This window comes from Haemaphysalis longicornis, unplaced genomic scaffold (assembly GCF_048455015.1).
Source record: "Haemaphysalis longicornis isolate Haplotype H1 unplaced genomic scaffold, Haemaphysalis longicornis Haplotype H1 scaffold_5, whole genome shotgun sequence".
Lineage (NCBI taxonomy): Eukaryota > Metazoa > Arthropoda > Arachnida > Ixodida > Ixodidae > Haemaphysalis > Haemaphysalis longicornis.
The window spans coordinates 153,195,981-153,340,159 of NW_027526385.1; the positions used below are offsets into that span (position 1 = coordinate 153,195,981).

Consider the following 144,179-nt stretch of genomic DNA (forward strand, 5'->3'; position numbering starts at 1 on the left):
TTATTACAGGATAATAAGCATCCAAAGAGCATGCAGGCTAGCTGGTTGACGGCGAGGATCTAGTTCCTCGCCCGGGCAATTTAAGGGAATCGAGAGGTTCGACTCACCGCGACAACAGTCATCGCCGGGGCGCCGCCTCAGCGCGCTCGCGTTTGCCTCGCTGGGACACCGATGGCAGCCATTGTCGCCCTCCTTTTTGCCCGATCCTCGAAGGAAGGAGATCGCCAGGCGCGTCCTGACGCCTCGCTTCCCGAGCTCCAACTCCCCCCCAGCTCGCATCCCGCGCGCGCTCCCCGGCTTAAAGACACTCCTACGGCGAGGAGGTAGATCCCCCTCGCCGACGTCTTGCCGAGCAAGTTGCCGCGAGGAGCAAGCGGTGTGGCGACGCCGAACCAAAGGGAACGCGCTAAGGTCGCGTTCCCACATCCCTCCAACCTTAAACGTTTCCGTACGGTGGAAGAATAGCACACGGGGACATCTAAACGCAATGTTCGTAACACTATACAGAACATGAAGGTTCGCCCCCGCGTAGTAGCTGTCCTCGCACTCGCCGTCATCAAACATGCATCGTCAGCCATAACGCTCAGGTGTCGCAGGTAACACCGAGGTTGTTCGAACACGCATATCATGCACAGATGCAGTCTTGTCGTCGACATCGGTGTCCGGGGCTGCTTTCGTCAAGACCCGCTGAGAAGGCATCAGCTGGCCCAATGCAACGGGGGCCGCAGAGTTCTCAGCTATAGGTTCGACGTAGCGCAGCACAGCTCAGGCCAACACGAGCATCGTTGCTCGCACTGGCGCTCTTGTCAGTCGGTGGTGGTGATCAGCAGGTCCCGTCCGGCCCTGGCCGAAGACAGCAGGCCAGGGTGTCGAAGCGTAGTGCTGAAGCCAGCCCGAGCAAATGTAGCGACTGCGCTGATAGATGACGTCCGTACAGCGGCTGCTGTCAGCCCGGACGCACCGAGGACGTATCAGCAGGTCCAGGAGCCCCGCGACCGCAAAGTGCGGCCCAGCACCGAAGTGACGCCAAGCCATGAAGCACACGACGGCGCCGCCCGCACCAACACGCCCTCCATGGAGGAAGACACCAGCCGTAGGGAGCTCCCACGGCGCCGCGTCTCCAAGTAGCTGCCACGCCAGGGCAGCCGCCAGTGGTCCCCAGCTCTCGAACGCTCGCCGACCCGGAGCAGCAGGTGGCATCACAGACATCGCGTAGCAAGCAAGCCTGGGTGACTCAACTCGCATTGCGTATCAAATCGGCATTCCCGCAAGCCATGAAGTCAGGCAAGGAAGAAATGCTATTCCTCAGCATCGGCCGCGTGGCACGACGCTAAACAATTGCGGCTGTCAAAAGACGGTTTCCGACAGCGCACAAAAACTCACTTTCTCGAGGCGAAGGAGATTTTTTTCCCCGCTACGTGCAGAACCACTTAAAACAAGCATTCCGACGACACGCACCCCGTCATTCAGTGGAGAAGAGGGGCCGTTTCCCGTCCGTCTGCTACCGAGCCACGTCCTCCTCGGTCGTGCCCTCTCCCACGCGGTGCCGGCTCCGAAAAGCCTTCGGGCAACCCGCATCTTTGACAACGACCGGCAACCCAGAGGCTTGCTCTACTGCCCCATTCGCACAGCCGTGAAGGAGACATCGGCTTTGTCGTCGGCCCTACCCGCTCGCTGCAACACAAACAGCTTAATGAGCGGCGGCGCCCATCGCGTCTCGCGATGTCGGAACGCCCGGTGCCGAGCCGCAATACCAGACAGCCCATACGGCACCCGTGGCCCCTGGCCACACGGCTCGAAGAGCCCCGACTCCCGGAGTCGATAAAAGAGACAGCAGAGAAAAAGAAAATCGGGCCAAACAACGCAGCTTCCGTACTCGCTCACTTCGGGCTTGCAATTACAGCGCGGGCCTTATGCCCTAGCGCGTCATGGGTGCTGGACTTCAAAATTTCAGTGCCTCAATTTGCCGCGGCAGAAACGTCCCGCCTAAACGGCGCACTGAGAAAACTCGGCGCTCACATGTTCTAGCACAATGTAGCAACGTTCACTCCGCTCTCAAGAAAGTACGCCTGCCTCCGCTAGCGATCTGATTCACGCTAGCAGTAACACTTGTCAGGTTCGGACAAAGAACTTTTCTCACACCGAACAAAGACATGTTCCATGTTCCGAGAGCCAGCCCCACGTTGATGCGCCATATGTGGGGTTATAGCGGGGTTAAAGTAGATTGGTTTACTTTTCCCTGCAATAGCAAACCGGCGACGAGAGAGACTAATCAGTCTTTGTCTTCTCGTTTCGCCCCGCTAGTAAGCTATCTGCCCCCACCCCGCGGCTGCGCGCTGTACCGCGCCAGCCGCGGCGGGCCGTGGCTCGACGGAACAAAGGAAGCGACAAGTGTTTTCGCTCATTGACATTTATTACAGGATAATAAGCATCCAAAGAGCATGCAGGCTAGCTGGTTGACGGCGAGGATCTAGTTCCTCGCCCGGGCAATTTAAGGGAATCGAGAGGTTCGACTCACCGCGACAACAGTCATCGCCGGGGCGCCGCCTCAGCGCGCTCGCGTTTGCCTCGCTGGGACACCGATGGCAGCCATTGTCGCCCTCCTTTTTGCCCGATCCTCGAAGGAAGGAGATCGCCAGGCGCGTCCTGACGCCTCGCTTCCCGAGCTCCAACTCCCCCCCAGCTCGCATCCCGCGCGCGCTCCCCGGCTTAAAGACACTCCTACGGCGAGGAGGTAGATCCCCCTCGCCGACGTCTTGCCGAGCAAGTTGCCGCGAGGAGCAAGCGGTGTGGCGAAGCCGAACCAAAGGGAACGCGCTAAGGTCGCGTTCCCACAATCTAGAGAAGGCTTTTTGACAACCTTCGGAACTCATATATTCTGAAGTTTATTTCAGATCTAGGCATGGGCGCGCTATTTCACGACTATATGAGGTCCTTCCGGTCAGTTAGGAAGACTACCCTCAGAGTTGCGGAGCTGGAGTCTGGGACACTGGATCTTGAGGACAGGGGCACTCCTCAGGGGGCCGTCCTCTCGCTCACATTGTTCAATATCGCCATGGTCGGATTGGCCAAGAAGGTCTTTGAAATTGGGGGATTAAACATGCCATGTGTGCTGATGATGTAACCATATGGTGTCCTGGGGGTAGTGAGGGCTATATGGAGAGTGTTATGCAGAAGGCAGCAGACGCAATCGAGACTTATTTGGTCCCAACGTGGTCAAGGTGCTCTTCGGCCAAGTCGGCGCTGTTGGTGTACAGTCCCACTAGAAGGGGACCCAAGCTCAGGGGGTGGGTTCCCGTGGACAAGATTAGCATTCAGCTTCGCACGAGAAATGGTGATATCGTACCTTTGGCACATTACATCAGGGGATGCTGATTGAGTTGAATGGCGCGAACACGCTGAAGATCGCAAAAATTATTGCCAAGACAGAGAATGCGGTTCACCTGGTGAAGAGGGAGGCCAACAGGCAGAATGGGTTGAAGGAGGATAGTCTAATTCGGCTTATGCACGCCCGGCGCACGTGAGCCCGGCGTAAGCGGCCGCAAGAAGGCGATCCAATCAAAGAAGGAGCACTCGGGCGTGGTCGTGGAGTGTGACTGGGGTGAACGCCGTTCGGGAAGCCGGGGCCGAAACAGCGTCCCTGAGCTCCTCCACGACGAAAACCCAACACCTCAAGTCTGCAAGATGGCCGTGGAGTCTCGGCTGCTTCAAGAGCCGCGTTGCCCAAGGTGCTGCGACCAGAACGACAAGGTCCAGACGTGTGACAACACGAAACACGGTGCGTGAAAGCTAAGGACTGTGCACCTTTCAGTTTTTCAAATGCCTCTGACTTTGTTGCGATATTTTTACTCCGTTGTTTTTCTGCCCTGTTCGTTTGCCGTTCCGATTCTTTTTTGTTATCTCCAGAGTGTGTGTGTCTATTTTTGCTGTCGCGAATAGAAACGCGAGGTCTCTCCCCCTAAGTTCTTTTTGTGTTCATTATCATTGTCTTGAACGTGAGAGTACACACAGAGTGTGTTACATCGTTGTCATTTCAAAAAAGATGTAATATAGGTGCAGTAAAGGTGTTTGGAGGCCATTACGCCCCTTTTCCTTAGTTTGCAAGTCCAATATGTGTAGCTTTGCAGCTTTTTTGTTTGCAAAAAGGGTGGTGACCGATTGCGACACTTTCGGCTTTCTGTATGGCATTGGCGGGATGTGAAATGGGTGTTTCTAAATCGATTACAGCGATGATTATTATTAAGCCCGTATAACCAGTATTAAATACTTCGACGTAACCAATAGTGGAAGACGTTCAAGTCCGCCATCGTGGCTTTTAATGTAGAAGCAGTATGGCCTCCTTTATATTTGATAAATTACTGTTATGACTTTAACCGTAACGCAATAATTATACAGCACAATGATCAGTGATAGTTGCTGAATGCTTGTTATTACTGATGGAACTTCACAATTGTGTGGTGTGTCAAAAGGAATAACAGGGTTTTCGAATATTTATTGTATATATCTTGGGCTCTTATCAATACGAGTCACTTTTGTTTCAAAGGTATAGGTTAAACATTTCTCTCAATCGCGAACACGAAATTTTTGCAACCTCTAATCTTCCCCGAATGCTGGAAAGTGTGTTGCAAGGAGATTGCACTTTTTTGTTGTGGTACCAACACCATTTCACAGATTGTATGTGTACACTTTAATGCTCTAACAGGTAGTCAACAGTTATTATGGGGCTGGTTGGAGGTACTTACACCTTTCTTGTGTTCCGCCAACCTTTTTAGCTGTGGGTGCAGTTACCAATAATAATGCTCTGAATTTTTGTTAGCTGTCCAAAGGGTGTTAATTCGTTGTTCAGTTGGGAACAGATTAGGCACATTTTAGATGCGAAGCATCTCATGGTCGGGTCTATGTCCCTCCCTTGTTGTTGTCGTTAATGTTGCGCCGTCCGCACCCACACTGGGCATGCTGGATTTGCTGAACGCCCGGTGCCTTCTATGGCTCCTGGAGCGACAGTGTTGGCGGTGTCTTCCTCGGCCGGCACGAGACGAAAAAGCTTCACGCGCCTTCGACGTTTCGTCGTCATCGGGATCGGCATGCGTCGGCGAGTCTCGGTGGGCCGTGATTAGAAACAGCCCAGAACCATCCGCGGAACGTGAATCGACCTCGTCTTCAGCAACTTTAGGTTTCATCCACGACAACAGTTCTTGACTTTACATTTCACAGACCATAAGGCTGTCACAAAGCGTACGTCACGTACGTTGAACATGATGATGATAATCCCTAAATAAAGACAAACTCATACCATGTACAACATCTCTCCCTCTCTCTCTCTCTTTAATGCCTCTCCACTCTAACATCTCTCCCCCTTAAATAAATTACACCATCTTGCCGTAGGGGAACCCTGAGTATTATGCGAACCAGCCATGGGGTCAACGCCATTTCCCATTTCATAGTTCCGGCAAGTGAAAAGTGTGGTAGTTACCATGTAAACAAAACGGTAAATATAACGGTAGCCACGTACCTCAACCTCACGGAAACGAATTGAAAACTAATGAGCACTAAAATCGACCCCATGGCTGCTTCGCATACTACTCGGGGTTCCCCTACGGTAAGATGGTGTAATTTTTTTAATTTTCTTTAACATCGTTAGCTACAAAACATTCCCCCCTCTCTGTAGAAAATGTTAATATCCACTCCTGTATTATCCAATGTTGAAAGATTGCGGTTCCCTATATATCTGACAAAATTATTGTTATGCGCCTCAATATTCGTTTTTCTAGCACTGCTGAGGCTAAACGTATCGTAAATAAAGTAGAATAACACGATTATTGCACACTCTATTACGGTTTGCTCGTTTTCAATACCAATCAAAAAAGAACTTTTTTAATGGTATCCAAAAATGAGCATCGCGAATACACAATCGGCCTTTTCATGCTACTCCTCCCCAAAAGCTTTGTACATTGCTGGAAGGTGATCACTATTGTTTATTATGCCAACACCGCTTTAAGTATAGAAAAGCACGGTGAAATAAAAATCACGCTTTTTTGAATGCGTTGAGAGGGTGTGGAGTAGGCTTTTGGTAGGGAGTACATTTCTATGAACGAACAAACATACGGAACATTTCGCACTCCACCATGACATTTTATTTTTTGTGGAAATTCCCAAGCTTGCCTAAATATTCTGACATTAGGATGCACACGGCCAACATTGAAGATAAAATGTTTTTTTTAAACCCTCCAACTCTATCCGATGACTTCACTGGGCTGTCTACAAAAGTAAGAACCGAAAGTATTTGTAAGGTGTGTGTATACTCGCTCTCCTCATTGATCCATTTGGTTCTCTTGCTCAATTTATTTGTGATCGAAGTGTTACTTCCGCCGGTTTGATATATGTGTATATCGTGCTGTGCGCTCAGCCGATTACCATCGCCACGCGTAGCTGCAGTGCAGCATCCTTTTTTTGGAAACTCCACACTTGGCGTGCGTCCATCAGGCTGCACTACATCAAAACACGCTGTGGAAGTACCTGCCCTTCACTTTTGTCTTGATGCATCACACTTGGCGCTTATGCACTGCCCAGGCTGCGCTATGCCAAAACACGCTGCGAAAGCACCAAACATTCTCTTTCGTCTTAAGCCTTGGCACAGGGTGCGTGTGCACTCCTGGTAGGCTGGCTACGTCAAAACACGCTGCGAAAGTACAGACCTTCGTTTTCATCTTGAACCACCACGTTTGACGCGTGTGGAGTCCCCACAGACTGACCTACGTCAAAACACCCTGCGAAACAAGGGACCTTCGCTTTTGTCTTGAGCATTCACATGTGGCGCGTGTGCAGTGCCCAGTGGCCGGGCTACTGTACCACAGACCATTGCTTTCACCTCGATCCTTCACGCGGGGTGTGTGTGCACTCCCTGCAGACTCGGCTATGTCAAAAAAATGCTGTGAAAGTACAATGAACTAGAATACTTGGGTAGTGGAAAAATCGGCCGCCTCCGAGTGAGGCACTTAGTGTCAACCACACGAAGTGGCGCTCGCGTGCCCCGCCCGAGCACATTTTCGCCTCGGGAAGCGGCGGGCAGGCGTGCGTCGGGCAGTCTCCGAGGAACTACAGTTCTTTTTTCGTGTCAAAATAGTAGAGAATGGTACTAATGTACCAAGGTTTTTTATGGAAAAGGTACCTACGTTGTGTATTTACTGGTTGCTCCTTTTTTTATCACATTGTGCCAACCCAGCAGACCGCTCACGCCGTGCTCAATCTAGGCTAGCGTGCGGATACTTTTTTCTTCATTGTTTGATGGTTTTTCTATTGTGTTGTGTCAATTGAGGAATGAGCGGGGTGGTTAAAGCTTTCTGCTTAAGGTCAATGTTTCTGCTTTTTTTCTTCATTTTTTTGCTGATTTTTCAATCAAGTTCTGCATGCCGAGGAAACAGCGTGGTGCGTGCGCAAATATTTACGTTGTTTTTTTCCAAATTGTACCCACGAAGCACACATGACAGATGTCTTAAAACTTCAGTCAAGTCAACGGAAAGCGTGCAAATACAGGATTCACGACCGCAATACTCAGAAAAGCACCAAGCCATACAGCATCATTTTACTGCGCGATCATTTTAAAACTGCATAATGTTTCGCACACTGTACACCGATAAACATAAAATAATTAGACCTTATTTACATTTAATTATTTACATACACGTTACAAACAATTAAAACAAAGAACCAAGAACATTTAAACAAGTGTGGTTCCTGCTAGGCTCTTTTTACAATTACCCAAACCAAGATCATGTGCAGCGGCTAGCTGGTGTTGTTATCCTTAAGGATCATGTGCACCAACTCAACAGTGGGGAGATAATGTCATTGTGTCATCTGTTTATTGTTCGCTTTCCATACTGTAAATAATTACCACATGTGTGCTCTCACCCAAGCATATCCCACGAACGTGTGGAGCGCTTAACTATAGCAGACTATAGGAACACGAAGGGAAAACCAAAACCGAAAGCACGTGTTAGTCAAAATGCGAGTGCGAAATAGAAGCTCGGTGCGCTTGAAGCAAGAACAGGTACGAATCAGTACCACACGAAAACGTCAACTCGCCGGAGCGCGAGCAACGCCGAACGAGTCCCGGTAATGCGGGCAAACGAAGCGCGTGTAGGAAAACACACAAAACAACGGAGAACGGAAGCAAATAATTAACGCAACCCGCAGCGTTCATTTCCGACTGTATTCGAAAGGCATCAGTTCCCTGGTGCGGCGAATGCGCGTTGCAATAGCTTAGCGAATGCTATAAGTAAGGTAGCAAGGTTCTTATGTTAAATGTACAGCTATGCCGTGCGCATGTACTATTTGTTCGTTTTTTCAACCCATTTGGCCTACCAAGCAGACCACGTGTGTCTTGCTTTAGTGATCGAGGCTTGCGTGTGGATACTTTTTCTTCATTGTTTGCTAATGTCTCTTTCACATTTTGTCAGCCGCGGAAACAGCATGGTGCGTTATGCAATCCGACTTACAGACATTTCCGTTTTTTTTTAATTTGATCACGCTAGAGCACTGCGCAAGCCACAATTCCTAGGCCCGTCCCGCACCCGACAAATTTGTAAATATAAGCCGAAGCCCCACCCGTACCCGGCAAAATTTAATAAAATAAACCTGCGCCCGTCGGACTGTTTTGAAATATCAGCCTATAAACTATAAACATGACTACAAACAAAACTATAAACATGAGTCCCAAAACGTTTGGCCTTTTCAACCTGAAAACGTTACCATAGTTACAAGTTTTAAACTTGGACCGAGCTATGTAAATATATATCAGTACACAGAAAAATGAATTTTGGAGAATATCAAACGAAATATAGTTTTACCAGAGCTCCAGTGAATTCGCGCTTCGATTTTTTTTCATTTACCCTAATTCAATAAGATAACTTTTTAGTATCAACAATCACGAATTTGCGGCGCATGACTGTCGGACTTCAGACACTGCATGCATGCGCCCGGGACAGGACGGCACGAAAAAAAAAATGTTGAAGGCCGAGCCCCCCTCGGTCCCAAGAAAATGCATCCCACCTTGCCCGGGCTAAAGTCCCTTGATCGGCGTTTAGCTAAAGCAGATTAATGGACTTTAGCCCTGGCCATTTCAGTGCCATCCACACAATACACACGATATGCTTTTCATAACTTCCCTCAAGGCAGAGAAAACGATCAACATTCAAAACTGCAATACTCAGAAAAGCACCATATGACGCACTTTATAACGGGATCATTTCTAATCTACAGTTCAGTGGTACGCTGGCCATTCATTAACATAAAACAATTACCATATTACGAATGCACAAGTTCATTAAAAGTACTGCCCACGTCTTGAATACGCAAGATATTATGAAACAGTTAGGAATTCATAAATAAAAGCAGGGTAAAACAAATCGCAAATATAAAATTATTGTAGCAATCACATGAATTTATTAGGGGTATAATCCCACAACACGCTATTGCACTATCCTTTCAAACCGCATGGGCCACGGCCCTTCGGAAATAAGAGACCACAGCAAGCATATGTCCTTTCTAAATTACAAACAAAAAAAGAACCAAGAACATTTAGAGATCAGCGTAGTGCAAGCTAGGCTGCTCTTGTAATTACACACACAAAAATATCATGTGCAGCGGCTTAAAAAACATCAAAACCGAGCGTGAACCACTCAACAGCAGCATCGCGGCAAGGTGCGCCGCCTCGGGATCTCCTCGGGCGGGGCACACCAGCGCCACGCGCGGCGGTTAACATGTTCGGCTTCAAGGGTGCTATGGGGAGAAGGCGGCGCTTTTTCCACTGCCCAAGTGTTCTAGTTCACTATAGTGAAAGCACAGACGTTCGCTTTCATCTTGAACCTTCCCACAGGGGGCGTGTGCACTCTCAAAGGCTGGGCTACGTCAAAACATGCTGTCAAAGCACAGATCTTCGCTTTCGTCTTGAGCCTTAGCACTTGGCGGGTGTGCACTCCCCACAGGCTGCGGTATGCCAAAACATCCTGAAAGAGCACCAGACCTTTTCTTTTGCCTTGAGCCTTCACACGGGGCCCTTGTGCACTCCCCCAGACTGTGCTACGTCACAACACACCCAGAAAGCACCAGACCCTCGCTTTTGTCTTGAACCTTCACATTCTTGGCGCGTGTGTACTCCCCACAGACTGCGCTACTCCACACACGGCGAGAGCACCAAACCTTCGGTTTTGTGTTGAGCTTCACTCTGGCACGTGTACACTCCCCACATACTGTGCTACGTCAATAGACCCCGCGAGAGCACCCGACATTCGGTTTTGTCTTATGCCTTCACACGGGGCTGGTGTGCACTCCTCGCCGACTGCTCTAAGTCAGCACACCATCGCGTTCGTAATGAGCCTTCACACCGGCGCTTGTGCACTGCCCGCTGGCCAGGCTACTCTCAAAACACGCTGTGAAAGCACAGACCTTCGCTTTCATCTTGAGGCTTCAAACGGGGCACATTCGCAACAGGGACGGGCGCGACCTCAGAAATGAATTTCATTTTCAGGCTTGAACACAAGTGGGTTACATACTCTACACGTAAGCAGAACGACTAGCACTACCAACATTAGCACTACGTTAATTCATCCGCCTCTTTTGAAGCAAGGCACGTGGAGTGGAGGAGAGGGACCCATTTTGGTCGGAGACTTCGCCGTTCCAGCACCTATAATGACAAAAAAAAAACATTCTTTGCATTGACGTCTCCTTGGGCGCCCTGTCCACAACTGCAGAAATGCTGCGGCTGTCACCCATACCTGTAGCCGGTCAGCGATTTTACCCATACAGAGTGCATTCGGCAGGCATTATCAGATAATGAATGGCAGTCTACCATACCCCCTAAGGAATAAAATGTATGTCTGCAGCATCTTACAGGTACTCACGTACAGGGCAGAAACTTAGAGGCTAACTAAGACGGTTCAACTTTAATTGACGACGACTCAGCGAGCAAAGGAACGGGAGATGATAGGTGTAAAATTAAGAGAAAAGAATAGAGGGGAGTGGGTCAGGGAATAAACGCGCGTTAAGAAAATATTAGTAGAGATTAATAAGAAAAAATGGGCGGAGAAGCGCATGTAATGCCTAAGCAAGACAACCGTTTATCATTAAGGGTAACAGAGTGGATCCCTAGAGAAGGCCGACCTGGTAGGAGGCTGCAGAAAGTTAGATGGGTGGATGAGGTCAAGAAATTTTGGGGGATAAATTGGTCGCAAGTTACCAGAGGACCAGGATAATTGGAGGTCTATGGGAGAGGCTTTTGACATGCAGAGGGCGTATATAGGCCGATGATGATTATGAGCTGGCAACACTCTGCTATGTATTTGGCAAGCTGATCTCCGGTTAGCAAGGCTGCTTTTAGGCCTCTACCAGCCATTGAAAAAAAAAGGGTTCTTGTGGAATGAACAATGGGAGGAGGCGCTTATCGGCTGAGACCGTCTGGTCGAAACCTCCCTGGTCACCAGAAGAGCCGACGCCGCTGCTCCGCGCAAACCAGGAGCCATTAGCACAACCTGACGGCCATACACTCCAAAGGTGCGCAGTTAATCAAGCACGCAAGGATGATTCCGTTACGCTTCTTTATATAGCAGAGGCAGAAACTTCCTGCGAGCAGAGTGATGGTAGATGTCAAAGTTGACCACATATCTGCATAGTGAGAGCGGTAACAATTGCAGGACAAAAAGAAAAATAAACAAATCATTCGTATCTGCGTAAGGCAGTGTGGCACGCAATATTCAAGCAAAGATTTCTTTACTTTTGCTTTGAAGGTGATTTTGCGGCTACGGTGTTGTCGCACACACTGCGGACCTCATGGAATTATTTCTGCCCCATGTTTTTACCGCAGTTTTTTGTCGGCTTCGCCTGACAGCACCCTCGACTCCGCTGTGGTACCACCGTCGCCACGAGTAACACGCGTCCAAAAGCTTCACTTTCTTTATTATGTAACTAACCATGATCACCCCTCCATTTCACGCTTCGTCCGGACTTGAATCTCCTCAGCAGCAGCTCCCTTTTTTAGCTCGGGTTTTGCTAGAAAGAAATTTGCACGTCAGGACGGAAGGGTTAGCCACTCTCAGACGATCAAGTAGCTTCTTAAGCCACTTTTGGCAGTTATTGCAAACGACATTGTAGGGCCCATCTTTCTTTATAGCTTCCACGGCATTCTTCACGGTTTCTTTTGGAATCTCGTAGTAGCCGAGGGTCATCTGAAACGAAGCAAAAATTAACGGGCGTTATAGACCATTTTATTTACTTCGCACTGGTAGCTTCCATTTTTTCAGTAGGCTGTATTTGAGGCCCTGTAATTGTGTAGTCGACAGGAAGATGTAATTGCGCGTGGGCAACATAGCCGAGAACATGCTCTTATTTCATTAAAGATCAATAAATGAAAAGTGTCACGGACTGGATACAGCGCAGCGTCAGTGATACCGCGCTCAGTGCCTTGATACCAAGGCAGTCAGAAATAGAACGTGAGATTAACCAGCATTTCGACTCGCTCGTTGATCAATCGCGCAGCTGATCTCACCAGTAATCTGCAATTTTCAACGGTAGTTATCGCCGAACGTAAAAAAATAACTAGTAATTTTTGGGACCGCATCCGCACAACAAAGCACAGAATTTGCTCAAACCAGAGCTTAACTTCTCGGAGACTGAATTTTCCGCAAGGCAGAAAAAAATATTTTTGCTATCGCTTTTGCAAGTCTGCGGATAAGGTAAAAAGATACCCATATGGAAGAAAAACAAAAGAAGAGGTGATAATAGACCAGTACAGGGTAAATTTATTCAAAAACAAATTATTTACGTCCACTGCGTCTATTTTTCAACAAATACCTAATGTGGCGCCATTTTCATTCCAAGCAAAATACTTTAGCTAACTACCACTGCTCCCCTGCTTATGACACCAGTTGAAATAAAGTCAGATTTCAGTGGAAACAACGGTAAAAAATGCAATAACTATACCATATTCATCCAAATGTTCTTTGTAAAGATGGCAACCAGGCCTGCACAAACAAAAGTATGACTCAGTTTTAAAAATGCGAGGTCTTTCTTCAAGTGTTAACTATGGTGTAAATAGTTCATATCTTATTTTGCCTCATGTTTAGTGATTCTTTCTATCAGTTTGTTACTGCATGTAGATTATGAACTTACATTTTGATGTCCTCGGCATGGAGCTGTGTATAGCTTTTGAGCAACTATAGCTATTCTATAAGATGGGTAGTTTTGCAGAGCCAACAAGAAAAATATGTCTTTTTCGAAACGACCAAAAAGAGCTCTCATAACAAAAAAGAGCTCTTTAATAAAGCCCCAGTTATAAGTGATTGCTTGCGTTGTGTTCTTTTTTTCGTATTGACAAGTTTCTGGTGTTCTTTCATTATTATAGTATACCACCTTCCCGGCTTGCAAACCTATTGCATTTTAACCCAAAGAGCCCTTCAGGCCATTACAGGTACAGACCTCCTAGAAATGCACTTTAAGGTCGGTGCAAGTTCTAGATGGGTCCACTCCCACAACACATCTGGACCAAGGAAAATGTAAGTTGGCGATTCCTTTTTACTGATAGCCGAGGAAGAAACCACCGATCAGAGCACTCTACTGAATCGAAAAACTTTTCGTCTTCCACATGGGATCCCTGTTCAAAATAAAAGTACCAGTACGAAGTTGGAAGGGGATGTTTAAGTACACCAAAAATGTGACGCATACGGCGTCAGCGTCGTGACAGCACATTTCCGGGGTTTAGGGCGACGTTCGCTCCATTGCGTCTACTAGTGATTCCACATGAAGGCGCGGAAATGTTTTTTTTTCTCTTTTGCAAATTTATGTACAACACCCTATTTAATCTCGTAGCCCAAAGTTGCTGCCTGGTCTGGGTGAGCTGCCGAAACATTGCGCGAGATAAACTGAAATACGGCACGATGAAAACTCTGTAGGGTTGTCCGGAATGACTACAGTGGCATCGCTTGCTCTGAAAAATGCGGCCAAATTACTCTGTATAACGAATACTGAAATGATGTGAAATTCTTTGAAATGCCATAAATCACTCTATCTCTGGTTTGGCCTTTCATTTCTTTCTCTGCTCTGTGCCTTCATTACCGTGCAATATATTTTTTGTACTTCACAAGCCTGTGGTTTGGTGTGAGCGGCTTGTGGTTGCACTAGATTTTGTTCTTTTTCTGAAAGTTTCTGTAGATGGCTCTTCAAGGTGGGGAACTCGGAGTGACGGCCCCTCACATACACACCTCCATCTACGGCAGCAGGGAACAAGTATTCAGATGACCTCGGGAAATCTTCAGCGTACCGTGATTTTGTGCCTGCATGTGTACTATGGAAATTGCGAAGCTTATATCCTTGAATTTTTGTAAGTGCCTTTTTTTATGCTGGAAATTTTAGATCCCATTGAAAGTTTGTCCAAAAGGTAGATTGTAATCGGCCTAAAAGCTTGTTAGTGGTGCATAAAAAATAACTTGGCGTGAGAATCACAATTCTGGTGGAACTGCAAAGAGTCACTAAGAGGGAAGTCTAAAGATGGATTCATAAAGACGAAATAATTCCGAGTGTAATATTACAGACTCTGAGTGACACGGAGAAAGTAGCGAATATAGCCATAAACACTGCTTTGTATACAACAGTGATTTTGTAAGAAATGTTTCCTATAATTTCCCACATTCTGTGTTTTTCCTGTGCGGAACCATGACAATAACGCTGTACTGGGAAAGGGCACTGAGAACCATGTCATAAATTTAGCTCAAATTCGAATTCGTCTAAAAGTGTTCAATGGCAATATTCAAACAATTAGGAATACTTTACATACACACGAGCAAATATTGAAGTAAAGAACCTGTGTAATTGGCCATGTTTGTGAAGGTGTTCACGCAACACTTAATAAATAGGTTTAATAGGGATATATGAATAAACCGAATTTTACTTAATAATCTAAAGCAATATAGGAAAGGTCAAATACTCATTAAGGGACGATAATACCATTGGAGTGGTTCGCAGCTTTGATTTTTATTGAATAACCAAAGGTGTTTTATATTAACAAATGTGAATGTTCAAAACTACTGATGCCAAATTTCTGGAAATGTGCTCCTGTTATGTGCAAACTTGTGCGCATGTACTGGAAATATTTTTTGATATTCATGACGTAAGTTTTCACACCAGAATGTTTGGCTTAAGGATATGTTATCTCAACTTTGGCATCCTTTTGAAGTATGCTACCAAGTGAAAGTTTCCACTAACGCTTGGTTTCACTAAAGCTTAATGTTGTTTAACTCAAGCTCAAATTCATGCCCACAATTTGCTAAAAGAACTATCATGCATGTTTGATGCTTGTTTCGTAAACAGCACAAAGTTGATGTAAACATCAGATTTAGTTATGACTGTCCATAAGACTTCAGCGTTGCCAATATGGGTAATGAACATCGAACAGGTCATGCAATGCATACATATTAAGAGAACATTTTTAGGCTTTCTGGCACCGCCATTATAGGAATTATAAAAGTAACTTTTATTTTAGCCACAGCCGTGTGGGCGACAGTTTATTCAGGGGATGAAGAAAGACACCCGAGGCCTTCGAAGTTCATACTACGCAATGAAGAGCGCGGTCGCACATATCTTTCACTAACCCACTGTTTGTCTACCGTTCTTGAAAGGCGTCATTGGGGGCTCGCCACAGCAGCACCGGCAGAAGCGCGCATGGCACGCAACATAGCACTTTCCAGGTGTCCTTGGACAGTGGTTAATGTCACCTATATAAAGGTATACATGCTGAAAGCTCCAAAGTAACCTATAACTAAGTATCTTTTACGTGTATACGTATACAAAGGTTATCAAAATATAGGTTACTTTTGTACCTTAAATATTATAGGTTACAAAAATTCGAAAATGTGCACCTCTATTAAGGATTACCGAGCTTAGAGTGACGGGGACAAGAAAACATCCTTGGCTGGTACAGGTGTACTGCCTCAGTAAAAATAAAGAACTGGATACGAGTGAGATGCGTCAACGGCGTTCACACAGCTACGACGCCTTGCGCTCCAGTGAAGAGCACGTGCTAATGCCTGGCGCCGGCCAATAGGAAGCCGCCAACGAGAGGAGACGTAAGGGGAGGCGATCCCAACAAAGAAGGAGCACTTGGGCACGGTCGCGAAGTGTGACTGGGCTGAACGGCGTTCGTGAAGCCGATAGCCGAAACAGCGTCCCTGAGCTCTTCCACGACGAAAACCCAACGCCCCAAGTCTGCAAGATGGTCGTGGAGCCTCGGCTGCTTCACCACCGGCGTTCCCCAAGGAGCTGCGACCAGAACGACGAGAAGGTCCAGACGTGTGGCCACCCGAAACACGACGCGTGAAAGCTAAGGACTGGGCCCTTTTTCTTTTTTCAAATGACTCTGACGTTCTCGGTATATTTGAACTCCGTTGTTTTTCTGCCCTGTATCGTTTGCCGTTCCGATACTTCTTTTGTTATCTCTAGAGAGTGTGTGTGCATTTTTGCCGTCTCGTACAATAGAAACCCGAGGTCTCGCCAACTAAGCTCTTTTTGTGTTCAATATTATTGTCTTGAACGTGACACTACACACTAAAGTTTGTTACACCCTTGTGACTCTAAAAAAGGTGTAATATCGGTGCAGTAAGGTGTTTGGAGGCCTTTACACCCCTTTTCCTTGGGTTAGATGTCCCATTTGTGTAGCTTTACTGCTTTTTTGTTTGGCATAGAGGGTGTTGACGGAGTGCAACACTTTCGGCTTTCTGTATGGGTTAGCGAGATGTGAAATGGGTGTTTCTAAATTGATTACAGCGATGAATGCAAAGCTGTATTCCTAGTGTAAATACTCACACTTAACCAATAGTGGAAGACGTTCTGGTCCGCCATCGTGGCTTCTCCTTTCGAAGCAGTATGGCCCACTTTACATTTGATAAAATACTGTTATGACATTAACAGTGACACAATTATTACACAGGACAACGATCATTGATAGTTGCTAAATGCTATTGTTGTTATTACTGATGTAACTTAACAATTGTGTCGTGAGTTAAAGGGAATATTAATAACAGAATTTTAGAACGGGATTTACTCTATACATGGTTTCCTCTTATCAATACGAATCAGTTGTTTCAAAGGTATGAAAAATTTTTCCCTCAATTGCGAACACTAAATTTTTGCATCCTCTAATCCTTCCCGAATACTGGAAAGTGTGTTGCAAGGCGGATACACCTTTTAATTGTGGGATCAACATCCTTTCACACATTACATGTGTACACCCTAATGTTCCAAAGGTACTCAAAAGGAATTATTGGGGTGGTTGGAGGTCGTTACGCCTTTCTTGTGTTCCAAAACCATTTTTAGTTGTGAATGCAGTGACCAATAGTAATGCTCTGAATTTTTGTTAGCTGTCGAAAGATTGGTAATGGATTGTTCAGTTATGAACATATAATGCGCACTTCCATTTTTATTTTCTTAAACATGGGCAGTTACAAAACATTCCCACCTCCCTGTAGAAATTGTTGATTACACCCCCGTATCTCCTAATGTTGAAAGATGGCAGTTCTCTATATATGTGACAAAATTATCGTTACGTGCCTCAATATTATTTTTCCTGGTGCTGATGACTCAAAGTGTCACAAATAAAGTAGACTAACACGATTATGGCACACTCTTAGGGTTTGCTCGTTTGCAATACCAGTCAAAGAAGAACTTTTTAATGGTATAGAAAAACGAGCATCGCGAATGCACACTCGGCCTTTTCGTGCTACTCCTCTCCAAGAGCTTCCGACATTGCTGGAAGGTGATAACAACAATTGTTTTTGTTATGCGCGTAGAAAAGGGTGGAGAAATGATAATCACTCTTCTTTGTAGGCGTTACGATGGTGTGAAGAAGGTATTTGGCAGGTTATACAAATGTATGACCTAACGAACATACAGCACTTTTTACACATTACCTTACGATTAAACATTTCTTCGAAAACTCGCAAGCTAGCCTAAATATGCTGACATTAAGATGCACAATGACAAAATTGAAGATAAGAGCTTTCATTTTTTCAAAAACCCTCCAACTGTATCGGATGACTTCACTCTGCTGTCTACAAAAGCAAGAACAGTAGAAGTATTTCTAACGTGTTTGTATACTCGCTCTCCGCATGCATCCATTTTATTCTCTTGCTCAATTCATTTGTGCTCGAAGTGTGTCTTCTACCGGTTTGATATATGTATGTATATCATTCTACGCGCTTAGCCGATTCACATTGCCACATGTAGCTGTTCTGCCGCACCCTTTGATTTTTAATCTTCATCTGAGCTTGCGTCCCAAAGACAGCACTAGATCAAAACACTGTGCGAAATTACCTGCCCTTCAAATTCGTCCTGAACCATCACACTTGGCACGTGTGCACTCCCCTAGGCTGCGCTACGTCAAAACACGCTGCTGAACGAAAAACCTTCAGTAAAGGTTTGTTTCGTTGTTTCTTGCTTCGATGCGCCGATATTGTGGCATGTAGAAATCTTCCGATGGTCTGCGTTGGTGCCTGATGGTTGCGGCACTGATGAAACGACGATGAGAGTTGTTGAGGGTTTTTAAATTGTATATTTAAGCGAAAGACATAAACAGGATATTCACAAACTGAAGTAGACAGAGTAGGAAATAAAGTGGGGTTCTTGGTCAGCTAAGACTTTGTGGACGCGGCACCTCCGTCCGCGACGGACCCTGACCTAAGACTACCCAAGTGGTGAGATTCTCCCTAGCTGGAACTGGCTAGCCCGGCAGTACGCCGGCCGTGCATAGCACATTAAAACCCGGAGGATTCGACCCCAAGACCTCGTGTCACGTGGTTTTAATGCGTCACTTAGTCGCCACTCCCGATGCACAGGCCAATCAGCATCCCCTGAAGATCGGATTGGTCGGATTACCACATGTGGGTTTAAACTGCGGTGGGCAATGCCCCCCGTAACCTTCAAACCTCGGTCACCTTCTCTCACCGCAGAAAGAAGGAAACTATCAAACGCAAATGAAGCAACTACAACAAACATTCAGAAACCCGCGGAAACACGTGCAAGCGCCAGGGACAAGCATCTACGAACGCGGCCTGTGTCGCCTGTTCACACGATTCTCGTCCGAGATCGGACAGCCACTCCACGGCAGCTGGGACCCATAACCATCCATATTAAGGTAAGGCAGCGTGCCTCCGAGAGTGGCCGTCGTTGACAGGCAATGCCCAGTTAATTGGACCGTGCTCCCGAACCAGCGCGTAGGGACAACAGGACACGTCAGCCAGCGCAGGCGTCGCATCTACCGCGCCCATCCGGGCCGCTACACGAACACCCTAGCACGCCTTCACTCCGTGCACGCACGGGCCAAGAAAGGGAGCACTTTCCCGTAAAACTACCACCATCCAACCCCAGTTTACAGCTCCAAACTTCCCCGTCTCTGACGGCGCGACGGACCGAATAGCTTTACAACCGCCTAAACGAAAACGCAGTCGGCCCAGAGCCAGCTACAGCCAAGCTCCCTGAGTGCCCTTCAAGTCGCCGTACTACCAATGTTTTCCCACAGCTGCACCATGCACTGCAACCAAAACAACACGACAACGCGGCTGCGGCCCGAGACAATGTGTCCTCACGCAAGCGGCATGACCCACAGGTAGTGTGCTCTTAACAAGCTGGCTGCCACAAAGTCAGTCATTTCCAATTCCCGGAACCGCCACTCCCTCCGCGTTCGACACATCGTGCGTCGCTGGCGCCTAGAACCCTTACACCTTTTCGCTTTCTTCTTGAGCCTTAACACGGGGCTCGCGTGCACTCCCTACAGGCTGGGCTATGTTAAAACATGCTGTGAAATCACAGACCTTCGCTTTCGTCTTGAGCCTTCGCACGGGACGCGTGGGCATTCCACGCTGCCGACACTACGTCACAACACGCTCTGGAAGTACCAGACCCTCGCTTTCATCTAGAACCTTTACACTTGGCGCGTGTGCACTTCCGCAGATTGCCCTTAGTCAAAACACGCTGCGAGAGCACCAGACCTTCGCTTTTGCCTTGAGCCTTCACACTTGGTGCATGTGCACTCCCGGTAGGCTGCGCTATGTGAAAACAGGCTGCGTAAGCACAGACCTTCGCTTTCGTCTTGGGGATTCACACAGGACGTTTGGGCGCTCCCCGCTGGCGGGCTTGCCTCACATCATCATCGGAAAGCACGAGACCCTTGCTTTCGTCTTGAACCTTCGCACTTGGTGCATGTGCACTCCACACAGAGTGTGCTACATCAAAACACCAAAAGAGAAAATAATACATTTGCTTTGGTCCTGAGCCTTCCAATGGGGTGCGTGTGCAGTCCTCGCCGGCTTCGCTACCTCAAAACACCCTGCGAAAGCACATACCTCTGCTCTCTTCTTGAGCCTCCACACGTAGCGCATGTGCACCGCCCACTGGCCGGGCTACTGTAGCAAAGACCTTCGCTATCATCTTGATCCTTCACACAGGGCGTGTGTGCACTCCCTGCAAGCTGGGCTATGTCAAAACAGGCTGTTAAAACACACAGCTTCGCTTTCATCTCGAACCTTCACCCTTGACGCGTGTGCTTTCCCCCAGGCTACCCTACGTCAAAACACCCTGCGAGAGCACCAGACCTTCGCTTTTGTCATGAGCATTCACAGGGAGCGCGTGTTCCCACTCCCAGACCGCGCTAAGTCACAACAGACTGAGAAAGCACAAGACCGTTGCTTTCGTCTTGCATATTCATACTTGGCGCGTGTGCACTCCCCACCGACTGCGCTACTCCAAACACGTTGTGAGAGCACCAGACCTTCGCTTTTCTGTTGAGCCTTCACACGCGGCGCATGTGCACTTCCCGCCGGCTGGGCTTCGTCAAACGACGCTGTGAAAGGAAAGACCTTCGCTTTCGAATTGAGCCTCCATAATGGACGCGTTGGCACTCGCCGCTTGCAGAACTACATCACAACACGCTCTGGAAGCACCACTTCTCGCTTTCATCTTGAGTCTTCACACTTTGAGCCTATTCACTTCCCAAAGACTGGGCTAAGTCAAAACACCCTGGGAGAGCACCCACGTTCGCTTTTGTCTTGAGCCTTCGCACTTGGTGCATGTGCCCTCCCCGCAGGCTGCATTATGTTAAAACACGATGCAAAAGCGCAGACCTTCGCTTTCGTCTTGAGCATTCACTAGGACGCTTGGGTGTTCCCCGCTGGGCGTACTACGTCACAACATGCTCTGAAAGCACCAGACCCACGCTTTTGTCTTGAACCTTCACACCTAACTCGTGTGCACTCCTCACAGACTGCGCTACATCAAAACACCCTGCGAGAGCACCAGATCTTCGCTTTTGTCATGAGCTTTCACACTTTGCCCATGTGCTTCCCCGCAGGCTACGCTATGTCAAAACACGCTGCGAAAGCAGAGACCTACGCTTTCGTCTTGAGCATTCACACAGACAACTTGGGCGCTCCTCACTGGTGGCACTACGTCACAGCATCCTCTGATAGAACCACACCCTCGCTTTTAACCTTCGAAGTTGGCGCGTGTGCACTCCCCGCAGACTGCGCGACGTCAAAACGCCATAAGACAAAACAACACCTTCGCTTTGCTTTTGAGCCTTCACACGAGGTGCGTGTGCATTCCTCGCAGGCTGTGCTAAGTCAAAACGCCCTGAGAAAGCAGACCTCAGCTTTCGTCTTGAGCCGTCACAAGTGGCTCGAGTTCACTGCCCAGTGGTCGGGCTACTGCAGCACACAGCCTCGCTTTCATCTTGATCCTTCACACGGGTCGTGTGTGCACTCCCTGCAGGCTGAGATATGTGAAAACACGCTGTGAATGCACAGACCTTCGCTTTCATTTTGAGCCTTCATACGTGGAGCGTGTCACTCCCCGCAGACTGCGCTCAGTTAAACCACCATGCGAAAGCACAGACCGTCGCTTTCGTCTTGAGCCTTCACACGGATCGCGTGTTCTCTACCTGCTGGTCGAGCTACTGTCAAAACACGCTGTGAAAGCAGAGACTTTCACATTCAACTTGAACCTTCACGAGGATGCGTGTGCACTCCCCGCTGGCTGGGCTACGTCAAAACATGCTGAGCAAGCATAGACCAGACCTTCGCTTTCATTTGAGCCTTCTCACGGAGCGAGTGTATACAACCCCCATGCTAGGCTTCATCAAAAGACACTGTGAAGGTACAGAGCTTCGATTCCATCTTCAGCCTTCACACTTTCTTAGTGTGCATTCCCCGCATACTCTGCTATGTCAAAACACCCCGGAGAGCACCACACCTTCAATTATGTTCGGAGCTTTCGCACTCGGCGCGTGTGCACTCCTGCGCGCTATGTCAAAACACGCTGCAGAAGCACAGACCTTCGCTTTCGTCTTGAGCACTGACTGCGGGTTGCATAAGCGCTCACCACGTGTGGCACTACACCACAACACGCTCTGAAAGCACCAAATCTTAGATTTTTTCCTGAGCCTTCACACTTGGCCCGTGTGCACTCCCAACAGACTGCGCTAGGTGACAATACGCTCTGAAAGCACCAGACGGTTGCTTTGGTCTTTAACCTTCACACTTTGCGCCTGTTCACTCTCCGCAGAATTTGCTACGGCAGTACGCGCTGCGAAAGCAGATACCTCGGGTTTCGTTTTGAACATTCACAAGGGACGAGTGGGCGCTCCCGCTGGCAGCCCTATGCCACAACACGGTCTGAAAGCACCAGACCGTTGCTTTGGTCTTGAACCTTCAAACTTTGCACGTGTGCACTCTCCGCAGACTGCGCTACGTCAAAATACGCTGCGAATGCAAAGACCTAAACTTTCCATTTTCACCCTTATACATGACCCATATGCACTCCCCGCAGGCTGGGCTACAGAAAACCACGCTGCGAAAGCACAGACCTTTTCTTTCGTTTTGAGCATTCAGATTGAGTGCGTGGGCACTCCCCCAGCTGCACTACGTCACAACACGCTCTGGAAGCACCAGACCCTCGCTTTCACCTTGAACCTTCACACTTGGCGCGTGTGCACGCCCCGAAGGCTTTGCTTTCAAAACACACTGCAAAAGCACCAGCCCTACACTTTCATTTTGAACATTCACTTTTGTCGTATGTGCACTCCCAGGAATCTGCACCATGTCAAAAGACGCTGCGAAAGCTCCAGACATTCGATTTCTTCTTTAATCTTCGCACTTCGAGCGTGTGTACTGCACACCAATGCTGCAACAGTGTATGTCGAGAAGGAACCACACTTGTCTATAACACAGCTTTTGTACTTCTAGCCTTATACCCTACGTCGCCCAATAAGAATGCGAAGAAAACTGCCCTGGCGTTCTGAACTCAAAAGCCACAACAAAGCCACTAAGTTTTTGTAAAAAAGGTTTGTCCACAGATTTGAGACATAACTGGTTGAACATTGTCTGTGTGCGACCTATCCTCCAGCCCAATAAGCCCTCATCAAGTGAGAGTAGCACTGCGTCCGGCGCTCCCAAGCCCTTTCCCTCATATACAGTACTACTGTTACTTTACCTGGTGCAGTATTTTCCGATCTGAATATTCTGCACTGCCCCGGACTTGGTACCCCAGTCTGCTCTTCGATGCTCTTAGTATACTTTGCTCTTTCCCTCTCTCTGTTATAGACAAGTATGTTGCGCACTGTATGTCGCCAACACATGTTCTTGAGAGGTGAAAGATCCTGATATTCGATATCCCCATGATTCTGAGTCCTGTATAACATGTTTTTAGCTCACGCACGCGCACTGGTATTGGCAGAATCCCCTCTTGTCCGCGGAAGGCAGTTGTGCCTAAAAATACACTCCGTCGCTGTAAAAACAACACGTCAAAAAAGTGCAAACAAGAGGTGAGACACGAGGAAACCCCAGAACAAAATATATCCGGTATTGCTGTTTTACGCAGACCTAAAAATAAGGCAAACAAATGCAACGTAGGCCAATAGATGGATCACAGGTACACTTTGCATTAATCATGTCAACAACAAGAAGGCATGAGAAAGGGTGAAGGGGTGGATTAGGGCTGTTGGGGGGGTGCAGAATACTACCTCTTTTGCAGGGAGAAGCATACACGGTACTAATTTTTTCAGTGGCCTTCAAATCGATCCTGCACGGGGACTGGGAAACATTCCTCAAGGTATGTAAAACTTTTATGCCGTGTATTTGGCAGAAGCCTTATGTTTAATCAAAAGTGCATTTCTATGAAGTGACGTGGGGTGACTCAGTCCTGTGAGTCTGATTTTGCCCTTGTGAGTGGTAATTTTATGACTTCATCTGTCATGTGATCCAGTGAAATTCGATCCAACAAAGTCACCGGGAACCACGAATAATTTCATTAAGTTGAGCACTTCGTAAAATCAGTACTGCAATTTAACAAGCAGTTGATCGCATAAATTCGATGCCCAAAGTGAGGCACCACCCAATAGCTACCATGACATCTTACTTGCAGCGGGCGGGGCTATCGCTTGCCAATAATTTAGAAATGTGCTAAAAAGTCTTTGGTGAAAATATTAACATTGAAACAATAGGGGTTCTGGGCGAAAAAAAAAATTGTTCCCGAGCAAGAAAACGTGAGATTTTCTCCTTTATGTGCTTCGCTAGCATTAGGCTAACAGACGTCTTGTATCAAGCGAGCGTGTTAAACGCGCCGTCGGTTTCTTCGTGAGTTGGAAGAAAGCGCCAGATGAAGTCAGTAGCGGCCATCACGTGGTCTGGAGAGGACACAGCAGCTACAGCAGTTTCTGGATCGTCAGCTTCCCCTTGCACCTCTTGTTCATCGAAGACTAACTGTACATTTTTTGATGGTTCAAGACCTCCATCGTGGAAGCTCTGACCTGCTGCCACCTCAATAAGCGGACGAAGCTGTTGGGCGCGACTTGCTCGTGTTGAGGGCTTGCGGAACTCGTAAGACTTCGTTAACTCGGGAATGGCCCTGAATGTATTTCGTTAGCTCGAGATCACAAAAGGATCGAACCGTAGAGGTTCCTAGGGGGGGAGGCGGATGGTACCCGAATTTATTCGTCATATCGGGGAATTCGTAAGGGCGGGCTCGATGAGACTGAGTTTTGACTCTATAACTATATTTCTCATATTTTCCTTCTCGTCTCCATACAGTACAAGCAATGCAAATATTGATACGAAACATGCCTTCCCATTCGTTTGCTTGTTTGTTCAACCTCGATACACCAGGTTCTCCTACCGCGTGTTTCAAACGGCCCACGCATTCCCTCTTTTGTCTCCCGCAAAGTCAATATTGTTTGATAGGAAAAGGGCACAGCCATGCGGCCACTTTCCTAGAGTGTACTAGCTTGACTGAAGATTCTGTGGATCTAATATCATGTTGGCAGTTCCGATAGTACTCGAGAGAAACGCGTGGAGAGCAATCGCCATGGCATTCGAGTCACCCATGGCCGAATGTGCATGTCATCTTGTCGACTACTTGTTCCGCGTTTGTGCTTTCTTTGTTTGAGTTTAATTACAAATTCGCTCAAATAAACGCTGATTTCAACAGGAACTCTGCTTCGCTCTTTACTTCGTTACAATATAGAGATAAAGCTTGGTGGAGATTTTAGCAGTTGCTTTACTAGGAACTTTTGAAAGGCCAGTGGGCTTATTACTTACTACTGAAATGCCGTACTGAAGTGTGCGCCGCATGTGGCACACCAAGCACAAAGCGCATCCGACATCCCCCATTCCCTCACAATTTAGTGGCACCATATGCTTGCTGCGAACAGCATCAATCATCAAAGAAAAAACCGACAAATTTGTTAGTGAAAATAAAGAATTTGATTTCACTTACCTTTTCTGGATATTTATTGTGGAATTCCGTTTTCATTTTGCTCCTGCACCTCCCTGTAAGCTCACCGTTGTATTCGACAGCATCGCATACGAGCACCTCGTCTTCATACTCGAACGCAGCCATCCAGTGTTCAACACAAGGCGACGAAGTTTTTTTCATACCACGGTTTGATGCGAAGCACGCATATTTTATGGTGGGCTTGGTCCAGATATACACGCGACAACGGTGTTGATGAGAGGAACCTGCAACAATATTACAATTTACCACCACCGTCAACCCAAGCTCAATGTTTGGGGTGTCCATTTATACGAAAATTCGCGCCTGTACTCCCTTATACGAGACATAAGAGTGCACTGTCTTTATTCATGAAGTTTATTATTTCTCTCGCTGCGGACCACCAGAACTCATTAACGAGTGGTTGTCGCATGCTCCCTATAGAGGAATTTCTTCTTGCAGTAATAATGTTAGAGTTATTTTTCTTATAGTTCCTTTTATGTCCCCTTGGTAGAGTGTACTTTTCACTATCGTGGCCCAGTTTTACTTGGTGAATGTAGTAATGTTGGTGTGTGCCGTTTCTAAACCAACTTTGCGACAGGTCTAAAAGGAATGCCATATGTATAAATGAAATTAAAACATTTATGCGTGAATTCATAGTTGAGACCGCAGCACAACTCGGTTTTGGCAGGTAACATGCACAGCCGGTTGGAACACTGTGTAAAGGCTACGCGCTTGAATTTTGAGTGTGTCTCTTAGTCGCGCTGCAGGTGGGCCTTGCTCTTGCTGATTTATTTTTAAAGCGAAGCTTTAGTGTTCTTACTGATGGTCTCTGTAACGCCAAAAGGCCTAAGTGAAAGAAACGAAAATGGCTTCCGGCTGGCGAAATCAGACCTTGATCCCTCGCGTTATGGAACCGCCGTCTATCCGGTTGCTGCAGTTAGACATGGCCTAAGCAGTTTGAAAAACGTAGACGAGAACGATAGACTCGTCAGAAGAACGTTTCGCTTACAACCATCGTCATCGTTTAACGGAGGGGTGCATCATTTGATCCTTTACGCATGCACCTAAAAATGAACTAAGCAACCTCTATGTAATGAATTCTTAGATTTAAGCAAGTTTTTCAATTCCCTATTCCCAGCCCCCTTGAACCTGTGCGTTTGCGACGTCCATCTAACTAAGGTGCTTCGAAGGCTAATCTTGATGTAATGAATTGTCTACGCTGTTGGGGCATTACTTTTTGCACTTTTTCGGAAAATTAGGTAGAGAAATACACTAATTCAGCAAATTTCGTCCGCACCGCAAACTTTCCTGCGTTTCCACATGTGAGTGTAGTGTCGATAAGGTGCTAGTCTTGCTGGTCGGCGTGTAGTCGCGCGTCTACACTGCTATCTGCGACGTCTGTGCGTCGGTGGTCAATTCTGCTACCAGAAAACGAAAAGGTTTTCTTTCCAAGACAAGCTCGTAATTTTAAAGGCCGTCTCCGCCAGCGAGAATGGAGAACGTAGCCGTCCGGTAATGTCTACTATCTGGTACCCTCTAATCAATTTTCGGTGTGAAAAAAAGCGCATCAAGGTCACAAAAATGTACCCTTTCAGCACACGTTTGGTCCACGAAACGCGTTAAGGCACCGAAAGTGTCAAAAGGAAATATGCCAGAGTCCCTTAACAGAGAAAATCAGAAAAACGTAACACGAGCAGAAAAGCAGATACCAGAGAAAAGCATTGAAAGACTGGTGGTACTTAGGTTACGTTTGTGAATACAGGGGAAGTGAGATTGCTTTTTTGCAGAAACTTGTAGTGACTAAGCTCGTGGGAAAAGAGCAGGTGCAAATCGTGTCGTTTTCCCTGTGAAAAAAATTCTTGAAGGGTGGGTTCACCCCCACTGTTGTCTAACATGTTGGTTTTGTTTATGCTTCATTCACGCGAGCATTAACTCAAAAACTGCATGTAACGAAAACCTGCATATAACGAAACATTGCGATTTTTTTCTCCACTTCGTTATATCCAGGTTCAAGTGTACTCCCTGTTTCATCAACAAGTTTCGCCAATATTTTTTAAAACAAATTAACACCATCAGCAGAGTACACAATGCTGAATTCGGTCACTTCAGCTGTAACAGTATGTATAATCACAGTAAATTCCAGCCGGCAGGAAGATTCTGCGCGCGCTGCTCCGTTTTCTTTTACAAAGGCGTTTTTGGACAAAACATTCTGCGTTGTCTCACAAATAAAGCCTGGATCGCCAGGATCTTCGTTTCTGAGTATGCCCAACCGTTAGCAAGTGATGCAGACCTCACCATAGCTGTTTTATGTAAATTCAGGTTTTAGTTACGGAGCGCCTAGGACCGCACAATGTCCGTCCGCGTCCGTGCGCATAGCATTTAGAATCGAAAAAATCCCACAGCCACCAGCAGGATTCCAGCCTGTTTCAGGTAGACCACACATAAAATAGTGTCAGTCGTCTTACCCATTGGGGTACGGCCGTGAATTAGCACCCGAGAGTAATACTGCTTACTCCCTCGCCAGTAATGGTGCGGAGTGTCTAAAGACCTCCTAATATCCGTTCGCGTCCATCCGTGCGGACACTACCATCAAGCGAAAGTCAAGCGACATTCGATTTGAGCCTGGAGTTGCAGTTTCATTTAGGGAATAATATTCAAGCTGCAACTCATGGCTAAAATCGAATGACGGTCGGAGCGCGAATCCGATATCACTCGGGGCGCAATATTGATGTCATTTCGAGTCCCCGTACTCCACACCCTCGCCATCATCCACGGAGTGGAGATGCTGCCATTTTTTAGAACTGTTTTCGCAGTAATAAAAATATAATTTTGTGCATTTGTGGCAGTACTATACAGCGTAAATAAATTAAAGCAGACATTGGTAAACCTTACAGGTTTTCAAGAACTTCTAAAATAGGTTTAAACGTTTCTATACTGTTTGCGGTATAATATTGTTGTATACGACTCAGCCTTTATGCCGTAGTGGGAACCTGTTAACCAAACAAAGTATGGACACTGTGCTGTCGTGATAATTGTGTTTGTGCACAATTGCTGTTATTTGTTTACCTTATTAAATTGTGGAATAAATAAATGTTGCTATTTCCACGAGCGTCATAAGAGTAATGCTTAAGCACAAAGACCGATTCGATAGGTTTAAAAAGCTCAAGGTATACAGGGAAATTTTCTGAAAGATCCTTTCGCCCTTTCGACCCGTTAAGGTGAAAAGTTCCTAAATTCTTTAAGTTTGGTATTTAACTGAGTGAAATCATGGAATCGTAGAAACTAAGGCAGGTCGAGGGATTTCTGGAAACAGATTCTTAGAGAAAGGTATTACTGGAACATTGCGATTTATAAAAATTATGCAGTAGATCATAAAATTGTTTTCAAGGCTTCTGTACGTGCATTATTTAGATGCTTTACTTATTCTATCACGGAATACGCCAAGATTATTGTTTTCTTGTTTGGAATATTCTCTTTTCTTTCCCGCATTTGCGTAGCGTCATGACGCGGAGGTTGGTGGAAGCAAACGCCAGTCCTAGTTAAGGATGTTCCGTGTGGGGCCCAGCGTTGTAGCATGCAGGGACAAAATTGTGCTTTCCGACGCAGTGGGAATCGCGGACGGAATAAGATGCACCGTCCCTGTGTTCCCTTTGTTCGCATTGCATTCACATGTAATATTGCAAGAAGCGAAAGCACATGCTTCCGAACATACACCTATGCTTCTGAACATAAACCAGATGCCGCTCTGTTGGTGGCTTCTTAGAGATTGGGGCTGTCGCGTTCAGACAGACACGTGTAGGGTTTGCGCATGGGAAGGTGGTGAACGCTGCACAACCCCAAAAACCAACAGTAAGAAATCAAAGGGGAGATAGAAAAACCTTTTGCTGGTGAAAAAGAGACGCAGGTACACTCCAAAAAATCTGTATCTATACACTTATTACATACAATGGCTGTTGCCATACAGAAATTTTCTGCGCTGGTTAATGAACAGATACCTGTCAACAAAAAAAACACAAATTTTCTCTTATTTTTCTCGTCTTGACCAATAACAGGTGTGAAATCGTGCAAATATTCGGCTATTAATTTGCACAAAATACAATAAAACATAAATATTTTTAATTGCCATACATAATTGCCAGGCACACAGTTGCCTTGTTCCGTATTTACAGAGTTTTTGGTGTCACAGCTACTATCGCCATTGCGTGAGGAGAGGCAATACAAGGTCAATGATTGTGCCTATGCCCTTGGCCACCGGAGATGAAAGCGGAGCCGGGAAAACTCGAATGGCCTCCACAACTGAAACGACGAGCGTAAAAATGTTGCCAGAGTTTTAGTGGACACGGCGCCTGGGCCTCTTCTGGCTTGCCTGCTGACCGGAAGACTCCGTTGTCAGTGTCGCAATCGACGACGCAGCTGCAGGTGCTGTTTTGCTTGAGGATGCAGCTGCAGGTGGAGGAAGCGACTCCGACGTATCCATGGATGCCGACTCGGATGACGGCATGGGTGTCGCTGTTATGGGCGCCGCAGGTTTCATGGTTCCGCAAGCAGGCAGGTGCGGGAAGTCACCGCCGAAGCTTGCATCTAAAGTCTTGGAGGCTGGCTGTTGCCTTTTGGCGGCCTTCTGGGTTCCTGAAGAGGACTTTTTCCAGGCAGCACCCTTCCCCCGCTGCTCATGCAGGGTCGCCTTCGCTGACTTGTAGTCAATGTTTTTGTCCCCCTTAAGCTTGTGTATGGCCTTCTCTTTCTGAAGGACCGGACAGCGTGCAAACGTCGACTCATGACTGTCCCCGCAGTTGGGGCACCAAAAATTATCAGCGTCACACGCAGAACTTTCGTGACTGCCACCGCACCGAGCACAGCGGCTCGAAAGTCCACACATGGTTGCCACGTGGCCAAAACGCTGGCACTTGGTGCATTGACTAGGCACCTCAACATAAGGATATACGCGGTATTGCGTGCAGCCTAGGAAAACGTGTTCAGGCGCTGTTTCAGCGGCAAATACAATCCGCACGCTCTTGGATAACTTGCCTAGACGACGCACAGATTTGACAGGTGCTTTCTGACGCAGAGCTACGAGAACGCAGAGCTACGAGGGTCCGACAGATCAACTGGAACATCCCTGATCACTCATGCTCCGCACGCACTCGAGCGAGGCTCATACGCCTGGATTGGGATGCCCTGAATGGTTTTTATTTTTAGGAGACGCGCAGTAGCGTCAGCGTTGCGCGTGTCCACTGCTAGAAGGTTGAGCCGATAGTTTGGCCTTACTTGAAGGACTCCATCTGGTGCCATAGACTCAAGGCCACTTTCAGAGCCAGCGGGTTGAAGCGGGTAATGACGCTCTCCACCTTTGTGGGTTTCAGAATTACTATACGCCCGTGCTTCAGAAATTCAATGATAGGCTGGCAACTGAGAGTCAGATGCTGTATCTTAGAGCCACGTCACCGCTTAGGAGGCATCACGGTCTGGAATTTTTTTTGCTCGTCCGTACTCCTCAAGTTTTCTTGAGCAAAAAAAATTGTGGCAGAGGTTGCATCTGTCATGTCTGAGAAGGCATCCTCATCATCGGCAGCGGTTGATCAGAAGCGCAAGGAGATGAGCGGGGACTTGCCTAACCAGCTGGTATCGGCGACGATTCCAATGAGGAGGCGTTAGGAGCGTCTTCAGAGACGTTAGGTCCGTGTTCAGGAGCCGCTTCGGAGGTTGCCTGATGAGAGGGGTTCATCTCCAAGTGACCGGTAGCAGCCCCCGGAACTGGGCCAGAGAGGTGACATCCAGAAGTAGCACTCGGCAGCATACTAGGAGGTGAGCCCGGCGGCAGCCATGGCGGGGCTGCGCCCGCCGCAGGAAGCATGTCCTTGGCTGATGTGATGTACCAAATTCGACACGCAAAACGTCGAAACTGATTTAAAATGAACTGCAAGGAGAGACAAGCGCAGCCGGCCGTACGCGTCTTCTTCCTCTTCTTTTTCTTTTTTTTTGAAAAAATTTTAGTAGTACTTCAGAGTGTGGTATTCCTTGAACCACGGGTCTACGCACAGTGCCTTGTCGCAGTCTGCACACATAAAGCGCGTGTCCGTTTTCCTTTTGGAGTGACGAGTTGTGTTGGCACACACATGACATCTTTGCGTGCGGCTCCCTTGGGAAGAGGTCTGAGGCACCCTCTCTGGGAGTGGCGCTCCATCAGTCGCAGCGGGTCGTATGTGGTTCGTCTTCCAGGCCTTGGCCGTTGGATCTGGGCCTTGTACTGTTCCAATATTTTGTGCCGCAACTCTCTTTCTAAACACAGCAAGCTTCACCAGGATGCCATTTCTCTCACGGTAGAGAATAAATGCGTTCAGCAGGGATATGTCGAGCAAGTGAAAAAAGAACTTGTTCCACTTCATAGTTCTCCTGATGCTTTCACTGAAACTCAGCTGCATGTCAACTCTGTCAACCAGTCCCATTTTCTTCGTGTATTCAAGTACACATGTGGGCTTTTTCTTTTTTTCTCCGTTCACTCTGTCCACTTTATCGGAGTCTTGCATCGGGGGTCCATGCATTGATGTCAACATAGCGACTTCGCGCTTGTCGCACCATTTCAATGCAAGCAGAGTGTCTGTGTGGAAGCTTTCTATTTCACCCTTCATCTTTTTTTTGAAAGACGGCAGGCCCTTCCGGTTGATTTGCACAGTTCCGCATGCGTTTGTTCTGTTGCTCTGCAGAAATTCAAACAACACTGGGTTTGTGCACCAATTGTCCACAGAGTGCCCTTTTCCAAGGAAGTCTGCTAGAAGTTCAGCCACAACAGAGCCTGCATATCCAAGTTCATTTCTTTTGAGCAGGCTAATTGTAGCTCCTGTATAAACTAGAAACCTCAGTACATACCCGGTTTTCACGTCACACATCATGAACATCTTCACTCCAAACCTGTGTCTTTTGGATGGTATGTACTGCTTGAACTAAAGGCAATCTTTCCCAGGCATCAGAGATTCATCAATGCATAAATCTTGGTATGGAAGGAAAAGGCTTGAAAATTTTTCTGAATTGCCTCCATTACCGGTCTGATGGCCCTTGGGCGATCGGATTGCTCGGTTATGGAACTGAAGTCCAAGACGCGCATCAGAAGAGCGAAGCGATTCACAGAAAACATCTTCCGAAAAAACGGGGTCACCAGCATCGGGTCCGTCGGCCAATAGTCCCGCAAGGTGTTCTTGCGCACCAGGCCCGTCAGTAGCACTATTGCCCTGAAGCAGTAAAGCACCGGCAGACCCACGGCCGCCGAGGCTCCGAGCCGCGATGCGCCGGAGTGACATGCGCCGGCTTTTGCAATCCTTATTTGTTCGTTTTCGTGATGACGAGTGACAACAGTTATTCATCAAAAAACAGTTGGAAATAATCCAATTAGGTTGCTTCTGCCGGGAGCAGAGAGGCCGCAACCTGCCCTAATTGCCAGTAGTCAAAGGTGAAAAGGGATGGCGAAAAATCACCTGTGTCCCACTGGGCGTTGCCGTGTCTTGCTCGCTTTCGGGATGTTGCGGCTGCGCTGAGATCGAAGCTAGAACTCGTCGAATGCAGTTCATAGTCCGAAGATAAGCTGTCTTCTTCCGAAGAAAGACTGTCTTGCGATTCAGACTCGGTGAACGGAGCAAAATCAGAGTCAGAAGAGTCATCGCTGTCGGTGTCATCAGAACGGAGAGTTCGTTGGGACATGTCGCCGCTGTGCCGTGCATCTGAAGAACACGAAGGCAACTGAGTAAACGAGGAGAGCGAGAATAACTCGTGTGCGGGTGATAAACAAGCTTATAGCAGCGCCAATATAGATAGAAATCAACTTCCGCCGCCCCCGCAACAGGTCCTCTCAGTGGGTTACTTCAGTTTCAAGCAAGGAGAGCAAGAATACCTAGTGAGCGTGGGTAATAAACAAGATAGGAGCAGCGGCAATATAGATTGAAATGAACTTCCGCCGCACCTGCAAGGGAGTGCCGATCAAGTTTCGCGTGCCTCCGTTGCGATCACGTGGCGAAACTGAAACCACGAAACGCGTTGACACGTACAGATGCCGTAACGCGCCGAAGCTAGGGAGTTGTGTTTTTCACCGCAAGAAGGTAGCACAATCAAATTTTAAACACTTCTTGTAAGTCCCTATAGGTGGAAGCACCTCCCAGGGAGCATGCATCGGTAATATGGCGCGAAATTTCAAACGGATGCTCGAAATCGTACCGGTACGGCAAAGACCTCGTGGGACGGAAAACCGCCGCAGTACACGTACGGCAAAAACCCTCAAAGGGGAGCTTTAGTTAACGCTCAGTCACTGCATTATTGCTCTGACCACTGCAATTCATTTTGCGATAGCTGTACCGGATGTGTGCATTACAATCAGTATGTCATCGTCCCACCTCACACCCGGCCATCGTTCTGTGTGCTACATTGGGGAATCATAACAGATTATGCTGTTACAAAATGAAAGAGAAATTTGACGCGCGGAGCATGAGATTGGACTTTTTTGGGTAGACGCTCTTTAATTCGTCCACAGCAGTACTCCCCTCCGGAACGAGTGGCAGTAGAAGTAATGCAGCGAGTTGGGCAGTCAGTACACGTTCACATTCCAAAAAAGCAGATCTTATCTGGGCATGGCAGCAGCGAAACCGGCACCACGCTCAGCAACCCCTTTTGCTTCGTGCTTCAGGTCCTTTTTACGGCGCGGCTGATGTTACCCGCTATCCATCCTGGGGTGGCATGCGCGAACAGCGTTGGCGTGCCTGACGGGACCTTGTCTGCAGATAACGAGGACTTTACACGCTGCATCATCGCTGAATCATCGCTTCACTACAGAGCTGCCCTTTCGCCGACATGGATGACCACGTCGGTGACATGCCATCACGTGACAGACCGAGGCGCTATAAAGGACGGACGAACACCGGTCATCGCCAGTGGGCATGGCAGCAGCGAAACCAGCACCATGCTCAGCAACCCCTTTTGCTTCGTGCTGCAGGTTAGTTATTATCGGTACACAAAATGTTACCGGAGTGATGACCGTTTTTTTATTCTGCTCACATGCCCACTTTTTGTTAAGTGCATTTTTCGTTGCGTTCTTGGTCTCCCTGATGACTAATTGTCTTGTGGCGACATAGAGGGTAATCCAGGACCTTCGAAAACAGATAGGGATATTCTGTTAGAACTGGTAGAGGGACAGAGTAAAATGACTGCCACAATTGAAGCCGTACTCACCGGGCAAAATAAAATTGAAGATAAGCTCTCAACCTTAACGGACCACCTGGATAGATTTGAAAAACAGTTGACTCACCTAAATGCTGTAACTAATGAAGTGAAAGTTCTGGTAACCTCAGTGTCTAAGTTTGATGAACAGATTTCAGAGCTGATGCTTAAGGTTGATCTGGAAAATAGGGGACGTCGGAACAACCTAATCATTTATGGTTTAGAAGAGCCTAACAAAGAGACGTACGAGGAACTGGAGGCAACAGTCAAAAATAACATTTTTCATGAAATACTGGGTGTAACCGTGAACGGTATTGAGAGGTGTCACAGGCTTGGACGGAAAACGCCTGAGAAACCTCGACCCGTTATCCTAAAGTTCGCCGACAACCGTGAAAACATCGCGGTACTAACAGCTTCTCCTCAACTAAAGGACACCGATTTTTCCCTCTCTGATGACTTTACGAAGAGAATTCGGGAAATCCGCAAACAGTTATGGAGGAGTGCAGCCCAAGAAAGAGAAGAAGGCGCTAAGGTCAAACTACTCTTCGACAACTTAAGCGTAGACGGTGTACTCTTTGGTTGGAACGAGGAAAAGGCGACACGGTTTAGGCTGAATACGAAAACTGCATGACAACATCACACTAAAAACAGTCATTAAAAATAATAAACATCAACTCCAGGAGCGTAATCAATGAAGCTACGGAACTCGAAAGTATATTACTAGTACACGATGCCGAAATCGCACTTCTCACTGATACTTGGCTACATGAATCAATATACGACAGCGAATTCATCCCTGCCGGATATACTGTAATTCGAAAAGATCGAGGCAGTAAAGGAGGCGGTGTATGCATTCTTTTTAAAAAACGTTTGTGTATAGTGAGAATGCCTGACTTGACTGACGTTGAGTGCATATTCTGCAAAGCGTACCACGATCAGGTTAAATATGTAATAGCAGTCATGTATAGACCCCCTAACTCGTCTATTGAAATGTTGGAATCGTTAAAGGAGTATCTACATTCGAATATAAAACCTAATGACAAAGTTATTTTGGCTGGAGATTTTAACTAGCCGAATAAAGACTGGCCGAATTTCTCGCTCAATAATCAGAATGATCACTTGGGAGAAGCAATGCTAAACATTGCGTTCACTTTTGAGTTATTTCAAATTGTAACAGACCTAACTAGAATTCAAGAAAATTTCAAATCAGTACTAGATCTCTTTTTAGTGACTGAATCCATTATTGCCAGAAGTTACTGCGAAGTAGTTCCGGGAATTTCAGTCCACAAGGCCGTGTTGCTTACCCTAGCTAATACCTATATAAACAATGACCGTATAATTTTGTCATTTCCCAACTTCTCTCTTGGTGATGATGTGTCTATAATTGACCTGATTTCCTTTAATTTTGATGATTTCCGCAATAGCACTTGTGATTTACACCACCTTTGGGACAGATTTAAATAGATTTTGAATGAATGTATCGAGGGTTTTGTACCCAAGATTAGAAAAAAATGTAAAGGTAAGAACCCATGGATTTTGAGGGAGACATTGCAATCTAAAGGGTGACTAAAGCGGTTAAAGGAAGGGTTAAAAAACAACAGAACATTATTTATAAAGCAAGAAATATCGAATCTTTCTTTAAAATTCAAGACCAAGTAGCTGCTGATAAAAAGAGCTATTACGGTGAATCATTACCAAGCTTCATAACCACGTCTCCCGAGAAATTTTGGCGTTCAATTTCTCCACACTCCACTGAATGTGATACATTTGAAGTTGATGGCTGCCTTGCTCACGTAGTTCGAAAATTGTCCATGCCTTTAACAATCATTTTAAATCGGTTTTACCCAAGATGATGGTATATCACCTGTGTTTCATGCATCCCTACCACCGATCTATAATGTCATTGTTACTGAAGGTGGTATAGTTAATCTTCTCCTAAGGCTTGATGTCAAAAATTCATCAGGGCCTGATGACATTCCGAATAGCTTCTTGAAAAGGTACGCTGAGTGAGTGTCAAAATATCTTCATGTCACTTTTTCCAAGTCCTTACCAGAAGGAGAAATACCAAGAGACTGGGGAACTGCTAGAGTTAAACCAGTTGATAAGACCGGGAATAAGAAGATCGTTAAAAACTATCGTCCGATTTCATTACATGTACGGTATGCAAGATTCTGCAACATATCATGTAAAATCAATTCTGCGAATTTCTGGACAACACTAACGTTCAAACAAAATGCCAGCATGGTTTTAGAAAAGGTTACTCGACCAGCACTCAGTTAGTTGAAACAATACATGACTTTGCCAAATCAATAAATATTAGGACAGAGACCGACGTTATTTTTATGGACTTTTCGAAAGCCTTTGACAAGGTATCCCACACTAAATTGCTATATAAGATAGGTAAAATAATCAATAATTCTCAAGTAGTCAACTGGATTTCTCCATATCTAACAAAACGTGAACAATTTGTTGTCTTTGCTGATTGCTGCTCAAATAGACAGCTTGTTGACTCTGGCGTTCGCCAAGGCTCCGTGCTAGGACCACTCCTTTTTCTCATTTTTATTAATGATATTGTTGATGGCATCCCGGTTAAAATCAAACTTTACGCTGATGACTGTGTACTTTATAACGAAATATGCTGTCCCGCAGACCAACACGTGTTAAATATAATGCTCTACAAAAAGTGTCCTCCTGGTGTGATAAATGGCAAATGGCTATTAACTTCGAAAAAACAGTGTGTATGCAAAACACTAATAAAAAAATCTATTAAAGTGCAAGTACTCTACTACCCATACTAAACTTTCCGAAGTCCCACATTACAAGTATCTTCGGTTATGGATCACAAGTGACCTGAATTGGACTAAACACATAATTTTTGGTAACTAACACTGCAATGCGTAAATATTTCTTCCTCCGAAGAGCATTGAAACTTTCAACCCCCTCCGTCCGCCTTCTGGCTTATAAAACAATAGTATAACGACTTTGGATTATGCTTCCATTATATGGGACCCTTTCACCAAAACTAATATCAACAAGCTAGAAAGAGTGCAAAAAAAGGCCATTCGTTTTATTTATAACAGCTTCGGACGCACTCCAATTACCGAACTTTCAACTCGAGCTAATCTACCAACACTGACAGAAAGAAACCGCTTATCTAGATTAAAATTTCTATATCAACTAGTAAAGGTGTCACGATTTAGTCCCGCGTTCGTGAACCTGGGAGGGTAGGGGTACCCTCCAGCCGAGAGGCGACATGCAGCGTGCTGGTGGTGACGGTGACTGACCCCCGAGCCGCCGTCCTCGGAGGTGTTTATTGCCCGGCCACACACAAGGTTGCCCACCGAGCCTGGTGGGGCCACTGAACTTAGCGGCCAACGAATATCAGGGATGGGGGGCGCCACACACTTGTCACACCCCTCACCCCCAAGTTTGTTTGTCCTACACAAACACAAAACACCTGTCCCCCCGGCGAATACCGGTCCGGAGGTCTCCGCAGTCTCTCACTCCGCCGGAGCACAGGTGTCGAGGCCGTTGTGGCAGCATTAGGTGCTGCCTGTGTCACGCTCGCACCAGCTGTCAGCCTTCCCGGTGTCGAAGGACTTGCGCGTGGTGCCGCAGTGGCGCGAGTAGCACCAGCCCCTGGTGCTGTGCTGGCAGCGGTCGGTGAAGCTGGCTCCCCTTGAAGGAGTCCAGGCTGAGGCAGTGCAGCGGGCCCGTGGCCAGGCAGCCCGGCTGCGCCAGCAGGGGCGCCAGCACCTACTCGGGCGCGTACGGGTCCCCACACACCATGCACAGCATCAGCCGCAGGTCCGGCCGGGGCCCCGCGACCGCGGGCAGCGTCTGGTAGATGTGCAGCCGCTCGATGCTCTCCACCAGCGCGCACAGCGCCTGCTCCAGCCGCACGGGGTCCAGGCCGCCGCCGTCGTCCACGAAGGGGCACTGCAGGCTCTTGGCCCGGTTGATGCCCTCCTCGCGCAGGAAGTCCCCCTGGCCCGCAAACACCATGACCAGGGGCAGGCCGTGGAAGGGCAGCCGGTCCTCCTGCTCCAGGTTGGCCAGCAGGGTCTTCTCGAGGCTCTCGCGGATGTACTCCAGCCCCGGCTGGCTGGTGTACACGCACAGGCAGCTGTGGGGCAGGGGCTCCGTGTGGAACGAGTTGTGCGGCAGGCCCACGTCGCCGTCGATCTTGAAATCCAGCGCGTACTGGGCCTTGTCGTCGAGCCGGAAACCCTGCGGGTGCACCTGCCGCATGGCCTGCGCCACCAGCTGGGCGCTGGCCCTGGCACCCAGCACCACCAGGTGCAGCAGGCGGCCGTTGGTGCCCAGCACCCCGCCGCCGTTGGTGCCGGCCTCTTGCCGGTGCAGCAGCTGCTCGATGACGCCGTCCATGCAGTCGGGCTGGACGGGGCAGTGCTCCCTCTGGCACCTCAACGCTTGCCGCCGTGCCGGTGAATGTCCCCACCTCGGGCTGGAACAGGGCCTCGAACTTGGTCAGGAGGCTCGGGCCGTCTGCCACTGCATGCACTGCTTCCTGGTACTCCGGCAGCCTCACGCCCAACGCCAGGATCCAGTTCCGGCCCAGCAGCGTCGGTGACGGCCCCTTGGTCAGGTACAGGGGAAGGGTGGCCTCCCTGTCGCCAAGGCGGACGCTGACCTGTGCTTTACCCTCGACTTGGGCGAGCTGTCCGGAGTAGCTGGCAGCATGACGCCCGACGCCTCGACGGCCACGCCAGGGAAGGTGCGTCTGAATACCTTCCCGGCCATGACAGACACACTGGCCTCTGTGTCCAGCTCCATGGAGATGGGGCGCCCGCAGACTTCGACGGTCAGCCAGTATGGTGGCACCGGCGGCTGCACTGTGGCCGCGTGCCACATGTCGAACATCTGCGGGTCTTCGGCCACGACGTGAAGCCCAGCCGCTGCACCCGAAGCTGCTGCCGCACGCCCCTGCCGCCTACCCTTGCGCCGACTCCCTCGGCCGTGGGCTGGCGCGGAACCTGTGCTCGACGCCGGCTGCTGCTTCCGTCCGTCCGCCGTCGTCCCCCCTCGGCACGCCCGAGCAATGTGCCCAGTTCTTCCGCACGCGAAGCACTCCGCTTCCGCGAACTGGCACTGTGAAGGGGGGTGGTCACCACCGCAGCGACTGCACCTGCCATGCCGTGCCGCCATCTTGTTCACCGCCGCCTCCGCCGACGGTGAGCCGGCCGCACGTGCTAGCTCGCCCACGTCCTTGGCCGCAGCCTCCATCGCCAGCGCTGCCTTCACGGCGTCGTCCAACGAGGGGTCGGGAAGCTCCAGGAGTCGCGTCTGCATGGCGGGGTCGTTGATGCCGCAGACGAAACGGTCCCGGAGCAGCGAGTCGAGCTGCTCCCCGAAGGCGCAGCCGCTCGCCAACCCTCGCAGCGCTGCGACGAACTGCCCGAGCGTCTCTCCGTCTCGGCGGCTCCGGTTATTGAAGCGAAAACGCTCCATTAGCGTCGACGGAGCCGGGCTGTAGTGCGAGCGTAGCGTAGCGAGCAGCTCACCCAGCGACTTGTCGTGCGGCGTGGCCGGCTTGAGCAGGTCGAGCAGGAGAGCGAAGACGCGGGTCCCGCAGCTGGCCAGGAAGATGTCGCGCTGTTTTGCCTCGGGTGTGTCGTTCGCCCGGAAAAACACGCCGACTTGCTCCTCGTAGACCGGCCAGGCGGACCCTTCACCCTCGAACGGCTCGAGCCTCCCGTACAGCGGCATGGCGTAATGGCGGCTGGCTCGAGGGGGCGGTGTCTCGGCGTTCTCGGTGGCTTCGGCCGCTCCGCGGGCCTCTTCCCTCGTCGCCAGTGTCAATGGCGACGAGTGGCTTCAGTGGCGACGTATCCCATCGTCGTCGCCAGTGTCACGATTTAGTCCCGCGTTCGTGAACCTGGGAGGGTAGGGGTACCCTCCAGCCGAGAGACGACATGCAGCGTGCTGGTGGTGACGGTGACTGACCCCCGAGCCGCCGTCCTCGGAGGTGTTTATTGCCCGGCCACACACAAGGTTGCCCACCGAGCCTGGTGGGGCCACTGAACTTAGCGGCCAACGAATATCAGGGATGGGGGGCGCCACACACTTGTCACAAAAGGGATATTACAAGACAGACATTTCTGAAGTTCTTTCATTTTCGTCCGGATATGCAACTCGAAAAAGGCATGAGGGCACAATAACACCTTATGCAACCCGTAACAACTGCTTTAAATATTCCTTCTTTCCACGAACTATAAACGACTGGAACAAACTAACCAACACAGAAGTTTTACAGCCATCGTTGACATTGATTTCTTCTAGCCTCAACAACAGCGTTTAACTAACATGCCAATTCATCTCTGTCCCCACAAACGTTGGAATTTTTTGTATATTTTGAGTTGCTTTGTGCGTACTTTTATTTCTGTGTGTTTTCTATCTGCCTGCTTTGAAAATTTGTTTGTTTGCATATTGAGCATTCATGTAATTCATGCAACCCACTCTGCGAAAATCCCTAGTAGGGATTGCAGTATTCTTAAATAAATAAACAAATAAATAAATACATAAATACTGCAGAACAAGCAGAAAAGATGATCGCTGGGTGAATGGGGCAGTGTGATGTACTGGCCTGCCTTTCTACACATGTCATCTAGTTTATTACTGTTTCTGCTTCCAAAACAATGTCAAGGGCTGCAGTTTCTTGCCAAGGGATTAAGTGCGCACCTTAACAGTTTTCCCTGACATATCTGTCGTTCTTTGTATCTGTAAAAAACGGAACTTGTCCACTGTACTGTCCACAGAAAACTGACCACGAAACTCACTTCCTTCGCATTGATGACACGTTTCGTTGTGAAAGGCAGGGCAAAGAAATGTATAGAGCAATGTTCATGTATTGTTGCTTTTTTACTTATTCGGTTTTCCTTACTTTTTGCGTAATATTTAAAAAAAACGTGATTCGCCATTTTTTGTGGTTGTTTTCCGTTTAAACACATTTAAAAAAACTGGCGCATTTTATGCACCGTGCTATATCTCTGCTCCAAGGCGCAGCTTATGTTGCAGGCCGGCAGACCTATTTTAACCGGCTCGTGATATTCAACGTGAATAAAAATCTCGATACACGGAGGTTCTCGATTTCCATCTACTTCAGAAAAACGGTCGTGGGGAAGGGAGATCGAGGGCACTTCTGGTCAGCAGCAAAGGGCTTAGCCACTGAGCAGCTCCTGCAGTCACAGTTGTCAAGTATTACTAATTTGCAGGTGTCGGTCCTTTCATGACATGAAGTGCAAAATGAAAAAATCATGAAGTGCAAAAAGTTTGCACACATCGGGTGTGGGCTTTCGCTGTTGCGCAGTGGACACTCTTGCAGCCTGTTTGCTCAGCTACGAAAGGGCAACGTCCTTTTATATTCCCTGCAAGCTGCCGACCATGACATTTCGTTTGGTCAACTCGCACTACGATCGCGTTTCCACAAGCAACAGACCATTGCTACATTGGTGCTCATTCATTTGCCTAGTTGTTAAATAGGGCGTGATAGTGTTCAACTGTCTGGAGGCGAAAGTGCCCGAGCGGGTACGAAGATGATGGCACGTGTAAGAAAAAAGGCCTGGCTTGCATTGGCTGTGCAATATCAACAACGTAGGGTCGAGCCGCTTCGGCATGAACCGGTAATGGTGATTTCTTTTTTCGGTTCAGTTTCGGTTCAGGTTCAGCGTGCTCAAAAATAACGTTTCGGGTTCGGGTTCAGTTCCAGCAAAAATATCGGTTCAGTATTTTCGGTTCCGTTCGGTTCCGGCTCGACACCCTGATATATATACACTTTCACTTTCCAGTACACCTGAAACACAGCCGAAAAGCACTGGCAATAAGGAATCCAGGAAACACACACACACACAGGAAAGTGTGTGTGTGTGTGTGTGCGTGTGCTTGTGCGTGTGCGTGTGTGTGTGTGTGTGCGTGCGTACGTGCGTGTGTGTGTGTGTGTGCGCGCGCGTGAGTGCGTGCGTGCGTGCGTGCGTGTGTGTCTGTGTGTGTGTGCGTGTGTGTGTGTGTGTGCGTGCGTGTGTGTGTGCGCGTGTGTGTGTGTGTGTGTGTGTGTGTGCGTGTGTGTGTGTGTGTGTGTGTGTGTGTGTGTGTGTGTGTGTGTGTGTGTGTCTGTGTGTGTGTGTGTGTGTGTGTGTGTGTGTGTGTGTGTGTGTGTGTGTGTGTGTGTGTGTGTGTGTGTGTGTGTGTGTGTGTGTGTGTGTGTGTGTGTGTGTGTGTGTGTGTGTGTGTGTGTGTGTGTGTGTGTGTGTGTGTGTGTGTGTGTGTGTGTGTGTGTGGAAATACTACTTTGGAGAAGGTAGCTGCCTCGGACCTGTACCAACGTTACGACTACGAAAGAGGGAAGACTACGAGAGGTTCGGGGGAACCCGGGGGATTATTTAAGCTGGGCTGCGATGATGCCGGGCGACGTCAAAGGAGCCTTCCGGGAAGTTTGGGGCCGAAAGGGGCGTCTTGAGGGTGCAATTGGAAGGTTACTGAACTGTGTGTAAGAGAGAAAACTCATAAACAACGACAGCCCTTATAGTCCGAAGAATTCCGGGTATGGAGGCTAGTGTTAGTAGAAGAACAGAAGGGGTATGCGCAGGCACAATCCACGGGAACTTTGCAGAATATTCAAGGACTTCTTCCCTGTTTCTTTCTTTTTTACTTTTTCCGGTTTGCGTGTGTGGTTGTAAAGCACGTAGTAAGACGAAATGCCGAAGGTCGAGGGAGGCGAGTGCTCGTGGTATATCAAAATCGGCTAGGAGCAAGACAGGAGGAAAAAAAAGGACAGAAATTGTATTGAAGTAACAGCTTTGGGGATGGGCAGGCAGGGTTGTTGCGAATGTAGATGACCACTTTTTGTAAGAGCATTATTTTTCTTGTCGATTCAGATAACGTAAGTTTTCTAAGCTGCCTTTCGAAGCATTGATTCCAGCCGTCTCCAGGCAATTGAATTTATGGATTAAGTACGATTCTCTGTATTTCCGGTCCCTTGGAGACTTAAAGTTTGACTGCGGAATATAGAGCTTGAGATCATCAAAACTGTGGTTTGGCTGGTTGAAGCGTTGCGCGACTGCTATGGGGGCACTGTTATGAGTGTCGGCTCGATGTCCATTCAGGCATAAGTTCATAGATTGGCTCGTTTCCCCAATGTACTGCTTTTGACAGAATGAGCATACTAGCATATATACAATGTTAGAAGAATTGCACATGAAGCTTGACTTTATCTTGTGAACGTATTGGCTGGCAGTGCTATTGACAATGCAATCCGTCTGCAGATGTTGGCAGGTCTTGCATCTAGGATGGGGGCAAGGGCTGATGACTGGTTCCTCGAAAGCGCCAATTTTGGCGTGTGCTAAAATGTCTTCTAAGTTCTTATTTCTTATGTAGGTAACTCTTGTGGCTTCTGGGAACGTCTTTTTAAGTCGGTCATAGTGTTTCCGCAGGATGTTGTTTATGGTAGGGAGCGCGTTTGAGAATTTGGTTATTAAGGCTTGTGGTTGGGCGCTTTCATTTTGACGTGGTTTCTTGTGCGCTTCGTCCCTTTCTAGCTTGGACGGTCTTTCGTAAGCCATATCCAGTGAGCTTACCGGGTGATTCTTGCTTGCCATAGTGGACTTTAGTTCATTAAGGTGTTTTATATAGTCTATGTTATCACTGCATACTCTTAGTCTGGTAGCCTGTCCTACAAAGATACCTTGTTTGCCGTGTCGTGTGTAATGATTAGTGTAGTCTAGGTACTTTTGCCTCTCCGTTGGTTTCCTAAAATGCGTCGTTCTCAATTTACCATTGTGAAGAACAACAGTGGTGTCTAGGAAGTTCACTTGTTTATCCGAGTACTGGCATGAGAACTTAATGATCGGATGCAAAGAATGAAGATGCGAAATGAAACTTTCTAGGGTTGTGCGGCCGTGCTCCCAAATTATGAAGATGCCATTCATTTGTCGAAGTTAAACCTTCGGTTTGAGTAGGAAAGACTCTAAGAGGGAAACTTCAAGTTGTCCCATTCAAGTTGTCCCAAGTGATCCCTTTCGCACCCACCTACGCCAACATTTTTATTTGACGACTTGAAGCTTCCCTCTCAGAGTCTTTCATCCTTAAACCGAAGGTTTTCCTTCGATGCAAAGATTACATCTTCATAATTTGGGAGCACAGCCACACATCCCTAGAAAGTTTCATTTCTCATCCTAATTCTTCGCATCCGACCATTGGGTTCTCCTGCCAGAACTCGGATAAACAAGTGAACATCCTAGACACCACTGTTGTTCTTGACAATGGTAAATTGAAACCACGCTTTATAGAAAACCAACGGGCAGGCAACAGTACCTAGACTACACTAGTCATCACCCACGACACTGCAAACAAGGTATATTTGTAGGACAGGCTACCAGCCTATGAAGATTATGCAGTGATACCATAGACTATATAAAACACCTTAATGAACTAAAGTCCACCCTGGCAAGCAGGAATCACCCGGTCAACTCACTGGATATGGCTTACGAAAGAGCATCTAAGCTAGAAAGGGATGAAGTGCTCAAGAAATAACGTCAAAACGAAAGCGCCCAACCACAAGCCTTAATAACCAAATTCTCAAACGCGCTCCCTACCATAAACAACATCCTGCGGAAATACTACCTCGTTCTACCCAGTAATGACCGACTTAAAAAGACGTTCCCAGAAGCCACAAGAGTTACTTACAGAAGAAATAAGAACCTAAAAGGCATTTCAGTACAAAAGCAAAATTGGCGGTTTCGAGGAATCAGTCATCAGCCCTTGCCTCCGTCCAAGGGCATAGTGGCATCAACGAGGACACTATGCTAAAACGACGCCTTTTTTTGACGGAGCTCCTTGTCAGCTTGATCGGATCCCCGCTCTGCGCTAGTGCCGTTCCTGGTTTGAGCGCTGCATCGCCTTCTGCCTTAATTCTGCCTGGAGGGTCATGTGGTCTTCGTTGGCGGCACGCACCTGGACTTTCCTATCGCCCCCGTGCGCGATAGTTGCGATTTGTCCACCCGTGTGCCTTACCGAAGTTTCCACTCCACCCTCTCCTTCAACGCAATCATCGATCATCCAATCATCGCCAACGCACGGCATGTGACGTCCCGCAGCGAAGCTATAAAGGAAACGGCCACGATGCCTTCTTTTGACGCAGGTATGTTACTTTCCTGAGGTGTACGTAGTCCTTAGCGACGACCGTTTTTTTATTGCTGCTGCTCTGCCCAGAAGTGTTTATTTTGTCATGTTCTGATGTACTGTTTTACTTTAACACTCTTTTATTGTGTGGTAACGTCGAACTTAATCCCGGCCCTTCCAAACCTGCGCCTGGAACTAAAAACCGGCAACTTAACACTCGCCCCGCTACTCGTTCCTTTGGCAATTCTATTTCGACCGCTGAGCTCGGTGCACGTTCCCGATTAGCTGATGGTACAATATCAGATAAACCTGATGTCGCTGCTATGCTTTCCCAACTGCTGGCTACTCAGCAGCAAATCGCAAGTGATACTGCTGAAGTTAGGCTCCGTTTTGACAACCGATTTGATGCACTTGAGTTTCGAGTATGTGCTATGGAAAAAGCTTCCACAGGTTCCAACTCCAACTCTGGTTCTATCGGGTTCCGCTCCCAGATAGCGTCGGCTAACGCATGCATTGCCAAACTCACTTCAATAATTGATGTTCCTGAAAATTGGTCACGGCGCTACAATATCGTATGTAATGGGCTGACAGAGGAAGCCTTCGAAAACGGTGGTTGTTTGGCAACTTAGATTGCGTCGTTTTTTACTGAAATGCTGCAGATTGAATGTTCTCAGATTGAACGTTGTCACAGACTCGGCAGACAGCAACTAGATCGTTCCCGTCCTGTTATAGTTAAGCTCCTTGATTATCGGGATAAAATGATCATATTTTAGAAAGTTGCAAAGCTTAAAGGAAATAAAATTTCAATTAACGAAGATTTCTCTCCACGAGTTCGTGCTCTGCATAAACAAACGTGGGACGCTGCGGCGCGGCTTCATTTCGTGCTATAGGGTATTTTACTAGCTTGAGGTTTGATTACATTCTAATAAACAAAGCGCGGTACTGCTGGGATGAAACACTGAATTCCCTTGTCAAAGCACCTAGTTTGCCAAATAATTCCGATCCAATGCCCTTCTCGGCTGCATCCGGTTGGGAACTCCGTTCCCCTCTTGGTGAACCCTCCCCGGCAGCAGCGCCTTTTATGTCCGGTTGACGTCATCCCGGCAAGAATGAAAAGTTCGTTCTTCAAAATTTAAACGCTAGCAGCGTAATAAAAAATTATCTAGCCTTCTCTCCGTTGTTTCAGCGTATTCGCCTCACGTCATCGGCATAACCGAAGCGTGGATACATGATGGCATTTTCGATTCCGAGTTCACTCCCCCAAGGTACACAGCAGTTCGCACCGATCGACTCGTGGGGAAAGGGGGTGGAGTTGCTCTTCTCATTCGTTCGCACTTAAAATTTGCTGTGATTCCAGGCCCCGCCGACACCGAGTCTGCTTGGTGCAAGATTTGCCTCGACAAATGTGCAATTGTCATTAGCGTTTTCTATCGGCCTCCTTCATCGACTATTGAAACATTACAGATCCTTAATAACTACATGTACGAGCGCAATTTTAGTGCATCGAACTTTATTTGCATGGGTGATTTTAACGTGCCAGGAATCCACTGGCCTTCCCTTACGTGTGATGGTCGCGAAATAATTATTTGCTGAGAACTTATAGGCTTACCGTATCTTTCGGCTTAACTAAAATTTCTCCTGGTGCCACCACGTTGAATGCTGTTCTCGATCTCCTAGTTTTAAGCTCCGCCCTTTCGGATAAAGGCTTTAACTTCGAAATTATTGATGACCTGTTTGACCATCAGGCTGTTCTCGTTTCGCTTGCATGCGTAATGAATAAACCGCGATGTTTTCACTTTGTTTCCTGACATTGAACGTGCGGATGACCTTTATGTTTTAGATGCTTTGGCCTATGCCTACGATACATTTCGGCTACTCAGCGCTTCAGGTGACATTGATACACTAACGCCTACGTTTGAAAAGCTAATAAAAACATGCATTTCAGAGTTTATACCTACAAAGACTAAAACGAAAAACACTGATGTTCCCTGGATGAACCGAGATCTTTTACACTTATCTCGTAAAGTCCGGAGACTTCGGCGCTGCAAATCATCTAGCAATTCAGAAATTATTATCAGGTTTACTGAGGCCAAGAGGAAACATCGAGAGCAGCAAAATATAGCTAAAGATTTATTTTTTCATGTTCAACTGCAACGTTTACTATCCGCCCGACAATCCCCACAAGTTCTGGCGCTCGGTACGGCCCCGCGATGCTTCCTGCCATTCTTTCAAAATAAACGACAGAATCGTAGATGATCCAGCGGAAATTTCGAACACTTTTAACTCGTACCTTCAGTCTGTCTTTACAGTCGACAATCTTGTTGTTCCTTCTTTACCCACCTCGAATCCAACATCTCCAATACGCGATGTAGTGATCACAGAAGAGGGCTGGTTAAATCTCATACTTAATTTGGACACTAAAAATGTTATGGACCCGACGGTATACTTAACATGTTTCTGGTTCGCTACTCTCTTTGGATCTCTCAATACCTTACAATAATTTTCAATATATCCGTAAAATCTGGTCCCGTTCCCAGATCTTCAAAAATGGCAAAATAGTACCTTTACATAAATCTGGTGACAAGCAAGTTTTCAGCAATGACAGGCCCATCTCTCTTACCCCTCATTCTTGCAAGCCATTAGAGCATAATATTTACAAACATATTATTGCATGTCTCGAATCTAACAATCTTTTGTCTAACTTCCAAAATGGATTCAGACTGTTACGCAGCTAACCGAAGTCGTGCACATTAGTAGTGTCATGGACATTGGTAATCAGGTTGACGCACTATTCACTGACTTTTCAAAAGCCTTCGACACTGTACTTCACTCTAAATTACTATGTAACTTAAGCACCATAGTAAACAACCCACAACTACTTACTTGGATTTCTAATTTTCTTTCTGAGCACTCGCAATACGTTTGTTATAACTCGACTGACTCCGACTTTGTTAGTGTTAGTTCAGGCGTTCCACAAGGTTCTGTACTTGGCCCGTTACTGTTTCTGCTGTATATAAACAATTTGCCTAATAACGTCGCTTCTAAAATTTGTCTGTACGCGGATCATTGTATTTGTATGAACCCATTGACTCTCCTGAAGCTCATCATCGTGTAAATGACTCATTCACTAAATTTTGTGAACGGTGTGCAACATGCCAAATGAGTATCAATTTTAACAAATCCGTGCTTATGTCTTTCACGAATTGTAAGTCCCCTTCCTGCTTCACGCACTCGTTTAACGGATCCACCTTAAAAAAGTAACAGATAACAAATATCTTGTTGTCGTTCTTTCCAGCAATCTATCTTGGTCTCAGCATATTAACTTTATCCGCACAAAATCTTTAAAATATTAGGTTATTTAACACGAACACTGTCCCAATTCCCAGAAATCACTAAATTACTAATGTATAAAACACTAATTCGTCTTGTACTTGACTACGCATGCCCCGTATGGAACCCACACAGCAGGGTGAAATGGATAGAATCGAGGCCATTAAAAAAGCCATTATATTTATTTGTAATCGCTATGACCGCTACTTTTCACCTTCCCTTGCCCTGTCTTCTCTTGAACTCACCACACTACGCACGCGCCGACTAAACCATTCTATGAAATTGCTTTACTGTTTTATTAACTCAGTCTATCGCATGTCTGACAATACTTACATCTCATTTGTTTCGCCGTTCATAACTAGAAGTAATCACCACCTTAATATGAAGCCTTACCATTGTCGAACCAACACATTCAAATTCAGTTTTTTCCCTTTCACTGCCGAACTCTAAAACGGATTGTCCGGTTATATGCATGCTTTCGGTGGAGCATTGGGTTAGATACTTACCCAATAAACTTTTTTCTCCGTTGTAGGTAATTTTGTCAACGACGTCGGTGCTTCTTGGTAGCCCATGCGGATTGCAAAGTAGAAGACTTTCGACCAATACAAAGTTGTACACCCACACTAAGAGTGGGGGAGATACATTCTTTTGAACATGGTACTAAATCGCCTCGGCTGAGTCAGGTTTTCGACAGAACGTGATACAATTCGACTCGTGTTTCCACACACAGCACTTCTAATATCTGACACGGTAAAATATCAAAAAGTATACCTTTAGCAAGAGCAGAGTAGAGTAAGAGAAAGCGTCATCTGTTCATGGCACTAGAATGGCGGGGTGACGTGGATCTGTCATTTTTCCGTGACTTCGGCCTGAGAAAAACTCTGAACATTTGCCTCAATTTAACTCATGTGACTGCGCTGAGTGTGTTTCCTGCGTCTTTCAGTTTCTGTATGCTTATCTGCGTTTGTTATTGTTTGGGTAAATTTTGTGTCTTCGATTACTTGGTTAATTTTCGCCCCTCGTGTTCATATAAAATAGCAAGCTAAGGTCGCTGCCAGGCTCACTTCTCATAGTCATTAAAGACATCCTTTCCTCCTTGCCTCGTAACACATCCCGTACATCTAACATAAGAAGGTGACTGGTGACATCTTGAAAACATGCATAGTCAGAGCTGAGCTCGTCCTTGTACGCTCTTCCTGTGGAGTCACAGAAAATAGCAGAGGGTTTGTTCATATTTTTATCTGTTTACAAGAAACTTACCACGTTGAAATATTACTCCTAAACCTTGCCAGAGAGTAAAGAGGAAAGATGCAATATGGTCAAGCAAACACCTCCATATTGAACGCCATGCCTCGAGTCCTTGGTATCCTTCGTTGTGCCCTGCGACGAAGTAAAAACTGCCGTTACACTCCACGTCGCAAGTATTTGTGGACCCAAATGCGAATGAGCCTGGTTAATAGTTTTCTGAATCGACACAGCACTGGTAATGTTGTTGCACAAAAATAAATTGACATGTGAACCGTGTTACAAAGAATGATATTATCGTCTGCAGCTCTGTTCTAGAACAACATTGTAAAGGGGTCACTCAGTTGCCCGGCGAATTATTCTTACTGGCTCTAAGTTGTCATTAAAATTACTATCTCAACAAAGATGCGGCTAAAACACTACGGTCACGTTGTGTCACCCGAAGGCGTATGACCAAATAAAATAAGTTTGGAGGTTGTGAGCAGCTGTTCAAACACAACAAACGCCCACCAACTGCGGGACTATATGGGGCGTGCGCAATGTTATCAGCGTTACATTGCTGACTTTGCTTGAATCCCCAGACCTTGTTTGGTGGAATTATTGCCAAGTTCTGAGACCTTGTGGTCAGAAAATGCAAAATGCTATTCGGAAGTTGAACAACAGATATTCGACGTTCTGTTGAAGGCCAATTTTGCGTAGAAAAATGGTCGTGTATCTGCTCGCTCGGCTCAAAACGTCGAAGAAAGACGATAGTCCTTGCACCCCCTGCTACACAACATTCTCAACACCACCCATCTTTCACGCTATTCTCACCCTGTCATTGGTAACCACAAAAAGTTTTTGCTGAATTCAATTCACTTCTCCAACATTCGCACTGCTAGCGCGCCATCAGCGCCGCCTTCTGTTACTGTTTGGCTTCCCGACCGAGCCACGAGCTCCAGGCTTGCGTGCGGGACATTTTTTGACAACCCGAGTACTCGTTTTTGTCCTCTTCTTGTGTATAGTCTGTTCGCGCTTTAAACATAAATCAGATACAACTGGCTCAACTTTCTGTTCTAATGTGTAGGGCTGGGTTTTTCCTAGATTCACTTGACTTGGACCCCAGCGCACGAGGAAGTCACAGGTAGCCATTTCCGGAGTGTCTCTCACGTCCTGCAATAGCTTCCTAGAACTCACGTATACACGACACAAAAGTACCGCCAAGCAGAGATCCCCAGCCATCAGCCCATTCTGTAGTCCACAAACATGTTTCCCCACAGACCTAAAACACTCCCTAAAAGAAGTTATTTCAAATAAGATTTATGCAAACTTGGCTGTTTCAAGAGCCAGTCTGCTTTTAGAACCCAGCTGGAAACAGGCACAACTTGCCTAAAAATACGGCTTATTACCTTGCCTTCCATTCCCTGGACGCGTAATGATGGAATAAATCCGGAGTCATTCCAAATTGAGGGTGTAAGTCCCAACACTGATCTACTCGTTTAGCTATGATTAGCAGGCTCCGCAATTTTCTCTTCCCAATCATAATCAACAGTGTGATTCCACTTCCATACTGAATTTCCAATTGATTCCAAATAACCATCGTCCTGCGCGTACCAAGTCCAATCTTCCCGCGAACAACTTGCTTCCCTAACGTCGGAAAAGGAAACCTGCCTCGTTGCGGCTGAGCGCACTGCGGCCAGCGCGCTGTTCTGGACGCGAGGGATAGTAATTGTGTACTTGCCTTTATCCTTGGAGTTTTTGGGGAACACAACAATTCCTGCCGTTAGCCGTGAGCGACGTAACGCAAGCGCGCGGGGCGTCCTATATTACGACATTTTACCGGTAGTGGTAGAACTTCTTGATTCCGTGAAATTGCCTGCGTGAGGAAATTGAGCTTCGCTGCGCTGCCAACCAGCTAGCCTGCATGTTTCTTGAATTCTTGTTATAGAGCAAGAAATACCACTGAGCGAGTGCGCTTCTCGCTTCCTTTTTTCCCATGAGAGGTGGCCCACTGCACCTGGTTGTGGGCAGCGTGCAGCCGTGGGCTATTTAACTACTAAATAAAGGCTCAAACACCCCGCGGTTCTAACTGTGGACACTGCCTTGAAAATGAATCATTTCTTTCTGTTCTCGTTCGGTTAAAAATTTGCTGCCCACTGGTTGTGTTACCGGCCGTTTTTTTAGTAATACTTGGTGTACATGGGCTGGTACAGGATTTATTAGAATAGCAAAATGCAGCCCGTTGTGCACCTCCTTTAAATACGCTGATGCCTAAATACGCTCATGGCGTTGCTGTCCCAGATAATGTTAGTTTCCCTCCTCTTTTTGAAGCTATGTGTGGAACTGAAGATATTGTCACGGAGAGAAGACGAAGAAGACGAAGTTGTGCGCGTGGTGCCTGGCTTTGCTTGGTGCTGTGATGGACGCCATCATGTAAATATATCGCTTCACATTCAACCATTGTTCCTGTCATTCATCCTGCCGCCACGTAACAATATTAATCTTTCTAGTTTCTACTTTCTCCCATAGTACTGACTCAGTAGTTTTAAATGCCGACTACCTTTTACTTTCCTTCACGGAGTCCTGAGTAGATCTCTGAACGGGCGTGTTAGATTACGGAAGTTATATTAGTATGTTTTTATAAACAGATCGCCTTTGACCATTCTTTTATGTCTCCCGGGTTTCTCGTAGATATTCTGACCTTCGGAGTTGATTTTAGACCTTTTCTTCAACATCGAACGGCCCATTTTCAATTTTCAGTCAGAATCCAAAAGCAACAAATGTCTTCTACAGAACGGAATCTCAGTATAGCTACGACTTTTCCGCGTTGTATTGGCTCACTATTTTTACAAGCCGACTGCTTTTTTCTTGCCTCAACCGGGTGTTTAATAGTGCACTAAAAGTGGCGTGGCAGATTGCGGAAGTTTAATAAGAGAGAGAGAGAAGGAAATACGTTCGTTATTTGAGACATAAACGAAAACACGCTCGGTGTCTGCATCAGTGCTGGCCTGTGCGGGTGGAAGGGTCATCAAGGCGGGCGGGTAGGATGGTGAGAGTGTCTTCGGTAGTTATGCAGTACGCCCCTCGTTGCCTGCTCGGAAAAGACGAACGCGGCTAGACAATTTAGTGTGGTGATGTCCCTCGTGGTAGCTAGCACCCAGTCGAAGTACGCCGATAAGAGTGTTTCTACAAATAGCCTGCCATAGACCATTTCTTTATGTCTCCCTGGTCACTGGTACATTTTCTTACCTTGCGCGTGGCGCTTAGAACTTTTCTTCGACGCCAAAGAGGACATTTTCAGTCAGAGTCCAAAATTAGGAACTTTCCTTGCGCCTTTTCGACGCAAAAATCCTTCAGCTGTGCCGTCGATGTCTTCAGATACTAGCTGAGTCCTTTCCACCTGTGTGAATTACCAAATAATTGGTGTCAGCTGTGCAACACTTGCATATCTTACTCCATATGACACCAGAAACACAGTTCACAGAGAAGAAAATAACCTGTAAAAAACCATCTGGGAGCACTTTAAATAGGGATTACACCATACGATTCATAACCAGCCCATAAATGACCCACTTAACGAAGCGCCGGCAGCTGCGCGTCCAGCGCCAGAAGCAGGCTCTTAAAACTCTTTTGACTGCAGCACGTTCCGGCGGGTACTAGGCATGGACCTATATTATTTTATATCCCAAAATTTAGAAAAGAAAACACAGAACACAAAATATTTTTTTGCATAGTATGAAAGTATAATCAGGAAGAAAAATTAAAGAAATGTCAACGCTTAGCTGGCTAGCAGGAAAACCGGCCTGCCTCCCCAACATAAGAGGGAAGGTAGGACACAACATCCCTGTGGGAAACTTCTAGGGTGTAAACGCCCAGTGACAGATCCCCGGAAGTAGATAGCGGAAGGTGGAGCCACCAAAAGGTTTACTCCAGATGCGTGCGTCACATTGGTGAAAAGCTGTGGTAATTGAAAAAAAAGGTCATGCATTTTCTAGCTCATCGCTGAGAGGGAATTGAGAAAACGGAGCCAGACCAGATTTATAAAGATAAAAATTGAATGGAGGAACGTTGCATTGATGTTCAGTGATCGCTACCTCGCACATCCTTGATTCCAAAAACATTGGCTTCTATGCATGACGAAGGTGGTTATAATCCCTACAAGAGAGAAGGGTGTCTTGCCGATAAGTCTGGAGAAGGTTTAAACGCCTAAATCTCGCCCTTAAAGAAAGCTATCATTTGGAAACCGCACAACTACTGGGCCACCACGAGACAGAATGGCTAATTGATCAGCAAATTCATTGTATGAGATTCCTGCATGTCCTAGAACCCATACTAGCCTAACCTCACGAAGCTTATGAGGAACAAACGACTAGCATGTGCGGATAATTGAATACACTTTTTCAATATTAATGGAACCCACAGAGATGGAGCCATAAACAATGACAACAGGCGAAAACTATACTGAAGTTTTTGAAGAGCCAAAATCATTGCCAATAATTGCCTGCAGCCACAGATCTTCTGTCTTCTTTACGTCGAAGAAGATCTCTACACATTTCAACGGGCGTTGTTCAGCGTCTCCGTCTAACAGTAAGCAAAGCATGCAAAACGAGTACAGGGGGAATGGAGACCTCAAGTAACAGTATGACGCCAGGGGGATGGTAATCCGGAGCGGAGAGAGGGCGAACAAAGAAAGGGGAAAGAGGAGATTGCAAACAACAAAAAAACCAGGGACTGTATATAGCTTCTTCGAACAAGAGTGGTGGAGGGAAGAATGAAATAGAGGAAAGAAATCTGGAAAGTTGTTTTTGTTGCTAGACCTCTCATCATAGCACGTGCCCACATGGGGGGCGTGTGCTCTGAGGAAAAACCGAATTCGAACAGTAAAATTTGTAGAATAGTGTATACGGCATGACAACGAGATCTGACAACACGTCAGTAGCACAGGTGCACATTATCCGCGTGGAACCCTCTGTTAAAGAGCCTGTGGCGTGTGCCAGTCTGCTTGCTGACGTACTTCACTCTCTAAGGTAAAAGAATGGAAGACAGCAAACTTATGTAAATGCGGTATAGCGGGAAAGAAGCCAGTCGGAATGATTTCTGCCAAAAGACACAGAAGTGAAAGCGGCGAAAAATACGCAAGCACAATGTATCAGTAACGAAGTTGTTCACACGTATCGCAAAGCTTTCGCCTTCAAAGCCCGTAAGCAAACTTTAGCACGATGAGGAATTTTTTTATGTGTAACGCAAACGGAGGTTTTCAATGAGGTTATCTCGATCCGCAAATAATTTGAATGTGGAGCATTTCTATCACCCCTCTCTTTTTTGCTAGTCACCCAAAGTCGCAGGGTTGCATTGTTTAGCACCGACGGCAGAAACTGATTCGGACTAAAATTTTCAAGCTGAAAAGCACATACTACAGTTTCAAATAAAAATAAAAGAACTTTCTTGTGAAATAGGGGTAAATAAAATCAATGCGCCCTAAGGTAAAATAGTTGGTTTTGCGTGACTCCAGTAGCAGCCAGTTGGAGAGTGTAGCGAGAGCGCGCACTGGCCTGAACCGGTAACGTCACCCTAATAATCACCAAACAGGGCGAATCGCGTTTCTAAAGCCTATCACCCCGTTTCGAAATATTGCCTTGATGTTACGTGGATTGTGAGAGGTCGGTTCATCACGAGCTTCTCTCGAGCTCCAGCATTGTATGCCAGCACCCAAGAATGGCACCCCTAATCTACCGCATTGCACTTCTACCGCATTGGAGCGCTGTCACGCATGCACGAAACATTTCCTAAACCAAGTCGTTTTCCAACGACCTCCAATGAGTTCTTTTAACAAAGCCTAACATATTCTAGAGCATGCTCTCCACTACATCGCGACCAAACCAAAGACCTCAGCAACGGTACCCGAATATTATCCGATTATGCCTCTGTAACAATACCAAGCATTAAAATCAACCCAGAAGGAACATTTAAACTGAGAAATTATCACAAATTCCATACTAGAGCGGTCGCGAAAGATAATCAGTAGATTGCTAAAGCCTACCGTATCATTCTCAAGCCAAATACTGCGCTTGATCTTTGCCCAAACATTTCAAACCGGAGGAATCCATGACGACTAGAGCAATGCTCAGGTTACGCAGATTTTCAGAACAGGCAGCTGCGCGATGCCAGCCAACTACCATCCTGTTTTCAAAACTAGCATCCCGCTCTATTGCTGAACACGTCATAACGTCAGTCTAATACAGGGTGATCAAAGTTAAGTAGACAGGGTTTTTTAAAAATAGGCGCTTAGATTCACGCAAAGACGACCTCTACAGTGAGGCTATGCGCCCAGGGAACACACAAATAGGAGGTAAGAATTGATTTCGGAGGCTTAATTAATGCAAATTGATTAATTAACTTTTTAGTGCCGGCAGTAACCAGGCATGTTTGTATTGGAAAAATAGACGCAAATATGTTTCTACGCCGTTTCAATTGGGAGAATTCTTCAAGCGCCTCCCTAATCCGAGATATCAAACGGCGATGTTTAATTACCGTTCGCATGATTACGCAAGCAAGACAGTCTGCACCGGCCCAAAGCTCCAAGCTTCTGTGACGTGCCTGCTGTGTACGGGGTTTGGTTCCACAAAGGGGTGGAGGCACAGGAAAAAGTGATAACTGGCACCCATTCATTCTTGGCTGGAGTTATCGCAATCTGCAGTATAATCGGAACCGCTATCGAGACACAGAACAAGAAGGAGGAGCTATGCGCCGGTCTTGATTTTTAGCATGCGTAATCATGCGAACGGCAATTAAACTTCGCCGTATGATATGCCGGACTACGGATGGGCTAGAAGAATACTGACCAGTGAAACTGCGTAGAAACATGATTGCGTCTACCATTTTAATAAAAACATGCCTGGTTACTGCAGCCACTAAAAAAGTTAATCAATTTTACTTATATAAACCACCTACATCAATTATTACCTTCTAAATATGTGTCTCCCTGGGCGCATAACCTCACTGTAAACGTGGTCTTCGGGTACATCGAAGCGCCTATTTAAAAAAAAACCTGCCGGCTTAACTTTGATCACCCTGTATATACACAACCTATAACCAATCTCTTTTACAAACACCAAGATAGCCTCCGCAAATTATCCTCGTACGAAGCTCAATTGGAAGAATTCACACAGGATATACTATGGACGAAAACATTAAGCTGTCCCCATATATTCCGATTTTTAAAAGCATTCCAAAGTTTTTTCAGCACCAATCATTCTACTAAATGTATGGTCATGAAATATCTCTCAATGCTATTCCACAGAGATAAATATTCTAACAAACCAAAAACAGTACACAAGCGCTAGTTACTACGACTCGCTTCTTTCTGATGTAATGTCGGGCGTCCTCCAGGGTTGCTACCTCTCTCTGCTTCGGTTTGTAGTGTACATCAATGACTTGCCTAGTAACGTATCAAGTAGGTTAGACTTTTTGCCCATGTTTGCGCTCGATATTACCCAGACCGTAATCCAGCCGACCGCACTGCTGTTGAAAATGACCTTAAACAATCTGGTGGGAAAATTCGTTCGTTCAACAGCCAAGCAAAATGTAAAATGACGTCATCTACCCGCGCAGCACATAGAGCCTGCTGCATTGATGTAGTCTCGATCACCTCTACATCATCATAAACATACCTCGGAATAAATATGTCATCATCACAATCCTGAGCAATCCACGTGCAAACCCTCTCTCCGGCAGCCTCATGCACACTAGGATACATGCGCCGGAACTTCAAATTATACTCTCCAGACATCAAAATCTTAGCTTACCAGACTTTTGTGCAACCCAAACTCGAGTATGCTTTTCAATATTTCACCCCTTACAACACACATCATATTAACTAGTTGCAAATAATATATACAAAACCGCGCCGCCAGTTTTATTTGCTCGCCACAATATAACTATATTAGCGTCACCACACTAAAGAGATAATCGAAACTGCCGTCATTGAATTTGGCCGTATCGTCTTTCGACTAGGTCTCATCGATCACTTATTCTATCACCCACAGTCACGACGCGTCCACTTGCAAACATCGCAAACTCCATCCTGGATGAACCACAGCCCCCCTATAGCATTGTGATGTCTGACATCCCCCGGCGGGGACAACGCGAAAGCAGACGAAGGAAACGAACCGGCGGTGAACAATGAAAAAGAGGTTTGGTTCCAACCAACCAACCAAGACTACCGGGAGCATGCTGAGTGGCACGCATGAGAGGGGAGTATGCCGGCGGAGGCTAGCTACGAGACAGCGCTAAAGGAACGAGCGCAAGGATTCCTCTCGGGAGGTGGTTCGAGGGCAAGCAAGGAGCGTGCTTGCGCCGGGCTCCGAGAATCATCCCGGGAGCTGCTCCGGGGCTCCTCTGCTGCAACGCAGGGTGCATGTTCCCGCTGGCGAGATCCGGAGTCATGTTCCGGGCCAACATTCCGGGCGAGGCCTGGAGTGGCCAGCCGCTAGCGCAGGCATCAACATTCTGTACCTGCGACCACTGCGTCTCAACAGGCGACGTCCCACCGACGTTCCACGCGTTCCATCGACGTCATCCCACCCAGCGTCGAATAGACTGGAACGTGAGCGTGTCCCCTCGTTTTTGTCTTCCACGCGAACTTTGGTTCGGACTTGAGTGTTCGTCATTCCTCCGCGTTGCGCGTGTGCTGTTTTTCGCGGCCGATCAAGTCACAAGTTCTTTTCCCTAGTGTTCTTGTGTCCTGAAAACAATATGTGTTTTTTTTAAGTGCTGAACCCATGGCATACCTTGTCGTTGATTCTCCTCCGTGAGCCGCACGCCCGCTTGTTTAACACGCGGCCTCACAATTTCAGGCGTCCGCGACAGGCCTGCGTGCTCTAACTCCACCTTCAGACTAAGCAGGCCATTGGGTGTGGCAAGCGAGATGGATCTAGAAAAGTTGATGTCCATCGGCAAGGAGTAAGGACTGTTCGGACCAGCTCTAAAAGAATGGATCGATGAGGAACGCACGAAAGAAAGGGACCGGCGAGCAACTGAACGCCAGGCGGCTAAAGAAGCGGCTATACTGGCCCGTAAGACAGAGTCCGAGATCAGAGCGCGCATCGAGACTGAACAGGCCCTGGTCAAACTTGAGCTGCGGCTTTAGGAAGGGTCGCGGAGTTCTAACAATGTGCGAGGCGACCTCAAGCCTAATGCAGCACAAGGCGTTCACAGCCCTCACAACTTTATTCCTGCCTTTAACGAGGATCTAGATGAGCTTGACGAATACGAATACATCCAGCGTTTTGAGAGGGTGGCAACCAGTCAAGGGTGACCCTCAGACGAGTGGGCGCTGTCTCTACAGTTGTGCTTGACTGGTGAAGCTCTCAGTGCCGTTGGTCGCATATATTCTGAGGATGCCATGAATTACTCTAAACTAAAGCAGACCCTGCTACAGATTTTCAGGTACACCGAGGAGGGCTACAGGTGGAAGTTTAGAGAGTTCAAGCAACAAAACAAGGAGACAGGCCGTCAATTTGCGGGCCACCTACTCGGCTACTTTGAAAATTGGCAGGAGCTGGCCAAAACGGAGCAGACACACGCCACGCTCCGAGACAAAATGGCGGCCGAGCAATTTCTCAACAGCTGTCACGAGAACCTAGCCATTTTTCTCAGAGAGGGGCTACAAAAACCTGGACCAGCAAGTCGGAACCACCGACCAATACCTTAAAGTGCTAGGTATCACCAACAAGGCAAGAAGCCGAGAAGACGAATGGGGCAGGCATCCTGAAGTCGACATGCCATCTGGCCAGGAGTATCCTAAGACGAGGCCCTAATGCTTGTAATGTAATAAGAAGGGCCATCGGCCAGCAGAGTGTTGGACGAAGTGGACGTCTCCGGGTTCAAGCTAGCCCAGCAAGAAGAATGCCTTCTGCTTGAGGGGCCGTATCTCGGACCCCAGGCTGAAGCTGGCGCAAACCTGCCCGAGAACCAGGATGAAGCAGCAAGCTCATTGACTAGACCAAATTCCTCTGAGATGGAAGCGGCGATCAAGTTTCGACGACGCCAAGCCTCGCCAGAGTATAACTGCGGAATCAGACGAGAGAAGCATCACGAAAAGGAACCGGTAATGGCAAGCACGGTTCTTTGAGAAGGCAGCGTCCGCGTCCCAGAAGACCTGCGTGGTCGGAAACTTCCATCGTCTTCGCCAGCTGTAGCAGGGTTGAAGGCCCACATGCGTGCCAACGCAGGAAAAAGCGAGGTTCTGAGGACAATGCCGCTGGTACCTGCCGTTGTTGACAGCCCCTGCACTATCCCCTCTGCTGACTTATGTGCGCTACAGCAGCAAGACCCTTCTCTCCGAAAGTTTTTCGGCGAGGTCGGCAGACAGGTGACATTCAACGCCGCGATGATCGAGTTCGGGAAGACTGCTGGTATTCTTTATCGACGGCATCAGTTGCCCTCCGGAACAGGAAGAAAGCAACTCGTCGCCTCCCAGGAACTACGAGGCATCGTCTTGGACAAGGCCCATCAAGGAACCTTCGGCAGTCACAGGGGTATCAGGCGAACCATGGAGCGCATCTTCAAGGACTTCTATTGGCCTTGGATGCAAGCTGACATTGCAGGCTTCGCAAAGTTGTTTCGCATGTGTCAGAGGGCTGCGCCTAAACACTGTGTAGCTACGGGAGATTGTGGCGGAGATCGAGGCATTTCGGCATGTTGCAATCGATGTGGTCGTCCACCTCTCACCCAGCGCCGAGAACAGAAAACCATCCAAATGGTCAACATGCCACATACCCAACGACGAAGTTGCGGGTGTGACATTTTCTTTAACTCCTGCAGTATTACCGACTGCTTGTGCCCATTAACCCGTACATTTCCCGGCCACTGACAGAGTATGCACGGAAGAGGGCACCTTTGTCCTACTTTTTTTGAAGTAGGCAGTTTATTCTTTAGAGTGTATTTAAGAGAGGCAACTGCTGTTTCTTTTGTTGGTTTCCCTTTCATTGGGTTAGAGACAGTTTTGGACTGTTTCGGACTGTACTATTGTGCTGGTGCTAGTGGTGCTACTGGCGCTTGAACGTCTGACACGACAGAACGTGCTTCAGTTCCATACGTCTCGTCACGGCCGTGCTAACATTCTGGGGCGAGTTTTGTTTGCCCCTAACAAACCTCTCGGGCAGGGGGGTGAATGTGATGACTGACATTCCCCGGCCGCGACAACGCGCAAGCAGTCGACGGAAACAAACCGGCGGTCAAAAATAAGAAAGTGGAAGACTACCGGGAGCACGCTGAGTGGCACGCACGAGAGGCGAGTGTGCCGGCGGAGGATAGCTACGAGACAGCGCTAAAGGAACGGGCGCAAGGATTCCTCTCGGGAGGCAGTTCTAGGGCAAGCCAGGAGCGTGCTTGCGCCGTGCTCCGAGAATCGTCCCGGTAGCTGTTCTGGGGCGCCTCTGCTGCAACGCGAGGAGCCTGTTCCCGCTGTCGAGAACCGGAGGCATGTTTCGGGCCAAGTTTCGGGGCGAGGCTTAGAGTGGCCAAGCACTAGCGCGGGCATCACCAATCTGTACCTGCGACACTGCGTCTCAACAGGCAATGTTCCACCGACGTTCCACACGTTCCATTGAAGTCATCCCGCCCAGCGTAGCATAGAATGGAACGTGAGCGTACCCCTCGTTTTTCCCTTCCGCGCGAACTTTTGTTCGGACTTCAGTGTTCGTCATTCCTCCGCGTGGCACGTGTGCTGTTTTTTTGTTGCCAATCACGTCACCAGTTCTTTTCCCGAGTGTTGCTGTGTCGTCAAAAGAATATATGTTTTTTTTTATTTGTGCTGAAAGCATGGCATCACTTGTCGTTGATCCCCTCAGCGAGCCACACGCCCGCCTGCTTAACATGCGGCCTCGCAAGGACCAATGAACGACCGCAGTTCTACAACTAACAATTGTGTTTGCCCGAACGGAATAAAACTCAACCCGTGTACTCGGTAACATAATCAGGTACAGCAACCACAAAACGTTCCCATATAAACTAAAGAATCACATGTAGCATACTGAGTGAATGCTATAAACCCATTCTAATATTTTACATTTAGGCCCTCTTTTCGTCATTGTTTTCGCAATGTTTACTTGTTGTTGTTGTTGCGCCTTTAGATATGGCACATACCTAGTCAGGGGATCGGCCAATCAACAGAGGATGGTTAAAATAAATGGAATTCTTATCTAATCCCGAGACGCTTTGAAAAGATAATTTAGACCGGTTCGAAAGAGTTTTGAGGAAAGAAAACTGGAAAATGAAGGCGAGGGTGACCAATTGCAATCATAAAGTGAATCTATTGGAATTTTCAATGTAGCGCAGGAGGGCAGAGCATATATCCCGGCGGCAGAACCCCGTTTCGGAGGCCCCGAACGATAGTATGGCTGGCACTGTTAGGGATATCCCCAAACAGTAAAGTGGCACCTCCAGAGACTGACGTCTCAGTCGTGAAGAACTACGCTTTTTTTGTTTTCTCTTGTTTGTGCTGTTTCGGGTTCGGTGAGTAGTAGATCATACTTTGTACGCCACCATTATGTAATTCATTCGGGTCATTACGTAAATCCTTCAGGTGGAATAAATTAAAATAATTGAAAAATACTTTCGCCACTCGTGCGCTACGCGCTCTGTGTTCAACATTTCAGCGGGTAAGTATGTGATTGGGGCCAATAAGGCCCAAATTACGCTCGTCTCAGGTAGTTTATGTTTACATTCCAGTGGACATGATCCAGTGACCAGGATGCCATCCGGGCGAATTCAAGCTGCCCGAAGGACCGCAGGAGTAGCAAGAGGAGGTCTTATCGCACAAAAGCAGGGGGGTATTGTTGTAGCGACCACCTAGCTAACACTACAGGTTCCGGTGCCGTGCCAATGGATGTCTGAAGTGAGCGAACTGCTTGTCTGAAGTGTCTGTTATCGTGAAAGCCTGTGTACCAGGTCTCAAACTCCTTTTTGGAATCTCCGCACCCTCTGCGAAATAATTGTTACGTGCCACAGCTTTAGGCAAACAAAACCGGTAATCCCCACTAAATATCTCATCACCAACAGATTCGCTTAAACGGCAGGCAGTTCAAAAACGTTAAAAACTGCTTAGGAAAATGTTATCTTTCGCATACAACCAGCAGTCACTGAATACAAAGCCTGCTAACAAAGTCTTTGCAGAACTCCCAAGCTCTTTTCGGTATCTTCCTCAAATTTACGTGCCATAATGAAAAGGCTAGTATTTATCATGTTTCTGAAACCTTGTACAACAATTCCACGAATATTAAATCGTCAACAATGGCAAGATGTCCCCATTGATAATTCATGAACGAAAGTACGGGACATAGGCGCAAGTATAGCAAGGGTCACAGTCAAACAACTGTGATGAGCCGGGAAGGTGAACGTGGCACATGAAATGAAGGCAGCACCGCACCATGCCACTCAATAAAGCAAGCACCTCGTAGCGAACATAACGGTGAACCTTTGAGCTGGTTTGGAAGGGAACCTTTGTATGCCTCACTTCTGGCGTCCGGTGTTCTGCGCACGGCAAGAAGTACTACATGAAAGCCAACTTTGCACGACTGCCCGAAAAAAAAACGCTTCCCACCGTCGGAATAGAACCTGGAACCCCCGCGTTATGATGCCAAAGTTCATTCGGTTGAGTCGTTTCCACACTTTCGAAGCTGTTTGGATATGTATCGCCTGCTCTACTAGGTGTCTTGTGTGGAAGGCGTGGGGGAGCGCTCAGGTTTCTCGAGAGAAATATTCTTTCTCGTGAGGCCACCATCTCAACTTGCACTTTGACTTGGACGCAGTTTCAACTTTGACCATTGATTTTCGGGCTTCGGGTCTGAGCTTCTCCATTGATTGTAGGTAGTACAGAGTTCTGATCCCAGCCGCTTCTTTTTTTGGCAGTTTGTCATTTGAATCACACACGAGAAAGCTTCACGTTTCAACATTGTCGTTGGTGGTTGATGTCTTTGTCTCGACGTGCCCCTACCACCCATACCCCATTCCTTCCCCCCTCTTGGTGGAGTGGGAGTGCGAGCTGACCAGCTGTCTGCTACAGAAACAGGCTAACCTTGTTTCTTGGGCAAGAGCGGCTGCAACGACTCGCGGCTACCTTGTCTAGGAAGGCCACCCACAAAAGAATTTTCCGCTCCAATAGAGGTTTCTCTCCTTCTTCTTTCCTTCCTTCCTTCCTTCCTTCCTTCCTTCCTTCCTTCCTTCCTTCCTTCCTTCCTTCCTTCCTTCCTTCCTTCCTTCCTTCCTTCCTTCCTTCCTTCCTTTCGTTTCCTTGCTTTATTTCCTCCTTTGTTTCTCTATACTTTTACTTCCTCTTTTTCCTTATGCTTGTTTCGATTTCATTCCTTTCGTTATTTCTTTCAGATATTTCGAGTTGCCTGGTGCCCCGCATTGGCAGATTATGCGACCCAGAATATTGGTAGCGTTTTTTGAATAATAGCGCTCTGCAAAAAATGTAGCTAAATTTGTTTGACGTTATCGGGAAATAAAAGTGCGACGTTTATATCCATTTGACCTCGCCCGTAGCAGGTAACAAACAACCACTGCATACAGTCAAATTTCGACACAACGAATCGCGTGGAGCCATCAAAAATCGTTCGTTATTTTGGAATATTGCTGTAAAAAAAACTGGCAGTTATAAGGCAGTGTTCAAACCTAGGAATGAAAATGACGTATGTTAGCAGTAGAAGCATGTGCAGACGGGAAAACTCTGAAATAAAAATGTTGCGCTTACTTCAAAGCTACTTTATTTGAAGAAATCAGTTATCTTCTTCCCTGGCATGCAGCACGCAGGACGGATTGGGAATGCCTCTAAATATTTCATCCTCCATAACACCTCATGGGGTTTCATTTCACCCAGCAAGGAAAGTGCGGAATTCGTTCATGTGCACTGATATATCAATGATCAACGCGATTTTACTTTCTTCTGTGTTCGGTGAACAACAGTAGTCTTCCTTCGCGTAGTCATCATATATAAAGATGATGACGACGACACATCTTCTTTGCTTTTAGATGCGACTGCATCTCATTCACTCGCCTTGTCCCTGCATACGGCGTCGTTGTCCGTCCACACCCCTCCCCCATTCTCTTCGCCGCGCGAGCTGCGCTCTCCGCCGCTCACCCCCTCTCCTCTCTGATAGCGAACACTCGCGAGGGGCATTGGATTGGATTGGATTGGAGTCGATTTGGATTGGATTGGAATAAAGTGAATTGTGTTGGATTGTGTTGCGTCATAGCCGCGCCACGTTGCGTCATAGCTGCGGCAGGGGGTTCACGGTACGTTTCACGCGATGGGAAAATCAATATAACGGAAACTACAACGGAACCCCCTATGCGTCGCATCTACACAGGGGTTCCCGTGAGGGGAGGTGGGAGTAATTTTTTCGCTAGCTGCATTAATCTTTAGATCTCGCACGAACTTCGCAGCAAAATCACCCACAACAACAACAAAAAACCCGCCCGCATCTTCCCAATCGTGGGAACTCGAGTAAATGCGTCGCATCTACTCGAGTCAAGCAAAGCGTCACGTCAATCGAAAGCCAAACAAAGACGCCCTTGACTGAATTCTGAACGCGCGCTCCGCCGCTTATATACGTTGAGGGGACTGCGTAAGCCGTTCCCAGTCGATGGCGACGTTGGCGTACTTGTAAAGCGGCATGGACTTTAGGTGTTTGAGCCAAGCGCGGATGTTGCTTCGCCGGAGAACGGCACACCGGTTATATGCGCAGCGCGCCCGAAGGAGAGGAAACCGCGGAAGAGTGAGTACTGCACATGCGCCGGCCCCAGCGCGTCTGCCGCGGCTATGACGCAACGTGCCGCGGCTATGACGCTACACAATCCACTTTAATCCAATTCAATCCAATCCAAATCCAATCCAATCCAATCCGATCCAAGCCAAGCCAAGCCAATCGAATCCAATCCAATGCCCCTCGCGAGAGAGTGTTCGCTATCGCCTCGACGCGACGCGCATGCGCAGTGAGCGTGTGGACGGCGCCGACACCGACGACGGACATCGTCGGACATCGCGCGACTAACAAATGCTCTGCATTTAAAAATACCCTCCGCGCACACGTCATTAGCGTGACGAATGTCCGACCAGCCACCGTCACCCGATAGAGTTTCTCAGTAAGTATACTAGGGAGGAAACTGCACCTGGAAACCCATGTCGTCGTGTGGGCTTATGCTTCTGACTTTGGCTTGGCATGACAATTGGATTCTTAGGCAGTTTTTTGGATTTGCTTTCTTCACTATGCATTCGCACGTCTACGAGCTACGAAGTAACCGAAATCCTTTCTGTTCTGCGGTAGTCGTAAGCCATTGCAACTGTACGTTCAGTGAAAGAGCAGGCAGTACGTGATCGTTCCTGACGTTGGCCATGCCGGAGCCGAAGGAATGCATGACTGAGCGGGAAATATGCCACCGCGAATGTTGCAGCTGAGGAAAAAAAGAAACCACACGTACTTCGACGAAGACAAGATACGACACAGACGGGCGCCGGCACACGTCCTATCTTGTCTTCGTTCACGACTGTTTTACGCCACGTTTTCTTTAGTAACTCACTCAGCAACAAGTTTTGTTCAACTGTAGCTGACGGTCAGTGCACCGGTTCAATGTGAAGGCGGCGTTTTAGTAGGCACGCTGAAAAACGTTAACAAGCTCTTTAAACACATTATGGTTTGAAAAAATGATAAAATAATAAAATAGGAGTCTCTAATGACTACCCTTCAAAATATTAACATTGTTATTAACCACCAGCTTTGTCTGCAGAATAGTAGGCGCAACCGTTCCGCAAAAATACGCTTTACGTCTTTTTTTCATAGCTTTAAAACAGCATGTTTTATTCTGCACTTAAATAATAACACACCATTCGTGGTATTTTTGTGTCACTGTGTTCGAATATAAGGCCTCTAAAACCTTTGCATCAAAGCCAATGACGAAACTTAAGCGAGCGTATATTATAATGGCGGCCTTGATATAAGCCGCATAGACGGTAGCGCCAGATTCCTCTCTAGTGTATATTGTAAGAAACTCTACGCGTCACCCAACACATGGAGGAGAAAAGAGGCAAACGCGGATAGGCCCGCTAGCTCACTGTACATTACACCACAACTTTGCGGGGGCGCTAGCTATTAGCCGTCGGCATCGTTAACGTGATGGCTACTGCACTCAGGGAATGCACAGAGAAAGGACGGTTTCTGTTTCACGGGACAGTTGCGGCGCTGTTACTTTTTGCCGAATTCGTAATACCAGAGTCATTCAATGCTTCATTGAAGGACTCTGATAATACTGATGTTTTTGAACTATAATGAGAAAAATAAATTCTGTCTGTTCCTCTGGAATATGCGCTATATTAAAATTCGTAGTTATTGAGTACTTTAGATTGAAAATATAAGCAATCTGGCGGAGATTCTTAAAATATTCGCAAATTCGAGAAAGGCGTTAACGTGGGGTTCGGAGTAACAATATCTCGGTGTAGGAACAACTCCACCTCCACGCACAGGCAACCAAACGGGAGGCAGGCTCCCGCCGCCGTTGCTTTCATCGTCGCTTCAAGCTAGCCCAGTTAGTTAACCACTTAGTTTCGCCGAATGTGGGTTTTTCCGCATGAGAGGGTATTTTCATATACTACTTCGGCAGCGCATTACGCAAGAAGCTTGGCGTGCTTTTTCTGAAATCTCCCTTATCAGCTCGACGGATAAAAGTGTCCTTGAGGGCGTTCTTATGCAGAGGCAGTAACACCACAATAACAAATTTTATCACGTGCTGCCCGACCCTGTTGTAATGTTTCCTTCGAAATTTGAAGTCCTTGAAGTTCTAACTTGGTGTACCTTGGAGTATAACGAAGTACTTGGGAGAATAACAATCCATGCAGGCGAAAAACATAAACCGTGTGCGAATTCTTTGTCTTGTTTTTAGTGAGATAAAACTGAAGCCCCCAGGTACGTTTAGCGGAATAAATAAGACCACTTTACCCCTATCAGCAGCATTTGCTATTTGGGCTCAATGTTGTAGTAATGTCACAGGTAAATTTTGTTTCGTGGATAGGTGTTCTACCCTTGAAAATTTGGCCTATAGCTTGCCGCTAACATTCGTCCAAATAAAGAACTTCAACAATGCTGCACCAAACCATGCCCCTTACCACTTCTTCATGTCTTTTTCCCAATTCATGGCTGCGCCACGATGGACTTTATAGATAGTGACCTGCCCATCACAGCCAGCGAAAATGGGAGCCAGCGTTCAAAAACATTTTCGTGTAGGGATGTCGCGCTCCATCAGGTGGGGCTTAATTTTATTTCCAAACTCGCCAGCTTCATTTCCTTCACAGTTGGACCTGCGAATACTCCCATAAAATGTAGCGGTCGTACCAACGAGTGCCTACTGCACCCATAATTACCTTTAATTCCCGCAAGACCGAGAATCCACCATTGCATCTATAGACCCGTTTCTTTGCTATTCAAGCGCTAACGTACACAAGTAAAACCAGACGGCTACCATAGCCGGCCATTCGACTAGCATTCCTTAATTTCAATACTTGTTGTTCCTATAAATATGAGAAACTTTGTCGACTTTCGCATTGCGTCGGGGAGCTTACGTGTGACGTGAAGCTGTACTATGCACGCGGAAAAGTCCACAGTTGTGCTGCAATGTGTGTGAATAACCCATAACGACCATTTTGTGTGCGGAAGGGTTGTTATTATTACAGAAAAACCAAATGTTTTTTCAGTGAGGGAGCACTAATCTACGTCAACCTTTCCAGGAAAGCCTCTGCGCCGTTTCATCATAACTGGAGCGCCACGCTCGCAGGAGCTCCGTCGGTGTGTCTTACGGACCAAAGAAATGGCCAACCACGTTACGTGTGGCAGCCGTCCAGGTCAATGCTTGCGGTGATGCACACAGTTATCTTCGGGATATCTTTCTGGGCCACTGCGCCCGTACAAAAGTGATCGGAACCTCGTGAAAACAAATTAGCTTTACTCTGTGACTGCCGGGCTCGCTCACTTATACGCCACAAATACCTTAGCGTTTGATATGTTCCTCCAAAATGCGATACAAAAATGTTGCAGGATTTTTTTAGCATATCTTTTCGCAAAAGCGTTACTTTTGGCCACGTTTGTCGCCGAGCCTCTTGCATAAGTCGACTACTACCTACAATCCCGGCAACACACTCACTGGACCTTCCTTTTAAAGAATCACTTTTCATAATGCTGCTACACTGCTTCCACAGAAGCCTAAGCCCAGCTAACGCTCCGCTGGAAAATCTGACGCAGGCTCATTGCTTTGCCGTTATCCTCATGCTATGCATCGTAAGGCAGTGAAAAGTGACCGCGCGCCGAGTGTTTCTTCCTGTTTTTACGTTTTCTTTTGAACAAAATAGTGCCGAGCTGTGCCTCTTTCTCTTCATTTTTTGTGATTAATGTATAGAACAAAAGACACATCCCATTTTTTCGAGGTTTTATTCTTTCGGATGTACGCGCGCTATCAAACGCGTAGAACGCCATGGAACGAGTTAGCACATGGGTAGCCCTGTGGACACTTTTCTCACCGACAATATCCGGGTTGGCGTATAGGCGTTTCCTTGTCAGCACAGCCAGGCGACGCACGGCGCAATCTAGGCGCATGTTTGAAGCTATTTGCACGTGCATGTGACCCTAAATTTATTCGCTCAGAACCGCTTGGTCTCGTAGTGTAGTAGTTCCGCTCCTGCGATGCAGACATCCAGACACGGGCTAAAATCCCACTGCCGCTTTTTTTTCTTTTTGAAGTGTTTGTTATACCTGAATAATAACATTTGTTATTGCGCATATAATCTATTCATGACATCTTTATGCACTATAAATGGGATTTCGGGCATTTTCGTTGCCTTTTAGTCACTTTCAGCTACTGCTTCTTGTGCGTTTTTCCGGGTTTTCCCCTTTAAGGTCGGTTTCGGCCATTTCTGTTAAATATTTTTCTACGCCGTGGTTTTCAACCATTGCATGACCGTTTTGGCTGCTATTTATTTCAGTTCGAGTGGTTTTGTATGCTTTAGGTACGTTTATGCTGATATACCCCGATAAGCAAGCTCAGGTGACGGCTGGCTGTACAGACTAGGAAACGCATATACGCATCCGGATCGGGTGGGCGTCGTTCGGCAGCCGCCGACATGGGTATGCGCTTTCTCCAGCCTGGCCAATTAATCATTCCGCGTTAAAAACCCTTGTTTGGGCCCATCAATGACACCGAAGAATATGCGCTCTTCAGAAAGTCTGGATAGTCAAATATTGACCCCAATGGTCTGAGAAAAAGAGATAACAACAATAGCACGCCGAGCAAACACAGCGGTGAAATTCGGATCTAATGCGGCGCCAGCATGGCGTTGGAAAGAACTAAAAACAGCCAATGAAGCAATAACAACTTCAGAACGCGGAATCAGCAGGAATGGGCAGGTTGTTATCTATAAAGTCGGTCGTACGCTGCACCCGATTTTCTTATCGCGTTCTTCAAACGGAGAGGCCCCTCGTTCCTTCAGTCGTTATTTCACGATCAGCCATCTTGCGTGGCAGCAAGAGGGTGCAACCCTTTCGTAATAAAGCTATATAGTTCCGGTTCGATAAAAAGTATTCTTTATCTGTTTGGGTGTTTCTGGAATTGATTGCGATCTAAGATAAAAGTATGTAGGCGCCATCCAATTTGCCAAAACTCATATCTCGCGTCACTTTGCTTGAGTGCTGCTGCAACGTTTTAGGTTTTTCTAGCTTCTTTTGGGGCACAAGTTCGCTGCACAATCTTTTATGTGCTACAAGATCTTGGCGCAGCCCGAGACAAGGCACATTTATTGGAGGAGACAGAACTTTTTTAATCTGGTTACAAGTAGTTTCTCAATAACTATTGGCTGTACAGGTTTTATTTAAAATGCACGATGCTTTTACCTGGATAGTCCAAATATCAAATAATTGTTGGGCGTATAGGTCTTGTTTGCTTTATTTTCACCAGATCGCCTCTGGTTTTATTTATATCTTTGCTATTTACGTTCTCTTGTGTAACGTTTAACAAGGAAACGTTTAACGCTTTCTTTTTACTCTTGCAATAGGGTACGCTATGTATAAGGAAAGTTGGGGGGAATGGGACGCTTTAACAAAAGTACTTATAGTTTTTTTTTTTGAACAAGAAAATGATTTCATGGAATATTTTACAAGTTGAAACACTCTGCCCCAATTCGTTGAAGCACTGGTTGCAATCACTGCTGGTATCGCTGTAAAAAAATAAATTTAGAAGCTGAATACTACCACCATATTCCGCTCGGTCCTTTAGGGTGGAGTGGCGCATCACTTGCGCCGTACAGGGAAGTATGTAATGTATTGGCCCCTTGTTTTCAGCGGGCTTTATTGTCGATAGTTAAACACAAAACTAGAAACAGGATTGCAGACGCTTTCTTTCCCTGGTAGTTCTTAGGGCTGGCAGCTTTATAAAAATGTGCGTCATTGGCAGAGTACCTATATCGTTCTGAGGAGAAAAGCAAACTTTGAGCCTCCTTCTTTGTTGCGCAGGAACTCGACACAAACGTCGAGATTGACACTCCTCTAGGCTCTATCCATGTAATAGACGTCAGAAGATTTTTTTACCAAACCTGACAAGAACGCTAGAAACGCTTAAATTGTGCAATCGGCCTCAGAAATGTCGCACCCCTCATCAAAAGCTGACGTGTCGCAGTATGAGCCGTCGAATGCTGTAGCAACGGTGTCATTTGAACAACAGGAGTTCCTTCGGAATAGCCTTTTCTTTTTTGGACTGGATGTGGCGACAGTCCTAGCTGTGCCAACAGCTCTATTTTCCGACTGCTTTGGTGCCTCCTTGCGGCTTCTTCTTCAATCGCAAGCTTCTCTGGTGTGTCTTTACAGATACACTAGAGATGCTTTATTCTCGCCTTTCTTCCTTCCTCTTTGTCCTGTCATACGCGGCGCAGCCTTGGGGTACGGCCTAAGGTCACCTGGAACAATCGGCCTGGAGCTGCAGTCAGCGCCGACGCGGCTTTGTCGACGCTATACTCGATTACAACTTAAGAACGGCACCGAAGTTGCTGCTGTGCCTCATCACCGCAGCCGGATGTCACTCCGCGCAGCACAAGTAGCGCGCTACTGGGAATATTTTGAACATGGCACGAGCCGTTTTTGTATCCTGTTGGACCTAATATGCTTATAAACTACTGCAGCGACGGCAAACAAACTACGTGAGAAAAGGCAGACGATATCACACATTCGTGCCAGTCTCCTTTCAAAACGCGCCCGCCCGTTGTCACCCGGGTCCGTCGCTTAGGCGGTGTGATACCGTACATGAGCTGGTGCCGTTCTTAACTTGTTCCCGAGTATAGTTGTTGAGATATCTTCAGAGAGATTTCGAGCTCCGATGGCGTTTGTCTCGGCGTTCGAAACATTTTTCATATGGCTTGAGCTGTCCGTTGTACGGATGATGGTGACTTTCTGCAGTGACACCTCTCCGCTTGGAAACGCCATGTGACTGATGACATCATATAGTCATCCCAAATGAAGGGCTTGCTATTTTAAGTCCAAGTCGCCGTTTTCTAAAAGCCTGAAAGTATGTCCTTTTATGTCACCGTTCACACACATCTAGATCCAACTAGTTCTGCAACAACGTGGATGAGGATGGCGTGGCCGAGGGTATTATTAAGTCAATGATTACAAGCGGACTTCTACCGAGATTTAAATGGTCCGTACACGGATACATCAAGTGACTGCAGGTGTGTACAGTGTGGGGAAAGGTCGGTGGTATAACGCGCTGTCTTTGGCCTTGTTGGTGGTACCGATGCTGGCATGCTTTCATTATTGTCAACAATTATAAGAATGAGCTTTCCTTTGAGCACTTTGCATCAATACATCCTGTATTGGCAGCAAAAACAGTTCGCTTGATATTAATTCCCAACCTGTGGACCAAAAGACTTCAGGCTCGGGCGCCTTTTACAAAAATACCTTTAAATCTCACAAGTGAAAAAATACCCACTAGTGACATAGAGTTACCCATAGTGCTTACAGTGCAAGCATCGGTCATCAATTTTTGGCGATTTGCTAATGTGACTCGAACAATTTGCTTCCCACTCCGTGCTGCTACAATTTTTGTCCGACTCTGTTCAGCTGTGAAGCCTATTTCGTCACAATTGCCGATGCTGTCTTGAGTGAGCTTGCGGCCGTCTTAGACACCTTTCAAGTTTGAAAGAAAAACATCGACGTTATTTTGCTTGAAGCTTATTGCCGGACACAGACTGATCTCTTTCGGCGAACTAATCGGAAGCTTCGGATAGCTCTCCGTAAGCGTTATAGTCCAGTCTTTTCGAGCAACATTGCTGATCAACCATGAGGCCGGGCTCTTTCTGGTCGAGTCTGCTCTAGACTGATATGTTAGTGAACAAAGCTGCACTCCAAACAGCTCACAATGCATATTGCTTGAATTCATTATTTCGTCAAGATTACTTCATCTTCTCTTGTGTAGACCATGCCACAGATCTAAAACAGGATGCTCAGTGCTTTATTTGTATCCTTGCCTGCTTGGCCAAGCGATGATTGGGATATTTTGTAAGCTTGTGATACACCTCGTACTTTTTTGTTCATCGCAGACCAATCTCAGAGCATCCAGCATTAACTGCTCGATGTCTTAACTCTACCTGGATACATTTTATTGTATATCGTTGGAGACTTCTCATCAATTGAAATAAATCATCAACTCCAAATGTAAACATTCAAATGTAAATGTAAACTTCAAATGTACATGTAAGTGCGCTTAAGATTGTTGCATACATTTCACAGTACTTCTACTGCATCCTGCACGTGCTTATTCGAGGCATTTCGCTAATATGTAGAGAATTCAAAACAGTTCCAGTGTTGCGACATTGTGCTTTATGATGCCCTGTTTGTTCAGTGTCTTAATGTGTACGTAAAGAGACTCTCTGTTACGTAACCTAATTCGTAAGGAAGTAAGTATTTCTACGTCATCATCATCAACAACAACAGCCTATTTATTTCCGCTGCAGAACGAAGCCTTCCCCCGTTGACCTACACTCGCTTCTGCCCTGCTATGCCGAAGTTCCTGATCTGCGTCCAAATTTTCTCATTTATTCTCGCCATCGAGTAATGCCCTTCCCCGTCTTCTAGTCTCCTCTCGATGTCCATTATGTGTCACTTGTGGTCCACCGGTTGTCAGTTGGTTATACTACATGGCCAGCCGAAGTCCATTTCTTTTTCTAATTTGAAATGTATCATATACTCGAGTTTTCTCGCTAATACAGGTTGCTTGTTTCCTGTCCCTAAGCGTTCCTCCAATCATTACACGATCTAAATCACGTTAGTCCGGTATTGGATTCGTTTATATTTATTGAGTAAAGCCCCAACCACATGGAGCGATTTTGCGAGCGACTTGGGGCGCGACGCGACTAGCGACGAACTACTTTTCGCCGCGCACCAAGTCGCTCATCGAATCGCTCGGTTCTGGGCCGCCAGAAACAGTCGCTCGCCTCCCGGAAGTCGCCTCAGCGACTAGCCAATAGGAGAGCCCCTACGTAAGCACGCAACCTCCGGTTTTGAAAGAGAACGGAGGGAAGATTTTGCAAATCCACGCAGACGACGTTTGCGGTGCAGCGGCAAAGAAAGCTTTGCGTGGCAAAGCTTGTGTACACGCTGAAGCTGAAGCAAGAAGGCTCCCGCTCACACTGGGTGAGACCCGTGTGGGAAAAACGACGTCAAGAAAGCGAATTCTTCCCGGCGTTCATGTTGGAGCCGAGAAACGAGGCGCAGAAGGAAAAGCGTGCGCTATCGCTAACCCAAACCAGTTTTAGAGATGCAATGAAGTGCAAAAAGCAAGGTAGAAAGGCGTAATACTTTTTAGTCATGCTTTTTATGACAAATGAACAAAAAAAATGTTTGCAAACATCCAGCGTACCAAGCGCGTTACTATGCGCAGTGCGGAAACATTGAAATCGCCATCCTCAGTCGCTCGAGCCGTCGCTGTCATGTGGTTGCCTCGGCAAGCGACTTCGGTTCGGCGACTGCGGATCCTAGTCGCGTCGCTCGTCGCGTCGCTGGAAAAATCGCTCCATGTGGTTAGCGCTTAAGATGCCAGGTTCATGCTTGGTATGTCATCACCAGCAGGATACATCGATTGAATACAATTCGTTTTAGGGATAGAGGTAGCTCACTTTTCATTAGAGGCGAGTGCACCTCAACCGAATGTTATTCTGTGCCAGATTTCATTCTCCTGGTTCGGGTCACGACTAACCATCTGGCCTCGTTAGTTAAACTGTTCTACGTTTTGCACAATTTCGTTACCTGCTTGTTTATTTATTTATGTACAAATACTGCTGCCACAAGACTGGGGCGTTGAAGGAGGGGGTACAAATAAATCTAAAAAGAACACAAAAGAAAACAGCAGTGAATAAAACACAAAATTTAAGTATGGTTTTTATAAGAATGCCTCATCTACTTTAGTGTTTCAATATAAAATGAGCCAAATCCAAACTTATAATCCCAATATTGCTCAAACTCATGGCATAGGATTTTAATTACGTTTGGTCGTAAATTTGCCCTAGCTGACACGTAAAACATATATAAGCCTTGACAGCATTGCATTTTAGTCAGGTAACATATTTTCCGCTTTTCTGTCCAATTCGCTTTAGGCGGATTTGGCTCCTATTAAAAAAACAGCCTCATTGGTGCTTGCTCAAAACGAACGCTGCGTGAGCGGGACCTTCCGGGACCACTACTAAAGCGGAAGCTGCGACTTGTTTTTCCGATCAACATTTTGGGATATAGTAATCGCTAGGCTAAATTTGTAGACTCCGCGTCGTTGTCCAAGAATGAATAAAGCGGGAAATCACGCAGCATTTTCTGCAGGTGGAAACGATCTGCAAACACGCCGGTCGCGCCTGCCCACGCGGCCCACTAAAAGACTCAAACCAGCGCAGGCCGCAGCAGCAACGGATTGTTGCCGTTCTTCCTAAATAAAACAATCGCAAATAAGAGGTGCGAATGCACGAAAGTTGACCCTAATCGGAGAAATGTTGTGCCAAAGATTCTCTTCCGTGGTGATCGTGAAAGCGGGAATCGACAAACTTCCGTAATGCTAAACCTACAGTCGTTTTCAATGATCACCGGCCGCCATGGCTTAATGACTAAGGGCTTGTGCTGCTGAGCACGAGGACGCGGGTTCAAATCCAGGCCGGGGCGGCCACTTTCCTGATGAAGGCGAAAAAGAAAAACGGCCGTGGGTACGAGAGTTTTGCGCACGTTAATGATCCCCTGGTGGTCAATTAATCCGGAGCCCTCCACTGCGCCGTGCCTCACCGCCTGTGAAGCGTCGGTGCGTTAATACCCGTTACAAAAACAATTTTCACTGATCACCCGCGGAGGCTGTCGAGCAACCCGGAACTAGCAACTGGCTTTGCGCCCGCGATGTGCTCATCAACAAAAGGATGGCGCTGCATGCGTCCAAGAATCCATGCAGGCCCCGGCAGGTATCTTGCCGCCGCTCTCCAGGATGAGAACGGCAGCTATAACAAAGTTACAAATGCCAGAAAGAATAAAGTGAGATAAACGTCTATGGTAGGAATTGTCCTTTGAAATGCAACCGAAATCGCTGCTAAGCCTCAAGGTCTCGCATCCGAGTAGCCCAAGCCGGCTAAAAACTATGGGGATACAACCTTTCCCAATCTTTCGCACGCGAGCATGCTGCGTTTGGGTTCATCCTTTTCAGAGCACCCCACACTGGATTTCCTTATTCTGAAGCTGCCTTTTACAGAAGGAGCGTTTCCACAAATCTTCGCCCCGCTCCGCACGTTAAACTCACCACGTCGTTCCATAGACTCGTCGTCGGGGCAGTCATGTCGTATACCTGTCCTACTCTTGCACTCTGCAGGGACGTCTTCTCTGCTCTTTCGAGCAGGTGTCAGAGGACGGCGTCAAAATTTTGCCTTCCGTACAGGGAGGATGGTCAGCGAAGCGGCAATGAAAGAATGGCGACAGGTAGACTCAACGTGTTAACAAAATGTCCTCACATCCGTCATCGGTCTTTGCGCTCGGCGGCAAGGCCGAAATGGGATTAGAGTCTATTCGCTGTACGGCGAGGAAAAGAAGCCATCCGCCGGAAGAACACGTTTTTGAAATGTAAATCTCTAGAAATCTACAAAGGGTCTGGTTACGTCGGGGCTAGTATGTTCATAATTTTTTTCGCACGAAGAAAGGCATGGTTGCAGCAATATCTATGCTAAAGAGGAGGAACACAAAAGCGAGATGACACACCCTGTAATTCCGGACAGTAAATATAACAGTAAAATTAATAAAACCACTCTGTACGCTGGTAAACATTATACCAGAATCACCCAAATTGGGCTTCGTAAATGAACATAGACATGAACGCATTTAAAGCAGTTTTCACTCACCTTGAACGAGCTCGGCACAGCCACTTCAATTACTGGAGAAGGAACCGCAGGCAGGGCGTGTACGCGTCTTAACATGCGCTTTCAACATCGTGGGGGAGCACACGTGATCAGGTCCTTATTGGTGAGCGTTGCGTGGCACGTGGGCGAATGCATAGCAGCATTCGCTTGCCCGGATGTTCACGAGACCTCCTCAAATATATATATCAGGCGGGTAGTGTGACGTGACAGATAAGCGTGACGAATACCTAGGGGCTCAACAGGAACTCCGTAAACACAGATGAAGAGGTTTCTAGAAGATTACAACATAACGTTGCAATTTCTCGCAGGATAGACGAGCTCGATGGCGTTTCGAGAGAACTCTCATGGTCTGATTAGTGCTATATTTCTCACTTCTTTTTGTGGTGATGCAAAATTATGTTTGTAATGCATTGATGGGGCTTGAGCGATGATGTAAATTTAGGTCTTCCCCCTATGTCTATCATTCAATATTAGTGTCCGAGCTTGTGGGGAATCTGCGATTTATCACATGTAATCATATTTTGTAGTGTTACGACAGTTGTGCCAATGTAAAAATCTTTTGGCTGCTTTGAGCACGCAATAGACATGAACGAATGAATTAACACGCAAGAACAAAATAGCAGGCGAAAATGCGGGTAATACGAGGCGTCTTTTCATCCCAGAGCAATTTTAAACGCCAACGAGCACTTGCTGTTTCCTTGAAGATGGCAACAGTAGATAGTAGTGAAGTAGCCAAGGTTCATTGTATTGCCTCAATTCGATGCGACAGGCGCATTCTTAGCTCAGTCGGATGAAGATGTGCCATCTGCTACCAGTCCAGACTGCTCGGGGAAACTACTGGATGGCGAAGAAACACGACGTCATTCACATCAATCAGGTAATACGTAATCGACATCTGTACAGATGAATAACGCCTTCTTCCCCCAGATAGACTCATGTGCAATTGTCTTATCTCATTCGCGAATGTTTCCGAAACAGGTATTCAAAAGTGTGGTGATGGGCAGGTACACTCACATGGGGACTCAAATGCAACCTAAATTGCGTTGCTTTTCCACGGGTGAGTACTACGGTTTGAAACTAGTAACCAGCTACTTAAGTGACTGCAAACTACCCCGAAGTTGATCGCGTCACGCGTGCCAAAAAAATTACGCCCCGACAAGGCGCTGCAAGAACAATACGCTGCAAGCTGGTTACAATAAGAAAAAAAGGTAAGACGAAGTGTCGAGCAATCTATGCTGCGCAAGAAACTTTAGTGAGCACACTTTCGAAACTCATCAAAATATTTATATGTTCGATATTGAACTGGCTTAGCACGGCACCTATATTAGCTTCATGTATATTCATTGCTAGAAGTGTCCTATTGCGGGTAAACAGGGCACAAAATTTACGAAATTGGGGTCGCAGGCCTTCTGAGTTGAACCCACGGGGAATATTGAAAGAGACCTACTAGCTGTACGCATTTGGATAAAATAAAGTGGTGTAATATGAAGATATAGAACATTCCACAATGGAGGCAAGTCTACTCGGGAATGTCACGTGGTTGTACCGCAATACGGGCAGTCGGGCCTCGGACAAAACAATGAAGTGGGTCCTGCCACACTGCTGTTATCGTGACAAAGGAACGCAGTGGCATTAAGCCTCTTTATCCACACCCAGACGAAGGTATGTGCCACCGAAGTTTACTTGTTTTGCCTATGAATACCGCCTAGTGGTAACTTCACTAGTGCACGGAGACGCCGCTGTAGAACGGCTCAGTGAACGTTTAAATTTGTTACCCTGTATTCTAAAAGTCAGATAATAAAATTAAAGTCTTATACATTGCTTCCCTGACGCCAAATTCCTTGCCACGTGATACAACTACGGGGTAGGTGAGGCTCTCCCAACCTGCATAGATTCTCTCATCTGGAGCGGCACTGAGAAAGCTGATAGCAGTGCACCTGGAAGGGCGGTGGTGAGTCTGGTGACTTCAGTGGGGTAGGTTATAGGTTGCACATGTAGGTTGTACATGTAAAAATTGTACATGTACAAATTGTAGGGTGTACGTGTACTGTGTTTTATCTTTCTCCACAGCGAACCGAAGTCAGATAATCCCAAGGCGAATTTGCGTCGTGAACTGTTTGTTCCAGCATGATTAACGGCATACGAGGCCACAAATTCCTCGCTCTCCGCTTGCGTGCTTTCAATGCAAAAGCGCGGTGATAGTTACCGAAGAATATTTAGCGCTATATTGTATTCGCGTCTCTTTCTTCGCTTTCGTTCGGGCGGCGCCAATAATACCTCTAGAATATCCTGGACAGCGTTAATGTCAGTTTCTTCGCTTTCGCTTCTTTCTTGGTCTTCTGCCACGATTTACTTGGATAAGCAGAGTGGCACATGCTACAAATTCAGTAGAAGAAGAGTTGTGCACGGCTGCTGCGAATTTGTTCAACAGGGACGTTTTTTCGCAGAAGGACGTACTTCCGCCTTTCTCCCTATTATAAATTCAAAAGCTAACTTTTGTTTTTTTTCTTGGGGGCACAGCAGCAGCAATCACTGAACATGCGGAATTGTTGCGACGAGGTAGGAGTTTTGTATTTCTCAGCTGCTGGTTTCGGGTGCAGAGCTTGGTGATGCCTTGCGCTGCGAGTGACAGTGTTGTTGATAGCGTGCACTCAGCTTGCAGGCGCTGTGGAAGCACGAGCACAAAACTTCCGTACGGCCCCCTTGTACGCCACATCTAGACGTTGGCAGTCAGTGTCTGCCATTCAGTGGAAGCGTTGATAAATAGCGGTGGTAAGCGCGTGACTGTAGGGATTGTATGAATGTCACCAAAGGATGGCCTCCAGCTCCACTTTTTCCGGTTATGCCTATGTACAGCAATTTGCACGTCGCACGTGGGGCAGCCCTTTTCCTGTTTTTTGCGTGCAAACGTTTGGGCGCTAAAATTGGAGAACCAGGATTTCGTGGAAGTAAGGGTGGCCACATCACCGTATCGAGGTACTTTGCAGGGTCACATTGCACACTGGACTCTTTTTGTAACGACACACGCACGCACGCACGCACACACATGCATACACACACAGACATACATGAGCACACGCACACGCACACGCACAATTGGTGTACCGGAATCTACCGGGTGCCGTTAGCATGTCCGTTGAGCAGATCGAGTGACCACATTTAACTCCTCGACGGTGTTACTGCGGCCGTGGCCGCCGAAGTGCCGATATTGCGTCGTCATTTGGAGCCGTTTCAGACGCGGTGTAAAAGAACGATATTGAAAGAACACTTGAGACAAGCACTGCAGCGTCAACGGAAAATCCCTGCCAAACGAAATAGCTTCCCCTGGGCGATTTCGAGGAGCATTAGGGTATGCACCCAGAAGCTGGCCGATGCCACTATGCATGCCAAGACTTGTGATGCTGAAGCTACTAAGCAACAGCAAATGCTGAATATCAAACCAAAAGAAGGGATCTTTACATGCCACCGTAAAACTATGCTCTTTAGGAGCGGCGTCAAGGAGTGAACGAAGATCAAGAACGAAGAACACCCCCTAGATCATTTTCTTCCATGCAGAGATGGGAAACCGTGGAGATCGCTAGATTTAATGGCGAGTGTGAGAATGTTGAAGCAGCTCGATCAAGCTTCCTTGTGATTATCCGAACCGATGATGAGGATGCTACCAATGTATCACCGATGCGCGACTCAAAGTTTGTACACTAGCAGTCAGTGCACAAACACAAACACAACATAAACGCACGATAAATGTACGCGGGAGCGCGTCAGTGTTCGGACACTTCAGCATGTGCATTGTGCGTTATTTTCCTTTTTTCTTTTTAGAAACTGCAGCGGAGCACGATTTTTGCCTTTCAAATGTACCAAATATAGCAAAAGCAATTCTTTTTTGTACAAGAACAAGATACATCATCCACGTGCTTCAGCACGCTGCCAGAGGGACGAAACCCACCATGGCGAATGGCGTAGCGTTATCTCTACCCTTCACTCAGCGACTAGGCAGAAGGGTTTAAGACGAGACATAGGTAAAAACGCTCTTTGATCACCCTGCGCGACCGTAGTAATAGCATGCATGACGTCACAATTTCCAAAATTACCGCTACACCTTGTTTGCTGCCCTGGTTTTTTTTTCCGAGGTATTTTTTTATTACTCCCTGCCCTTGATCTGCAATGTAACGAGAAATTGCACAACAGCTGTTTATATGCTTCAGTAATTGCCACGAAATCGTGTTACTGCGAATTTCGGTAGCTCCAATTTATGAATAATTTAAAGATTACGAATTGGTCCGACCAAGATCCATTGAAGTTTATTTCGAACAAAATATGTTGATCCCAGAAATAGGAGGAATCTGATGTAGTCCTGAGTCTGCAAGACGTCTGGGGCTGCCTTCTTCTTGCGTCGCATGCGTTCTACAACTGATGATAAATCCGCTTCGAAGTAGCTGGAAAAGAAAGTCATCGGCTGATGCTTAGGGGGGTGTAGTATCACACGTGTTTCTTTTAAATGCACCTGCAAATGGCTGGTTCCACTGAGACCCTGTTGTGCGAAAACACTACGCCTGGGTCTGCAGGATTGTATTTAGATTCACTCGCTGTCTCATCCTTTCTTACAAAACCTTGTTTATAATACATCGTCAGTGCGGGATAGGAGGCTCCTACCATGGGAAAGCACGAGTTGCTTGAAGGCTCTGACTCGTCGTTTGCCAGCACAACACTTTACCACCTCAACCGGTTTGATGTTCAAAACATCTCAATAACACAGCGGTCATGTCTATGCGCGGTAAAATTGGTGCCTGCACTCATGGATATATGACTACGAGCACCGGAAGAAGCCAGTAAATGCGGATTCCCCTCAATGTAAACATGGGCATTGATTTACCGCATAACTTCTTCAAAGCCCTTGCTCACACGCAGTTAGACGACCCATACAAACCCGAGCTCAGGCCCAACTGTTGCTGTGCATGTTATATCAAGCTTTTGTTACAGGAAGGGCTCGAAAGGTACAGATATTCATCATGGGCATCTGTCGTTTTTCTTGTCCGTCGCTGCCATACATTCCATACGAAAACTCCGCTGTAAATCGCCCACCCTCATTCTCCAATAATAAACGTAGCTTTAAAAATTGTCGGCCCCCTGAATCCTGCTTTTTAACGTTCCACGTTCTAGCATGCCAGAACCTAGTGCCGAAAAAGTATGCGATTTCTTATGATTTTTGTGCAATGGTACGATGAAATATTGCCTGAAGGTGATTGAGACCACTTACAATTAATTATTTTAGAGTACAATAGACTTCAAGATATAAGAATAGCGCCCTATTTGTACTTAAATAATAACTTCGGCCCACATCTCTGGTGAACTGTTGGTGTTTACTCGCCACGCGAACCTGAGACTACTTACATGTAGCCACGCCTGCGTACACAACCATAAAACATGAGCTACTGTTCATGCACACAAAACACTATAACGAAAGCTACGCAGAATGAAAGCAACTGCACGAAAGAAAAAGTCGTCACCCGTCATTGAGCATAATTTTCATGGCAGCGTATCTTAAAAACAGTCTCAACCTCTCGCGTTAACCACTTCCCTCCGCACAAGGCTAGATCTTACTGCGAAGAAACTTGTTCATGCGAAGACTTTGGAAAAAAATTGAATTATTGAGTTATATTTCTCGCAGGCCTAAGCAGGAAAAAGTAACACTTACAACAATGATTTGGTCAGGATAAACGTGGCGTTTCCTCCGATCCGTATGCTACTGAACTGTGGTTTATGACATGGTGTGTCACAAGAGTGCAACTTAAATGCAGAACTGTTTAGAATTACTAACAGAGTTTTTGAATGCTCAGCACTCTTTAGAAAATTAATCTCTAGCATTAAAATAACCAACCTGCACTAATTATTAACACATGCAGTGAAATGTCTGAATGTATTTTCAGTAATTATGTGTGCGCCGCCTTATGGTCAACACCACACAGTTTTCTTGGAGGGCGGCGATACACTAGTACTTCACTATGGCAAGCCTCGTAGCCCACGTCTGCCCCCTCCTCTTCTACCTTTGTTGTGAATAAAGTTTACCACCACAACCACCACCGCCACCACCACCTAGTCCACGTCTGGTTTCAGCTTGTAACACTCCGTGGCTACGCCAAAACTTCGACCACAATTTGGAAGCACTATCTGATAGCTCGATTTATATTTCAGCATATGAAACGTTTTCCGCATATGAAGCGTTCTGAAGCCAGATCCAGGTCTCACCAACATGGCAAGAAGCCGAGAAGACGAGAGGGGCAGGCAGCGTGAAGTCGACATGCCATCTGACCAGGAGTATCCTAAGACGAGGCCTTCATGCCTGTTATGTAATAAGAAGGGCCATCGGCCAGCAGAGTGTTGGACGAAGTCGACGTCTCCGAGTTCCAGCTAGACCAGCAAGAAGAATGGCTTCTGAATGAGGGGCCGCATCTAGGACCCCAGGCTGAAGCTGGCGCAAACCTGCCAGAGAACGAGGGTGAAGCAGCAAGCTCATTGGCTAGACCAAATTCCTCTGAGATGGAAGCGGCGATCAAGTTTCGACGACGCCAGGCCTCGCCAGAGTATAACTGCGGAATCAGACGAGAGAAGCATCACGAAAAGGAACCGGTAATAGCAAGCACGGTTTTTCGAGAAGGCAGCGTCCGCGTCCCAGAAGACCTGCGTGGTCGGAAACTTCCATCGTCCTCGCCAGCTGTAGCAGGGTTGAAGGCCCACATGCGCGCCAACGCAGGAAAAAGCGAGGTTCCGAGGACAATGCCGCTGGTACCTGCCGTTGTTGACAGCCCCTGCACTATCCCCTCTGCTGACTTATGTGCGCTACAGCAGCAAGACCCTTCTCTCCGAAAGTTTTTCGGCGAGGTCGGCAGACAGGTGACATTCAACGCCGCGATGATCGAGTTCGTGAAGACTGCTGGTATTCTTTATCGACGGCATCAGTTGCCCTCCGGAACAGGAAGAAAGCAACTCGTCGCCTCCCAGGAACTACGAGGCATCGTCTTGGACAAGGCCCATCAAGGAACCTTCGGCAGTCACAGGGGTATCAGGCGAACCATGGAGCGCATCTTCAAGGACTTCTATTGGCCTTGGATGCAAGCTGACATTGCAGGCTTCGCAAAGTTGTTTCGCATGTGTCAGAGGGCTGCGCCTAAACACTGTGTAGCTACGGGAGATTGTGGCGGAGATCGAGGCATTTCGGCATGTTGCAATCGATGTGGTCGTCCACCTCTCACCCAGCGCCGAGAACAGAAAACCATCCAAATGGTCAACATGCCACATACCCAACGACGAAGTTGCGGGTGTGACATTTTCTTTAACTCCTGCAGTATTACCGACTGCTTGTGCCCATTAACCCGTACATTTCCCGGCCACTGACAGAGTATGCACGGAAGAGGGCACCTTTGTCCTACTTTTTTTGAAGTAGGCAGTTTATTCTTTAGAGTGTATTTAAGAGAGGCAACTGCTGTTTCTTTTGTTGGTTTCCCTTTCATTGGGTTAGAGACAGTTTTGGACTGTTTCGGACTGTACTATTGTGCTGGTGCTAGTGGTGCTACTGGCGCTTGAACGTCTGACACGACAGAACGTGCTTCAGTTCCATACGTCTCGTCACGGCCGTGCTAACATTCTGGGGCGAGTTTTGTTTGCCCCTAACAAACCTCTCGGGCAGGGGGGTGAATGTGATGACTGACATTCCCCGGCCGCGACAACGCGCAAGCAGTCGACGGAAACAAACCGGCGGTCAAAAATAAGAAAGTGGAAGACTACCGGGAGCACGCTGAGTGGCACGCACGAGAGGCGAGTGTGCCGGCGGAGGATAGCTACGAGACAGCGCTAAAGGAACGGGCGCAAGGATTCCTCTCGGGAGGCAGTTCTAGGGCAAGCCAGGAGCGTGCTTGCGCCGTGCTCCGAGAATCGTCAGGGTAGCTGTTCTGGGGCGCCTCTGCTGCAACGCGGGGAGCCTGTTCCCGATGGCGAGATCCGGAGGCATGTTTCGGGCCAAGTTTCGGGGCGAGGCTTAGAGTGGCCAAGCACTAGTGCGGGCATCACCAATCTGTACCTGCGATCACTGCGTCTCAACAGGCAACTTTCCACCGACGTTCCACACGTTCCATCGAAGTCATCCCGCCCAGCGTCACATATAATGGAACGGGAGCGTGTTCCCTCGTTTTTCCCTTCCGCGCGAACTTTTGTTCGGACTTGAGTGTTCGTCATTCCTCCGCGGGTCGCATGTGCTGTTTTTTTGTTGCCAATCAGGTCACCAGTTCTTTTCCCGAGTGTTGCTGTGTCCTCAAAAGAATATATGTTTTTTTAGTTGTGCTGAACCCATGGCATCACTTGTCGTTGATCCTCTCCGCGAGCCACATGCCCGCCTGCTTAACACGTGGCCTCGCAAGGACCAATGAACGACCGCAGTTCTACAACTAATAAAACTCAACCCATGTACTCGGTAACATAATCAGGTACAGCCACCACAAAACTTTCCCATATAAACTAAAGAATCACATGTAGCGTAGTGAGGGACTGCTATAAACCCATTCTAATATTTTACATTTAAGCCCTCTTTTCGTCGTTGTTTTCGCAATGTTTACTTGTTGTTGTTGTTGCGCCTTTAGATATGGCACATACCTAATCAGGGGATCGGCCAATCAACAGAGGATGGTTAAAATAAATGGCATTCTTATGTAATCCCGAGACGCTTTGAAAAGATAATTTAGACCGGTTCGAAAGAGTTTTGAGGGAAGAAAACTGGAAAATCAAGGCGAGGGTGACCAATTGCAATCATAAAGTGAATCTATTGGAATTTTTAATGTAGCGCAAGGAGGCAGAGCATACATCCCGGCGGCAGAACCCCGTTTCGGATGCCCCGAACGATAGTATGGCCGGCACTGTTAGGGATATCCCCAAACTGTAAAGCGGCACCTCCAGGGACTGACGTCTCAGTCGTGAAGAACTACGCTTTTTTGTTTTCTCTTGTTTGTGCTGTTTCGGGTTCGGTGAGCAGTAGATGATACTTTGTACGCCACCATTATGTAATTCATTCGGGTCATTACACAAATCCTTCAGGTGGAATAAATAAAAAGAATTGAAAAATACTTTCGCCACTCGTGTGCTACGCACTCTGTGTTCAACATTTCAGCGAGTAAGTAGTTTGTGATTGGTGCCATTAAGGCCCAAATTACGGTCGTCTCGGGTAGTTTATGCTTACATTCCAGTGGACATGATCCAGTGACAAGGATGCCAACCGGGTGAATTCAAGCTGCCCGAAGAACCACAGGAGTAGCAAGAGGAGGTCTTATCGCACAAAAGCAGAGGGGTATTGTTGTAGCGACCACCTAGCTAACACTACAGGTTCCGCTGACTTGCCAATGGGTGTCTGAAGTGAGCGAACTGCTTGTCTGAAGTGTCTGTTATCGTGAAAGTCTGTGTACCAGGTCTCAAACTCCTTTTTCGAATATCCGCACCCTCTGCGAAATAATTGTTACGTGCCACAGCTTTAGGCAAACAAAACCCGTAATTCCCACTAAATACCTCATCATCAACAGATTCGCTTAAACGGCAGGCAGTTCAAAAACGTTAAAAACTGCATAGGAAAATGTTATCTTTCGCATACAACCAGCAGTCACTGAATACAAAGCCTGCCAACAAAGTCTTTGCAGAACTCCCAATATCTTTTCGGTATCTTCCTCAAATATACCTTCCATAATGAAAAGGCTAGTATTTATCATGTTTCTGAAACCTTGTACAACAATTGCACGAATATTAAATCGTCAACAATGGCAAGATGTCCCCATTGATAATTCATGAACGAAAGTACGGGACATAGGCGCAAGTATAGCAAGGGTCACAGTCAAACAACTGTGATGAGCCGGGAAGCTGAACGTGGCAGATGAAATGAAGGCAGCACCACACCATGCCACTCAATAAAGCAAGCACGTCGTAGCGAACATAACGGTGAACCTTTGAGCTCGTTTGGAAGTGAACCTTTGTATGCCTCACTTCTGGCGTCCGGTGTTCTGCGCACGGCAAGAAGCACTACATGAAAGCCAACTTTGCATGACTGCCGAAAATAAAACGCTTCCCACCGTCACGTTATGACGCCAAAGTTCATTCGGTTGAGTCGTTCCCACACTTTCGAAGCTGTTTGGATATGTATCGCCTGCTCTACTAGGTGTCTTGTGTGGAAGGCATGGGGGAGCGCTCAGGTTTCTCGAGAGAAATATTCTTTCTCGTGAGGCCACCATCTCAAATTGCACTTTGACTTGGACGCAGTTTCAACTTTGACCATTGATTTTCGGGCTTCGGGTCTGAGCTTCTCCATTGATCGTAGGTAGTTCGGAGTTTTGATCCCAGCCGCTTCTTTTTTTGGCAGTTTGCCATTTGAATCACACACGAGAAAACTTCGCTTTTCAACATTGTCGTTGGTGGTTGATGTCTTTGTCTCGACGTGCCCCTACCACCCATACCCCATTCCTTCCCCCTTCTTGGTGGAGTGGGAGTGCGAGCTGACCAGCTGTCTGCTACAGAAGCAGGTTAACCTTGTTTCTCGGGCAAGAGCGGCTGCCACGACTCGCGACTACCTTGTCTAGGAAGGCCACCCACAAAAGAATTTTCCGCTCCAATAGAGGTTTCTCCCTTCCTTCTTTCCCTCCTTCCTTCCTTCCTTCCTTCCTTCCTTCCTTCCTTCCTTCCTTCCTTCCTTCCTTCCTGTCGTTTCCTTGCTTTATTTCCTCCTTTGTTTCTCTATACTTTTACTTCCTCCTTTTCCTTATGCTTGTTTCGATTTCTTTCCTTTCGTTATTTCTTTCAGATATTTCGAGTTGCCTGGTGCCCCGGATTGGCAGATTACGCGACCCAGAATATTGGCAGCGTTTTTTGAATACTAGCGCTCTGCACAAAATGTAGCTAAATTTGTTTGACGTTATCCGGAAATAAAAGTGCGACGTTTAATATCTATTTGACCTCGCCCGTAGCAGGTAACAAACAACCACTGCATACAGTCAAATTTCGACACAACGAATCGCGTGGAGCCATCAAAAATCGTTCGTTATTTTGGAATATCGCTGTAAAAAAAACTGGCAGTTATAAGGCAGTGTTCAAACCTAGGAATGAAAATGACGTAAGTTAGCAGTAGAAGCATGTGCAGACGGGAAAACTCTGAAATAAAAATGTTGCGCTTACTTCAAAGCTACTTTATTTGAAGAAATCAGTTATCTTCTTCCCTGGCATGCAGCACGCAGGACGGATTGGGAATGCCTCTAAATATTTCATCTTCCATAACACCTCATCGGGTTTCATTTCACCCAGCAAGGAAAGTGCGGAATTCGTTCATGTGCACTGATATATATGATCAACGCGATTTTACTTTCTTCTGTGTTCGGTGAACAACAGTAGTCTTCCTTCGGATAGTCATCATTTATAAAGATGATGGCGACGACACATCTTCTTTGCTTTTAGATGCGACTGCATCTCATTCACTCGCCTTGTCCCTCCATACGGCGTCGTTGTCCGTCCACACCCCTCCCCCATTCTCCTCGCCGCGTGAGCTGCGCTCTCCGCCGCTCACCCCGTCTCCTCTCTGATAGCGAACACTCGCGAGGGGCATTGCATTGGATTGTTTTGGAGTCGATTTGGATTGGATTGGAATAAAGTGAATTGTGTTGGATTGTGTTGCGTCATAGCCGCGCCACGTTGCGTCATAGCTGCGGCAGGGGGTTCACGGCACGTTTCACGCGATGGGAAAATCAATCTAACGGAAACAACAACTGAACCCCCTATGCGTCGCATCTACACAGGGGTTCCCGTGAGGGGAGGTGGGAGTAATTTTTTCGCTAGCTGCATTAATCTTTAGATCTCGCACGAACTTCGCAGCAAAATCACCCACAACAACACCAAAAAACCCGCCCACATCTTCCCACTCGTGGGAACTCGAGTAAATGCGTCGCATCTACTCGAGTCAAGCAAAGCGTCACGTCAATCGAAAGCCAAGCAAAGACGCCCTTGACTGAATTCTGAACGCGCGCTCCGCCGCTTATATACGTTGAGGGGACTGCGTAAGCCGGTCCCAGTCGATGACGACGTTGGCGTACTTGTAAAGCGGCGGGGACTTTAGGTGTTTGAGCCAAGCGCGGATGTTGCTTCGCCGGAGAACGGCACACCGGTTATATGCGCAGCGCGCCCGAAGGAGAGGAAACCGCGGAAGAGAGAGTACTGCACATGCGCCGGCCCCAGCGCGTCTGCCGCGGCTATGACGAAACGTGCCGCGGCTATGACGCTACACAATCCACTTTAATCCAATCCAATCCAATCTAATCCAATCCAAGCCAAGCCAAGCCAAGCCAAGCCAATCGAATCCAATCCAATGCCCCTCGCGAGAGAGTGTTCGCTATCGCATCGACGCGACGCGCATGCGCAGTGAGCGTGTGGACGGCGCCGACGCCGACGCCGGACATCGTCGGACATCGTGCGACTAACAAATGCTCTGCATTTAAAAATACCCTCCGCGCACATGTCATTAGCGTGACGAATGTCCGACCGGCCACCGTCACCCGATAGAGTTTCTCAGTAAGTATACTAGGGAGGAAACTGCACCTGGAAACCCATGTCGTCGTGTGGGCTTATGCTTCTGGCTTTGGCTTGGCATGACAATTGGATTCTTAGGCAGTTTTTTGGATTTGCTTTCTTCACTATGCATTCGCACGTCTACGAGCTACGAAGTAGCCGAAATCCTTTCTGTTCTGCGGTAGTCGTAAGCCATTGCAACTGTACGTTCAGTGAAAGAGCAGGCAGTACGTTATCGTTCCTGACGTTGGCCATGCCGGAGCCGAAGGAATGCATGACTGAGCGGGTAATATGCCGCCGCGAATGTTGCAGCTGAGGAAAAAAAGAAACCACACGTACTTCGACGAACACAAGATACGACACAGACGGGCGCCGGCACCCGTCCTATCTTGTCTTCGTTCACGACTGTTTAACGCCACGTTTTCTTTAGTAACTCACTCAGCAACAAGTTTTGTTCAACTGTAGCTGACGGTCAGTGCACCGGTTCAATGTGAAGGCGGCGTTTTAATAGGCACGCTGAAAAACGTTAACAAGCTCTTTAAACACCTTATGGTTTGAAATAATGATAAAATAATAAAATAGGAGTCTCTAATGACTACCCGTCCAAAATATTAACATTGTTGTTAACCACCAGCTTTGTCTGCAGAATAGTAGGCGCAACCGTTCCGCAAAAATACGCTTTACGTATTGTTTTTTTAGCTTTAAAACAGCATGTTTTATTCTGCACTTAAATAATAACACACCATTCGTGGTATTTTTGTGTCACTGTGTTCGAATATAAGGCTTCTAAAACCTTTGTATCAAAGCCAATGACAAAACTTAAGCGAGCGTATATTATAATTGCGGCCTTGATATGAGCCGCATAGACGCTAGCGCCAGATTCCTCTCTAGTGTATATTGTAAGAAACTCTACGCGTCACCCAACACATGGAGGAGAAAAGAGGCAAACGCGGATAGGCCCGCTAGCTCACTGTACATTACACCACAACTTTGCGGGGGCGCTAGCTATTAGCCGTCGGCATCGTTAACGTGATGGCTACTGCACTCAGGGAATGCACAGAGAAAGGACGGTTTCTGTTTCACGCGACAGTTGCGACGCTGTTACTTTTTGCTAAATTCATAATACCAGAGTCATTCAATGCTTCATTGAAGGACTCTGATAATACTGATGTTTTTGAACTATAATGAGAAAAATAAATTCCGTCTGTTCCTCTGGAATATGCGCTATATTAAAATTCGTAGTTATGAAGTACTTTAGATTGAAAATATAAGCAATCTGGGGGAGATTCTTAAAATATTCGCAAATTCGAGAAAGGCGTTAACGTGGGGTTCGGAGTAACAATATCTCAGTGTAGGAACAACTCCACCTCCACGCACAGGCCACCAAACGGGAGGCAGGCTCCCGCCGCCGTTGCTTTCATCGTCGCTTCAAGCTAGCCCAGTTAGTTAACCACTTAGTTTCGCCGAATGTGGGTTTTTCCGCATGAGAGGGTATTTCCATATACTACTTCGGCAGCGCATTACGCAAGAAGCTTGGCGTGCTTTTTCTGAAATCTCCCTTATCAGCTGGACGGATAAAAGTGTCCTTGAGGGCGTTCTTATGCAGAGGCAGTAACACCACAATAACAAATTTTATCAAGTGCTGCCCGACCCTGTTGTAATGTTTCCTTCGAAATTTGAAGTCCTTGAAGTTCTAACTTGGTGTACCTTGGAGTATAACGAAGTACTTGGGAGAATAACAATCCATGCAGGCGAAAAACATAAACCGTGTGCGAATTCTTTGTCTTGTTTTTAGTGAGATAAAATTGAAGCCACCAGGTACTTTTAGCGGAATAAATAAGACCACTTTACCCCTATCAGCAGCATTTGCTATTTGGGCTCAATGTTGTAGTGATGTCACAGGTAAATTTTGTTTCGTGGATAGGTGTTCTACCGTTGAAAATTTGGCCTATGGCTTCCCGTAACATTCGTTCAAATAAAGAACTTCAACAATGCCGCACCAAACCATGCCTCTTACCACTTCTTCATGTTTTTTTTTTTTCCCAATTCAAGGCTGCGCCACGATGGACTTTATAGATAGTGACCTGCCCATCACAGCCAGCGAAAATGGGAGCCAGAGTTCAAAAACATTTCCGTGTAGGGATGTCGCGCTCCATCAGGTGGGGCTTAATTTTATATCCAAACTCGCCAGCTTCATTTCCTTCACAGTTGGACCTGCGAATCCTCCCATAAAATGTAGCGGTCGCACCAACGAGTGCCTACTGCACCCATAATTACCTTTAATTCCCGCAAGACCGAGAATCCACCATTGCATCTATAGACCCGTTTCTTTGCTATTCAAGCGCTAACGTACACAAGTAAAACCAGACGGCTACCATAGCCGGACATTCGACTAGCATTCCTTATTTTCAATACTTGTTGTTCCTATAAATATGAGAAACTTTGTTGACTTTCGCATTGCGTCGGGGAGCTTACGTTTGACGTGAAGCTGTACTATGCACGCGGAAAAGTCCACAGTTGTGCTGCAATGTGTGTGAATAACCCATAACGACCATTTTGTGTGCGGAAGGGCTGTTATTATTACGGAAAAACCAAATGTTTTTTCAGTGAGGGAGCACTAATCTACGTCAACCTTTCCAGGAAAGCCTCTGCGCCGTTTCACCATAACTGGAGCGCCACGCTCGCAGGGGCTCGGTCGGTGTGTCTTACTGACCAAAGAAATGGCCAACCACGTTACGTGAGGCAGCCGTCCAGGTCTATGTTTGCGGTGATACACACAGTTATCTTCGGGATATCTTTCTGGGCCATTCCGCCCGTACAAAAGTGATCGGAACCTGGTGAAAACAAATTAGCTTTACTCTGTGACTGCCGGGCTCGCTCACTTATACGCCACAAACACCTTAGCGTTTGATATGTTCCTCCAAAATGCGATACAAAAATGTTACAGGATTTTTTTAGCATATCTTTTCGCAAAAGCGTTACTTTTGGCCACGTTTGTCGCCGAGCCCCTTGCATAAGTCGACTACTACCTACAATCCCGGCAACACACTCACTGGACCTACCTTTTAAAGAATCACTTTTCATAAAGCTGCTACACTGCTTCCACAGAAGCCTAAGCCCAGCTAACGCTCCGCTGAAAAATCTGACGCAGGCTCATTGCTTTGCCGTTATCCTCATGCTATGCATCGTAAGGCAGTGGAAAGTGACCGCGCGCCGAGTGTTTCTTCCTGTTTTTACGTTTTCTTTTGAAGAAAATAGTGCCGAGCTGTGCCTCTTTCTCTTCATTTTTTTGTGATTAATGTATAAAACAAAACACACATCCTATTTTTTTGAGGTTTTATTTTTTCGGATGTACGCGCGCTATCAAACGCGTAGAACGCCATGGAACGAGTTAGCACATGGGTAGCCCTGTGGACACTTTTCTCGCCGACAATATCCGGGTTGGCGTATAGGCGTTTCCTTGTCAGCACAGCCAAGCGACGCATGGCGCAATCTAGGCGCATGTTTGAAGCTATTTGCACGTGCATGTGGCCCTAAATTTATTCGCTCAGAACCACTTGGTCTCGTAGTGTAGTAGTTCCGCTCCTGCGATGCAGACATCCAGACACGGGCTCAAATCCCACTGCCGTTTTTTTTTCTTTTTGAAGGGTTTGTTATACCTAAATATTAACATTTGTTATTGCGCATATAATCTATTTATGACATCTTTATGCCCTATAAATTGGATTTCGGGCATTTTCGTTGCCTTTTAGTCACTTTCAGCTACTGCTTCTTGTGCGTTTTTCCGGGTTTTCCCCTTTAAGGTCGGTTTCGGCTATTTCTGTTAAATATTTTTCTACGCCGTGGTTTTCAACCATTGCATGACCGTTTTGGCTGCTATGTATTTCAGTTCGAGTGGTTTTGTATGCTTTAGGTACGTTTATGCTGATATACCCCGATAAGCAAGCTCAGGTGACGGCTGGCTGTACTGACTAGGAAACGCTTATACGCGGTGAAATTCGGATCTAATGCGGCGCGCCAGCATGGCGTTCGAAAGAACTAAAAACAGCCAATGAAGCAACAACTTCAGAACGCGGAATCAGCAAGAATGGGCAGGTTGTTATCTATAAAGCCGGTCGTACTCTGCACCCGATTTTCTTATCGCGTTCTTCAAACGGAGCGGCCCCTCGTTCTTTCAGTCGTTATTCCACGCTCAGCCATCTAGCGTGGCAGCAAGAGGGTGCAACCCTTTCGTAATAAAGCTATATAGTTCCGGTTCGATAAAAAGTATTCTTTATCTGTTTGGGTGTTTCGGGAATTGATTGCCATCTAAGATAAAAGTATGTAGGCGCCATCCGATTTGCCAAAACTCATCTCTCCCGTCACTTTGCTTGAGTGCTGCTGCAACGCTTTAGGTTTTTCTAGCTTCTTTTGGGGCACAAGTTCGCTGCACAATATTTTATGTGCTACAATTTCTTGGCGCAGCCCGAGACAAGGCACATTTATTGGAGGAGACAGAACTCTTTTAATCTGGTTACAAGTAGTTTCTCAATAACTATTGGCTGTACAGGTTTTATTTAAAATGCACGATGCTTTTACCTGGATAGTCCAAATATCAAATAATTGGTATGAGTATAGGTCTTGTTTGTTTTATTTTCCCCAGATCGCCTCTGGTTTTATTAACATCTTTGCTATTTACGTTATCTTGCTTAACGTTTAACAAGGAAACTTTTAACGCTTTTTTTTTACTCTTGCAATAGGGTCCGCTATGTATAAGGAAAGTCGGGGGGAACGAAACGCTTTAACAACAGTACTTTTAGTTTTTTTTTTTTTGAACAAGAAAATTATTTCATGGAATATTTTACAAGTTGAAACACGCTGCACCAATTCGTTGAAGCACTGGTTGCTATCACTGCTGGTATCGCTGTAAAAAAATAATTTATAAGCTGAATACTACCACCATATTCCGCTCGGTCCTTTAGGGTGGAGTGGCGCATCACTTGCGCCGTACAGGGAAGTATGTAATGTATTGGCCCCTTGTTTTCAGCGGGCTTTATTGTCGATAGTTAAACACAAAACTAGAAACAGGATTGCAGACGCTTTCTTTCCCTGGTAGTTCTTAGGGCTGGCAGCTTTATAAAAATGTGCGTCATTGGCAGAGTACCTATATCGTTCTGAGGAGAAAAGCAAACTTTGAGCCTCCTTCTTTGTTGCGCAGGAACTCGACACAAACGTCGAGATTGACACTCCTCTAGGCTCTATCCATGTAATAGACGTCAGAAGATTGTTTTACCAAACCTGACAAGAACGCTAGAAACGCTTAAATTGTGCAATCGGCCTCAGAAATGTCGCACCCCTCATCAAAAGCTGACGTGTCGCAGTATGAGCCGTCGAATGCTGTAGCAACGGTGTCATTTGAACAACAGGAGTTCCTTCGGAATAGCCTTTTCTTTTTTGGACTGGATGTGGCGACAGTCCTAGCTGTGCCAACAGCTCTATTTTCCGACTGCTTTGGTGCCTCCTTGCGGCTTCTTCTTCAATCGCAAGCTTCTCTGGTGTGTCTTTACAGATACACTAGAGATGCTTTATTCTCGCCTTTCTTCCTTCCTCTTTGCCCTGTCATACGCGGCGCAGCCTTGGGGTACGGCCTAAGGTCACCTGGAACAATCGGCCTGGAGCTGCAGTCAGCGCCGACGCGGCTTTGTCGACGCTAGTTGTTGAGATATCTTCAGAGAGATTTCGAGCTCCGATGGCGTTTGTCTCGGCGTTCGAAACATTTTCCATATGGCTTGAGCTGTCCGTTGTACGGATGATGGTGACTTTCTGCAGTGACACCTCTCCGCTTGGAAACGCCATGTGACTGATGACATCATATAGTCATCCCAAATGAAGGGCTTGCTATTTTAAGTCCAAGTCGCCGTTTTCTAAAAGCCTGAAAGTATGTCCTTTTATGTCACCGTTCACACACATCTAGATCCAACTAGTTCTGCAAGAACGTGGATGAGGATGGCGTGGCCGAGGGTATTATTAAGTCAATGATTACAAGCGGACTTCTACCGAGATTTAAATGGTCCGTACACGGATACATCAAGTGACTGCAGGTGTGTACAGAGTGGGGAAAGGTCGGTGGTATAACGCGCTGTCTTTGGCCTTGTTGGTGGTACCGATGCTGGCATGCTTTCATTATTGTCAACAATTATAAGAATGAGCTTTCCTTTGAGCACTTTGCATCAATACATCCTGTATTGGCAGCAAAAACAGTTCGCTTGATATTAATTCCCAACCTGTGGACCAAAAGACTTCAGGCTCGGGCGCCTTTTACAAAAATACCTTTAAATCTCACAAGTGAAAAAATACCCACTAGTGACATAGAGTTACCTATAGTGCTTACAGTGCAAGCATCGGTCATCAATTTTTGGCGATTTGCTAATGTGACTCGAACAATTTGCTTCCCACTCCGTGCTGCTACAATTTTTGTCCGACTCTGTTCAGCTGTGAAGCCTATTTCGTCACAATTGCCGATGCTGTCTTGAGTGAGCTTGCGGCCGTCTTAGACACCTTTCAAGTTTGAAAGAAAAACATCGACGTTATTTTGCTTGAAGCTTATTGCCGGACACAGACTGATCTCTTTCGGCGAACTAATCGGAAGCTTCGGATAGCTCTCCGTAAGCGTTATAGTCCAGTCTTTTCGAGCAACATTGCTGATCAACCATGAGGCCGGGCTCTTTCTGGTCGAGTCTGCTCTAGACTGATATGTTAGTGAACAAAGCTGCACTCCAAACAGCTCACAATGCATATTGCTTGAATTCATTATTTCGTCAAGATTACTTCATCTTCTCTTGTGTAGACCATGCCACAGATCTAAAACAGGATGCTCAGTGCTTTATTTGTATCCTTGCCTGCTTGGCCAAGCGATGATTGGGATATTTTGTAAGCATGTGATACGCCTCGTACTTTTTTGTTCATCGCAGACCAATCTCAGAGCATCCAGCATTAACTGCTCGATGTCTTAACTCTACCTGGATACATTTTATTGTATATCCTTGGAGACTTCTCATCAATTGAAATAAATCATCAACTCCAAATGTAAACATTCAAATGTAAATGTAAACTTCAAATGTACATGTAAGTGCGCTTAAGATTGTTGCATACATTTCACAGTACTTCTACTGCATCCTGCACGTGCTTATTCGAGGCATTTCGCTAATATGTAGAGAATTCAAAACAGTTCCAGTGTTGCGACATTGTGCTTTATGATGCCCTGTTTGTTCAGTGTCTTAATGTGTACGTAAAGAGACTCTCTGTTACGTAACCTAATTCGTAAGGAAGTAAGTATTTCTAAGTCATCATCATCAACAACAACAGCCTATTTATTTCCGCTGCAGAACGAAGCCTTCCCTCGTTGACCTACACTCGCTTCTGCCCTGCTATGCCGAAGTTCCTGATCTGCGTCCAAATTTTCTCATTTATTCTCGCCATCGAGTAATGCCCTTCCCCGTCTTCTAGTCTCCTCTCGATGTCCATTATGTGTCACTTGTGGTCCACCGGTTGTCAGTTGGTTATACTACATGGCCAGCCGAAGTCCATTTCTTTTTCTAATTTGAAATGTATCATATACTCGAGTTTTCTCGCTAATACAGGTTGCTTGTTTCCTGTCCCTAAGCGTTCCTCCAATCATTACACGATCTAAATCACGTTAGTCCGGTATTGGATTCGTTTATATTTATTGAGTAAGATGCCAGGTTCATGCTTGGTATGTCATCACCAGCAGGATACATCGATTGAATACAATTCGTTTTAGGGATAGAGGTAGCTCACTTTTCATTAGAGGCGAGTGCACCTCAACCGAATGTTATTCTGTGCCAGATTTCATTCTCCTGGTTCGGGTCACGACTAACCATCTGGCCTCGTTAGTTAAACTGTTCTACGTTTTGCACAATTTCGTTACCTGCTTGTTTATTTATTTATGTACAAATACTGCTGCCACAAGACTGGGGCGTTGAAGGAGGGGGTACAAATAAATCTAAAAAGAACACAAAAGAAAACAGCAGTGAATAAAACACAAAATTTAAGTATGGTTTTTATAAGAATGCCTCATCTACTTTAGTGTTTCAATATAAAATGAGCCAAATCCAAACTTATAATCCCAATATTGCTCAAACTCATGGCATAGGATTTTAATTACGTTTGGTCGTAAATTTGCCCTAGCTGACACGTAAAACATATATAAGCCTTGACAGCATTGCATTTTAGTCAGGTAACATATTTTCCGCTTTTCTGTCCAATTCGCTTTAGGCGGATTTGGCTCCTATTAAAAAAACAGCCTCATTGGTACTTGCTCAAAACGAACGCTGCGTGAGCGGGACCTTCCGGGACCACTACTAAAGCGGAAGCTGCGACTTGTTTTTCCGATCAACATTTTGGGATATAGTAATCGCTAGGCTAAATTTGTAGACTCCGCGTCGTTGTCCAAGAATGAATAAAGCGGGAAATCACGCAGCATTTTCTGCAGGTGGAAACGATCTGCAAACACGCCGGTCGCGCCTGCCCACGCGGCCCACTAAAAGACTCAAGCCAGCGCAGGCCGCAGCAGCAACGGATTGTTGCCGTTCTTCCTAAATAAAACAATCGCAAATAAGAGGTGCGAATGCACGAAAGTTGACCCTAATCGGAGAAATGTTGTGCCAAAGATTCTCTTCCGTGGTGATTGTGAAAGCGGGAATCGACAAACTGCCGTAATGCTAAACCTACAGTCGTTTTCAATGATCACCGGCCGCCATGGCTTAATGACTAAGGGCTTGTGCTTCTGAGCACGAGGACGCGGGTTCAAATCCAGGCCGGGGCGGCCACTTTCCTGATGAAGGCGAAAAAGAAAAACGGCCGTGGGTACGAGAGTTTTGCGCACGTTAATGATCCCCTGGTGGTCAATTAATCCGGAGCCCTCCACTGCGCCGTGCCTCACCGCCTGTGAAGCGTCGGTGCGTTAATACCCGTTACAAAAATAATTTTCACTGATCACCCGCGGAGGCTGTCGAGCAACCCGGAACTAGCAACTGGCTTTGCGCCCGCGATGCGCTCATCAACAAAAGGATGGCGCTGCATGCGTCCAAGAATTCATGCAGGCCCCGGCAGGTATCTTGCCGCCGCTCTCCAGGATGAGAACGGCAGCTATAACAAAGTTACAAATGCCAGAAAGAATAAAGTGAGATAAACGTCTATGGTAGGAATTGTCCTTTGAAATGCAACCGAAATCGCTGCTAAGCCTCAAGGTCTCGCATCCGAGTAGCCCAAGCCGGCTAAAAACTATGGGGATACAACCTTTCCCAATCTTTCGCACGCGAGCATGCTGCGTTTGGGTTCATCCTTTTCAGAGCACCCCACACTGGATTTCCTTATTCTGAAGCTGCCTTTTACAGAAGGAGCGTTTCCACAAATCTTCGCCCCGCTCCGCACGTTAAACTCACCACGTCGTTCCATAGACTCGTCGTCGGGGCAGTCATGTCGTATACCTGTCCTACTCTTGCACTCTGCAGGGACGTCTTCTCTGCTCTTTCGAGCAGGTGTCAGAGGACGGCGTCAAAATTTTGCCTTCCGTACAGGGAGGATGGTCAGCGAAGCGGCAATGAAAGAATGGCGACAGGTAGACTCAACGTGTTAACAAAATGTCCTCACATCCGTCATCGGTCTTTGCGCTCGGCGGCAAGGCCGAAATGGGATTAGAGTCTATTCGCTGTACGGCGAGCAAAAGAAGCCATCCGCCGGAAGAACACGTTTTTGAAATCTAAATCTCTAGAAATCTACAAAGGGTCTGGTTACGTCGGGGCTAGTATGTTCATAATTTTTTTCGCACGAAGAAAGGCATGGTTGCAGCAATATCCATGCTAAAGAGGAGGAACACAAAAGCGAAATGACACACCCTGTTATTCCGGACAGTAAATATAACAGTAAAATTAATAAAACCACTCTGTACGCTGGTAAACATTATACCAGAATCACCCAAATTGGGATTCGTAAATGAACATAGACATGAACGCATTTAAAGCAGTTTTCACTCACCTTGAACGAGCTCGGCACAGCCACTTCAATTACTGGAGAAGGAACCGCAGGCAGGGCGTGTACGCGTCTTAACATGCGCTTTCAACATCGTGGGGGAGCACACGTGATCAGGTTCTTATTGGTGAGCGTTGCGTGGCACGTGGGCGAATGCATAGCAGCATTCGCTTGCCCGGATGTTCACGAGACCTCCTCAAATATATATATCAGGCGGGTAGTGTGACGTGACAGATAAGCGTGACGAATACCTAGGGGCTCAACAGGAACTCCGTAAACACAGATGAAGAGGTTTCTAGAAGATTACAACATAACGTTGCAATTTCTCGCAGGATAGACGAGCTTGATGGCGTTTCGAGAGAACTCTCATGGTCTGATTAGTGCTATATTTCTCACTTCTTTTTGTGGTGATGCAAAATTATGTTTGTAATGCATTGATGGGGCTTGAGCGATGATGTACATTTAGGTCTTCCCCCTATGTCTATCATTCAATATTAGTGTCCGAGCTTGTGGGGAATCTGCGATTTATCACATGTAATCATATTTTGTAGTGTTACGACAGTTGTGCCAATGTAAAAATCTTTTGGCTGCTTTGAGCACGCAATAGACATGAACGAATGAATTAACACGCAAGAACAAAATAGCAGGCGAAAAGGCGGGTAATACGAGGCGTCGTTTCATCCCAGAGCAATTTTAAACGCCAACGAGCACTTGCTGTTTCCTTGAAGATGGCAACAGTAGATAGTAGTGAAGTAGCCAAGGTTCATTGTATTGCCTCAATTCGATGCGACAGGCGCATTCTTAGCTCAGTCGGATGAAGATGTGCCATCTGCTACCAGTCCAGACTGCTCGGGGAAACTACTGGATGGCGAAGAAACACGACGTCATTCACATCAATCAGGTAATACATAATCGACATCTGTACAGATGAATAACGCCTTCTTCCCCCAGATAGACTCATGTGCAATTGTCTTATCTCATTCGCGAATGTTTCCGAAACAGGTATTCAAAAGTGTGGTGATGGGCAGGTACACTCACATGGGGACTCAAATGCAACCTAAATTGCGTTGCTTTTCCACGGGTGAGTACTACGGTTTGAAACTAGTAACCAGCTACTTAAGTGACTGCAAACTACCCCGAAGTTGATCGCGTCACGCGTGCCAAAAAAATTACGCCCCGACAAGGCGCTGCAAGAACAATACGCTGCAAGCTGGTTACAATAAGAAAAAAAGGTAAGACGAAGTGTCGAGCAATCTATGCTGCGCAAGAAACTTTAGTGAGCACACTTCCGAAACTCATCAAAATATTTATATGTTCGATATTGAACTGGCTTAGCACGGCACCTATATTAGCTTCATGTATATTCATTGCTAGAAGTGTCCTATTGCGGGTAAACAGGGCACAAAATTTACGAAATTGGGGTCGCAGGCCTTCTGAGTTGAACCCACGGGGAATATTGAAAGAGACCTACTAGCTGTACGCATTTGGATAAAATAAAGTGGTGTAATATGAAGATATAGAACATTCCACAATGGAGGCAAGTCTACTCGGGAATGTCACGTGGTTGTAAAGCAATACGGGCAGTCGGGCCTCGGACAAAACAATTAAGTGGGTCCTGCCACACTGCTGTTATCGTGACAAAGGAACGCAGTGGCATTAAGCCTCTTTATCCACACCCAGACGAAGGTATGTGCCACCGAAGTTTACTTGTTTTGCCTATGAATACCGCCTAGTGGTAACTTCACTAGTGCACGGAGACGCCGCTGTAGAACGGCTCAGTGAACGTTTAAATTTGTTACCCTGTATTCTAAAAGTCAGATAATAAAATTAAAGTCTTATACATTGCTTCCCTGACGCCAAATTCCTTGCCACGTGATACAACTACGGGGTCGGTGAGGCTCTCCCAACCTGCATAGATTCTCTCATCTGGAGCGGCACTGAGAAAGCTGATAGCCGTGCACCTGGAAGGGCGGTGGTGAGTCTGGTGACTTCAGTGGGGTAGGTTATAGGTTGCACATCTAGGTTGTACATGTAAAAATTGTACATGTACAAATTGTAGGGTGTACGTGTACTGTGTTTTATCTTTCTCCACAGCGAACCGAAGTCAGATAATCCCAAGGCGAATTTGCGTCGTGAACTGTTTGTTCCAGCATGATTAACGGCATACGAGGCCACAAATTCCTCGCTCTCCGCTTGCGTGCTTTCAATGCAAAAGCGCGGTGATAGTTACCGAAGAATATTTAGCGCTATATTGTATTCGCGTCTCTTTCTTCGCTTTCGTTCGGGCGGCGCCAATAATACCTCTAGAATATCCTGGACAGCGTTTATGTCAGTTTCTTCGCTTTCGCTTCTTTCTTGGTCTTCTGCCACGATTTACTTGGATAAGCAGAGTGGCACATGCTACAAATTCAGTAGAAGAAGAGTTGTGCACGGCTGCTGCGAATTTGTTCAACAGGGACGTTTTTTCGCAGAAAGACGTACTTCCGCTTTTCTCCCTATTATAAATTCAAAAGCTAACTTTTGTTTTTTTCTTGGGGGCACAGCAGCAGCAATCACTGAACATGCGGAATTGTTGCGACGAGGTAGGAGTTTTGTATTTCTCAGCTGCTGGTTTCGGGTGCAGAGCTTGGTGATGCCTTGCGCTGCGAGTGACAGTGTTGTTGATAGCGTGCACTCAGCTTGCAGGCGCTGTGGAAGCACGAGCACAAAACTTCCGTACGGCCCCCTTGTACGCCACATCTAGACGTTGGCAGTCAGTGTCTGCCATTCAGTGGAAGCGTTGATAAATAGCGGTGATAAGCGCGTGACTGTAGGGATTGTATGAATGTCACCAAAGGACGGCCTCCGGCTCCACGTTTTCCGGTTCTGCCTATGTACTGCAATTTGCACGTCGCAAGTGGGGCAGCCCTTTTCCTGTTTTTTGCGTGCAAACGTTTGGGCGCTAAAATTGGGGAACCAGGATTTCGTGGAAGTAAGGGTGGCCACATCACCGTATCGAGGTACTTTGCAGGGTCACATTGCACACTGGACTCTTTTTGTAACGACACACGCACGCACACACGCACACACAGGCATACACACACACACATACATGCGCACACAGGCGCACGTACACACGCACAGGCACAATTGGTGTCTATCTACCGAGTGCCGTTAGCATGTCCGTTGAGTAGATCGAGTGACCACATTTAACTCCTCGACGGTGTGACTGCTGCCGTGGCCGCCGAGGTGCCGATGTTGCGTCGTCATTTGGAGCCGTTTCAGACGCGGTGTAAAAGAGCGATATTGAAAGAACACTTGAGACAAGCACTGCAGCGTCAACGGAAAATCCCTGCCAAACGAAATAGCTTCCCCTGGGCGATTTCGAGGAGCATTAGGGTATGCACCCAGAAGCTGGCCAATGCCACTATGCATGCCAAGACTTGTGATGCTGAAGCTACTAAGCAACAGCAAATGCTGAATATCAAACCAAAAGAAGGGATCTTTACATGCCACCGTAAAACTATGCTCTTTAGGAGCTGCGTCAAGGAGTGAACGAAGATCAAGAACGAAGAAAACCCCCTAGATCATTTTCTTCCATGCAGAGATGGGAAACCGTGGAGATCGCTAGATTTAATGGCGAGTGTGAGAATGTTGGAGCAGCTCGATCAAGCTTCCTTGTGATTATCCGAACCGATGATGAGGATGCTACCAATGTATCACCGATGCGCGACTCAAAATTTGTACACTAGCAGTCAGTTCACAAACACAAACACAACATAAACGCACGATAAATGTACGCGGGAGCGCGTCAGTGTTCGGACACTTCAGCATGTGCATTGTGCGTTATTTTCCTTTTTTGTTTTTAGAAACTGCAGCAGAGCACGATTTTTGCCTTTCAAATGTACCAAATATAGCACAAGCAATTCTTTTTTGTACAAGAACAAGGTACATCATCCACGTGCTTCAGCACGCTGCCAGAGGGACGAAACCCACCATGGCGAATGGGGTAGCGTTATCTCTACCCTTCACTCAGCGACTAGGCAGAAGCGTTCAAGACGAGACATAGGTAAAAACGCTCTTTGATCACCCTGCGCGACCGTAGTAATAGCATGTATGACGTCACAATTTCCAAAATTACCGCTACGCCTTGTTTGCTGCCCTGGTTTTTTTTTTCCGAGGTATTTTTTTTATTACTCCCTGCCCTTGATCTGCAATGTAACGAGAAATTGCACAACAGCTGTTTATCTGCTTCAGTAATTGCCACGAAATCGTGTTACTGCTAATTTCGGTAGCTCCAATTTATAAATAATTTAAAGATTACGAATTGGTCCGACCAAGATCCATTGAAGTTTATTTCGAACAAAATATGTTGATCCCAGAAATAGGAGGAATCCGATGTAGTCCTGAGTCTGCAAGACGTCTGGGGCTGCCTTCTTCTTGCGTCGCATGCGTTCTACAACTGATGATAAATCCGCTTCGAAGTAGCTGGAAAAGAAAGTCATCGGCTGATGCTTAGGGGGGTGTAGTATCACACGTGTTTCTTTTAAATGCACCTGCAAATGGCTGGTTCCACTGAGACCCTGTTGTGCGAAAACACTACGCCTGGGTCTGCAGGATTGTATTTAGATTCACTCGCTGTCTCATTCTTTCTTATAAATCTTGCTTACAATACATCGTCAGTGCCAGATGGGAGGCTGCTGCCAAAGCAAAGCAAGGGTTGCTTGAAGGCTCTGCCTCGTCGTTCGCTTAAAACAATACTTTACCAGCTCAACCTGTTTGATGCTCAAAACTTCTCAATAACACAGCGGTCATGTCTATGCGCGGTAAAATTGGTGCCGGCACTCATAGATATATGACTACGAGCACCGGAAGAAGCCAGTAAATGCGGATTCTCCTCAATGTAAACATGGGCATTGATTTACCGCCTAACTTCTTCGAAGCCCTTGCTCACATGCAGTTAGACGACACATGCAAACCCCAGCTCAGGCCCAACTGTTGCTGTACATGTTATATCAAGCTTTCGTTACAGAAATTGCTCGAGAGGTAGAGATATTCATCATGGGCATCTGTCGTTTTTCTTGTGCGTCGCTACAATACATTTTATACGAAAACTCCGCGGTAAATCCTACACCCTCATTCTCAAAAATTAAACTTAGCTTTCAAAATTATGTAGGCGCCCTGAATCCTGTTTTTCAACGTTTCACGTTCTAGCATACCATAACGCAGTTCCGAGATAGTATGCGATTTCTCATAATTTTGTGCAATAGTACGATGAAATATTGTCTGAATGTGATTGAGACCACTTACAATTATTAATTTTAGAGTACAAATATACTTGAAGATATAATAATTGCGCCCTATTTGTACTTAAATAATAACTTCTGCCCACATCTCTGGCGAACTGTTGGTGTTTACTCGCTACTTGAACCTGAGACTACTTGCATGTACCCACGCGTGCGTACACAACCATAAAACGTGAGCTAATGTTCATGCACCGAAAACACTATAAAGAAACCTACGCAGAATGAAAGCAACGGCACGAAAGAAAAAGTCGTCACCCGCAATGAGCATAATTTTAATGGCAGCGTATCTTAAAAACATTCTCAACCTCTCGCGTTAACCACTTCCCTCCGCACCAGGCTAGAAGTTACTGCGAAGAAACTTGTTCATGCGAAGACTTTGGAAAAAATTGAATTATTGAGTTATATTTCTCGCAGGCCTAAGCGGGGAAAAGCAAGACTTATAACTATGCGTTCATTAGGATAAACCTGGCGTTACCTCCGATCCGTATGCTACTGAAGTGTGGTTTATGACACGTTGTGTCACGGGAGTGCAACTGCTATTACAGAACTGTTTCAAATATCTAACTGAATTTTGGAATTCTCAACACTCTTTAGAAACTTAAGCTCTGAAATTGAAGTTACCAAACTACAGTGATTATTAAAACATGCAGTGAAATGTATGAATGCATTTTCAGTAAAGATGTGGGCAACGCATCCTGGTGAACACCACACAGTTTCCGTGCAGGACTGCGATACACTAGTACTTCACTGTGGCAAGCCTTACAGTCCACGTCCGATTTTACTCGTAAAACTCCGTGGTGACACCAAAAATGCGACCACAATTTGGAGGCAGTATCTGATAGCGCAATTTATATTTGAGCGTATATTCATCTGTCCCCTCAATTTCATAGCCGCAACATTGGGGAAAAGAAATGTGCGAATATGTTTGCTTCAAAGTGGTGGTTTTTTTGTTAAATAACTATTAGCGGGGAAACGTAATTGTAACAACATCGACGGTTTTCCTAAGTTTAACACCTTCCTTCAGGTTGTAAAAAATTTGGAACTCATCGTTGCTGTAGGGGTTCGGTCACGTGACGTGAACGCTACGTGAATGAGCTACTTTTGAAAGTAGTTCTTAAATCCTTTTTTTGAAACTAAGCATTTGCTTGCATGATGTTTTTCAGACTTCCTCAGTAGCCAGTTAAATCTGGCCTTTTTTGCCTGAACATAGTATATTACTGTATACCCCCTCTCTGGCGAATTTCTCGAGTAACATTTTTAATAAATTTTTGCTGTAAGACGTTTCACTAGCTCACTGCATCTAGAGCATTTCGTCTGTACTGTCGCATTCTTGGGCAATAACACTGTCCTCCACAAGCCTGTTACGGTCATTGACAACACCCCATGATGGTGGCTATGGCCGTCACAAGAGAATGGGAAAGATTTTAAATCTTTGCAGGAAATACGGAAACATATCATTTGCTTAGAAATTTTAACCGAGGGAATGTAATTTGCGTCCTATATTAGGCAAGAAACCTGCTCCAAAGAAGTAAATATGCTCCTAGGCCTGGTAACTGGCTTTATTGTTCTGGAATAAATATTAAGCATAATATTTCAGGACCAGTTTCAGCAAATAAATCGTAATTAACTTTATTCGTCGCGATGTAAACTAATATTTTGCATCTGTGCCATAAGAATGCAGAGCACTGATCAGAAGAAACACAAAAACGCATTGACAAGCAAGTTGTTTACTTATAATCAATCTCTACATTTTACGCAGTTTGTGCAGCCCACATCAAGTTTCTAATTACCTCTTGATGAGTTTATGTGGTAATTAATGTAGTATCATGCGTTTGTTGGTGCTTGGTGGCTCAGAGTATTTGCACTTGCAGTTCGTCATTCATCATTTGGTGTACCGGCAGCAAACACGTACGTCGCCAATCTCTCCGCTCACCTCTTTAAAGTCACCGCCGTAATGGCCTTCGGGGAACATGGTTGCCGTCTATCATGCCTCAGGATGTCGTATCCGCCGGGGGAGTAACAAGAGCGCGGTGTTCATAGGTTGTCTCCACGTAGACTTGCGGCGCCAACGCGTGCGTGGAGTTACCTTGCAGTTTGAAAAGGCAGCGGCTGTAACGGTGCTTTTGCCCATCCTTTGCAATGAAAAGCGTGCTCCGGCAATGTGTGTCCTTTCTGCTCCATCGACTTCGCCTGAGAGAGAGGAGTTAATTTTGCTGAAAGCCGTGGAGAGCGTGCGACCTCGCCATTAAGGTTTTTGAAAGGTCAGAAGAAAAATCACATCTTCTGCGCAGCACACAATAAGTGGGAACTCCTAAATCCCTTCACAAGACGATGAGCGCCAGACCGGGCAGTACTTCCCAAAAGCCGAAAAGTGAGTCTTCGTGGAAGCCGCACGTAAAACATTGGTCGTTTTTGGTGTAACCACAGAACAGGGAGGATTTTAGAGAAGCAAAGGTCTAGCTTTGCCTGTAGTGCCAGAAAAAGCGTAGTGGCGGCGTCGTGAACTACCCAGTACGCCCGCTTGATGGCGCTGTAAACACGGCTTTGTAAACCTGGCGGATGCTTTTTGCACAGGCCGCTTGAGCTCCTTAATAACATGGCTGCCCTCGCACGGCGGCCGCCGGCTCGCTGCTCCACTACAGCAACTACAGTGGCTCCACGGCCGGACTCGACTCTCCTCCTCCCGCGCGCGAAAGGGGCGTCGAGTCCGGCCGTGGCTGCTCCTGCTGATTCCTGGCTGGCACGCTGGTCGCGTGTTTACTTGCGCCGCGCTAGTGAAGTGATGTTACGCCAGGTGACCAGATGGCCTCGACTGGCACAGACCACAGTGAGCAGCAAGTGAGAACAAATCGTTTATTGACATCCGCAAGTTTACAGAGGCCACGACATCATTTCATTTCGACCGCTGCAATTGTACGTCGCTTTCATGACAACATTTCTTGTTTGCCATAACAACTCGTTCACTTGCGCTAAGATTTTGAACGAAGGGCACGAATGAGGTATTGACGACGACAACGGTTTCGTTTGCACCGTCTTTCAAGCGGAGTGCATAACACTCACCTTCTGTTGGAAGAATCAAATATTCTGGCCTCGACAGCTGTCTTCCGATGCGGAATTTCCCACATTTGTCACTCAACAAGCACTCAATTCCCGTGTTTTGCCAGTCCTCTCAACAACTGATGGACGCAAAAGCACATAACAGCATTAACAGTCACGAAACCAGTGCTCCGCGCACATGGAAACGGTGGGCCGTTGCAGCGGTGGCAGCGGTTTCAATTTGAATTGGCGGCTTTGTGGTTGCGAATTCAGAAACGAGGTGGTGCACCAGTCGGCTGTTCGTAAAAAGTTGCGTACATTTTTGCTCAACGGATGTTTGATGTGGAACTTGTTAATAATATTTTTAAATAACACATTGTAAGCGAACTGTGTGAGCTGTTTGAGTCACGGAATGAATGTTTTGTATTCTATACCAAAAGTAACCTTTCGCTTGCGCCGTCTGGTGGACTAGATGGTCGAAAAGTGCCCTGTAAGTTGGTCACGTGGGGCGTCGATTTTTACGCCGCCTATAGGTAAACCAGGGAACGTCCAAGCTTGCGAGGCCTGGTGTACCTACAGAATAGTTGATGGCTAAGGTTGTTTACCTAGGACACAAGTAAGTTAGTTTTTCGGTAGAACAGAATAGTTCATCTAGTCATCTTTTATATTCTCTCTTGTACAATATTGTAAATCCTGTTTTGTTTGCAAGCTCATCTTCTCATCGTCACCTTATCGTCTCCTGCTGCCTTGTCATCGTTTCATCGCGGAAAGCGAACCAGACAACCTACCAACAAGGTTTTACTGAGTGAAAGAGGTTATTGTCAGTAAATTGCGAACTGCCTCTTTTTTACCACCAACCACCGTTTCATGCCCCTTTCTTTTCTTCCTTTCTCCCCGCACTTTGTGATTACATCAAAAGTTTCTTATCGGCGACAGAGAGCGTTTTGCCTTTGTGCAGGCCCTGTTTACTCTGTATCATGCACGATTGAGCAGCGTTTTCGCTTATGAAGTCTTGTCCAGACAATTGCAATATACTTTTTGTTGCATTTTACAAAGTAGACTTGTAGCGTGCGTTGCAAAGCATGGCCTTTGTTAAGCTGATTACACTTTAGAGAAAAAGAGAAATTTTTCTCTTGTGCATGAGGTTCATCCTTTTGCTGTTGGAGCCGTTGAACATCTTCAAGAACCCAACAATTACGATAGGTGGTAGTGCATAGATGAAATTACAATGCTCTATAAAAGGGCAGGCACAGTGGATTTTAAGGACTTCCTTAATTGGTCTAGGACTATTAAATCATTCATACTTCTGCTCACCAACGGGGGGAGCGTAATAAGGAGCTATATCAAGAGGTCACTGCCCTTGTGATGAACAGTTCTGCTGATTCCCAATGATTCAAAGCGTAATGAATGAGATGTAAACGGGAATCCCACTACTAAATCAAATACGAAGCGTCCTGAGGCCGCTGGAACATGCTAGATTCATTAAGGGTCTTCATAAATTCATGGACAAGACGAGGCAAAACGAAGGGAAGAGAAAGAGACACGGCAAGAACACGCCCCATCTGCGCATTCTTTCTTTTCGTGTCTTTAATTTGAAGCTGACCGATGAAGAATACAACCGCGTCTCACAGTAGACAGGTTATTCTACGATGGGGTAGTATGATCAAGGTAGAAATGAAAAAGGGGGTCTTTTCCGTTTAGACATTGGCGCTTCATCTTGCTCTTCAGCTAAGCAAACAGGAAAATTTTTTGATGTTGGTCTTCTATAGCGCTCAAGCCTGAAAGGAGGTACCACGATCCCGCTCTTATGATGCATAGAGGCCTCCTGTTGCTATATTATAACACTTACGTAACGAAATGAATTCACTTTTGACTTGGGGCTGAGTCCCGTGCGTCCGGAAATTCCATATCACCCAACGCTCCCCTTTTGTATGCCCAAAAATTATCGGAGGAACGAGACGTTTTTACATTGCATCAACATTATATTTGTTAATAATTATATCGACACCTAAACACTACCGACGTGTAAATCTGCACGAAACCTCATTTCTTATATTGAAAAACTTCGCAACATTTTTAATAGGCCTACCATACAGTTTTGAAGAAGTTCGATGCATGTAGCCAGTGCATTTGATTGATTGTAGGGTTTAACGCGCCAACGCAACGCTGGCGATGAGGCGCGCCGTAGTGGAGGGCTCCGGATTAATTTGACCACCTGGGGATCTTTAACGTGCGCCGAAATCTCGAACACACGGGCGTTTTTGCTTTTCGCCTCCATCAGAAAAGCGGCCACCGCGGCCGGGAATCGAACCCGTGACCTCGTGCTCAGCAGCGCAACGCCTTAGCCACTGAGCCACCCCGGCGGGTAGCCAGTGCATTTACCACGTTTGCCGTTTTAGGTATGCAAGACAACATGAATGTGCGGTTTTGGTGCATGGTACTTGGGAATGTGCCAGCCTGAATGGAAACTCAAGAGACGTGAAGGACGGAATTGACACTAAAGATTTTAGTGTTCAACACGAATAACAAGGAGGAAGATGTATGAGAAAGTAGTTCGCACACAAATGGGGAAGTATTTCAGCCGAAGATGTTTGTGTAGAATAAACAGTATTGGCTACCAACATTCATGCGTGCCAGTTTCTGATGCCGGTAATTTCCTTGAAACCTTCGTAAAAGACTTGGTGTAACAGAGCGCTTAAAAACTCAATTTCGACCAGCCCTAGTGTTGCACATGGCAAGTTATGTACACATCAAACAAAGACGTCAGATAAGCTGGTCCTCAGCATTTGTGATTACGTCGTTGCTGTAATAACCACGTGCTATTAACTTATGTAGCCTGCCCTTTGCGTCGGGTCGTGACATCTTATTGACTGAGCTGTAGCACTGGCCATTGATCATGGTGGCAGAGGTAAGCCACACCACCTTTTACAAATGTAGTATCGCAAGATATTTCACTGTATATACAAGCTTTTAACAGCAGCGGTGTTTACGCTTTTAGTTCCGCGTTGGAGCGTTACCAAAAAACTCGGCCAGGGCGAGCGCACGGGAGTATGCTAGTCATAAGGTGCGCCCAGCGTCGTCCAGGCTTGCGCGTGGGCCTGCGCCCCATGAGGAGGTGGTAAACACTACAAAAAAAAAATATCCCGCGCAGATGTGCATGCGCCTCGTGTGGAGCGCCCGGCATCGGGAACCTCGACCTTCGAGAACACTGTTCAGCGTTTGTGGTGTGATTTCTCACGCGCTTTTCGCCTCGCCGGTTCACGTGCTTTCGCGCCTGAAATGGGGAGCTCCGAAGAGGAGTACGCAAAGTCGGTTGACGCCGGCTCTAGCGCGTGCTAACACACTCCACTTTTGGTTATATGCCCGGGTCTGCTAGTGATGAAAAACTTTCAGCTCAAGTACGCAGATTCAGCCGAGGTGCAACATTTGGGTCTCCAAAGGAGGGAGTGGGGCCGCCAGCTTTGCTGTTTCCCCAGCCCTCCGTCACTAATGGCCGCTGCGCCACTTTCTTCCTAGTTGTGTAATAGACAGATTATAAAATGTGTTATAATGTGTTTTTCTTAAAATCCACCATAACTGTAATAAAACCTCAACACTTACACTCGATAACTAAAGTACAGATTGACCAGTCGTGACTCTCCAGCTACTTTCTCATGCTCCTTACATAGCGTAACTGGAAACAGGTTGGGCAACTCCATCAACGAATATTACGGCCATAAAAAGGTGTTTGGCGATTGCAGTTCGGAATCTTGCTCCTGTTCATGGCACCGTTTATTTGTAGGATAGAGCTGATTGATGATTGTGGGGTCTAACGCGCCGACGCAACGAAAGCGATGTGGCGCGCTGTAGTGGAGGGCTCCGGAATAATTTTGACCACCTGGGGATCTTTAACGTGCGCCGAAATCTCGTACACACGGGCGTTTTCGGTTTTCGCCTCCATCAGAAAAGCGGCCGCCGCGGCCGGCCGGGAATCGAACCTGCGACCTCGTGCTGAGCAGCGCAATGCCTTAGCCACTGAGCCACGGCGGCGAGGTGTGGCATAGGGGCAGTCTTGGGCAGTAACTAGTTACTAGTAACGCGTTACCGGTAACTAGTTACTTTTTTTCTGTAACTTGTAACTGTAAAAGTTACTTTTAAGTTAGAGGAACTTGTACCTGTAACACTGTTATGTTTTTGTGGAGTAACTGTAACGAGAAATATCGTTACAGTTACTTTATTTCAATAAAAAAATTATCCAACAGCAACACCAGAGTCCTTCAATGCTTTTCTGGTCACGAAACGTCTCCGTAACGCTATGGGAGAGCTTCATATGGGGACCAAAGCTCCCGCGCGGTGGCGCTACGAGTCCGGTGAAGGCGGCTTGAACGGCGGCGGCCGCATTTGCAGTGCGTTGGAGCGCGAGCTTGCTGGTGTTTGTTGTGTGATATAGCTTTCTACAGCAATCACGAAGGGCAAACTATGTGAACTTCCATGCCTCTGACGTGCTGTGTACCTGGTTGCCGCTCTGGATATCGGAGTACAACTGAAAAGGCTTCGCTATTCTGCCTCCCAAGCGACCGCGAACAACGCCACAGGTGGAAGCCAGCCATTGCACGACAGGAGACGGACGCTTTCAGCTTCGAGTCGAAGGCCGTTCGTGTGTGAGAGAAACATTTCGACTCTACGGACATTACTCGAGCCGATGAGTTCGAAATAAGTGGGCAATCTGTGCTTCTGCAGCGCGAGCAGCTCAAGCTCCGCGTCGATGCCATACCCCGGATATTTGAAAACCTGCCGGCGTATTTTACGAAGCCCAAGCCACGGTCGCGCTCACAACGAGAAAATCCGTCTGCAAAATGTCGTCGCGTTCAGGCGCTGAACAACGATGGGACTGCAGCTACTGTGATTTTGGTTATCCAATCAGACATTTTGAATTTGGAAGGCGGAGCATGGCTATCTTTGCCTGCATATATATATATTTTTAACTTGACCGCCGCGTTTGCCTTCTTGGTGCTGATAAGCCCAAGGACGCGGGTTCCCAGCCGCTTTTCTGATGGAGGCGAAAAGAGAAAACGCTTGTGTGTTCGAGATTTCGGCGCAAGTTTAAGATACCTGAGTGGTTAAAATTAATCCGGAGCGCTACACTACGGCGCGCGCCCCATTGCCGGTGTAGCGTCGGCACGTTAAACCTCATAATCAATCAATCAATGTTTTTTAACTTGCCGTTTCGGTGGGAGGGGTGTGACAGGCACTGAGCGGGCGAATTTTTATCTGTTGACACCCTAGACCTATGAGGACCGCCGAGAAAGTCGCTCAAGGCTGTAGCATTTACTCCTACCCTGGCCCCTCCACGCGAAATTATGCTGCTTCCATTTTGTGAGCGTTTTTTTTCCAGCTGTCCACGCTCACTTTCCGAATCTCGAATATTTTTTTGCATTATTAGCGCGCTATAAAATAACGCAAACACAGCGCTAACCCAACGTGCTGTATGTTTGCACACCTATTTGCTCAGCGCAGCATCTGGCCCAGGGCTGAATACACATTTAATTCTGGAGCTAGTTAACTCAAATCATGCAGGCGGCTGCAAAGGCTAGTCAAAAATTGAAAACGTCAGATGTCCGCCTTCTCAAAGCGAGAACGTAGCGGTGCCTGCCGCAGCGAACGAACACTGCAACATATACGCCTCAGTAACACCCGTGGTCTTGCCTCAATTTCACAGCTGAGCTACGCGACAACAACTCACTCAAAAACATGCGCACTTCGCTCGCGTTTTTACCGGTGGAAATGAAGAGCAGATAAAAGTAGGCGCGTTGCCGACGGAGAAACCGCCGGCCCGCAAGCGTCGTCGCACGCCGGCGAAGCCTTCACGTAGAGTTCCTGTATATAGCTCCCGCAGGGAGCTAAGAGTTGCGCGACCCTTTTCCACGCGCCGCCGTGATTGCGACACTCCGGTTATCCATGCCGCGCAGAGAAGCCCCCACTACGGCTGCGCCGCAGCCGCCGACGCGGGCGGCACCGCAGGAATCCAGCGTACCCGCCGTAAGGCGCCGCCGACCGAAGCGCCCCCACAGCGCGTCGGCCGCCGTCGGAAGCGTGGCGGCGAGGCTCCTTCACTCGCGACGGGCGGCTTTCCCGCAGCAATCCGGATAACAAAGATGGCGGTCGGTCGCGCAACTCTTAGCTCCCTGCGGGAGCTATATACAGGAACTCTACCTTCCCGTTAACAGGGGCGATCCTAGCGGCAGCTTTTGTCCCTGAATGAAACTTCGGCCGGAGTTTCGTGACCTCTGGCAACACTCATTAACGACCGATGTACGGTTTGCGCGTTTCGCTTTTTCGGCCTCTCTTCCAAAGAACCTTTCTTTACTTCGTCTGGCCGAAATAAAAACAGTAGCTTCATCTGTTTCTGAATGTTGGGTGCAAGGAATACTTGGGCGAGCTTCGTTCGGCCTACGCCTGAAGCAAACGAAGGGAGGGGTTTCTGGGATTGGCGACGTGGTTGCTGTGGAAGGCTTGGATTGTGAGAGCAGTTTTTTCCGGTCGAGACCGCAAAATCCGCCTTTGTGAGGACAGGGGGGGGAGGGGGGGGTTAATGGAGGAGGGGGAAAGCAGTAAAGCCTATGGTAAAGCGTTCATTTCAGTTTCTATTCCCTTTGGAAATATCTTGTCTCATTCCGGGGATGGGGGCTGGCTGGGGGTTGGGGCGGGAGAACGACTCCGAGAGCCTACGGACAAACGTCGCTTCGGTACAATCTCTTAACTTCTCGCGCACGCGAGGCCGACAGTAGTAGTTCCGCCCCGTAATTGTCCCGAAATCGCACAGAAGCATTTGAGACATGGGGAAACTATTTTCCAGAACAGTTTCCAAGCACGAGACACCTTTGAAAAACAATCGCAGGATCGCAAAAAGCAGACAACCAAGAGGTGCCGAATATATGAACGCGCTCCCGCCGTCTGGTTCTCACCGCGTAGCCTCCGCGATTTGCTGCCGGCGGCGTGCCGCCGGCAGCAAATCGCGGAGGCCACGTTCACCGACCCAAAGTTAGCTCAAGCTTCCGCGGGGCGGCGCTGGATGTACTTTATTCGTCGCGCCCTCTGAGCAGTGACCGGTCCCTATTGGCGGTGAGATGTTTGAGTGGCGCCCCCTGGCGCTGACGTCAGCTTAGGGAGTCGTGCCGCTGTCGTCTGCTACACTCGCTCCGCTGCTACTACACTGTCGCCGCTGTCGTCCGAGTGCAACGGGCAGGAGTGCCTGTACTAGAAATCGCCCGCTTTGACGCCTTAGTGCGCTAAAAAGCGTATTTCCAGTAATTCAGGTATTTTGCGCGGATCTGACACCTCTGAATAATTTCAAGCTGTATCCCGCAGAAGTTTGCAACACACGAGGGCCGAGGGACCAACTTTCTTCAGAGCATCGGTCAGATGATGGTGTGTAGATCGTCCTTTCTAGCTTATTTGCGAGGTTCAGTGCTCAGAGCTCCTCGGTAAGAATTAAAAATGCGTAGGCTTCCCTAAAATATTTTTGGGATGCCCTGATACAGACCATACAGTCAAATGCTGCTCATCAAGCAGCGGGTCCATACACGCGCATCGGCCATCAAGAAATGAAACGGGTGTCTTATATTTCTTTCGTTGTTGTTGGCTTCTATCAGATAAAAGTTTTTAAATGCAGGGCATTTCAGTAACTCCCGATGTCACCAGCGTTGACGTCCGTAGTCGTAGTCCGCACCCCTCCCCCTACACTATATAAAAAAAATACTATCCGGCGCCTGGTTTCGATCCCTCGACCCTGCGGGCGGAACGCAATGTACATGGTGCTCTACCCACTGCGCCACAAAGCCGACACAGAATGGGAGGCTACGAACGCGCCTTATATCCTTGACTCATTCAAACTACGTCAAGAAGCTGCTGATACAACGCATTCACTACCACCAACTCCCCAAACACTAAACGTTAACGCAATACACCCACCCCCTATGCGACGCATTTACTCGAGTCCCCCTCGCGGGAAGATTGGCCCAGTTTTTTTCTGTGTCCAAATTATTTTTCTGCAGCGTCACAAGCGGCTTATTAGGAGGTTTGGGGATGCCCCCGCCAAACGGCGGAGGCAGTGTTGTCGGCTATTGTGCCCCGAATTTCTATCATTACCATCGTTATCGTAACGAAGTGCTTCTCAACCCAAACAGTTATCACATGATTACAATGTTAAAGGCTTGATATACTCGCTGACGAACGCAATAAATAGTATACGTGCCTGTTTTCCTTATAACAACATTGGAACCGATAAATATGCCCAAGCAGCTCTTTAGTGTTTTCCAACCCCTTCAGGCGTGAAGAACACATCCTGGCTTACTCAGAATCGCGTTCTATGAAACGAACAAAGTTACTCTTACTCGTTTACTGAGGAGCCCGCTACTAACCAGATCAATTTTACTGTGAAATAGTTTTCTCCTCCCCCTCCTGTTACCTTCCTCCCCATCTAGAGTGCACTTTTACTATCGTATATCTGAATATTTGGAAGATATGGCTTTGGGAAATTGTCAGAAATATCCCTCTAGGTCTAACCAAACAAAATGTTAGTGTAATTTTTCCGTACACGTTACTCGTTTTTCTCCGTACACGTTACTCATACTGGTTAGAAGCCTGGTTTAAAACCAGCACGCGTCTATACACACAGTAGGCTATTTCGAACTCAACCTACAGTTTTTGCGCCCCACAGTGCATGTTCGCATACTTTCATGCTATAATAAAGTGACGTGATACAATACTTTCGAGCATTCGGCAAGGTTGCAAAAACTGTTTTACCTTTCATACGATTACCGGGAATCGCAATGCCTCCTCCCAAATCTGACAGCCCCGAAGGCCTGGAATTTGTTTTGGTCTTGCATTTTCGCTGTTGTCGGTTATGAGGCTATGGCTTTTTCCTTTGTCTGAAAGATTGCGCACTACAGAAGGTGACGCATAGCTCCGGTTCTTGGCGCTCCGCGCGGCACCGGCTTCGCAAGGAATGGACCGACGTCCGTAATGTTTCTTCCGGAGTGGTATCACTATACTTTAAATCACGCCTTGAGCTAGTGTATGCGATTTTAAGTGTAATAATATGATAAAAAGTTGCCCACACAAACAGCTATTGCGGACAAGCATCAGACGTGAACCAAGCGCAAAGAAACAGAAGGGACAGCGAGCCCGTGTAATGCAGACGACAAATGCAAGAACCCCTAAGCTGACGTCACGGAGGCGCGTTTTGCAGCGCCGCCAGTGGTCGCGCTCCCCGCCAATAGCAGCTGTTCTAGCTTACGTGTCCTTGTCTCCTCTTGTATGCTATTAATGGCTCAAATTGGTCTCCGTCTCCGACCACATGTACGAAATAAAACGTTAACGAAGGGCTTTTTTTTGAGTATCTTTCAAAAAACACCTCGACAACCGATGTACTCCTGCGTCCGTTTTCTCTTTCCTCCAAGGGCCTTCCGTCGATCCGCCACCTCCGCCCCCGTTTTCCCATTCTATCTTACTACGCAGCGCGGTCAAGCGACGGCATTCTAGGCGAAACTAAATTAAGTTGACATTAAAAGATTGTTTCGGCTGTGTTGTCCTCCAGCTCGGTATAGTAGAAGTTCGGCCTCGGATTCCAACTTTGAAAAACAACTAATTCTATGCAACAATAATGTTTGCAAATAAATTTCTAGCAGTCAGACTGGAGCAACCAAAAAATAAAGTTCCTTATGATGTATAGCAAAACTTCCGTAATAAGAAAATGAGGCGTACACAACGATTGTTGGTTTGGGAATGACTGCGTCATTTTAGGTTCCCCCTCGTGTAGGCTTTACTACGTGTAATTTTTACTACCTGCATGCCTTCGTACGTTTCTATTAAATAGGCCAAATCTTTTTAGCTTTAAATCTTTTTAACTTTTATACGGTAACGTAAAAGTACCGACGTTACTTTTTTGCAGTTATTGTAACTGTAACTAGTTACTTTTGAAAAATTCGAAACTGTAACTGTAACAGAGTTACTTTTTTGGGTTAGGTAACTGTAACTGTAACACTCTTACTTTTTTTCGGTAACGTGCCCATGACTGCATAGGGGTCCTGCAATAGATACTGTTTCGATCTCTCCAAGCCGTCATTGCTGAAACCGGGTAGAAACGAATTTGAAAGTTTTCCAAAATCCGTGGTCCTTTCAAAGCGAAGATATCTATGGCTAACTAATGGCGTCGGATACTGAGCGAAAACGCACTTCAGGGAAGCCAACTGTTCACAATGGGTTTAACAAAAAGATGATAATTATAAGCGAAAGCACATTAGCGTGTTGAGAACAAAATGCTTGCGTTGGTAAGAATCGAACCTCCGTCCCTCGCGTTTTGAATCCTACGTCTGTTCGATTGCGCCAATTCGGCAGTGTCAAAACTGCTTCGTGTTTACCTACCTACCATTCCCTAAAAAAAGGGCTTTGGTTTTTCTGCCAAGACAATGTTCTTTATTGCAGAATGAAGTTCACTGGGTGGTATTTTTTTGGAAAGGTTTAATTGGTTTTGTTTAGGTGAAGCGCAACTGGGTCTGCTTTGTTAATCCTGTATTCGCGACACATCTCCAAGTCGTAAAGCGACACGTTTAAAAACGATTGCTTTGTCATTAATTGGCTTCTTTATATTTTGGGAACAGTTTTGCTCCTGCATACAAAGCTCCAACTCACAAGCAAAAGAAATGGCAAAGGTGGTCATTGAAATGAAATGGCACTAGTACAAAGGAGGTGCCTTGCAGCATCTCAGAGGCCTTTGCGAGAGTGAATTGTATCTTGATGAAGGCAGTATTTTATTTGGAACGTAAAAGCACCCAGTCTGGTTTTAAGTTTGAAGAACAGAATGCTACAGATAATTTCGTAAATTATTTGTGCTGTCATGTCCGCAACACAAGAAATTACGCAGCTGCGAATTCATTTCGAAGTATTTATTCTAAGTGCACCAACCGAAACAGAGAATGTAGGGCGCATTTTGGACTCCGTGCGTCTTAAACGCTATCTACGTGGCTTCTTGGAAAGCCATACTGTGGTTCATTTCCTTCGGTGCACGTTTGCTGGGTCGCAGACGAATGAAGAAAAAATAGGTTTCTGCAAAATCCGAATATGCTGAGTCGCCAAAGAAGAAAGGCAACGGTCTAATCGCCGCCTCGCTGCAGGAGAGACTGGGTTCGTTTCGAGCAAAGAACAAATATCTCCCTGGCAAAAGATATTTGCGTCACGCTAAAAGTTGGGAAACCAGCACTTAGGAGTCCAAGACCGAGCCTATAAACGTGGCGTCAGCTTACACTACCAAGTATGCTCTCCAGCGGCCCTCCCTTGCAACCCGCTCGACTAGCAACCCTTGCAACCCTCTTCCGCAAGCCGCCTTGAGGCGTCGGTGGCTCTGCTGTCGGGGAGATCCATCCATAGTGGACACTTGTGTACAAGCAACAAGGACACCGTTAACGCACAGTTATAACAGAAACATTTGGTGGTCCGGATAACAAAACCATGCCGCCCAACGACTGATAACAACGATGGTTGAACGCGAAGTTTCCTTTGACGGATTCTTTAATTGTCGTCTGAGTTTAGACTCAGTTTCGAACATGTAAAAATAGAGCAATCGGATAGGCTCCGACCTTACAACGCGAGAGAACCAGGTTTTATTACGGCCAATTAGGCTTTTTTTTTTCTTTCACTTCACCCACGATCATTGTTGATAATCGACAGAGAAAGTTGGCTTTTCTGCAGGGCGTTTTCGCGCTACTGGCGCCATCAGCGAAGAACACTAAAGCTTCGCTTTAATAAATAAGCAACGCCGATGCTGCAGGTAATAACACCTCAATGTAGGCGATCCACATAAACCAATGTTGGGTTTCAGCTAACAGCGTGTTTGAAAAAAAAAAAAAAAAACACGAGCTACCAATTTTAAAGGGTTCGTATTGACGGCGGCGCCACGGTTTTTTGTAGTTCTTAGGTATTTTCGGATGGAGCTTGCGCTGTACAAGAAGCTAGAAGAAAAGCGAGAAAATTGAAGAAGCACTGAAACAAGGGCAGCAATCGTCGAACTTTAGCAAATCGCATGGCGCGCCGTGCCGCGTCCAGGCGTTTATCTTCGACGGTAATCGATTCCAGGAACACTCAAGTAGATTGAGGACATTTTCTGACAAAGCGGAAGTATGAAGCCTAATCACTAAACGATTCCGCCCTTTCCAAAGAAACCGCGATTGTCGGGCGTGAAGAAACGTCAGAAAGAAACAAGGGTCGCACTTGAACCTGACGATGGAACATACGGGCGCCACTACCGTTTGACAAAAAATGAAGAAGCGGTCGGAGGAATGGTGTGGTGCAACATTGGTGACGTTATTTATATGAGTGAGTAATACTTGGATCTACCGCAAGGATTCTATAATGAAAAATCTACCCTGAAGAAAATTTCACCTGGAACGTCGCTTCTAGATCATGCATGAAAAGAAAAAAAGCTGCCGATAGCCGCCATGCGGTTTCCTTTATTCCGCGAAAAGTTGCCCGGTTCTGCTATCTAATCTCCAGAGAGGGAGACAAGGAAGGCACATACTATATGCGTGCAACCCTTGCACGGATTGTCGCCACCGCTGTCGCTTTTCTCGTAAGTACTTTAAGATGCAATTTCTAGGGCTTCAAGGAATTTCCGCGGAACATTACCACAGGACTGGTCTTGCTTCATAATCTTCCTATATTGTGGTTGTAGTCCCTCTTCATAAAAACGCCATCAGGAACATTTTTGCCCCTGGAGAGGATAAGGAACTACGGAGAAAAAATGTACGCCATGCTTCTTGTGTGAGGCACTGTTGCAGATGATGATGATGATGCTTAGTGGCTTCCCCTTTGTAACGGGGTGGCGTTGCACAGCGGCCTTAGTCTTAACGCCACTGTACAATCACCTCGCCAAAAAATACAAACAAAATAATTAAAAAATAATGTCAAAATAAAAAGAAAATACTTCTACAAAAATTTTGTGCTAGATTGTTCTCTGCTCTTTTCCCACCAACATTTTAACCTTCTTTTACTAACCTCTACTGCTGTCCAGTTCACTTTTCCGCTAACCTTAAAGCCAAGGGTTTCCGGAAGCTGGATGGCTCCATCACTGAGAACTGGGCGGATACTTTTGCACTCCGTTACCATATGTCGCATGGTTTCTGGCTCAATATGGATACCTCCCCCCATGCGGAAAGAGATACATTGGCAAAAGTACTAGATGCACAATTGACCGGGCACATAAGCGTGAACTGTCTTCAAAAGCAAGAGCGTCGGGCACCGGTCCTCCGCAGGTGCATTTCGCTGTTAACAACGTGGCGGTAGGGGTCCTCGGTACTGCAGTAGTTATTAAGGACTATAGTTTTTCTTAGGCTACTGAAACGCGAAGATTGTAGTCTGTCAGAATATCCGTCTGTCTGTCACTCGCTTCAGCCTCCCGATCAATAATTAGAACAATTGATGAAGGAGATGTTAGTATAGGCAGAACATTTTTAAACTAACTAATCTGGAGGTAATGTTTGTACTCGTCAACAAAAAAAAAACTTTAGCCATACTTGAGGCAAGGTGATATTCTGATAGCTGATATTCACATTTTTCTGTTATATGAAAATACATGACTGCTTGATTCTACCCGTAACGAATAAATAATACGCCTAGAGAGAAAACGTTGTTACCTGAAACTACAAAAGGCGCTGGCGGCACTACTCGTGGCTATGTTCCAAGTTGAAAAGTAACGAAAGGTTCCAGGAGATAGCGCGAAAAGTGTAGCGCGGCAATATTGAATACAGTTGAGGAAACTTCCATTGTGTTCATCGTGGAAGGAGCAAAACCAGAAGGAAAGAGCGTGAGAGGCTGGTGGGAAAGAGAAGAAATCCATTTACGTGGAAGGGGCGGCAAAAGGCTACAGTCTTTTGACGGCATTTGCAGTGAAGGGAGCAAAACGCGGTCATTTTTTGTAGCGTGAGCTACACTGGCCGAAGTTGAGCAGTCTCGCGTGGCTCCTATAGAGCCCTGCTGCGCATGCGCGAGGAGCAGTGACGTAACACGGCGCATAGAACGTTGTTCGCTGCCTGGCGTCTCTCACACTCCCCACGGGCCCAGCTTCTTCGCCGACCTCCGTCCCGCACGTGGCGGCCCGGTACACTTGATGACCATGCGAGGGGTGGCCGGGTGTGCAACCGATGGCTCGTGCGTCGCAGCTACACCGGCGTCCGCCTGTGAAACGAGATTAGCTCTGGGGTAATTGGTGGCGCTGCGCCGGAGCCACATGATAAATACAGATGTGTCACGTAATGCGGATGTCGTGTGTGTGTATCATTGAAGCAGCAGTGAGCATGATAATCCAGCTAATCCTATACAACTAGGAAAGCTGAGAATCACCAGCTGAACCTCAGCTAACGCTACGTATATCCGGCATAGCCGAGCCAAGCCACTGCTATTTTTTTGTTTTCATTATACTGGTTCTTGCTTACCTGCTACGCTCCCAATAATACCAAAGCCTCACGTCACTTCTATTTGCCGTCGACGCGCGACATATTTAGCTACATTGTTCGGCAGAGCGCTTACATTACAAACAAACACCTGGTGTAATGTTTTAGCTCGCGGAATCCACAAATGCTGGATACACAGCTAGAAATATCCCTAAAACCGGAGAAATATAAACGAAGAGAGTGAGAAAAAAAGAAGCAAAGGAAGAGATAAACAAAGAGAGAAGAAATTGGAAGACGATAGAAAGAGGAGAACAAAGAAGCGAGGAGAAAAGACCTAAACAAATCGTTCCCGGTCCCTCGTTGCGAGCTACTCAAATTGAAGGGTAACATGAAGTGGTGCCCCGTTCATTTAATGTGTCAGATGTCAGGGCCGCAGTGAACACCCAGAAAAGATCCCGAGAACACCTTGCTTTTTAACAAAACTTTGTTCTTCCTCCTTTTATGATCCTCAACGGCAGTGGGAAAGTAAGCTATACTCAGTTACAACTCAAGAACAGCACCGCCTCATGTAGTGTATCACTCCGCCAAAGCGCCAGACCCGTGACGTCAGTGCGCGCGCGTTTTGAAAGGGGTTTGCTATGAATGCGTGATATCGTCTGCCTTGTCTCACGCAGTTTGTTTGTCGTCACTGGAGTCGTTTATAAGCATATTAAGTACAAAAAATCACGGGAACGGCTCGCGCCATGTTCAAAATATTGCCAGTAACACTCTACTTGCGCCGCGCGGAGAAACATCCGGCTACGGTGATAAGGCACAGCGCCAACTTCCGGTGCCGTTCTTAAGTTGTCATCGAGTATAGCATGAAGGAAGCAGCTGAGCTGGGTAATGGTGAGGTAGGGAGGCGAGGGCTGGTGCGGTAAGCGGGGTCGGGAAGTGCCCCTTTTGCACTCGCTTAGGGTGGGCGTGAAAGATTGGACGCCACATCATCTTGATGAGGAATGAAATAGGAACAACAGGCTTTGTACTCCTTAGCGCTATCATCGATACCTTCTTTGAGAATGTGTCGCATGAAGTCAGACCGTCCTGAAGCACTGCCGTAGGCTTAGCTTTGGAAACCACAAAAAAAAATGACGTGCTTGTTTTTTTTTGTGCGGCCTGCTTCAGATTGGTGGCTGTATGAAGCACAAACAGCGCATTCCGGAATTTTGAAGCGAAAACAATGCTGGATACTCCTTACGACAAGGCCTTCGCAAATCCACGCATAACGCATAAAAAGCACTGCCCACCGAAACATTCCTGCCAACGCCATGCGGCAAACCACTTTTCACGTAGGGAAACGTGCTGCCCGTGCCGCAGAATACAGCCGGCAAAATGGTGTCGGCGCTGCCGAGCAGGAAGTGGCACCGTGTGGTTTAAAGCATAGTTGATGGACTGGATACCAGAAGAAGGTTTGGCACATGAGCTTAGCAAATTAGCCCCTAAAATTCAAAACCAGTCAAATTTTTTATTATAACTCATGCAGTGTGCTACCATCTTTGCAAAAAAAATTTAGACTTTTAGTTAAGGCGCCGTCGTATACTTTCTTAGAGTCATATTCATAAAGCACAAGTACTTGCTCCAGTTCAGGTGAACAAGTTGTCCGTCTGTTTAACAAACCCATTTTTAATTTCGGATGATTTTCGCTTTGGTTTCTCCTAGAATATTCTTATTACTGCTATGAATGATACGGGCCTTGATACATTACACATCTACTTGATATAGCGACTTGATGATTGTGTGGACTTGTCTTGAATACCAACAATTTTTTTACGGGAGTGGCATCTGAGTTGTGACCCTTTCAAAAATGCTGCTTCCGCCTACTTTGATGTTGCACAATTCCAGTTGCAAAGATTTTGACAAGTAGAAATACCAATGCAGGTTGCTTTTTGGCGCCGCATCCATGTTGGCCGCATTCAGCCAATAAGGGCTCAATCAAGGCTGGAGCTTAAATCGACGACACTGGGACTTCGCCCCCAGGTGTGGCCAATTTAGGCCAATCAAACTTGAAGAATCATTTGGAGTTTAGTTGAATAAATGTTATCTTAAAACATTTGACTCTCCGAAACAGGGTTGAAAGCAATGACATAAAAACTGTTTACGCCGACAATGAAGGGGAGGGATTTAATAGTGCTTTTAAAGAGATAGATCGCGAGAAAAAGACATTCGTGAATATTTAGCATCTGTACCCTAAAACTAACATTTGATATGTTTAACACGCCGCAGTGCCTCAGTGGCTAGGGTGTTGAGGTAGGGTATTGAAAAGAAAGTACTAGCACTGTTTTAAAAAAATGGCGATTTCCCAGGCAACTTTTCAAAAACGGAGAGTTATCACTTTCCTGGCTACGGCACTACTTTCCGTCGCGTTTTTGCGCTGGCTGCCTGGCAACTCTGTTTTGAGGCATTGCGATTGTCGTTTTGACATCCCAAACTCTTGCGCCACTGTGTCCAGAATGGGTATTGTCCAGAATATGCTGCTAACCAGTACGGCTAGTGTCAGGTGTGGCTATATGCAGTGTGACTAGTGATCAGTGTGGCTACTGGACGGTATGACTAGTGACCAGCAAGTGCTAGGGCGCAACACTGGTCCCATAACACAATATGCACTGGGCCAGTGCCACTGGCTCTTGCAGCGGAGATTATCTTCTCTAGGGTTGCCAGGTGGGCTTCAGGGCGGGGCGATTCACGAAAAGCCAACTTACCGCACTTGACTTCTCATAGCGGTGTTTTTTGACGTCGATAGTGCCCATGACACCACTTGGTGTTACCGGATCCTCAGTGGGTGAAGTCGTTCGGTGTTCCAGGCAACACTTTAGACCCACTGGTTAGATTCATGTCGGACAGAACCTTTTGCGTGAAACCATGGTAGTACGGTCTCAAAGGTTCATGTGCACGAGAACGGCGTGCCTACAGGCGGCGTTTCAATCTGCACACTCTTGATAGTTAGATTAGATTTTTGGGAACGCTTCGCAACCTACCATTTTTTCTTCTGTATATGTAGACGAAGTGCAACTATCCTTTCAGTAGTGGGGCATGTGAATCTGTGAACATTAAGTGCAACTTGGTGTGGAGAAACTTGCCAGCTGGGAAGACAAGTGCGGTTCTAAATTCAATTCGAAAGAAAGCACTTGCATTGTGTTCTCCTCCTGGAGAAAACAATCAAGGGTGTTGCTGTCTTCCGTGCCTCGTGACATGGGTTACAGCAAACCCTGGCATTATCCTCAATGCCAAATCAATCTCTGTGAGAAAAGACCAGAAGTTCTTAGGTATTGGGTTGGACGAAAAATTCCGATGCACTCCTCAAAACTGACAACTTAACCATAAATGTAAAAAATGAATATTCTCAAGCTCATTCACAGACATCTTACGGTACCGACAAAGAAATATTGCTGCGTCTTTGTACCGTCTTGGTTGGGTCCCTTTCGGATGACGAAAGTGTCGTGTATGGGCCGACAAGAAAAACAGCATTAAGACTGCTCGGCCCAGTTCTACAATTGGGGCTTTGCCATGTGTGAGGTGCTTTACGCTGTAGCCCACTCGAAATTGTATGTAGGTTCCTAAAAGATCAATGAACGTTTATGAACTTATTTTGTGTTTTTTTTAATGTCACCTCTGAATAACCATCTCTTAAAATGTGTCCTTAATAATAGAACCAGAGCAACGCTGTTGGGAAATTGCAAATCCGTATATTTACTCATTCCACTTACAGGGGACAGGAAGCTTCAGGTCTCAACGTGCCCTTTAAGAGGTGCACACAAACTTTTACGGACATCTTACGACCGTGTAAACTCCAGCCGGTGTTTTGTGACTTATCTTTAATGAAACTCGATAAAAACAGAAACAAAGAACTTGGACTTCGCAGTCCTTCTTGCCGGTGTAGGATAAATATAGATGTGCAGAATTCTGTGGTGATGCTTCCAAAACTTGTACTGTGGTGTCTTATGCTCCTGAGCTTTTGAACTTTATTGCGTGCAGATCCATAAGTGTACACCAATATTGTCTCTCCACAAGCACACATAATTTTACTCATTGTACTACAAATTCTTCAAAATGAAATCCCCATGTTTATGACCTCTCAATATTCAGTAGGCGTTGTTGGCGTACAGTTATCTCAGAAACGCCAAAAAAAAAACAAATAGGAAATACAGGTTTTAACAACGTAATGTCTCCAAAAATTTCAAATAGGCTTTTTTGGGTTCCAGGTCACATTGTAATCTCTGGGAACCAGCGGGCAGACGAAAGGGTCGCTGATGCTAGTTTTAGATGCAACTTGCATAACAACACTACCACACACTGACCTGAAGTCTCACACCAGGCGACATGTTCACAACAAATGGGAAGCACAGTTCAGGGACCAGGCAGACAACAAACTACACATGATAACGCCCCACTTGGGAACATAACACAACTGACTCACTCAACTGAATTTGCCGTACGAAGGTTGCGCGTAACACGCTCACACCTGCTCACAAGATCACCAAGACCACTGTCCAGCGGTTGTGTTGAGAACCTCTCCACAATCCACATTCTAATGCACGGGAAGGCACCAGACACAACACGACCGAAATACTTTTACCAACTCTAGAGACAACCTATCCCTCTTCAGCCAGTGTCCTTTTTGTCCGACGCCCCCATATCTTTTGGGCAGTCTGAAGTACTTAGTGGAGAATAAGTTCTTACAGCTATTTCTGATCGTATATTAATAGAAACTGGCCTGTCACACGAGCCATTTTTATTAACTTTGTTGTTTTTTACACCTGGATTCACTAACAGGTTTCAGGATGCACATACCCAACATTGTTGCGAAATCTATCTCTTTTTTCGCTGTTTGCGTATAGTTGGCCTTGAACATAAAATACCAATAATCATTATCCATCATTAACAGGGAGACGACACTCGTGCTGAAACGAGTTGTTTTCCGCACAAGTGTTTGGTGTTTAAGGGCGAAACACGTGAGCGGAAGCCGACGGATCTGCTCACACATCTTGATCTTTTAGAACCGGTTTGTCGGTGGGAAGGTAGGATAATCTGTCCTCACTCGCCCGTACAACCTTCTAGATATATTACTGCAACATATCAGAAACCGCATTGCTCGGATGCACGAGTGTCTGCTACTGAATTCATTCTGGCGTTCGTAGGCAACGGTGATTTATTAATTATATTTCTAGATAGGCAGCGCTCAATTATTTTTGCTTGAGACGCCCTCTAATGGCTTCTCACTAAAAAATACAAAGTTTACTGACGAGACACTATAAGGAAACTTCGATAATTTACGTTTTAGTGTTGTGTAGGGTGCGAGGAACGTCAGGGAAAAACGCTTAAGACCTCTAGAGCAGTTCCACCGATCGTTCAGCTAATGCAGCCTTTTGGGATTTGTCATCATAGATTTTTCCAACTCACAGGTAGCATCGGAACCGTATGATGTTACTCCGCTTAATTATGACCCCGAAACTGGGGAAAACAAGTCATCCCAGTACGTGGTATGTATTAGGGGTATTATTGACAATTAACGCTTTAGAATTACCCCCAAAAGTGCGTAAACCCCAAAATTGGGTACAAAACTCTCTTTGTGTCCGTTGCGGCGTGGTGGCAAAAACTAGGTCTGCAAGATATATAACAGTCTATTTGAATTACATGTCTTGTGAGAACCACAGTGCAAAGTAGTTTTCTTTTGAGTGGGCAGTGATCCTCGTAGCCCAGGTGTTGATTTTAACGCTGACATTCCTCCTCGTTTAGAACGTGACCAGAATCGGTACCAGTGAAGCCTCTCGGCCACACTACTCACCATCAATACCGGTCAGGCGGAAATTGTTTCCCAAGTTAAACAGTGCGCACAGGCCACGCCGCAGGCTGGTACCTCGGCTTTTCGATCGCCGTGGCTGGTCGACGGTTCTTTAATTTGCGTTCCCGACAAAGAACTTTTTCGCACTTTTCACCATCCTTGCGACTGTACCATAGCAAAGTATACGCTGGAATCACGTTTTGTAGTGTGCATTAAAGCCAGTATCAATGTTCAGCTTATAATTCCCGGGGCTGCAATATAACGCGAGCGAGTTCTCGCTTTCCTCCACGTTCCAGTACTTACGCACCACTCTGACAAGGTCATTCTGGTTTCGCTGTAGTTGATCCTCTCACACTACGAATCGTCGGCGCACCGCATCGGTTGGATAAACAACGGTTGAAAGATAAAAGAAGTAAAGCTTCCCCAAAACAATACCTGAAGCCGTCGTTCTTGTAGCTGCACTCAGACAAATACAATTTACACTTACAAGAGCTATAGCCCTTTGTAAACGCATACAATAAGTTTATTGGTTTGATTGCTTTTCCACAATGCTTGCCGTCAGCGCATCCTACTACTCTGGGAACTAGTAGACATTCAACAACTGTAGGAACTACTAAAGACGTGATGGTCACAAGCAGGCCACTTGAAAGGCCAATGCTTGAGTTCTTTTTCGGGGCTAATGTGTAAACGTACCCAAATCACTGCTCGTTAGCATTCTTCTGTGCACGATGCTTCTTGACGCCGTATGCGACTGCGGCTACTCCTCCAACTACAGCGGTTCCCACAAAAAGTGCGCCAGCGATACTACATGCACCAGTTGTGGCGTCGGGGCCCAGGTTAGAGGTGTCCACCTCCAAACTTTTCAACACCTCCTTAAGCCACTTCTGGCAGTTGTTTGAGAAGAGGTTGTAGCGGCCGCAGTCGATCATCTTTTGCACAATCCCTTTCACGGCGTCCTTTGAAATGTGAAACTGTCCGAGGTATTTCTGAAATATTAGTAAGAAGGCGATAGTTGTACACAGGATCTATAGTGCAGTTCACAGTATTATCGCGGCCAGGAATTCAGTTATGAAATAACAAAAAACATTGAGTCCAAATTGGCCGCAGCAACAAGCCATCGTCAATTTTTAAAGCAGTTTGTTCTTTCGAGCACTTAAACTGGGGTGTCCGTGCACAGTATAGACGCCAAGAACCTCTTTCAGTATCAAGAGGACAGCCATCAGTGTCGGTGAGGAAGTCAAAACTGCCTTTGGTATCGACAAGGGAGTCTCTAGGATTCCAACACAATTTTTACCTCTACACCGTATTGGTATAGTGAGAAAAGCAAAATTCTATTCCACGCAGTAAACCTTGAAGGAGTGAAATAGAAATGAACTGAGAGAAACTTTTATACCTGTCGATAGCGTATTCAAAATTTCACTATTGAAAAAGTGCGGTTTTATAAATTCATTAGGAACGTTGATGTTAGCATAGATCCAATTTCTCTGAATAAAAAACCAATAGGTAGGAAACACTTCGCTACCACCGTAATTATAGGTAATAAGGGTAGCGTCCTCGGCATGTTGATACTCCATTACTAAAAATAATTGCGCTAAAAAGGGGGCGGAATGGACGAAGTGAAGACGCACATTCGCGGAGAAAACTTCCAAATGCATTTTTTGTGCCACTGCGTCAAATTTATAAACTTCACAAAAACGTTTGCGCATGCGTAGGTATTAAGAAGGATTAAACGCCCGGGGATGCGGAGGCCAAGAAAACCAATTGCTTTTGGGTGAGAGCAAGCGAGGGAGTGCCGGCTCATTTATCTCCGAGTCTTGCATCGCCTCAGCTTCCGTAGTTTCTCGCAAATGTTGCGTCAGGCCAGGGGATAAAATCGTACGTTTCTCAAATATAGGTTTACATCCCCATTTTAAACAATGTGCAGCCAAGAACCCACCAGTGCCGGGTTTAATGTCATTTCAGTGTTCGCGTAACTGGTCATTCAGGCAACGCCTCCCGCTCAACTGTAACAGGCAGTACATTGGGCAGACTGGTCGTTATGAATAGTAACCTACCTTGTTCGCCCTGAACAAGTGTATACAAACAATGCGTGTTTCTGTAGATGAGGTATGAGTCACAAACTTGGCGTGCTACTGAACACCTGGGAATGAAAGTTCTGTCACCTCAACAAGTTTGGTATGCAGGATGATTGCAGTCACGCTTGGCGGCAAAATTCGCGGCTGTTATTAGGTACAAATCTTTGGTAAAACTACCGTACGTGATAGCGCCTTTAAGAATAAGAAAATATACCCGCGCAAGCGTGTAATGCAAAAAATGACAAACGGTCAAAAATGAGGTTGAAAGTGTCTTCCAGAGTCTCGGAGACAACAGGGTCGTCCTCAGGACGAAATAAAAAAAACTAAACGCAACTAAGAGACCCGGAAGGTGCAGGAGAAGAGTGGTTAGAGATAATTGGGAAAGAAGAAGCTTAGTGGTTATGGTGGTGATGATGGTGGTCCCGTACATAATCGCCAGAAAACTGGCGAAGTGGAACATTTTTATCCCCCTCCACCCTGCCTTGTTCTCCAAGTCGGGAATCGTCCTCGAGTAAGCCCAGTGATTTTGCAAGAACGTTGCTTTATTCATGGTGGTCAGCGCGAAATATGAATGCTATCCAACTCGCCCAATTTGCTACGTTGCTTTATTGTCGCTGCTGCATTGCGAAGCGGTCTCACCGCACACTCAATAAATATGTAAAGGAGCCAGTGTAGAGCGAAAAGCCTTGACGCAAATCTGTCTACACTGCACAGTGGGTTTTGAATTACTAAGCTTTCTTACAAATTCAATAAGAAAGTGCTACGAGTTGTGCCGCGCCTCCGCCAGTAGGCGCCACGGGTCCCGCGACCGAGAGAAGACGCAGTGAAACATCCCCCTCGCGAGGGGCACGATCAAATGCAGAGCATTTCCGGGGGCGCACGATGTTAAGTAGTTTGCGTTACGTTAATGTTGTTGCACTTGTGGCAACTGCTGACGAGAGAGCGCTCGTCAGCAGTAATTTGAGTGAGTCAACGATATAAGGCGCGTTCGTAGCGTCCCAATCTGTGTCGGCTTTGTGGCGCAGTGCGTAGAGCACCATGTACATTGCGTTCCGCCCGCAGGGTCGCGGGATCGAAACCGGGCGCCGGGTGGTATTTTTTTTATATAGTTGGGAGGGGTGCGGTGCGGACTACGGACGTCAACGCGGGTGACATCGTGAGTTACCGAAATGCTCTGCATTTATTACGAGGCTGTGACGACTGTGAATGTTGGAGACTGATGCTTTGGGTTTTTGAATAATTTATTACGTCTTAAGCCTCACTTACCTTCTTTGGAAACTGATTGTGAAATTCCTCTCTGTTTTGAGAGTGCCACTGCCCCTCCAGCACACCATTGGTGTTGAGAGCCTCGCACACGATCACTTCCTCTTCGTAATCGAATGCCACCAGCCAGTGCCGGAAACAAGTCAAGCCAGAGCGAGGTGACACCTGGGGCTGTTTGCGCAAGCCCTTCAAGCACACCTGGATGGGCCTCGTGCAAAAGTATGCACGGCAGCGCTGCGAATCAGAGGGCCCTGCAATAAATTTACAATTAGTGAGCATTTCATTACTGTCGATACAAAAAGCATTGTTCTATGTGCAAAGCCCCTAAGGGCTTCGTGATGTCGGCATCTCATGTCGTCGTCACATGTCTTTGTCGATGTAGTCATGGTACTAAAGCACCGGGACACTCATTTACGCCTCGCGCTAGTTACGTTACTAAAACACAGAGACACACGTTTACACCTCACGCTAGTACGTAACGCGTACTAAAGGAACACACAGAGACTCTCGTTTTCCTGCGCCTTGTACTATGACGCTTCATGCTTTAAGCAAAGCTGCATACCTGGCCCCCAACCTTTTGATCTCCACCGGCAAAAACGCCTCAGCGCCAGGAATACACTTATACACTGCATGCTTCGCCCCTCCCCAGGGTTCAAGCTGGAGGAGATGGCGCCGGAATTTTTTATCTGAGCAACCACTCATTTCCGCACTATACCCTTGGGGAGTTCAATAGCATGTGTAAAGACAAATCAGAGAGCTGCATTTGTGATTTTATTGGAGTTACAACATGAAAAAAATGTCTCTCGCTATACAGCTTCCCCTTTCTGGCAGTACCCTCTTCCGTGCTTTACAATTACTGGCGCCTGAACTGCCAGCTGCCTTCCTGTATGTACCGAAACATGAGCTGAGGACAGAGTGCTCGCAATACGACTTGTCCGGTTTTGTAATATTGGTATTGCTTCAGGGGAAATAGCGCACTGTGTTTTCGAACCTCGTTTTGGATGGATGTTCGGGGGAGAAATTACTTTCCGGCAAAAAGATGACTATTTTATGGTACTGTAAGCTTCTAAGACGTACCACAACACATTGAACCAATTTCGTAGACTCGGTAAAGAAATGTTCTTATATACGGCTTTAGTGCGGGTACACGTTACGGCGAAAATAAAGCCTCAAAATATGAGACTGAAACTAGTTTCAGTAGGACTACAAATGAACAAAACCAAGTGTAACTAACCCTGCCTCGCTAGTGGAAACAACTATTTTATTTGATATGCGCGTTTATTGCATTGTGCCCGCAGAAACAGGGAGCGATATGTTTCCTAAATCGAGTGTTTTTTCGGGGTAGTCACTACACGTTTTTTCTAACTATATTGTTGGGAATAGCCAGGTCCCATTTTGGTTCGCGGAAACCTTTTGCACACCAACCACTGCAATAGATCATCTCTCTCTCTCTCTCTCTCTCTCTCTCTCTCTCTCTCTCTCTCTCTCTCTCTCTCTCTCTCTCTCTCTCTCTCTCTCTCTCTCTCTCTCTCTCTCTCTCTCTCTCTCTCTCTCTCTCTCTCTTTCTCACTTAGCTGGTATTTCTGTGCATACGTATATTGAGCTCGTCCCCGCCTTCTTAGCGTGCACTTCAGTTTAGCACGAAGATGAACACCCCGTTAAACAGAGAGAATTCGAATAGGACAGCGCGATTACCGCGCCTTCACGAAATTCTCATGGCCGCCTCCATGACGCTAATTGAATAAATATACTATAGAGACAGCGTTGTGCCGATATTTTTATAGGTAGGTATATTCCTTGATTTGTTAAACCACAACGTGACTTGTGCAACTAAGACACATTTCTGAGGGCCCCTTCAAAATCTCTAAGGAATGCTGCCCAGATGTTCCCTTCACCAACGTGCTACAGTTGAACATCGCCAGTTGAACAGTTCAACTGTAGCAGTTGAACAGTCAATGCTGAACAGTTGAACAGTCAATGGCGCTACAGTTGAACATCGCCATTGACTGCCGGGAGTACCACGAATGCTGGACGTACGAGCCCCGTGCGTGCAAATAATTACTTCCAGTAGTTTCCGGTTACCTAAAGACTCTGCGAACAGCAGTGTCCACCACTGCTTCGTTATCGGTAGTTACTAATTCATCGCACGTCAACGATCGTCTGCTTCTAAAAACAGGTGGTTCCTAAACCTTCCGTTTTAAAATTAGACCGACACGAAGGAAAATCCAGACAGCACTTAAGAACCTCAACAATGACATCTCCGTACTCGAACACTTCGTCTCCGCAAGGACTTTGGACCCGGTGAGGTTCAACGAGAACGTGAGGCTGTTTTGAAAGAGCGCTGTGTCACAGGAAGTGTCAGGTGGAGCCTTGTTTCAACGTGATACGAGGCATTTCTGTAGCCCTCCATCCAAACCCCCGCGTCTATTGTCTTAAGCTTTTTCAGAGATGTTGCTGGAGACCAGACTGAGCTTCGCATCTAAAATTTTGGGATTTTCTGTTGCGCCCCAGCCAGGGTTGCATCTCAATATCTCTGCTTAAGTACTAAAGCAATCCCCTACATAAAACCAAAACCAGTGGAAGTGTGCAGTGGTTACCTGCCGCTTGGGTGAGCTAAATTCATACCTAAAAACTTAGGCATACCAATATCTGCTTTGGCGGAATCCCAATTACCGATCAAAGGGTAACTTTCCGCCTACGTTCCACATAAAAATCCCCTCTTTCCGACCTTTTCCCATTAAACCGCTGCTGTGTGTATTCGAGATAAGATGTCCCACACTGCACTGTCTGTACAGTATATCTCCCACCATAAGAAATACAATGTGGTTAAGCTTTCCCTGCTTCTCAGTGGCCGATTTCTAGTCCTAGTGCCCATGATTTCAATACACCGCATTCACAGCGCAGTATAAAATAACAAACGCTATAAGAAGCCATCTAGCAGACGTCACCGACAGTTTGACCCTTTGTGTTTCAAAAGACGCACTCCAACCTTCTTCACCGCCTTGCCACCAGTAGAATTGACTGACTCCCAGTGATATTCAGACAGGGGGGAGCGCAACGGCATGCTGGATGGGTAGTGACCGCTTCGGCATACCTGCGGCGAGAGTTTCAGTGTGGGGAACCTTACGGACAACACCGAAAACTCGCGTTGCGCCAGGCATCTTAGCCACAAATCATCATCGACGGCTACAGAGCTGGCAGCGGTGAGGTCTGCACTTCATTACATCAGCGGACATCATGCCCAGCAATTGGTAATATTCTTCGCCTCGCGCAGCGCTTTACAAGCGCTCCGAGAGCTTCAGAACAACCGAAGTCAGCTTGTATGTGAAACTGCCGAAATTCACACAATAACAGTGCGCGAAGGTCAAGAAATCATTCTTCAGTGGCTGCCTGGTCACTTGGAATACAAGGCAATATTAGATCCGACGCAGCCGCCAGCGCAGGCAACTTTATGAGCAACACGACCCAGCTTCCTTTCTCCCGAGAGGACAGCAACGCCCTTATCCTCGCAACCGGATGGGCTGCACAAATGTAGGAGTGGCAGGACCCGCACCGCAGGTATCTACCACTGCACGCTATTGACCCGCACTGTGACTTCCGCTTTCCACGCGGCGTCAACAAGCGGTGTGAAGGAGTTTTGCACCGACTGCGCCTGAATGTGGCGTTTACTCGGAGTTTTAAGTTTAAGATAGGTTGGGAAGGTTCCCTCCTGCGCCATACTTGCGCTGTGGGTGAGACTGTAAATCACTTGCTGTGCGTCTGCCCTCGATTCGCTGCTGCGCGAAAAACTGCAGCGAGCTCCCTCTCTCGTGTACGTCATGGAGGCAGTCTCGAAATTTTTCATTTTTTTTTTTTCAGGTACTTCAGGTACAGTACTTCAGGTACAAAAGTTCTGCTCCAGTACCTAAAGACTGAGTTGGACAAATATCTCTAGATCACATACAAAGCAAGTGTGTCACGATATCTACTCTTTCGCACTGCGGCGTTCATCTATTTATTTTTCCTGGGTTGGTGTTGTTACTCATTTTTCCCCCGTCGTTTAATTTTCATTTTGTTTCGATGTTTCCATTAGGATTTTCTTTTCAATTGTATTTTTATGTACGGACTCTTCTGGCAGCGTTCTCTTGTTTTTATTGTCCTTTTTTTAACGTTTCTTATTTGTCTTCTTCCCCTTGTAACCCTAATGTCTGATATGCACCATTCATCAACGTAGTCACCACCATCTGGTGTAGCAAGCCTTGTCCATAGCAGGGCTGACCTCACCAGTTCCCATAAAGAGCATTTTCTCTCTTCCTCTATCTCTGTCTGTCTGTCTCTCTCTCTCTCTCTCTCTCTCTCTCTCTCTCTCTCTCTCTCTCTCTCTCTCTCTCTCTCTCTCTCTCTCTCTGTCTCTCTTTATTTTGTGCCTGTTAAATTTTGATGAGTGTTTACCAAACACTCTGCGTTTACCAAAAAATGACACACATATACGTACTAGGAATCTCCAGTGAGTTTGTTCTAAATCTCAGGGAATGATGCCCCTTGCTACGTTGTCGACGGCATTATGTCCATCGAGTGCGGCGTTCTCGGCTAAGAAACAACCGCCAGTATGTGACTCTGCTTTCCAAGATAAGCATTTTGGGCCGTAGGGCTTAGTTAACATTTTTCTACTGAGGAAAAGAATTTATTTGTTTCTTCGTTAGGCTCCTGCCCGCCCTTCGAGTAGAATACTATTTTCTTTTTCATTTTTTGTTTTCTCTTCCCTCCAAGTGCAGGTGTAAGTGTTAGAAATACCTAAAGGCACAAAAAATGAAGGAAGCTCACAGAAACGCGTGAGCCTGTAAAGTAGCGAAGCCGTACTCAACCTTCACGGCCATCACGACGGTTTCTGTCTACGATTGCAGACGCTTTGCTTGTTCGCTGCCGCGGCGACCTTTACTCCATCCCTGTTATAGGTGTGAGCTTCCTTCATTTTTTTGGAATGTATAATCATTGAACACCACCTTGAAGGGGCGTAGGCTATGACGCCTCTTTCTCATTCCGAGAAGTGTTGCCACGATTACGGTGAACGCTGGAGTTCTTTTGCTAAAATTGGCCAATCTCCCTAATTAGTTACGCTTGGCTTGACAAACATGCGCCGGATACGCATGGCGGTCGTCGCGAGGCACTCACACACGGTCACTGCAACCTTGGTGAATCTTCCTAAGTGGCTATGCTTGAGGTGACAAACATGCAGGGGGTCGCTGGCCGGTCGCCTAGAAACATGCACACACAAGCTCTTGGCATTTTCTTGTTTTTTTTAACTCCAGTGTGGTCGCCGCAATCTGGGCCAATCCGAGTGGGCATGCTGAGCTTGACAAACATGCTCCTGGAACTATGGGCGGTTGTCGCAAGGGACACACACATGGTCGATGCAATCCTGACGAATCTCCCTAAATGGGTATGCTTGGCTTGACAAACATGCTCCGGGTATGCTTGACGGTCGCCCGGAGGAACGCACACACGAGCGTCCACCATAGCCGCGAGGCCTACGCTCACGTGCGTTCGCTCGGCAATTTCTTGGTATTTTTAACTTCGGACACAAAAATCACGATCTGCTAAACCCTTTCGCCAGGAGGAGGAGGAGGAGGAAAAACTTTATTGTGAGCCAGGTGATGTGGGAGTGGCTCCTCAGTCCAGGAGACCATGGGACGACCTTGCTGTCTCAGCCCTGGACACCAGGAGTTGCTGTGCATCCAAGCTGGCGCTGGTCGTCAGGTTCTCCCACAGCTCAGGAAGGGGAAGGGAAGTGGGTAAAGGAGGGAGGGCTGGGTTGTGTGCGCACCCCAAGATCATGTGTATGAGGGTACATGGGTTAGGGCAGAATTTACATGTGGCAGAGTATTGGGTGGGGTACATCCGATGTAGCCAAGTTGGGTGAGGAAAGGTGTTTGTTTGAAGCCTCCGGAGTATTACTTCTTCTGTTTTAGTAAGATGCGCCAGTAAAACGTTTTTGCCACTATTAATACCAGTAACGTAGGCAGAGAGCCCCTTCATGTTTGCTTCCGCAGTTCTTAACTGCAGACGGCATTCCGATTCACTCAAAATATATTTTAAATGCAGAGCATTTCAGTAACTCACGATGTCACCCGCGTTGGCGTCCGTAGTCCGCACGCTCAGTGCGCATGCGCGTCGAGTCGAGGCGATAGCGAACACTCTCTCGCGAGGGGCATTGGATTGGATTCGAACACTCTCTCGCGAGGGGAATTGGATTGGATTCGATTGGATTGGCTTGGATTGAATTGGATTTGGATTGGATTAAAGTGGATTGTGTTGGATTGTGTTGCGTCATAGCCGCGGCACGTTGCGTCATAGCCGCGGCTGACGCGCTGGGGCCGGCGCATGTGCAGAACTCTCTCTTCCGCGGTTTCCTCTCCTTCGGGCGCGCTGCGCATATAACCGGTTTGCCGTTCTCCGGCGAAGCAACATCCGCGCTTGGCTCAAACACCTAGAGTCCACGCCGCTTTACAAGTACGCCAACGTCGTCGACTGGGGCCGGCTTACGCAGTCCCCTCAACGTATATAAGCGGCGGAGCGCGCGTTCGGAATTCAGTCAAGGGCGTCTTTGCTTGGCTTTCGCCTGACGTGACGCTTTGCTTGACTCGAGTAGATGCGACGCATTTACTCGAGTTCCCCCAGTGGGAAGATGCGGGCGGCTTTTTTTACTGCTACATGGCGTCTCTCAACTTTTTATTGTTTTAAATCTTAGTTGCACTAGAAATCTGAATATTGCTTTGTCGGTTCCCATGTGCGTTCGCTTTTTGCCAATGTGAAATATTAAGATGCGATTGATTGATAGCGGGGTTCACTCTGCCGACGCTACACACGAGCTGTCAGGCGTGCCTTAGCGAAGGGCCCCGCATTATTTTCGACTACCAGGGGATGTTAACGTGCGCCGAAACCTCGACCAACGGGAGTTTTCGCTTTTGCGCCTCCAATAGAGGAGCAGCCACCGGTGCCCGGATTGAATCAGCGTAATTCGGATCGGAACCCCAATGCTTTATCCGATCAACCACCGCGTCGGCTAACATTAAGATGTGAATGCAGTCAAGCCTATTAACACGTTCGGATCAAATCGGTGCAGCGCAATCATTTCATATGGTTCTCTTGCAATATTTCTCTACTGACTGCATTTGTCAAACGCCTGCAGAGTTCCTCCAACAATGCTTATTTCTGCCATCAGTACATCAGAAAAATATTTCGCTTTACTCTTCTCACCTGAGCATAAGAATCCACCTCGCCGAGTTGAATTGGTGCTGCTCATTTTCATTCAGCTCTGGCGGCTATCGGCTTTGTGATTTCTTCACTCCACCTGCAAAAACCCGGGATGAAACACTATAACGCCATGTTCGATATGGCACTCCACGCGGACACACTCTTTCTGTGACCAAATAAGATAGAATGAGGCCGCCAACAAACAACAAACCATGGTTGCTTTGCAGTTATTCGCACAAAACACTTCGCAAAGACAGTCTCGTGAGTGCGACACCAGTGAATCCCCAAAGATAGGGCTGCGACGTTAACATTAATGGAATGGAATGGACGACTTTATTATGTCCTACAACAGGCCATTAGGCCCTGTTGTGGGACATGGGAAAAAGGGAGAGGAAGACGGTTCATACAAGACTCTTCACCGCACTGTGAACGCTCACTTAGCACAATATGCACAACTGAAGTAGTGCCGCGGACACTAATACGACAGTCATCCATGTATCCAAAAAGAGCCGTTCAGGAGCCACAAAGGGTGTGTTTGGTGGACCATCCAGAGAGAGCGTGAACGATCCGCCATCATACCACTTTATAGAGTACTCTTTCGAGACCGAATTCTGTAATTTGCTGTAACATTTGTTTCTGACGTGCTGGACATGTCCTTTTGAAGTACTCGATAGCTAGCGAAGCACGTGTCTAAACTGTATTCGGTGACTCAAATATATCGCCTGAATAGAAATAAAATTCAAAATGGGGAATGGAAACTTGGTTTCACGACGGTACCGCTGCCATAAAAAGTCGGCAGAAACTAGACGCGCAAGGGAATGGAACTCCCACATAGAGGGGGTGGGAGCGTAGACAGGGCAGACGGCGGTTAGAGAGGGCATCCTTAGAGAAGCGTACATTATTTAAAATTGAATACTTATCTTAAAAATGGCACCTGTTGAGAAGTAATCTGCTTGAAATTCAAATCTTAATGAACAGAACTATAGTCTTCAGGTACCAATAAATGTTTTCAATGGCTTGCCACTTTGACGGTAACTGCTTGCTAACAGTACACACACAAGGAAAGTTTCTAAACCCACTGCGCTATAGAGCGCCTCTTGTGGACAATTGATATTTTTTTCGCATGGAAATAACAGACGCCAAAGGAAAAAATGCCCGAAAGCCCAGTCATATTAAGCTTCGCTGAAAAAGTTGGCTAATGTAAGTTGGACGCCCATCGGTTTGCCATTTGCGACTTATTATTTTTGCCGGAGCATACATTTTTGTGGGATACACATTTTAAGGGCACATTGCAAGTAAGTCAATAAATACATCTATTGACATACAGTCAGGCACCTTTTGATCGATAACAAAGTCATGTTCACACGGCAGTAACTTCACTAACGTCCTTCACGTTTGTGCAGCAGTAAACTAACTAGCATTAGCTTGCGCAAAGCCACCAGAATCATCAGTTCGGAAGCCCTATTTTAAATTTCGCTCTCCTTGAGAAAGACGTCCTGGGGCGGCCGCAAGCCCATACGAATCATCTGGGAAATGCGCAAGCAGTTACAATACGTAGGGTTTCTAATCTATAAACTGAACCGGTAAATGGATGGCAGGAATGTTAAGCAGAATATAGCCTAATTTACATTTCTTCGAATTAGGCTATATTCTCTGCTTAACATTCCTGCCTAATTTGCTATTTTGCGAATTAGAGACGGGAAAGTGGACAAAGCATTAGGATAGGATAGGATAAAAACCAAAGGAAGGACAGGGAGATTAGGCAGGAGTAGAGCGCGGTTTGCTACCCTGCACTGGGAAGTGGGGTTCAGGGAAAACAGAAAGGGAGAGCGAGAGGGCGAAGATAAGAAAGGGAGCGCTCGCACGCATAGTCAATTTTCGCACTAAACACGTTCGTGTAATTCTGTCGTTAAAAAATCGAACAACCGTGTTTGTCGCCTTCTGTGAATTTGATGGTAGGGTGCGATGTCTAAGGCTTTTCTCAGCATTTAGCAGCCGATCGTACAGTCGGCGGTGACCGGTGTATAGCACGTTTCTATCCGGGGATGGTTGGGGCGAATACAAAGGATATGCTGCACTGTCTCTTCAACTCCACGGGCACCGCAGCGGTCGCTTCTAGCCATCCCGATGAAGAATGAATGAATAAAATATTTAATGACAACGACATGTGCAGTTAGGGCACCCGCGGTTTATAGGGGATCCTTATAGGGCTTGATCCTATGACACAGGCTGGCGGCGCGCGCCCTTTGCATAAGGTGAAGCTGGAAAGTAGGGCCGTTGGTGGTCAACTGCACCGTCCACAGTTGTATGGAGGGGTTGGAGATTGGGTTGCAAATCCGGTGTCTTTTTTGGTCCTCCCACACCTGATGGTATAGGGTACCGGGCGCTGGGCAGTAGTTGCAGGTGGTTTGATGGCCTGTTGGATAAATGGCATGAAGGAGGGTAAGGTGTGGATATGTGTTAGTTTGAAGTCTTCTGAAAGTTGTTGCTTCATTCCTTGTCAGTTGGTGGTGTGGAATGGGATTCATTGAACACAGGTTTACTGAAAGCAAAAAAAATGAGGGAGAGAAGTCTCCTTGACATGATCGGAGGCCTCGGTCAAGAGTCGGAAATGGGGTAGGAAGTAAGGAGGGGGGAGAACAGGGAAGGGGGAAATTCGCCGTTTGTGTCCTAGACGGCCAAGGTGTCTGTGTAGCGCAACGGAGGTTGTGGGTGAGGTGGAAGAGGTGGTGACTGTCTCGTGAGAGGTGGCCCGGTGTACACAAGCGCGGGGAGCGGCGTGAGCCGCCTAAGTCCCCTCAAAGGATTCGCGTCCTGGCACCCAAACCAAATAAAGTTCACGAATTCTCGGCCTTGTTCAAAGAAAACGAAGTGTCGTTATACAAATGCGACATTGTAGGTACTTTCTGCACGCAACCTGAAAGTCGGTGAGTATGGTGATTGTATCTTGCGTAGTGGTGATAGCGTGGGCTATCGCGGCTTCTTTGGCGGTATTAATCCATGTGGCATTAACTGTGCAGGATGTGGTTTCTTGTTTCCATGCATTCATTGCACAGGTTACATGGGGAGGATGGTGCGGATAAGAGGATGTGTCCACATAACAGGAATTTAGGTTATTTGCATATCTTGAGGACAAGGTTCATGCTGGGGTAATTCTTCTGGCATTAGTGTACATCAGATGCATATTTCTTGGTATTGTGGCCAGTCGTATGTCATGTCAGATCGTTAAAGGTATGCTTGTTTTCTAATGTTTACCCGTGGGGTCGTATAACCTAATCTGTGCACAGTAGGGCACCGAGTCTTTTTTTTTTTCAAGCGCTCAATCTTGTAGGCTTGGCGAATAATCATATTTTATCTGCGTTTGTCGTTCGTTTTAACAGCAAAATAGACAAATGCTGTTTTCCCTAGGTGATTCTACTTATAACTACTGCTTGTGTTGTTTCGAGCGTGTCAGATACTTTGAGGCGATAGCGACGATGCGCGACGCGGTGAATTATATGTGTCAGTTGGTTGACAGTCTTGTAGAGGGGAGCGATTGTGTGGTGCCTACAGCCATTTTTGGGGACAAGTCCAAGAATTCTAGAGTGCAGCATAGTTTGGACGGGTTGCTCATTTCTGAAAACGTCCGGGCTAGGGATGGGGGACTTGTGTTTCGGACACAAGCACTAAGCGTCAGAAGTGCAGATTTCTTCGGGGCATATTCAAGACCTTGTTCGCGAAGGTATCCTTGTGGGTGGTTTATAGCGGCTTGAAATTCATCTCGTTGGTCACGCAAGGATACTGTACGGGTCCATAAACTAAGGATATCTCCGTAGATGGCGTGACAAAAGTGGGGAATATCTAGCAATAATGGTGGGAGGACCTTCATGGCAAGGTTGAACAAAAGTGGCGAAAAGACAGCCCGGTTGGGTAGCACGAGCGATCGTTCAACAGAGGCAGACAATAACTGTCCAATTGTACTCTTGATATGCTCCACACCATCTATCTATCTGACACACCAATTAGGTCTATGTGGGGCAAAATGTACGGCAAAATTAGAGTGCTGGGTATCACTTTTGCCAGTCATAACAGCGCATAGTGCTGGATAAAGCAACTTCGAGGTACCTGGAAGCTAATGCTTCATATATTTTCCACACTATCAACTAAGCATGGAGGGGCCCAACAAACGGCTTCCAATACCCTAGCACGAGCACTGACTGTAGGCGACCTTCTCTACGGGGCAGCTGTATATACTCTCTCAAACAGTCCCAAGAAGCAATTATCAGTACTGCACAGGGCCACGCTCTCAGCAATAACGGG

General features: G+C 46.8%; 2 protein-coding genes across 4 annotated transcripts in view; both read right to left on the reverse strand.

Annotated features, from left to right (window-relative positions):
* Nucleotides 1-9,274: 9,274 nt before the first annotated feature.
* Nucleotides 9,275-78,269, reverse strand: LOC144139465 (uncharacterized). Of its 3 annotated transcripts, XR_013316219.1 has the most exons (7): nucleotides 78,125-78,269; nucleotides 53,935-54,085; nucleotides 50,722-50,841; nucleotides 33,267-33,509; nucleotides 25,801-26,042; nucleotides 11,964-12,218; nucleotides 9,275-10,681 (listed from the first exon to the last, which is right to left on the reverse strand). XR_013316219.1 is itself a non-coding variant. In XM_077671800.1 (6 exons), exons 2-6 carry the CDS (start codon nucleotides 53,978-53,980, stop codon nucleotides 20,175-20,177), a joined length of 735 nt encoding a protein of 244 aa, XP_077527926.1. In that variant the 5' UTR covers nucleotides 53,981-54,085; nucleotides 78,125-78,269; the 3' UTR covers nucleotides 20,111-20,174. The 3 variants fall into 3 exon arrangements, 1 of the variants encoding a protein (XP_077527926.1); XR_013316220.1 differs by lacking the exon at nucleotides 33,267-33,509; XM_077671800.1 differs by lacking the exons at nucleotides 9,275-10,681; nucleotides 11,964-12,218 and adding an exon at nucleotides 20,111-20,258.
* Nucleotides 78,270-129,810: 51,541 nt separating this feature from the next.
* LOC144138761 (uncharacterized) overlaps nucleotides 129,811-144,179 on the reverse strand; it is a 21,556-nt gene continuing 7,187 nt past the window's right edge. Inside the window, exons 2-4 of the mRNA XM_077671176.1 lie at nucleotides 139,884-139,977; nucleotides 132,651-132,898; nucleotides 129,811-130,295 (exon numbers count right to left, since the gene is read on the reverse strand). Coding sequence (XP_077527302.1) covers nucleotides 130,008-130,295; nucleotides 132,651-132,898; nucleotides 139,884-139,935 — 588 coding nt within the window. The 5' untranslated portion in view covers nucleotides 139,936-139,977 and the 3' untranslated portion in view covers nucleotides 129,811-130,007. The remainder of the gene's footprint in view (nucleotides 130,296-132,650; nucleotides 132,899-139,883; nucleotides 139,978-144,179) is intronic.

What these genes read in the sequence shown, in the direction of transcription:
- LOC144139465 (XM_077671800.1), bottom strand. Translation starts at nt 53,980, where the DNA reads ATGTCCTCTTTGGCGTCGAAGAAAAGTTCTAAGCGCCACGCGCAAG. An exon ending in AGGAGTAATATTTCAACGTG is followed by an intron (nt 33,510 to 50,721) that starts GTAAGTTTCTTG and finishes CGTGTTCTTCAG; the next exon opens with ATGCACGGCACAGCGGCGAC. An exon ending in ACAATAAATATCCAGAAAAG is followed by an intron (nt 20,259 to 25,800) that starts GTAAGTGAAATC and finishes GTTTTGATGTAG; the next exon opens with CACACTCTGTGTGGAGTGCA.